General features: G+C 38.8%; 1 protein-coding gene across 1 annotated transcript; it reads right to left on the reverse strand.

Moving 5' to 3' along the window:
* Positions 1-25691: 25691 nt before the first annotated feature.
* On the reverse strand, positions 25692-90365 carry spon1a (spondin 1a). Its single transcript, XM_075462166.1, has 16 exons — positions 89846-90365; positions 88887-88993; positions 85179-85312; positions 78379-78452; positions 77816-77938; positions 73465-73613; positions 48385-48449; positions 39902-40103; positions 37485-37625; positions 34520-34595; positions 34239-34421; positions 28511-28681; positions 28243-28410; positions 27946-28110; positions 26709-26975; positions 25692-26605 (listed from the first exon to the last, which is right to left on the reverse strand). The coding sequence occupies exons 1-16, from the start codon at positions 90075-90077 to the stop codon at positions 26442-26444; spliced, it is 2421 nt and encodes an 806-aa protein (XP_075318281.1). The 5' UTR covers positions 90078-90365; the 3' UTR covers positions 25692-26441.
* Positions 90366-140986: the final 50621 nt, after the last annotated feature.

Here is a 140986-nt window from a genome sequence, read left to right on the forward strand (position 1 = left end):
CTCCAAATGTACATATATATAATAAGGGTTTCATTAAATGTTATTATTTAAATTTTTTTTTTTTCAAAAACTGTTTTTCTTTTCTTTTTCCACAAAACTGTTACGTTGTACATTTTCTTAGGTGTACCAAAATTATGGTGAAGCTCTAACAGGTCCGCTCCCATGTATTGTATGTAAGTTGACATGATACAGGAAGAAATTATCTCTGACAAATAGCCAACAAAGTTAAAAAGTATTTTGTTGGATTTACAGTTGACATCTGAGTAGTATCACACAAACACAGCTCAGTTGTGGTTGCAGGAAAATAAACGTGCACCACGTGCAATCACAATAACGGATAACATGCAGGCCAATTAGAAGGATGTGAACATGAAGACAGCTCAGATGACGTAATAAGTCACCCTGGGACAGAGATACCAGTGGTTAAAGGTAACATAATGAGCCTGCGAGGGACAGAAGTGTAAGCAGGTGAAGTGGGTCACAGTGGTAATCAGCTGATGGGAAGCAGATGTACATTAGTAGGAAAAAAGAAAAAAAGAACTTACCTGAGGGACTTGATGTAAAGATGAAGAAAACCGGAGGGGCACAGACCAAGTACTTTAATCTTTTGATCCTGGCCTGAATGTTTTGAATCCATCCATATAAATGTAAGTATTTTACTTGTTCGTACTTTTTCATCAGAGGACGATACCACACAAGAAGATAAATAAATGTTTTACAATTGCTGCATAACATGGCCGTCAAGAGGGAAGAGGAGAGGAACAAACAATCCAGCTGTGATGAGAAAAGGGAACAACTTTAACAGGGAGAGTGTTCACAGTAATGCTGGATTTCATCAACTTTAATTATTCAGTAGAGTTTATCAGTGTGCAGTATTTTTATTCCCAGTTGTACTTTGTAAAAACTCTTTTCATATTAACAAAGGCCAAGTTTAAATTAGATGATGCTGAACTATTGTAAAACATTAAAAGCTTTCACGGCATGATCTAGTATTTTTTCCTCCGTGTCGCTGCTTTTTCACGCAGGCAAGTGTAGATCTGCAAAACCTAAAACATTAATCCAGCTTAGCTAGAATGAATGCCTGAAGCCATTTCTCTTTCTTAGTGAACAACTTGCTCAATTTCAATGATGAAATAACATATTTCCTATTTTCTGTCATTGCAATGGGCTTTAAGTATTGAAGCGAGAACTGAAGAATATTCAACAATTTAAACCATTTTCATGCAGGTAACGGTTATGAAAGATTACTATATCTAAAAGCAAAGCCTTCTTTTATTTCTGTGCTCACCATATAATGAGCATGCCCAGCAATTTGAAAGGCAAGCCAAGGCGAGGCAAATGAACTGTAAAAGTAAACCACCTTTTTTTGTCAAACAGCTCATCCTGACCAGTCATCCTTTTTCACTGGAATAATTTTTTGTGAGTGGTATAATAATTTATTTTGTTCTAGTTTAAAGGTAAAAAAAATAATAATTTTGTACATTTGCACATTTACCACCTTTGGTGGATAGATAAATAGACAGGCTTAATGCTTTCTCTTTTTTTTTAAATCTAACTCTAAAACTAAATGGGAGGACATATCATTTTTTAAAGGGGGGTTGATCATTGAATCAGTGTAACAGTTAAACACTTTCACATAGTCAGTCCCCATTTTGCTGTTTGATCTTTTTTAATACTTTGAAAGGTGTGATTATGCATGTTTGCTTTTTCTTGCGTTATCTCAGTGATGACCTGTCCAGGTTATACCCCACTTCTTGCCCAATAACAGCTCTGATAGATTGCAGTCCCGTGGAGGATAAAGCAGGAAGATTAATAAATTAATGAATTAATTATTAATTAATATGATAAAAGTAGGTTGTGCTGTGTTCATTTGAAGGGTATATTTAATCCCCTATGAGGTAGATTTTTAGCTAGAACATGATCCTTCATTTCTGCCATGAGTGGTTCTGACTTGTCCTTCAAATGCACAGTATAGAAAAGTATATGTGCTGATTTTCGAAGTTACAGTGCTTTTACCGTACTAGAGCTGGGGTTTTAGGTGAATATTTGTACATTTCAGTACATTCATTACTGCATTTTGATTTCTTAGTATGTTTCTTAGTATAACAAAAACGCCCTCCACTGTCTGCTATCATGTGATTTTGTCACTGTAGCGAAGTGAAGTGGGCTAAGTATGTTTTTGTGTGACCGTATCTTTTCTGCAGTGCTGACTCCAACCTCAAAGGAAGTTTAACTGTCTATAATAAGACAGAGGACATGATGACAGACAAGGAAAACAAAGTATACTCATATCTTGTGTAACCATACCTTATACTAATGCAGTGTATTCATACCTGGCTCCACAATGTACTTATTGTACTGAAGTAACTCAGCAGTGACGTGTTCGTAAAAAGCATTCTTTCAGACTCTATCTTGTGTTTTTACATTCCCAAAGAAAATATCCCAACAATGCATCCACCAATGTGATTGCAGAACAAATGACATAATTCTTTGTGAAATTCAGCTCATAAACTGTGAGTACAGATTGACTTTTACCTCACTCTCCAAGAATCTTAAAACAGTAGCATTTGAGAATTATCAAAAGGCAGAAAACATCTTTCAAAGCAAGTCAGCTTGCTCTCATTGAGTTACATAGAATTTTTGGAATTTATGTGGAATGTTGAAACATTTAAAAAAAAAACAAAGTGTCACTACCATCAGAATTTAATTTCTCATACCTTTTTTTAATTTCATCTGTACTTTTTAATTAGATACAGGGTTAAACAAAAAAAAATATATTCTGTTTGTATTTGCATTTAACGCAGCAAAACTGTTTTTCAGAAATTGGGTTGTCTATATTTACAATATTTACACTTTACAATATCATGAAATACACCACACAAAATGGTCTGTCCTCTTTTTGTGAAAAATTACATGTAAATTTAATTTGCAAAACATTATAGACACACATATCGAACACAGTTATAGAAATTAGTGTGTAAAACTGTTAGTGCAATGTTGTGTGTGTAAAAGAAAAAAAAAGGAGACCACCAAAGCTTTAATCATATATGAGATTGACAGTGTTGTATAAGAAGTGCACATCAATCTGAGCTTGCAAGATAGTTGATTTGTTATTTCCTGAGCAGAGACTTATATTACTCAGGGACTGAGGGAAACTCATATGCCTGTCCATCATCTCCAGCTGCATGATTGACAGACTGCAAGCTTCTGAGGGAATGAGAGGTGTTGCACAGTTAGACAGTGTGTTCCCTCAGAAGGGAGCCTCCCAGAGAGAGGTTAACACCTGCTAAACCTGATGTGTCTCTTGGGAGGATGCTCCTATAGAAAGGCTTAGTTGGGGGGGTAGAGTAACACATGCACACAAGCACACACACACACACACACACACACACACACACACATCTTCCTTCTGTTCAAGCCAAAGACAAAATTAGATTAACATTCCAGTGAAATATAAATTAAAAATTTACAGAACCTTAGATATTTGTTCATCTCTATTAGCAGATGTCTCTATGTACTTTTGTTGCTAGTGGTAATAATACTTTATTATTCACACATTCCATTGATACTGACAAAATGCAACTTAAAATAACATTCTATGTCAGCTTTACTCTCCCTGTTAAGAGTCACATTGTGAGCATCAGATTATTAAATGCGCCAATAAATTATCCCACGAAACTTGCTAATTTCAGGGATCTGAAAGTGCAACCAGTTCAGCTTTGCCTTGATTTCAGCACTATGTGATTCACAGTTTTAGAAATTATTTAGTGTATATCGATGCTTCTTTCATGGCCCCAGAGCTGGGAAACAGAAGTTCCTTTATTCGGATACAATAAATTGATTTTTACATTTTGCATTGTACTCATTTCATTTAACCATGCGGCACTGGGGAATACTGAAGCTGTGCTAATCATTACGATTTGAATCACTCAGCATCACAATAATGCAGGAAGTCACATAGTCAGTGGTCGACTCCAAGATGTTCCATATTGTGAAAAAGTTTTTTTGTAAAACACAAGGAAACAGCATATATATTTGTGGCTGTGACATTATTAAAAGATGGATTTAACTTGTTTTGGTCTTGGAAGAAATGTGTTTATGATTAACAGCTGTCTTTGGATTTTGATCATATCTAATGAAAGAGATGATGAAATCACTTTTGTCACAAGCAAAAGCAATTGTCTGAGTCAAATTCTTTGCAAAAAGGACTAGGGGGCTGCATCACGTAGGAAGATTACTAGATCTTGTCATTAGTGAGTAAGGAAGCACATTTGTGAAACACACAGAATATTTTTGATCGAACTTGTTGTGCGTTGCAGCCCTCACCTGATTATGTGTGAGTGAGACGTTTATTCTGAGGGCGGCATGAAGGATGTATCCTCTCTTTTAGTCCGACACATTTCCAGAGCATCAGCAACATCAATGCATCTTTTGTGAGAGAGCTTTGTAAGTAGACTCTGGGGAGCAGGGTGGGGCTAAGGTTCACAGTGTTGTGTGTTTGTGTTTGTGTTTGTGTGTGTGTGTGTGTGTGTAAGCCCCCTCTTGTTAGTGTCAACATGTACATATACTGTATAATGCATGCTTTCTGTGCTTGTATGATATTGAACATCCAGTATTGGCACTTAGGGACAGTGAAGGATGTTCTGTTTGTGACGGCTTTACCATTTTATTAATGATTTATTAGATCGACTTTGTGAGGCAGTGTGTGTGTGTGTGTGTGTGTGTGTGTGTGTGTGTGTGTTGCACATACAGGCATGTCCTCAGACGTTAGTGGGTTTCAGAAGCACAACAAGTTTCTGAGTGACTCCTCAACACATCAAAGTAGTGATTTTAGAAGGCATATAACAATAAATGATAAAGTTTGAAGATCTTGATTTACTGTAGAAGCTTGTCAAAGATATCTTTTTTTTTTGGTATGTGCATGCATAATAATACAAACATTAAAGATAAAACTGAATAAACAATCAGCTTTTGATATTAAATGGAAAGACATCTGAAAATGTGGACATTTGTGATTTGGAAGATGAGCCGGATGCTTGTGTAACTGAATAATAAACATATGTTTTCAGGCTCTTTGTGATTATCCCAGGTCACCACCTCCACCAGTTCAAGGTAGACTGAAAACCAACTAAGCTGAACCATTGCACCAAAGCACCTGGAGCCAATCTCAGAGAGCCGACAATCATGCCCTACGATACACCACTACCCCTTCCCCCCACGACACGTTGCCATGGTAACAGTGCAGCCAATACCTCTATAGCTCTTATATCTCTGGTTATGGCTGACGGTTTCCATTCATAGGTGGAGGGACTGATCGCTATTCTGCTCACCAAGTGTCTAATCAAGGTGGCACTGGTGCAGAACAGCTGGGAATGCCCCGAACTGAGACCGACTACCTGTTTCTAACTCAACAAACCATGTGGGAGGGGAGACCTGATGGAGCCACTGATTCTCTCATGGTGGAAAATGTGTTCTTTTCATCTCAGTGTTAGCTAACATGTCTTCTGACTGTTAACACTACACTACAACAAATTCCCATTCAGTTTTCAGTCTGAATACGTTACAATTTGTGCATAAATGTACAAGCAGAGAATAAGGGCTTTCTTAGACAGCATGCTTCCCAAACACTGACTTTCTCATTCCAAACACTGACTATCTATTCCAACCAAATGGTGTAAGGTTTCTTTTTGTTTTTTAAGATCAAAGTGATTGCCTTCTGTCTCGTCTTCATAATGGTACAGCTGAAATTGCTTAGCAACACTGAAGAAAGCTAATTAAGAAATAATGCATTTTGGTTACGGCTGTGATCACAATGATATCATGCGATAACACTGTTAGTCACAAGGGTGGCAGAACCAGCTCCAATGCAAATGACCATGGCAGTCGACACAACTGCATCCCTTTACAAAAAGAAAAAAAATTCGATACAACTTACTATTTTGACAGGTTGCATCATATCATCATCACTGAGCTGTATGAATGACATAACGTTGTATAGAATTCATCAGTTCATTACCGTGTTGTTTTACTCTGTGCTCCTCCTTCCATGACTGCAGACTAATGTGGATATACTCTGTGTGCCTTTTATTGAGGGCTTTTTTCTGTCGTTTTGAGGGTACTCAGAGACCACGTGCTGCTTGAGGTCTTTACACTTGGAAAGACGTCTTTTCAACAGCACACAGAGCTTTCTTGTAAGACAGAGCAGTCTGTTGTTTGAGTTGAGACTTGTGCTTCCAACTTGCTCAGAAGATGCTCTGTGTCTGAATAGTTTCTTCCACCAAGTCCACTGAACCCGCCCAGATCTGACACCCCAGTTCCATTAAGTTCTCCCTATGCTTCATTTACAACTGCACACTCTTATTAGCATTATATAAAAAAGCTAGTTTATTCATGAATATATTTAACACTGCTGCTACAACAATATGATTTAGACATTTAGGCGTATGGCCCGACTATAAACAATCAATTTGCCTGAGTTTGTATTCGCTAGCTGCCTCTCCTACAAACAAATGACATGCCCCAACAGCTGAAGTAGAGGAAGACGTGTTCAGATCCTTTATTTAAGAAAAATAAGCACAACATTGATTGAAAAAAGTATTCCTTCCGAGAAAAAAACTGTATAAAGAGTTCTGCATTAGGAAATGTAAAGTGAAAGTATTAGTTGGTCTGAGGGAATGACATATTGAATATGACATTTGGTTATAGATATTGAAGTAGTGAGAGCAGCTTTCAACTGGTGTAACTTCTGCAGGTGGAGCTAACTTCAGCTACGTCATATGCTGTTTTTTATTCAGGGACGCTGGATCAATTTGAGAAAAACAGATGATTAATGGGTGAAGAAATACTTATTTAAATGTTTGCACCTTTCTTCAAAGATACTGGATGACAAGAACGATTATCTGAATTATCTGATTATCATGCTGCTTCTTGTAAGAAACCAGATGTTGGAAACCTCTGCTTTAATCTTGCATAATGTGTTGTATTCTTAAAAAATATACTAAAGTACTAAAGCCAAGTGCAAATATACCTCAAAATTGTACTGCCAAAGGCAGAACTCCAGTAAATGTGTTTTGTTATTATCCACAAGTAAATGTGGGCACAGCCCTGTTATCAAACATTATCTGTGGGTAAACGTTTGCTAATATGAATCGGGCTATGCTTTTAAACTTAAAAAATATCTTAATTATATCTCTGTGCTGACCTCTGGATAAATAAAGCATATCTTAAACTAGCTGATGTCTCGACTCTGCATTCAACATCAGGTTGACTAAAGATTTTGTGGTAGAACAGAGTCGACGCAGTACTTTCACATGAGAGTCAGACTAAATAGCTGAGTTTCCGTTGCCATTTTTGAGTTCCATTTAGAAGATAGAAATCGAATTGGTGAAAATTAAAAAAAGAATGAAACACTCAACGAAAACACGTTCGTCATGTTTCCACTCAGGATTCTTTGCTGTTGCTTTTCAAAAGATCATTTCAGATTTGCGTCACAGGTGCATGGAAACTGAGCTTAAGTCAGACTGGGTCCACATGCCAAGTGAGCAGAGTTTTTACACGATTTAAACAGTATTTCAGGTCTCAGATGGAAGTATAAAAGTTATGTCTAAGCTCACCTTTTCAGCTTGAAATACAACACGTTAGAAGAGTAATGCCGATGTGGTTTACTATACTATCAAATCTAATGTCTGGAAATCTATTAGATATTTTAAGAACGAACAAACATTGGACAAATCTGCAGTGAGCTGATTAGGTACCGTGGTACCACTAAAACTCTGAACACTCGCTTTATTAGATGTCATGGTATACCCTGGATGCTAATACAGTTAGTACAAGCAAGAGAAACAACACACAAAATAAATACAGAGAGATTAAAGCTTATCCCCATTGACAACCTAAACACAAGTCAAAAGGGAAAAAAGTCAAAGATAAAAAGGTAATTACAGCATTTATTGCCAAAGATTTATGTTGACATACATTAGGACGAGGGTAAAAGATAAAAAATATACAATACTTCAAAAATAAGCTTTCTTAATGTAGGATTTGAGTAAGTTGTGTCACCATTAACTCATATGGTGCTCTCACTTTAAAAACGACTCCTTATCAATAATAATTGCAAATACAAGAATCTTCACTTGCCATTCATGGATCTGTTAAAATGGTATGGAGATGAGATGCTATGAGTTTCCTTATGTACATGCAGGCTCCAGCTCTTTTCATTATGTCACTGCCCACACACACTGTAAGCTATACGCACATTTCCCACATCCTATCCTGGGCCAAATTGTCAAGAGATAACCAAGCTATAAAGTAAAAGAAGCAATACAGTTTTCGGTGAAAGGCAATAATGCTAAATCCGTTCCAGGAGAAATGAACTGGATTTGAGGAAGCAAGAGTTATATTGCCTGTGATAAAGAACTCCTTCAGGGGAGAGAGGGTGGTGGAGAAGAGTCTTAGTATGAGAAAAGATTGTGAGAGGGTTTAAATGATGTGAGCAAACATTAGGAGGAAACATCACATGCTCTGGCACTGCTCTGAGAGCCATTAGCTTGTGTAAACAGGTCATTCCTCCACAGAGTCCTCCTCACTGATTTGCCGATAATCCGTCTTTACTCCTCCTACTTTCCCTAACTGAGTGCAGCAAGAATGGCTCTGTGGTTAATAGTGCTGCCGTATATGCTGGGTCTGAACAGACAGGTGTATTAGATGGGAAGCCGTTTCTGTTGAATTCATGTAGATACAAGACGAGACACTGGTGTGTTTGTATTCACGCATGTTGTATCTTCTGCAGAAAAATCTGTTTTGACTAAATGCACCTCCTCTTGATGTTTAAAGGGATGATGTTACTTTGATAAATGAAATAAGCTTCCCTCCCACTGCACCATTCCAACTCCTCCATTTCCATTCATACACAGCTATTAGGTGTGTGATGCCTTTGTGCAACTTGTCACATTGATAAAGATGTACTGCCATGTGCCTGAAGCCATGCTTTCATCCATCTATCTCTAGCAAATCAGCAGAGTCCAAAAGAACAGTTAATGCTTGTTGGAGGCTTCATATTGAGTCATTTAATCCAAGACCAAGTCCTTTTATACCCTCAGGGTAGAATACCCACTGGAAGGTGAGTATGTAATGTTCATTCAGAACTCATATATGTTAAAATGCAGGTGTTACCTATTGCTAAACACACAACGTCTTTCCCATTTGGTTTTAAAATAGTAGAAAAGAGCAAGTGAGCTGATAGGTGAGTGAAAAGCTAAACAACTAAAGAGAAACTTAACATGTTTTCTATTTTGTGCGAATTAGCAGTAGCTATCTTTTATCCATATTCAAGTAAAGTTCTGGTAAAACACACTGCTGAAATTCCACCAAAGCTCCTTTCCACAGAGTAAGCATGTTCGAATTTAATGGAACTACATCATATCAAGATGCAGCTCCTTTGAGCAGAAAAAGTGGGGGCCAATCATCTTCCCACCTGTCATAGTAACTGATGTTGTGATTTATGTTCAAAACCTTCTAGACCACCATCTTCGCTAGACTAAAAGAATTTCGAAAAGCACATCAAACCAAAGCATATAGAAAGTTTTATAAATGATTTTATAAAATGATTATTCTCAAATAAGAAAAAAAGCTGATGGTGTAATAATGTGCAAAGATGACACATGTATGTAGAAACAGTGCTTTGAAGGCTGATAATAGAAAATTCTGGCAAACTTTCAACCCCATGGTTTTACAAAAAAATCGTAAATTATTGGGCTAATCCACCTTATCGGTGTGATGAAAAATATCAATCTTCATTCATCAAATCACAAAAATAATGCCATAAAATTGACTGACTGAAGCATTACTAAGCCAGCAACCCAGAAATTATATATAATTATATATTGATAAAAAAAATACTTACTAAAAAACATTTTACAGCATGTAAATTTTACAGTATGTAGATAAAGAAAAAACAAATAGAAGGTAAATAATAAGGTAAATAGAATACATATACAAATATAAGGCATATACATCATCCATGTCAGTTAAAAAAAGGAAAAACCTTTCCATATATTATTTACGTCTAGTTATTGTCTGAAGCTATTGTTGTGCTATTGGGCAGGAATGACATCATGCACCAGTCTTTGATGCAGCTGATCTGAAGTAGCTTCTGCCTGCAGTAACTTCAATGTTTGATCACTACATTGCGTGGAAGGTGTGCAGCATTGTCCATTATGTTTTGCAGATTGTGAAACACTCTTTCCACAATCAGCCCATGGAGCTCCAGAACAGTCCGAAGCACAAAACCAACTCTTTCTACCATTTTGTTCTATTTGCCACTCGCTCTGATGTTGCTGCCACAACTGCAAAGAGTCCTTTGAAACCTCCATCTCTTCTTCCAGGTTTAATAAAGATTTTGGCTTTGTCGTGGTTATCCTAAAATTCACATTCATCCTATCTGTGTTGTTCACATTTGAAATAAAATTATAGTTTCCACACATTGCCATGAAGTACTCCACCAATCCCCTGTACCCATCTTCCTGTTCATTGCTGACAAACCTCACAGTTGCAGACTCATCTGATTATTTATTCAGATGAAACCCACAGTTACAACATTAACAGTTATTTTGCATGCAAGGGAATGATATAGAATATAATTTTGAATTATTGTGAAATACTGTCAATCCATTGTACATTTACAGTAAATCCTCACAGTGTTCAACATGATGGCAGACTGCAAGGAGGGTGGTCTGAACCATCTAAGAATATTAATTGATATTTCTAACAGAAGTCATATTGATCTATAGTGATTTGCCACAAATAAAAACATAGTTACAAATATTATATTGCATTTCTGCGGGTCCCATGTTGGTTTTGGTTTCTGTTAAACATTGGAATTTTTAGTCTTAAAGTCTTTCATTTCAACATTGATAATTTATCCAAACATATGCACCTGTTGGTTATCTTGGTAAATTCAATAATAATAATAACATCTTACAAATTTTCAAAAATAGGGTGTGCAGTTGATCCTCTTGGAAAACGGCCTTTTCTTTGTAACCCTTTAATGTTCTCACTGAGAAACACCAACCAAAAATATTTCCTGGCCTTTTTTCAGGCAATCATAATTGGAATCCATTTCTAATTATTGCTCAGGCAGGTCTACATTCCCAAATTATGCATGTGATAATATAAAGTAGAGTTACTTAAACAGGAGTTCTACCAAACAGTAGAGCAAGACAGTAAAGAGCATACGAAATTGAGTGAAACTGAAAATGGAGGTTAACGGGATAGTTTGGGGATTTTGAAGTGGGGTTGTGTTACTTACTTGAGTAGTTAGTAGCTCACCTGCAGAAGGCAGCGGTCAGAGAACTTGTTTGGAGACACAGGGGAAATTCTGATGGGAGAGCCAAAGCTACCGAGTGCAGAGACAGAAGAAGAGGAAATGTTAGCCATCTAAAATGCCATCACATGCTGGCAATTCTTTTTACAATGTGTAAAAATTGTATCAGACCCTTGTTTACTTATAATCACTATTTTTTCAACCCAACCACGTCCCCGTTCCTTAGTATCACGGCATGCTTTGTCTTACACGTCCCCTAACTTTTCAGAAAAGGTAATGTTTTTTTGCCATCTCAAAAATCTGTGGAAAGACCTCCATTAAATTCATTAAACAGACAGACCTCAGGCAAAACGAATAATTGATTCCACCTTGGCCGTGATCTGGATTTGGGATTTTGCTACCACGAATTACCCTATTACCCTACTTAGCCATCACCGTCAAAACTGTTGTATCAGTCTAATAGAGATGGTGACATGAATCCAATTCTCATGGGATTGTTTCCAGCGTGAACAAGATGCTCAACCTGATACTGAAAATAGGGTCACTATCTGTAGGTATAGCCACAAGTTAGAGAATTTAATACTTTTTCCTCATGTTTTTCTCCTAATTACCTGATTTTGTGTTCCAATTTTATGACTGACAAAATTGAGAAAAGAGATGAGAGCAGATGGACTTGAGATGCTGGTTTTCTCTGTGTCCAACTGATTCATAGTGCACCAGAGCAATCTAGAATGCGAGGAAAATTAACAAATCTGTAGAGATATGGAGGTTCAAGCTCTCTCAGGACGTAGCTGCAGAAACACACAAATAGAGAAACCAACAATAGAGATTTCTATCTCGATTCAAAATCAGCTGTCGGGGCAAAATACATTAGATCTGTTTAATGAGACACTGCTGTGAATTAGAGAGTTTGCTCAGAAAAAATGAAAGACTTAGTTTGTGGTGTAACACAGACTGGTATTGTTTATCAAAAGTGAAATACTAAAATATTACTCAAGGCTCAATATATTCATGAAAAACTATTTATCTCACTGAAGAGTTCCAATGTGGGGCTCTATTGTTTTACAATATTTAACGGTAATTACTAACACTAAACAAAATGTTCATCCATATTGATTACAGTGACATTGCAACCTATCTTAAAAGACTACATTGTAATGCATTATAAGTTTTTTTCTATCCGGTGTAATAGATGCGTTGTCACGGTAATAATGAGAATCTGTTAACTGAATTGTGTCAATGCAAACAGTCAATACACAGGAAACAGGTCTTACTATGGGAGCAACTGTTTTTTAAAAGAAACAAATGGACCTCACTTTTTATTCAAACTACCAATATAGTTGGACAAATAAGTTTTATTTTCAAATATTTTCATGTACTCCACACTTGCCCTTCCTTTTGGGTGGTTGTCCTTTCAAGCTCGGGTCCTCTACCAGAGGCCTTGGAGCCTATTGGCTCCACAATTGCTTGCATTTCACAAATTTTTTCAACTTTCTCTTCCAGCCCTTGGTATTTTTTGAGCTTCTTGTGCTTCTTTTTCTTGACCACATATTCCTTTTTCTGTTCTTTGTTGACCACCACAATGTCCGGTTGGTTAGCCATCACCAGTTTATCAATCGGGATTTGGATGCTACACAGGATTTGCCATTTTCCATCACCCTCGGAGGTATCTCCCAATTTGACTTTGGGACATCCAACCCATACTCATTACAGCTTGGACACTATTCCGGCCACAGTTATGTTGCACTGAACCTGAGGCCTCTTTGCACAGTCTGCACCTGGGGTCCTGTTTGGTGTGGTAGACCCTAACTTCTATTGCATTTGTGCTCAGTGCCTGCTTAATGCTGCCATGATTACTGTTTCCAATTTGGACAGGGATCTTTGCAAACTGTACACGCTGCAGAGTAGATTATAACTAGACTAAGCTTTGATTTAAAAAATAAAAAAAAGGGTAGGAGTGCCAACTATTAAACATTCCAGAATAAAACAGCATGACCCATTATAAAGTGGGTGCTGAAAAGTTGAGGAATAAATTAAAAGGCACTCAAGGCAAGTGCATCATTACATTTTCAACAAAGTGTTGTTCATCCATGGAGAAGTACATGGTACCAGTTTCCACTAACATTATCCACACTACATCATCACATTAACAGTGATTCCGTCATAATTTGTCATGGCAAGAGAAATATACCACCTACATTCGAAGTGTTGTTCTACAAATTGGGAATCATAATACCTTGCACATTGAGCATGATTGAGAATAATAATCTATCATTTGGTATCTTGATGTTCATGTGTGCTGTAACACTTTAAAATTACAAAGGCAATCAGGTGCTATAAACACCTCATAGTGAGTCTCTACAGTCTGCACAGCCATGCTGTGGAAAGCCAGTCAGTCCCAGGCTACTGTTCTGTGAATACCTGCTAAATGTGTTTCCCCTTTACTGAAAATACAAAGGGGTGACAGCAGTAAAAGAGGAAAGTAATGAGCTAGACAATAAGCAGAATAGCTACTTCTGTATTGAAATCAAACACGCATAACATTAGAGCCAGATAATAACCCAAACCCTCAGGGAGATTATCTGCAGCTTGAGGCTGCAAACTTCACACAGCTCGGCCCTGATTCTGCCCCACTGACTGTAATTGTTTATTAAATGAGAAAATTTGAATATGCTTTTATGCTGTCAGTCTCTGACTGTGTTCCTCTTCCAAATCTTAGAGGATATTAAACTCAAAGTGTGTTGATTGTTGCAAAGGTTTATAAATTCGTAAAAAAGAGCCTTCGCAGGGCAGTGAACCTTATTGATTTTCCCTCTGAGGTATATTAGTTTATGTAATCCAATATTTATCTGTCGGCCCACAAGGCCGATAAAGGAGGAAACTATGCTGTACGTGTGTTCCCTTCTTTATCTAAAAAAACCCTTTTAATGTAGCAACTCTTTCCTTTTGTATGTTTTGTAAATAACAAAAGGACTCAAATCAGGGAAAAGTGTCGAGAGGAAAACCAAGCAGGTATGCCAACTTAAAGCTGCGGTCGGCAACTTTTTTTTAGTCATATTAGCTTGAACTGTCATGGGATTCTGGAAGTAGAATATTAAATAGGCTGTTTAGGAAAAATAACGAAATCTGTAGCTCCCTCTGAAGCCTGTAATCATGCTTGCAAAAACCGAGCGCTCCTGGCTGTTTTTAACCAATCAAGTTAGGGTGGAGGAATCCTACCTGTCAATCACAGCTTGTGCACACGCTGCTGAGCGTGAGTCTGCCCCAGCTTGTGTGCTCGCACACTGGTGTGAACTCACGTGCACAACCTCGTCCACAGAGGGGGAGGGGTTTGGGGGGCGATTCGGAGCTTGTTAGAGGTTGGGGGAGGGACCTGAAAGTTGTATCAGTTCGAATTTTCCGACTTTAGACTCAGAATTTTGAAAACCTGCTGACGGCAGCTTTAGGCGCCGTTTACACATACCCGGGTATTTTGAAAAATGCATATTTTCTAACCTTCGTTTGCAAAAAAAACTAGGTGCACACAGCGCCGTTTTTAAAAAAAAACACGTCTACATTGATCCGGAGAAATACGCTATCAGGAGCTGTTAAATTACGCCAAGCCTGACATTGGCAGTGTTAGAACAATGAGAATTCCACACAAGCCAATCAGAAGCCTAATAGAGAACCGCTGACAGGAAGAACTTCCGGATCCTTTTCAAGAAGAAAATATTGCGCCAGGCTCATGTGTGTGGACTGATAGCGAGACTGAGCTACTTTTACACGTTGCGCTGGACTATAAAACTGCTAAAGCCGTGAAAAATGTCTTTGTTGTTCAATACATTGTATGACTGTAATTTTCAAAATCACACAAGCGAGTATAGCTCTCAACAACAGAAATGCTGCTAGTACCTCCATGCTTGCTAGATAAACAATGGACGGAGAGAAAGGCGTTCTCACGCTAGCATTCTGCCAATATGACGGATAGGGGCGGGGCTCTGTACTATGACGACAACTCCGCATTCCATTCTGAAAACTCCGTTTTCGTCTCTTTCAACCAGTTTACACACAAACGCTAAACGGAGTTTTTTAAAAATCTCCACTTTTGCCGGAGTTTTTTTTTAGCTTCGTTTTCGGAGGAAAAAAACTCCGTTTGTGTATAAACGAAAGGCACAAACGAAGGGAAAGGTCTTCGTTTTTCAAAATACCCGGGTATGTGTAAACGGCACCTTAATCTGCCATTATCTACCACCTCATTTCTAAAAAGGTTGGGATGGTATGTCAAATGTGATTTATGAAAAAAAAAAAAAAGGGAAAGATTTGAAAACCCATACACCAAATGTTTTCCACAGTGGAACAATAAAAAAAACAAATAAAAAAATAGTCGAAAATGAGACAATTTTGTAAAATATTAACTTCCTCTGGATATAATGTTACACGTCTCCCAGTTTGTAACAGTTGCACAGTTTTGAGCAGCTGGAGAAACATGTTGCAACTAATCAGGGTAATTAGCAACAGGTCAGTGACATGATTGTCTAAAGTAAAAGCATCTTAGAGTCTCTCATAAATAAAAATGGGTAGATATTCACTAATATGCAAAATACACTCAAATATTTACAAATTGTGGAGCAATTCCATATTACAGTACATTTTATCATCAACATATTCCGAGGATCTGGACACACCTGGGATGGAGGCAAAAATCAGTGCTAGATGCCAAGCATCGTCGCAGCCTCAAGCAAGAAACTTTGCTATTTTCTCTGAGCCAAAGGTCTATCAAGTAGAAAACTGTTTTGTGGTCAGTCTGGAATAAGGAGGAGAGGGTCCATCTGGCTTGTTATCAGCACTCTGTTCAAAAGCCTGCATCTCTGATGGTATGGGGGTGCATGAGTGCCTGTTGGAAGTAGCAACTTGCACATCTGGAAAGGCACCGTCAAAGCTGAAGGGTATATGCAGGTTTCAGAGCAACATATGCTCCCATCCAGATGATATCTTTTTTAGATAAGGCCCTGCATCAGTAAGCAAGACAACGCTTGACTGCACACAGCTGCTATCACAACATGGCTTTGTGGTAATATTGATGAAATGTCTGGACTGGCCTGCCTGCAGTCCAGCCGACCGAAAACAGAAAACCACCACCATCAACAGAAACCAGTTTTCAAATCATCAAACCCAAATTATGACAAAGAAGACCCAAAACTGTTGAGCAGCTTTTATTCTGTATCAGACCAGAATAAAAGGATATTCATCTCCCAAAGGTCCAGCAGCTGATGTCCACAGTTCTAAGATGTTTACGGACAAATTATAATAATAAAAAATGAATAAATAAATTGCTACACGTTGATAAACAAGGTCCATGGCCATGGTTACCATCAAATTCAAGATGATGTTTTGCTTTTTAAATTATACAACATTATGTTTTCTATATTCTGTGTGAATAAGATATTGGTTTATGAGATCAGTGTCATGTAGGGTGGGTGCGAGGAAGGATGCGGATGCAGATTCTTTAAAAAAAAAAAAAAAACTTGATTTATTTTCAAAAACAGGGTTTAACAAAAAGCGCTGCTGAGCCAGATACCAAAAACTAAACTGTGACAAAAACAAAACATGACTATGGCTTGGAATACAAGAAGGGTACTTAACTTCGTAGTGATGAGGGACAAGTGATGAGGGACAAGTGACGAGTGAGGATCTGGCTATGAGCATGGACAAACCGGGAGACTAAATACTGTGGAGGGTGATTGGTAATTGAGTGCAGCTGATGGGGAAAACACAGGTGAGGAAGTGAAGCTGATGGCAGGGCAGGAGAAAGACTGAGGTGGCATAGCATGGCAAAAACTAAAAACAAGACCTGAACCTAAAACTTAACAAAACTAAGACATGAAAAACTAAAACATGGTAAAACTAAGAACTTAAACAGAAACTAAAAATGTGGCAAAAAAAACCACAGACATGACAATTAGATCCCATTTTTATTGAAATTTTACTCAGCAACTCAACATTTTTTTTTCTTTAGGGTTGTTAGTTGCACACAGCTTTTTCCTCTTTTTGCGATCTTCTTTCAACACTAGAATTGCTCTGTATAGCCAAAAATCAGCAGCGCTTTGTTTTCTGTCGTTCAATGTAATGTCTTCCACATAGTCCTCACAGAAATATATCATAGTTTGTATGCCAGCAGTGTGCTTTGAAGGTTAGGATGTAGTTAAATGTTGAATTTCTCGTGAAAATAAATTTGATTCTTACGTTCATAGATTACATTTCATTAACGTGTATTTATGCGAGTATTTATCAAGACCTTGAATTTTTGCAACATGTATTCCTGTAATCTAATTTAGGTATAGTTGTCATGTAAGAAATGTGTGCCAGAATACCTGAACTATAAACAAAGTGACAAATAAAAAACATACAGAAATCATAATTTACACCACAGTTCCAAGATATCGCATATGTTTGCGTGTTTTCACTCTGATTTAGATTTAGAGCACAATGTTACGATAGAGTATGTAGTTTTCATTTTTACTTGTTGTTTACAAGGATTTACTTTATGTAACATGTTTTCTCTACTCTTCTCAAACCGACCTTAAACTGTCAGTCAAACTTCAAGCTCAGGAGACACTTGGATTGAAAGACAAAGTAAGCGTTTTGTACTATATCAGCTTCTGATCATTCAAAGTGACAGTTATGTAATTATGGTACTTAATAAAAAAACAACTTTAAATGAAAACAATGGAAGGTACTTGGAGGGTAAGAAATTGCAACAAAACAGAATGTTATACTGACCCTGTCATAGCATGATGGAAAGCTGTTAAAATCTCAAAAGAGAAAACTCAGATAGACTTGTTTGCCCCTCTGACACGCTTACAAGATAGATGGTAAAGTAACAGATGAAATCATTGAGTAAGCTTGATAGAGCAGTGAGCGGGAACATTTAAATGGTAGGGAAGATTCTAGAATTAAGCTAATGGAATGAAAGGGTTGTGAATTTCAATAAAACTTCCTGATAACGGAAGGACATGTACTTTTTTTACTTCTTGGCAACCGAATAGGTACCAGAATGAGAGACAACAAGTCTAAGAACTCAGCTGATGTCAAGAGTGAAGGTTTCTCAGCTACACCGGTAAAAAGAAAATCGAAGCTGAATATTCATTAGATTTATTCAGTCTGCCGGATACATCCGTATGTGATCAAATTTGGCTGATCATAGCCAATGTGTGTCTATCTTCATTTATCATCTTCTATTATCCATCCATCCATCCATCCATCCATTATCTTCCGCTGGTCCGGGGATCGGGTCGCGGGGGCAGCAGCTTGAGCAAAGAGACCCAGACGTCCCTGTCCCCGGCCACTTCCTCCAGCTCTTCTGGGGGGACCCCGAGGCGTTCCCAGGCCAGCCGAGAGACATAGTCTCTCCAACGTGTCCTGGGTCTTCCCCGGGGCCTCCTCCCAGTGGGACGGGCCCGGAACACCTCACCGGGGAGGCGTCCAGGAGGCATTCTCACCAGATGCCCGAGCCACCTCATCTGACTCCTCTCGATGCGGAGGAGCAGCGGTTCTACTCCGAGCCCCTCCCGGATGACCGAGCTTCTCACCCTATCTCTAAGGGAGAGCCCAGACACCCTGCGGAGGAAACTCATTTCGGCCGCTTGTATTCGCGATCTCGTTCTTTCGGTCACTACCCACAGCTCGTGACCATAGGTGAGGGTAGGAACATAGATTGACCGGTAAATCGAGAGCTTCGCCTTCTGGCTCAGCTCCTTCTTCACCACGACGGGCCGGTGCAGAGCCCGCATCACTGCAGACGCCGCACCAATCCGTCTGTCAATCTCCTGTTCCATTCGTCCCTCACTCGTGAACAAGACCCCGAGATACTTGAACTCCTCCACTTGGGGAAGGATCTCATTCCCGACCCGAAGAGAGCATTCCACCCTTTTCCGGCTGAAGACCATGGTCTCAGATTTGGAGGTGCTGATGGTCATCCCAGCCGCTTCACACTCGGCTGCGAACCGCTCCAGTGAGAGCTGAAGGTCACGGCCTGACGACGCCAACAGAACCAAATCGTCCGCAAAAAGCAGAGACCCGATTCTGAGGTCGCCAAACCGGACCCCCTCAACGCCCTGGCTGCGCCTAGAAATTCTGTCCATAAAAATTATGAACAGAATCGGTGACAAAGGGCAGCCCTGACGGAGTCCAACCCTCACAGGAAACATGTCCGACTTACTGCCGGCAATGCGGACCAAACTCTGACACCGGTCATACAGAGACCGAACAGCCCATATCAAGGAGTCCGGCACTCCATACTCCCGGAGCACCCCCCACAAGAGTCCCCGAGGGACACGGTCGAACGCCTTCTCCAAGTCCACAAAACACATGTAGACCGGTTGGGCGAACTCCCATGCACCCTCCAGGATCCTGCGGAGGGTATAGAGCTGGTCCACTGTTCCACGGCCAGGACAAAAACCACACTGCACCTCCTGAATCCGAGATTCGACTATCCGGCGGATCCTCCTCTCCAGTACCCCCGAAAAGACCTTACCAGGGAGGCTGAGGAGTGTGATCCCCCTATAGTTGGAACACACCCTCCGGTCCCCCTTTTTAAAGAGGGGGACCACCACCCCGATCTGCCAGTCCAGAGGCACTGCCCCCGATGTCCACGCGATGCTGCAGAGGCGTGTCAACCAAGACAGCCCCACAACATCCAGAGCCTTGAGGAACTCAGGACGGACCTCATCCACCCCCGGGGCCTTGCCACCGAGGAGTTTTTTGACCACCTCGGCAACCTCAGCCCCAGAAATGGGAGGTCCCACGTCCGAGCTCCCCAACTCTGCTTCCTCATCGGAAGGCGTGTCGGTAGGATTGAGGAGGCCCTCGAAGTACTCCCCCCACCGACTCACGACGTCCCTAGTTGAAGTCAGCAGAGCCCCGCCCTCACCATACACGGTGTTGACGATGCACCGCTTCCCCCCCCTGAGCCGCCGGATGGTGGACCAGAATCTCCTCGAGGCCGTCCGGAAATCGTTCTCCATGGCCTCCCCGAACTCCTCCCAAGCCCGAGTTTTTGCCTCAGCAACCGCCGAGGCTGCGTTCCGCTTGGCCTGTCGGTACCCATCAGCTGCTTCCAGAGTCCCACGCCAAAAAGGCCCGATAGGACTCCTTCTTCAGCTTGACGGCCTCCCTCACCACTGGGGTCCACCAGCGGGTTCGGGGATTGCCGCCACGACAGGCACCGACCACCTTGTGGCCACAGCTCCGGTCGGCCGCCTCAACAATGGAGGCACGGAACATGGCCCATTCGGGCTCAATGTCCCCCACCTCCCCCGGGACATGGTTGAAGCTCTGCCGGAGGTGGGAGTTGAAACTCCTCCTTACAGGGGATTCCGCCAGCCGTTCCCAGCAGACCCTCACAATACGTTTGGGCCTGCCAGGTCTGACCGGCTTCCTCCCCCACCAGCGGAGCCAACTCACCACCAGGTGGTGATCAGTTGACAGCTCCGCCCCTCTCTTCACCCGAGTGTCCAGGACATACGGCCGCAAGTCCGATGATACGACTACAAAGTCGATCATCGAGCTGCGGCCTAGGGTGTCCTGGTGCCAAGTGCACATATGGACACCCTTATGCCTGAACATGGTGTTCGTTATGGACAATCCGTGACGAGCACAGAAGTCCAACAACAAAACACCACTCTGATTCAGATCGGGGGGGGCCGTTCCTCCCAATCACGCCCCTCCAGGTCTCACTGTCATTGCCCACGTGAGCATTGAAGTCCCCCAGCAGGACGAGGGAGTCTCCCGGAGGAGCACTCTCTAGTGCCTCCTCCAGGGACTCCAAAAAGGGTGGGTACTCTGAACTGCCGTTCGGTGCATAAGCACAAACAACAGTCAGGACCCGTCCCCCCACCCTAAGGCGGAGGGAGGCTACCCTCTCGTCTACCGGGGTAAACCCCAATGTACAGGCGCACAGCTGGGGGGCGATAAGTATGCCCACACCTGCTTTACGCCTCTCACCGCGGGCAACTCCAGAGTGGAAGAGAGTCCAACCCCTCTCGAGGAGGCTGGTTCCGGAGCCCAAGCCATGCGTCGAGGTGAGTCCGACTATATCTAGCCGGAACCGCTCAGCCTCGCGCACCAGCTCAGGCTCCTTCCCCAGCAGAGAGGTGACGTTCCACGTCCCAAGAGCCAGCTTCAGTAGCCGAGGATCAGACCGCCAAGGTCCCCGCCTTCGGCTGCCGCCCAGCTCACATTGCACCCGACCCCCATGGCCCCTCCCACGGGTGGTGAGCCCGTAGGAAGGGGGACCCGTGTCGTTTCTTCGGGCTGTGCCCGACCGAGCCCCACGGGCACAGACCCGGCCACCAGGCGCTCGCCGGCGGGCCCCACCCCTGGGCCTGGCTCCAGGGGGAGGCCCCGGTGACCCGCGTCCGGGCAAGGGAACACGGTGTCCATAAATATTATTCATCATAGGGGTCTTGTGAGCTGTTCTTTGTCTGGTCCCTCATCTAGGATCTGTTTGCCATGGGTGACCCTACCAGGGGCTTAAAGCCCCAGACAACATAGCTCCCAGACTCATTGGGGCACGCAAACCCCCCCACCACGATAAGGTGACAGCTCAAGGTTCTATTATGTATGTTCAAAAGCTAGTTCGTGGTTGTGTGGACACGCTGTCAGTTTTATGTCAGGTGTAGCAGTCACAGTGCCGTGTGGATTAAGAGTTTTCAAACTTTGACAAAACCAACATTCCTGTGGGGGATGTTTACGTATGTGGATATAAACCAGATCTTCATTTTCTTTCCACAAAGGAAAAAGAGACAGAAACTGCCTAATTTACGTTAACCTTCTACCCTTTTGAGAGTTTTTGGGGAGTCGAACTCGCAACAGACGCTCTCCATAAATTGGGATAAACTCGAATGAACAAAGAACCTTTCTGTTGGAGATGTTGGAGACCTCACTATCTTATCTTCACCATGAATCGAATTGACATATTAACACCCTCTCCCACCAGAGAAAGAGACCAGATGGCTACATACGAACTGAGAAGACTTCACTAAGACTCACTTTTAGTCGAATCTTAAAACTATATTAAATGTGTTTGATAACCGTATACAATTTCTTTCAGGTTTCCAGCTTGATCACAAGACGCATATAGAGACAATTTGTACGATTCTGGCTTAAATATTGACAAAGAACTGATCTTGGTTGAAAATGCCCAACCTGCCTGATGGAACCACATTGCCCCCTAGTGGTCTGCAGTGTTGATTAGTTGAACATTTAACATCCGAGAGTCAAAACCCGGAGCCCGCGAAAAACACAGGGCTCTCGCTCTCGTTCTCTCCCCTCTTGCTTCTAGTTTTTGTTCCAGAAGAGTTTCAACCCAGAGTTTCAGAAGGAGATTTGAGCAGAGAACAGTTGCTCAGAGAGAGTTGGAGATGGTTTGAGAAGAACAGAAGAGCTCACCAGAGTTTGGGAGTTTTCCCATGATCTCAGGAGAGAGCTGAAGGACGTGAGGATGAGCGATGCAGAGGACGACCGGAAGGAAGCCCTCCAGAACCCAGTGAGACCCCGGAGACGAGAAAGAAAGACCCGAACAAAGATAAGAACAGGATGAAGTTTTCCTATCAAGAAAACCAACTCCAAGCAACCTTTTATTAATCTTCTGTGAACTTAAGTTCACTTCATCAGAGAAGCAACGGACCCACTGACACTCGAAAGATTCGATCATCTAACCACAGTCCTCGGCACCATCGTTCCCGTTTCCCGGTGAAAAGAAGCAACTGAGAAGTCCGCTAAAGTCAGCCACCACAACCAGGAAGGCCCAGAGAGCGGAAGAGAAATCCCCTCGGACCCCGCGTGGCCGCTGCCGTGTTCCGAGCTGACTAAGCAGAACTTCAGCACAGTAAGACCGACCCGTTTTCACCTTAAAGTGGGTTTGATGGATGTCTCGAGGCTTTCACAGAATGATACATTAATCCGAAATGTCAGTATTTAGCATCAAATAGTCAGCCAACCTAAACTATTTGAATACATCCAGTATCTCCCCATTCCCCATATTTTATTTTCCATTCACTAAGTGTTTTATATAATCACCCATATTCAATGCATCTCCTGTTTGTTTTAAAGGTTCATGTTATGGTCATATCATTTTAATAAACAGTTCATATATCTATATATATATATGTTATAATCACAGATTGTGTCGTATGCTTTCTTTACATAATGTCTGTCCAACCAAACGAGAACTTCACGAAAGTAGCGAGATATGAGACTGATTATTAATTGATTATTAATTGATTATTAACTGATTATTAATTTAACATACCAGGATCGTAATATTTCAACAGTTTTCCTACCTGACTGTAATTAAAGTAAATTATAGGTAGGTGGTGCCCTAAATTCGAGGTTTTAAAGGTTTATTTGAGACAGTGAAAACGTCTTATAAATCCTTATATTTGATGCAAATGCCCGATAACGCTACACAGGGTAGATAAGCATTTCCAGGTTTTAGAACAAAGATAAGTTATCATCATTTAGATTTTTGATAACGCCTCAGGCAGTCTACCACTTTGGTCCAAAATGAAAAGTGACATTCTACACATGTTGGAACAAGATTATGACACATCGTGCAATATTTCAAAGTGTCTGATATAAGAAAAATTGATTGATATCCCCATCAGCTCATTGACATCAGCAAGTATTACCATGTTAAAATTAACTACTAAGCCAATGTACATGCTAAACATTTCTGCTAAGTGATAGCATCCTAAAATTAGGCTTGTGAGCATGTGAGAAAGTTAGTGAGTTAGGGTAGCCATTGCTCAGCTGTTAAAGCGGTCTCCCTCAAACAATATGGCCGACAGTTTGATCACCAACATGCCTGTGTCACGAAGTGTCCTTGGGCTAGAAATTGTAGAGATAAAGTGTTGAATACTTTGTATAAAATATAACAGAGGAAAATTTTACATTTAGCTCCACTCAAGGGTACTTAAACTCAGCTTCACACTACTTTATTGTAAGTCTAATAGTATTTATAGACAATGAGGACAAAGTTTCAGAAGAATGGCACACAGATGTTCACTTAAATGAAATGCTACTTAAAGGAATGTAATCAGTGCTAAGAATTTTGGATGCTGTCAGTGGTATTTGTAATTGTGTCTCAAAACGCAAACTAAAATCGCTTCTACTGTAGGTTAAATTAAAATTTAGATGATAAAAATCTTTGGTTCATGTTGATAGCCTGCTGTAAAAGCTCTGATGCATACACTGAACACTGCTTTATCATGCAGTGCTGTGCAGTGCTGTGCTGTGCTGTGCTGTGCGTAAGTCACTTCTGAAATAGAGTCAAAATGTTGTAATAACTTACATTCGTCTTGCGTTTCAAAACTTTTTATGCACAAAAGCCAGTTAGGGTTCTAAGTTGTGATGAAAGATGCAACTTAACTAATGTGGCAGAGACGCTTTCATGTCTACCTAACTTTGTGAAAAACAGGCTAAATGAGCAAGAGGATCAGTTTTTCACATTGGCAGTATGGCCTGCCCCCAAAATAATCAATATTCAATATGTTCACAGACAGAGAAAACTCATTAAAATAGCACAAAGGCATGGAAGGTCTAGTTGCATCTTTTAAGATGGTTTCATGTCTGATCTCAGAACTGCAGCTTGGCTACATAAGCAGCAGCGATATTTTTTAACGTCTCAGTCATGCCTGTAACAGTTCCCACTCCATGTTTCCATCGCCTGTGAAGTGTGTAGGCTTTCCCCGTGTGTGGTTGCGTTGGCATGGAAACAGGAATGGCATAGTGATGTGTGTATTGAATTTTTCACCTCTGTCCCCTGAGTTTCGCACTGAGGAAAGCCTGACACCGACCTCCCCCCACCTACTATACAAGAGGGGGTAGGGGCAAAATCTTTCCAGATCTCAGCCAACACCAAAAAAACTCCCCAACCTCTTTGATCCTCTAAAGAGAGACCACGCCATCTGGGAGATTAACGAAAGACCTCTTCCTCAGGCTCCTCATTTTATGCCTAGCAGTCTAGCAGGACAGTACTGCAGTGCCATAAGATTTCTTTTCCATCTCGTACTGTAGTTGTGATACTGAGCTGCAAATGTTCAGTTACAGGCAGATTCAGCACGCTTCTTTAATCACAAAATCAAATAAACTATCCCCACTGATTCATCTTCAATTTACAGCACACCTCCCTTGTGGTAAATATATATTTCTTTGGAGAGATGAATAATGGGAAGAGCAGGAGTCAGCTAGTGCAGTCTCAGGAATGGCTTTTTTCTTAAAGAAAGGGAAAGGTTTTAAGCTTGGTGTCACCATCTAGTGGCAGGACAAGTATAACTTGATAAGCACACACATTACATCGTATTTGCCTGAATAAAAACACAGATCCATGTGACAAGTTGTCACATTTACTTTTATTGTAAAGGTGATATTATTCCAAAATATTAATATGTTAGAGGAACAGAGATAAAGAAAAAGAGGGAAATACATCTTGAAAACATCGACACAACACTTTGGTAAGAATCTTGGGACAAATTCTTATTTAAAAAATTACACTGCAAAAAAATAACACTTTTTCTAATAATGTTTCAAATCATATAGATGTCAATCATGACGCATCTACATGTACAACAATATAACTGGGTAAAAAAAAATCAATTGGGCATTTTGTGTCCCAGAAACAACTAAACAACTGAAGGCATTAAAAACACTGGAATGGCTGGGCATCTGTGCTTTGAAATCTGGAATAATTTTTACTACTTAAGGATACCACAAGAAAACAGTTCTTTACCTTATCATTATATCAGTTTATAGTTCATAATAATATTTCTCAAGATATATTATACCACAACAAGTTTACAGTAATGTTGCAAAAGAGTCATGTGTATCAGAGCTAGTTTGAAAGCACAGCAGAATCAGCCAAGTTTAAATTCAGAGTTTCTTAGAGAGATCATAGAGTTCATCCTCTTTTAATGTCAACTGAACTGAGCTCTGGATTTAACCAATGCAGATTCAAGAATGTGTCATATCAGCCCTAAACAGAGTGCATTGGATCATTGTGCAACAATGTGACCTGTCCTCTCCTCAGCCCCACTGTCATCCCACGTCAGCCCTCATCCACACTACCCAGTTCCATCCCCCCTTCCTAACAGGGGTGCACGTTGCACGCCCTGATCTCCTTCCTGTCCTTGCAGCTGGACAGCTGGGCTGTTTTAAACTTCTGCTTCACTGTCATGAGGCGCTCTTGAATACCTCCACCACATGGCTTGGTGCATTCTGTCCAGCTTGACCATGGTCTCATTCTACAACCTAAGAGTAAAAAAAAAAAAGTTTTTAAAAATGGATGCATGATCAGAGCGGTATATGTGTGTTGTTGTTCATGTGAATCAAAGACAGCGGGATGGTTACCAACCTGGATGCTCAGATGTGCCCTCAGCTCTGCCCTGTTTGCTCCTCCGTTTTTCTCGCTGCTCCTTGCGTCGTCTCTTCTCATCACTGTTGCCTTGTCCTCTGTTACACTTTCTAATCTTACACTTCTTCCTTTGGATGGTTTCAGAGCAGGGGTCTCCACTAAACTGAGGTTCCAGCATTACCATGCGAGTCCGGATTGTGTGACCTTTTCCACAGGACTTATTGCACTCTGACCACTCAGTCCACTCTGACATGGCACAGTCGATGGCTGTGGATAAAGAACAAGTGAGATGAGCTAAAATGTAGCCGTGACAGAAAAGTGACCCAGTGTGAAGTGACTGATAAAATAGAGAGAGTAGCAATTTTAGGTACAGTATATATAACCGCACAGGTGACATCTCCTGATGGAGAGACATTCCTGTTTGCTGAGAAGCCTTAATTTCATGCTAATGAAGTTTTTCTTGGATTCATTCTTGAAAATGTTCCTAAGAAAAGTTCTGTTCAGATTCATGAAATGTTCTCATACCACAGATTAAAAGGGTACAAGGCTGAGGGGCTGTGTTGGCACACAGACATTTAAAAGGAGGTTGAGAGAGAAATAACAAATCATAAAGTAACGTAACATAAGTAAAAAGCAAAAGAGACACACTATGTTCTCTTTTCTCGGATTATATAAGGATGTAAAATATTCTACAGTGTGACCGTTTCAGAGAATTAAGTCCTGTTTCCCTACTGGAGAGAAGTTGCTACTGCGCCATGAGTTTCAGTTTTAGACATGTTTGCAGAAAAACCCCTATTTTTTAACTCAAAGTGTTGTGCAAGTAGTTTTCTGAAACATCTGAGGTATTTGTATCACAGCTGAACTAAAGTCAGTTAATTTAATTTTTTTCCACAGCTATCTGGGGACCCACAAAAATGATCTCAAAACCACCATGGGTATCCCAAACCCAAGGCTGAGAATCACTGATTCAAAGTATTTCACAGGAGTTTTTAATTTACTATGTTAAACCAAAAGACACAGCGGCACATATCAAGTTAAATAGTTACATATGATGTGATAGAATGGATAAATAAGAGAGAGGCTCTGTGAGCTCACTTGATTATAACTGGTGTGTGTGTGTGTTTCTTCATCAAGGATTGTGGTTTCATTAAAAAAAAGATATTACCATGAATTACCATAAATTGTAGATGCACATGTTCAGTGCGCGGGTGTGTAGATTAGGATGTTTATTACTTACGACACTCTGGTAGCATGCACTTCTCCACCTGTTCTAACTCTTCTTTACACTCTCCAAGTTCCACAGGTGATTTGAGCACGCGCTGCCGTGTCCTCAAACCCTTTCCGCACGTCACACTACAATCACTCCAGTCAGACCATGGAGTCAGCAGGCATGGGATTGTATCTATTCAAACAAGAATCACTCAGTGAGCCATACACTCATTGTTAGGAATTGTAAAAATATGCAGATACATTGATTTACTGCTAGGCTAGGATGTGTGAAGATAGTTGTGGTAATGAAAATGTAGCTACTCACGACATTCTGGCATCATACACTTTTCCACTTCTAGAACCTCCGCCCCGCAAATGGAGCCATCTGCAGGAGGCATCTTCACCGTGCGCTCCCTCCTCTTCATGCCAAGGCCACATGTGGCACTGCAGACATCCCATTCACCCCACTCTGTGACCAGGCAACTGCTGGGAGCTGAGGTCAAGAAAGAAAGATAATGCAAATACTAAAACACCAATTGTGGATCATTATGTTAATCTGAGTTTTATAAATGCACCAGAAAGGGGACACTCACAGCATTCCTCATTAACAACACAGCTCTCAGTCTCCTCTGTGGGCAGAGTGCACAGTGAGCCATCATCAGGAAACTGTTTAACATAACGCTCCCGGGAACGTGTGCCCATTCCACAGGACACGCTACATGGAGACCAAGTGATCCACTCTGACATCATACAAGTAGAAGCATCTAAAGAGACAGAAATAAATATGTCAGCAAGTCCTCGGGCATTCAATTTAAACAAAACAAAACAAAACAAAAAAAAATATATGAATACACATAAATTCAGAAATACAATCACACCAAATTAAAATGAAAAATCCATCCATCCATCCATTATCTTCCGCTGGTCCGGGGATCGGGTCGCGGGGGCAGCAGCTTGAGCAAAGAGACCCAGACGTCCCTGTCCCCGGCCACTTCCTCCAGCTCTTCTGGGGGGACCCCGAGGCGTTCCCAGGCCAGCCGAGAGACATAGTCTCTCCAACGCGTCCTGGGTCTTCCCCGGGGCCTCCTCCCAGTGGGACGGGCCCGGAACACCTCACCGGGGAGGCGTCCAGGAGGCATTCTCACCAGATGCCCGAGCCACCTCATCTGACTCCTCTCGATGCGGAGGAGCAGCAGTTCTACTCCGAGCCCCTCCCGGATGACCGAGCTTCTCACCCTATCTCTAAGGGAGAGCCCAGACACCCTGCGGAGGAAACTCATTTCGGCCGCTTGTATTCGCGATCTCGTTCTTTCGGTCACTACCCACAGCTCGTGACCATAGGTGAGGGTAGGAACATATATTGACCGGTAAATCGAGAGCTTCGCCTTCTGGCTCAGCTCCTTCTTCACCACGACGGGCCGGTGCAGAGCCCGCATCACTGCAGACGCCGCACCAATCCGTCTGTCAATCTCCTGTTCCATTCGTCCCTCACTCGTGAACAAGACCCCGAGATACTTGAACTCCTCCACTTGGGGAAGGATCTCATTCCCGACCCGAAGAGAGCATTCCAAATGAAAAAGGCACTTTGTCTATTTACACAGAACAATCAATGTTTTGAATTGCATGTAACTAATTATAATGTACAACTAACACCTTTTCTGACCTATTATGTAATTATGAGAGTGTCAGTTAAAACACATCCCATAAAATTTTAACTAAGGCCTCAGTATAATATTCACACCGTGTGAATACTATATGTATACGTGGCAAGGTGTTTGATATTGAATTATTTGTAGCGGTTAATTTATTGTGATAATTTAACTGAAAGAAAGAAATGAGGTTAGGAACGATGAAGTCAAACAAAACGATATGTTTAGTCAAGTGTAAGGATAGAAAAAGCTCTTTACAGCTCTTATGGTAAACTAAAGAAAATTGCTGTTTAGAAAAGTCTCCATCTGAGGTCAGAAAATTTAGGTAAAGGAAAAATCTTATTATTGGACATCCCATTGAGCTCTCAACACTCCCATATTATAAATTATCTGCACGAATGAAAGTTAATTTAAACGTGGGAGTACAGTATAGATGTATTACTGTAGAGTGTTAAGCATTTTCTCTTTTTAAGCTGCACCCAGTTGTAATTAGGGTCCAGATGAATTTTTAAACTCATATGCCACTGATATAGAAAATGCACCTCTCAAAAATAGATTTTACTTACAACAAAATTGCATTATTTGACTAAAAATAATTACCTACAGTTGTTGGTATGGAAATGTATATTTTTTTACTAAGAGACTGAGAAGAAAAAATGTTTGTATTGATGTACTTTTGTATAAAGTTAAAAAAAAGAAAATCTATATTTTAATCACTTTATTGTAGTTAAATTGATATTGTTTCAATCCAAAAATTATTCTCAGACACTGTAGAGGATAAAGCACCAGATATTAGGAAGCTGCTCTTAATTAATTCACTTGCGCCATGGTAGGTATGGTATACACTGAGTATTATATCAATTTCAGTCACACATAAAAAGACCACTGCAAGTTCATCAAATTATTACCCAGCTGCTTGGCCCTAATTATCTTGATCCCAACCCCAAATGTACCCATATTGGTCCTTTGCAGATGTTGATATAGGACCCTGTAAGTAACCAATATCAATCAATCTGAAATCTGTATCACACTAATATGAAATTGATGGTGTTTTGAGAAAAATGATCATCCAATTTAAAAGCTTCCACAGTCTTTAACACTTTTCTTGTTGCAGGCTTGATTATAACAAAAACAACATGCACGACTACTGTGCAATAGAACTAAGGGAATGATGTTAGAGCAGGTTAGCTCCAGGTTCCACATCACATAAATCCACATATGTACCATCCTATCACCATAAATTATGTATTTTGTATTCATTTGCTCTTGCAAGTTGTAGAATGTTTGCAAAGACACTTAACACTGTTCTATGAATCATTTAAGCATAAAAAGACGATTAACTCAAGTGATCAACCAATGTTATGTCGTCACATAACAACACAACAGACAGCTTAGCTAAAAACACATTTTGAATGGTATCTTTAGGTGCTTTGTCACTAGCAGGCTCTCGGAAAGACACATAGGTCATTCCCATTCCCACTTTACTTGCATCTACAAAAAAATGCCATAGATAACACAGTTTGACAGGCATGTTAGGCATACATGTCATATCTCAGACATGGTGTACAGTGTGGCCTGAAAAAAATCAAGGAAACCGAACAAGTGGAGGACAAAAGAAGAGGCCGACCTAAATAACTATGTACTTCAGAAGAACATTATATTAAGGTAATGCCCTTAAGAGCTGAGGTTGAATCCCGCAAAGACCCAACACAGGACCTAAGAGATGATCCCTCTACTGTTAGCTGAAAGCCCTCATCAGAAATGGTTTCCATGGAAGGGTGGCTGTAAAGAAGTTATTTAACCTATATGTGGGAATAAATAGGAAAAACTACCTGATTATGTAGTTAGCTTTTCCCTTGTCAATGAACCAGTAAACTATGTATTTTTAATATCCATAATTATGTAATATTTGAAAGTAGTTTGGTGAAGCAGACCATTACCTAAAGTTGTAAAAATATCTCATTGCTAGTAAATATGAGTAGATGAGCAAAGCAAATTAAACTTAGATGGCACACTGCAGATGGCTAAATATTATAATAAATCTGTTACAATTGACAACTTTGCATTCATATATGCTGTAACAACACTGGTAAACACATTCTCTCACATCAATCCAGATTATGTTGTGCACACTACACCCACCAGCTATCTGTCTCTTCAGAAAGACATATGTTGCCACACATGTACAGAGTAGAGATGGCATGACAAGGAATTAAAAATACGCTTTGCTCCAAATACCTCTGCTGGTGTGGCAGACAGTATTGTTGACATCATTGTTGTCCCTTACCTCTAGCTACCCTTTAGAGATTGTTCATGGGTCATGTTAAATGAACCATGAAAGGATTACATACCAACTCAGACACGAACATCCATAGTAATATCCATCCATCCATCCGTCCATTTTCTACACCCGCCTAATCCAATTTAAGGATGCTGGGGGTGCTGGAGCCTATCTCAGCTGTCATTGGTCAGGGTACACCCTTGACAGATCACCCGTCCATCAAGAGTTTATTTTTGTGGCACTGTATAGTGTATAAGCAGTCAGTCAGGCTATGAAGAGGAAGCATTACTGGCATTTCCTGAATGTGTTACTGGCACCCACAGGAGGAAGAATGGATGACCTAATCCACTTATCTATGAGGGTGAATAGTGATGAATAGTGGTGTGCAACAGATTCGGAGATTTTTTTGTTTCAGTGAATAGTTCAGGGAGCAGAAGACAAATAGATTACCAAGAGGCCTGAAGATAAAGATGTAATCTATTTTTTTCTTTCAAATGCAACCACGATTAGTGTATATTTATGTCTTCTACAATTTTAGAGTGAAAAAAAAAGAAAAGCAACATACAAACATTGCTACAACCAAAGAAAATGAAACCTTGTGGATGAAACACACTGGAAAAGAATGAATTCAGTGAAAATATCTGTCATCTATAAACATCACACCATGTGTAAGAGCACCATGAGAATGCGGAGATAATGGTTTCTAGAATAAATATTGATCCAAAATTCACTGCACTGGTTACAAATGTGTAAGCTCATACAGTCTCTCAACTTCATCTGAAAATCTTCAAACTTCAAATCTTCAAAATTTAAAGCTTCATTTTAAATAGTATATAAATATCATTGTCACTAGAAAGCTATTATTACTACTATTTTTGCATATTTACTATTTAAAGCAACACTTGAACCATAAAACCATGTGTCATTCTAACAGGTTTGAGGGGCATCAAACTTTGCAATGCACATTCCCGGGACTGAAGCATCCCTGTAGCACCCAGGGGCTGAGATACCGCACTTCAGAACTCGGCACAACACTGTTTTGCTTTACGGTACCAAGTAATCCACTGGCAACAAGATAACGATACACATTTGTCATAACAAAGGAAGTAAAAAAAGGGAAAAAAATGCACTGTTGTCATTACAAATAAAGTTTGATTTAAAAAAAAAAAAAAAAGACATCGCTTTGAGGGTAAGTGAAGAAAAAGAGTTGAATTGAAAGAGAAAGACACGGAAAAAGAGTAAAAAACATAATTGGATTTTGGTAAAAGACAAATGCAGGGTTACCTTCATAGTTGCAATTAGTAAGTAATAAGTGGTTAGCTCTCTTGTTCTCTCATGTTTGTTCTGCTTGGCTGAGTGGATGAAATTACTGATGCATGGGTTTAAATTCATGAAAAGAATTCAATCATGAATCTGCTCTTTATAGTACGTAAATCAGAGAAGAGACTGAAACTGTGGCTGATTCCTGTTAAAAAAGACGAATAAATAAACAAAACTAGTGAAACATGTTTTTATACTCCTGGAATGGGAAATACGCAACATTACAACAGCAGCGTGTCCATCTATGTTGTTATTTACACTTGGAAATGGGCTTATCGTTTCAATTTCTGCCTCACAGATAAAGCCTCAGTAAGCCATCTCTGTTCCATTTTAGCCTAATATGGAAATAGTTTATTCTCAAGTAAAACCTTTTGGACAGTGTTTGCAAATTTTGCACCAAAGTCTTAGTATGTTGCAGCCTTTATAAATGTTCTCTGCTAGCTTGCAGTACATGGTACTGTAATACATATAATGTACATCACATTGCATATGTATTGATTTCACAAATATGTCCGATTCAAAAATGTAAATCTAAACAACAAGTAATTTTTTGTTTTGTGCATTTTATCACATGTTGTTTTATCACCACATATATCGTGGTATATAAAAAAATGCAGTGTCATTCTTGCTAGATCTGGTAACATAAGCCCACCTTGTCTCTGGCATTTTTTTTTTTGTAGCTTTTAGAGGTGTTTTGTTGCCAGCCTCATAAAGACACCAAGTTTACAGGTGCTACTATACATGTGCAGGGCTCAGATGCAGAATTGTTCCATCACACAACTGTAGGGGGAACCAAAGAGCAAGAATTGGCAAATTCTGTTGTGATGCTTTAAATGCTGCAGCAGAAAGGCACCTTGGGTACTATTGATGGACCAAACCCATCAAACACCAACACTTAGGTTGCCAAATATTAATGGTTGAAATCATTTTCAAAGATGAAACTGCTCATGAAGATGTTTAGTGTATGCTGAATCTTTGGAAAACTCTAATCAAATCTGATCCTAAGAGCTTGAATAAGGGTAACTGGTGTTAGTCCAGTTGCCCTTATTTAATCTTTAGCTAGATGCTCACCCTCATCACTGCATCCAGGCCCCATACATGGCTCAAAATCCTGAGTGTGTGGACAGGGAACACTCAGGTCCAACTGGGCTTTCAGCATCCTCTGCCTCATCCGCTTGCCCTTTTCACAAGTAGCCGAGCTGCATGCAGACCATGGAGACCAGTTGGAGTAGATGCATGTTTCAGGAGTGTCATCTACAAGATGGAAAGCGTCAGTAACACACTCTAATAGTTTGCAACTTGTGTGTGCGTGTGTGTGACAGTAAAGACAATCAAGAAAACAGGATTAATACCTTCCTCCTTCTCTTCCTGGGCAATATCTGCAACAATGTCGTCCACATTGTCAGGCACAATGTTGCACTGTTCACCCTGAGGACATAAAATAATATTAGTACAGTATTAAAACCTCTCTGGAAAGCACACAATGAGTGAAGACATTTAATAAGGAAATATATTTGTTTTCCATTATGTTTGATGGACTGAATCAGAGTCTCATGTTCCCACAGCTGCCTCTAGATGCCACTGAAGGACCATTATCCTTTCATCCGTTTCTGGTTTGCAGTCAGGACAATTGGTTCACCTCAAACAAAATTCTAAGTAGAAAAAGTGTCTTTCATAAGAAATGAATTTGAATAGGTGCTATGCGGCTTGTGTTCTTCAAGAATTTGCATTAAACATTTAAATATGACATCAAAACATGACAATGAGAAACAGTTTTAAACTTATATTATCTACATTTCTATAATCTATATCGAAACCCTAAAGATACATATACACTTATGTCTGGAAATATTTGGATAGTTTTTTTTTTTTACTTTTTTAGCCATTTAATTAAAGATTTACAAGCTCCATTTTCATAATGAATAAGGGCTTTCAGGGCTTTCTCAACTTTATTTTAAGGATATTCACATCCAAACTGGAGAAAGGGTTTAAGAGTTACAGCTGTTTAATATTTAGAACCCTTCTCAGGGGATGGAACATAATTAGACACATGAAAGTAACTAGAAAAATAGTAAATAGTTGTCTTTATAATTTTGTGAGGAATTATTTGCAGAAAATGCCTTAGGTCTGGATTACATGGACAACAACAATAAATGGGTAAGCAACTTTGTGCTACTTAATCAGGAACTTACTGAATTTGTCAGTTCTCAGCTCATTTCTGCCTTTAATTTTGTCTTTGGTAAGTGAAATGCAGCTTGTTCAGGTTAAGATCAGGTCAGCCACTGCAGAATGTTCAACTTCTTTACCTTGAAAAACTCTAAGCTTGCTTTGCATTTTGTTTTTGGTCATTGTCCATTTGTGCTGAGAATTTTCAATTTATCTACCTTTGCCAGATGTTGCTGAATGTGAGCAGACAATATCTCTCTACACACTAGCTGCAGGATCGTAGATATGAAATACCTACGATCTTGATCATATAATTTCCTTTCTGGATAAACAAAGCCTTTTTTCCAAATTTAAATTGTACAGTTGGAATCAGCTGAAGAACTTTTAACTTACTGAATTCATGAGGAACTAACAAAGAAATAACCCTTCTGTCCATTAAACAGCTTTTGAGTCAATTTTTCAGTATTTCCATAAATCTTCTCAAAAAACCCTTTAGGATTAAAGCACCTGCCCTTTGAGTCAATATTCATTACGGAGCTGTAACTTTAATATGTTTTGAGAATAAGCTAAAACAGAAAAAACATTGCGCCTGTGTCCGGATAGTTCTGTCCGGATATTTCCTGACCTAATTAAACATGTCCCAAAAAATATGCTGAAACTATTTGACCTATAACCATTTGCCAACCTTACACAGTACATGATCTTTGACACTTGGTCAAAGGTCAGAGTGTAAGACTTGGATAGCTCCATCAGCAGATATGCAGTACATATATGGCAATATACATGTATGATGCAGATCCAGTATAAATATCCATGGGCCAGCACATCAAATGAGGTATGCTAAAAATCCAAATATAGTCACAATGACATTTTTTTGGTCATATGTTTTGAAGAATGGCCAGTTTCTTCCTTCACATGCATACAAATTGTTGACATCAATACAAGCATTGTCAGCATCAACCCTAGTCAGGGGAATTGTACCAGTCATCAGTTCTATGTGTATGAACACGGCACTGCCGGAGTATGTGTAAGAGCTCTTCGATCTTGTGCACACCCTCAGAAGAAGAGTAATTCTCCTGAACGTAGAGCAGAATAACATTGCAGCTTATCAATACTATGATCTTTGATAATTTAGCCGTGATGTCCAATGTGGGTTTAAGTACCCATTCCAACCTAAGCCACAGTTGACTCAAAGCTCACTATCAATACAGTCCCAAAGTAGCCCATGGTTTTTGCATGTCTCTCTTTCATGCCCAACAAATTAAATATATAGGTCTTTGAAATGCATGCATAATGTACTTCCTGTATGACTTCTTTATAGTTCTGTTCAGTTCAGTTTAGCTTGCCTCAAGCAGAAATATATTTATGGCACAGTGTTGATGTCATAACTCTCACACAATAATCAAGGTGGCATGGGTGATATCTGTTGTAGTGGGCTTAGCAGGCTCAGGCACTGACCAATACAGGATTATATTTTAAAAAAGGCCTGATTAATTGATCTACCTCTAGAAATATCCCCTTTCTACTTTGAGCTGCTCACCCCTGAAGTAGAACTGTTTGGACAACTTCTAATGACTGACATTTGATAATAGAGTGTATAAATGCAGTGATCTTTTTTTATTATTATTATGTTAAAAAATTACATTATAAACAAGCTTAATTGTTTTTTCTACACTGCACACTCAAGATATAAGGTGTACACTCTGCACTGATCAATTGCTCTGTGGATCCACAGGATTGAATCCATCTTCGTATCCACTGGTCCATGATGACGACAAGGAAAGGCTTCTTCATCTTACTGTCTCTTCCTCTGAGCAGTTCACAATGACAGTGTGTCACATACTGTCACACATAATGCCGGCGTAAGTCATGTGGCAGTGAAATAAGGGCAGAGAAAAAAAAGTGAAAATCCGAATTCAGCCTTTTCTTTTCTGTTTTTGTTTGCTGTTGATTACAAGGTGTCCCTGAACTGCTCTCTGCTGCAATCTACACAAAACAAGTCAGGTCTTTGATGCCATATGCATGACTTATCCATTGCAAACACTTCAACATATCTGCATGCCTATTGTCACTTGATGGAACATAATGTTATCAAAGCCACTGATTATTTGGATTTTCTCTAAGACCAGTCTGGAAGGAGGATAAACAGACCTTTCTGGCAATGCGTTCCACTAACACTCTGGCCACAGAAGTGATGGCACCTCCCTCAGGATCATAAAATGGGCTTTGCGGATGATCCAGACTGGTTAGTGGACGGATCTTATCCTGGGGCGAAGTAGGTTTGTTGGGAGACTAAAAGAACAACACAGATAGTTTAAAAAAACCCAAAAAGAAACAGAGAGAGAGAGAGAGAGAGAAAATATATGGGGCACAAAGCAGTGGAACTTTGGGATTTCAGAAATAACACAGTGTCAGGATCTTTTTTGAAAAACAGATTTGTACTAGAATAAAGACCACAAAGACATTCAAAGTTACACAAAACAAAGGTCACCCAAAGCACAAGTTTCAAAGTCAGTGAACAGCTGTGGAGAAGCAATATACTTTATAGGGGAGATGTTCTCTTTAGTCAACAGTAAAGGTCTACCAGCATGGGGTTGATAGAAGCAATGCCAGGGGCAGTCAGGAGGCAGAAGACCAGTCCATTCTTCACCCCCCCCCCCCCCCCCCCCCCCCAACTGAGGCCATTCAGAAAAAAAAAGAGCAAGAGCAGCACAGTTTGTGTCTGTGTGAGAGAGGAAGATAGGGGCAAGGGTAGTGAGTGCCCAGTGATTAAAAGATACAGTTTAAAGTAATGGCACAAAGGATAGATACCATTACTCTGTTTCAGGATTGGGCTTTTAATGACTTTGTAATAGAGAGCCAAAGTCCCCCAAGTTCATCATAGCCACAGTTCCCCCACCCTCTCCTATGCATTTTTAAAGCAAGAGTCTGTTTTTGAACCGCTTCAAAGTGATATGCGAGCTATTTGCTTATTCTGCCAAAAAAGTGAACTTACAGATTCAGAAAGCTTTCATTGAACTTAATATGTAGTATTTACTGTCACGGTATCTAAGATTTTAGCAGTGCAGCACTATTCATTTTCTGGAAGATTCATTAATTTTATAGTCCCACAACTGTAATACCTAGATAAACTTAAAGGGAGAGTTCGCCTCTTTTGAAATGAAGCTGTATGACATCCCATACTAGCAATATTATTTATGAACATTTTCTTACCCCCCGCTGCTTACTGTGAGCTATTTTCTCTCCCTTGTATTACTCCGTGATTGCCACCTGCTGACAGCCGCGCCTGTTCCGGTGTTTACTGCTCGGAAGCAGGAGAATGCTCGGTCTGCACTTCGGTCTGCATGGTCTACACAGCACGCAGTGATACGAAGGTAGAGAGAAAATAGCGCCAAGCGATTGTGAGGTCTGACTTTCTGGATGAACGATTTTGTGATGCAAATGTATTACTCTCTTGAACACATATTGTTTTGAGAAGCAAAACGCTTTATTTTTTGGCCCCAGCCAAGTAGCCGGACTACCTTCATCAACGCCAAAACGAGGCTGGAACTCGGCTCACAGTATGCAGTGGGGGGTAATAAAATGTTCATAAATAATATTGCTAGCATGGGATGTCATACAGCTTCATGTCAAAAGAGGCGAACTATCCCTTTAAGGTTGCCCCCAACTCACTTTAATTCTGTTTTTCAGATGGATTTAATTTATTTGCTATAGATCTGGGTGAACATGTCATTTAAAACTGCTCGTGTGTGCGTGTGTGTGCGTGTGTGTGTGTGTGTGTGTGTGTATGTATTTAGTGCAGTTCAGTGGGTTCATCTGTGAGCTTTGAGGGATCAGCCAGAGGTTTCACAAATGCGGTCACAATACAGACAGCCTGGTCTGTTAGTGTAGACTGGAGAATACAGCAGACAGCACATCAGAGTGAGGGGAGTGTGGGGAGGAGCTTTGTTCAAGGCTATTACTGGACTGGCAGCTGATGACTATTACATTTTAGTAGCTCGGCAGTATGCAAAAAAGGTTTTAAGTGACTTTGAATGTGGGTGGAGAACCTGACGAAGAGAAAGCAGTTGGTATAATGACAGGGTCAAAATGTGAATGTGAGGGGAAGTCTCAGCTGGTGAGGAGAGCAAAAAAAGAATGTCATGTCATAGCTGAGTCGCAATTGTATAATTAGGATAAAAAAAAGTTGTCTTGTAACTTGTTACAAATTAACATAAAAAAACTTTAAGAAAAATAATAAAACTTTTGTAACACTTCAATATATATGATTAAAGGTTTTTACATCCGAAATAAAAGTGGTATTATGATCTATTGGCCTCTCCAATGACTGTACTACTTGAATTGAATTGAAGTATTCTCTGAGTTTGGTCTTCAAAGCGAATAACTGAAGCTGGGGTTCAGGCCAAATGGCCTGGAACTAGGAAAAAAAAAATAAGGAAACTGTTTTTCTTTTTTTGTTTGTTTTTATGGGGTTTCATTTTAGTTTACCTTTTTGAGAGTAAATTATTAGACTAATGGAATGTTCAATTTTTTCATTAAAATCCAAATCTATGGATATTCGCACTGACCTCATAAGAAAACCCACTATCAGTGCCGGCATCCCAGGGAATCAAGTCCTGGACCACCTTCTGTGCCCAGCCACACTCTTTGGTACACAAGTCCTCAGCAGACAGACCCACATTCCAGTCCGGACTGGGTCCCATCATGGTCAAGAAGGACATGAGATGACGGGTTCGGTCCACTGAGAATTCAGCTGAGGGTACGGCGCGCCTGAAAAAGACAATGACCATGAGTTCTAAATGAATCATGGCATTTTGTAAGTTTAAATAGAGAAAACAACATCTGTTAGCTGCATTCCAACTGACAACTGGCAATGGCTGTAGCATACAAACGATGTAACCTGAGGCTATGTTGTACAGTGCCTACTCCATCTAAAGTGAGATGTGTTGCCTGAACAAAACCAAACCCAGTGATGCATTTATTTGCTCCAAATGTCTTTGACATTTCTAGTTTTGGAACATGCTACTTAGACTAACATAGACAGCTTTGAAAGAAGTTTCTATTGCTCGTGTTTACAAGTTCACAATGGTCAACAATAAATTTAGGTAAATCAGTGTCCTACTCAGAGAACCAGAAGTTATTTGGAGCCAGTCCTCATCCAAGTGATTTAATGATTTAAGCACTGATAATGATGCAATAATTATGATCTATAATCAACCTGTAATATAAAACACTATAAGGTAGAATTGATTACATCCTAACTGATATATGTATACTTTTAAAATCATTAAAGCATGTATTTCCTTGATATGCAAGTTAAGCCTGCACTGAATTTAGGAATCTATTGACTTTTTGTAAGCAACCTGCTTCAAAGGCTGCAGGCTCCAGCAAATAAATATATTGTTGTTATATTATAACAAAAGTGTAAGTAGGTGAATGCAAGTCCTGAGGTCACTGACACATGTTCGTTACCATCTAAGCTCAGAGAATTACTGTATTTCTACAAGTCCAAGTTCATTTTCTTGCACAGTTGAAACAAGCTACATTTATAACTTGACCAAGACCACTCTCATTGTTCCAGTATAAAGTCACAGAGGGGAACTCAATCTAATGGTCAAAGTCTGTTTGACACCGCTGGCATTATGTCCCTTTTAGCTTTTAGCCTATTATGTCACAGACTAAAACAATTAACAGGGAACTAGTCGTTAGCATAAAAAGTATCAGTGCGTTAGGTAAACTGAACAGCTTTACAGCCCTGTACATTTCAAACACATTTTTTTTCTTTACAGATGAGACACATGCTGTCTGTTATGGGTATTCTCTGCTGTCTGCTGTCACCAGCCTTCTCTTCTTTTGACTAAAAGCTTCTTCACTTACTTTAGGGTCAAAGACTGTAATTTTGACTGGACTCCATAGTTAGGGTAATGCTTAAATGGTGCACCTATGTCTATGATTTAGGGGAGCTGCAGATTCATGTTTCACATTTGGATATTTTTTAGAGATGTCACTGAAAACAAAAAGCAGGGAGAGGAAGAGTAACACTTACAAATGAGTGCTGAGCTAAACGAGCCTGACTTGAAATGTGAAACTCTGACTCTCCTTTAAGGCTTGCAATTCATGGTGACTATCAAACATTTAGTTGACATATCGTATACTCACATTGCCATTCCACATTTTCTCTGCTCCAGCATTGTAGACACACACAAACACACACCCACGCATGTACACACACATGCAAGCACTCACACACAGACCTCTGGCCATCTGTCTTGACCAATGATTGACAGCTAAACTAATTACAAGAACTTTCCCAGCCAATACAAGATTAATTAGGAGTGGGAAGCTTCTTGTTGTAACACAGACAATTAGTCAGTGATTCCTCTTCAGCTGTCATTGTGCCCATATAAATCCATTTGACTTCAGCCAACTCAGTCCTGCCCTCGCACACTCTACTAATGACGGCCTTGGAGGGTGTGAAGTAGCCCTTATTCCCTGGGAACACACATCTTGCCTCAACTCTCCTGCTCTGTGAGTTCTTCGAGTCTGAGGGTTTATCTCTGAGAGTCACCTGGACTCTACAAAAAGGCAAAGCATAATTGACAGAAAATAAGAGTCAATGATGGGCTGGTAGCAAATAAGGCAGGCATTAATCACCTCGATAACCCCCACGAAATGCCCCGAGAATTTAAAAATGTTTTTGGAGTCACAATGTTACATGAATCTGTGGCACTATTGAGTCCCTTCCACTTATTTACAAACATTACGTGGACAGATAGCTTATCAGTCTTTTTTGATAGTTTCTGTGTGGCAAGGGCAACAAAGACCATAGCGTAACAATGTGCTCATGCTAATGAAAATCGATAAAACAATTTTTCTTATCACAGTTCAGCGGCAACAATGGCAACCCTAATAGGTTAAATCAATAATTTTTGGCACAAAAATATATAATTTTGTTCATCTTTTCCAAGTAAACAAATGTAGGTGCTTCCATTAGTTAGTGGAAAAGAGGTTATCTCAAAACTGGGGTAATGCTTCTTATACTTCACTAAGAATGCAGAATCCACTGCTATCTACCTACAAACTCTGAACTGAGCTTGTTAACAGCTGCATTCTATTCTTCAAAAAGCTCTTTATTTCACATCTTTGACTACTTGTTTCTTTCTTTTTAGCTGCTAATCAGATATAATCCACAGAGCACCAAAGTAGCTCTCTGTTTATCAGAAAAATGCCTGACAAAAGAGAGTACAAGGAGACGGCACGAGTGTCATGGATGCACTGAAGCTGGAAGGCAACTATTTCAATCCTGAAAAATAATGAGAAAGGTCGCATGGAGAGGGGGTGGACAAGTGAGGAGAACTTTAGTTATGAAACAAAGGAGATGGGAAGAATCCAGTGACATATGTGATGGATTAACGATTGGGAAGATAAAGTGCAAAAAAGAGATTAGGTGAACAGAGTAAAAAAGTTGTTTTTTTTCCTTCAAATGTACATCAGTTAATGATGCAATTGAGGACGAGGTTGGTCACAATGTGTTGGTCTTTTTTATGCATAAGGCCACATGAAATAGATCTTGTATAATCATCAACACTTTCTGCTTTATCGTAGAGCTTTAAAAGGCCATGTGGTAGATGAGCTCTTGTGCAAAGGACTGTCTTAGGCAAGTTGGTGAATATCGAAAAAATTATAAGGAATTTGCATTAATTTTGTAGAAATAAATGTAATATTGAAACATGTGGATGGATTTTAACCTGACAGGGGCAGAATGGATAAAATTATTGGTGGGAGGAAACTCCCAGTGCCTGTATTCCAGTCCCATAGTATTAGATGCTCTGTAATAATATTTAAATTGTGGTAGATCTGCATTTACATTAATTTTCTATTTGTACATATATAGTCTAAAAAAAAATGTATCTGCATTTTCTCTTTACCTAAACCGAATTTTCAAATCTACATTTGAAGATACTATTCTGAGGCTACAGCAGCTGCATTGGCATTATTTTCATGTACTTGCTTCCTCAATACTGGCCTACCAAAAGACTTTTTTGTGAAGGCACTCAGTGCCATAACCAAAATCAAACATTCTCCCTACTTTTAGCAAAGCCAAGCTCATCCTATACTTAATTTGCTGTACTATAAGCAGCTGCTCCGCTTCTTCTGTTTCTGAGATGAAGAAATGAAGCAGTCTGCTGCTTTCACTGTGGCAGATGGTCACCCTCCCTGTCTCTGGTTCTGCTGTAGGTTTCTTCACGTTGAAAGGGAGTTATTCCTGCCCATTATAGCCGATTTTGTCAAACAAGCTCAAGATGGGTGGATTTGTGTCATTTATGGATTTCAATATCACAAAATATTTCTAATACTTGATGGATTTTTAAATATTGTTTTGACTTAAGGAAATCTTAACCATTTAGAATTAACAGTTGTCCATTGGCCATGACAAGAGAGACATTTGAAAGTGCCATCAATCATATACTGTCCATGATGCAACGTCAATGCATATAGTTTTGTTTTCTTTTAATAGAAAAAAAGGGATTTTCTTGCACAGTGAAGTAAACATTCATATTAAGCTCCATCAACATGTTAACTAAAAATATATACAATCTGCATCATGAAATTCCCTTTTACTACTAACATCAATAAAAGTATTTCGCAATATTTTCTGATGGACAGGAACAATAAGTGCTTCAGACACTTGGGTGGAAGGAAGCCATTATAGTGCATGACATTTACTGGTTGCCTCACCAACATTACTACAGGATCAGTACCTTTTAATCAAAGATTTAGTTTTATGTGTGCCGATCTGCTTTTTAATCTTACCCCATGAAAATATCTGCAAAATGACTCAACAGTGATAAGGCTATTAAGTCATGAACATCTGAGATCCTTACACACTCTGGGACTTGCTCATTGAACAAAAGAATTTCTTTATCAGTGTGCACTCTGGCACTAAAGAATATGGCGTTAACAGGCTACTACACAGTTTGGTCAGTTAGATAAAAAAGGGCTATTACACATCACTTGAATATTAAAACATTGCATTTCAAACCAAACATTTCCATTATTTATCATACATTTTTATTGTTTAATATCAAAGACAGGTATATGTCCTACTTTTCTTTTCTTTTAGTGCTCTGTTTACCTAAATTCCAAAGATTTACACAGGTATGGATATAAGCTGGACAAGATCTGTGTGTGTACCAAATTTTCTGGAATATCCATTCTTAACATAGTTTAACATATACTCTGCCTGCAATATATCAGGCTTCAGGGAATTTGCTGGTAAAAAATAAATTTGCTGTAAAATATGTGATAATGGCTTTCACTTTTTTGGCTTCACTTTGCTCTCATCTTCCACCTTTGTGTGTTCTCCCTCTATTCCTTTGCTGTAACGCCTATTGTACAGGCAATCATTTCACCCTTTTTAGTAAAAACAAATAAATAAATAATGCATGATACAAGAAGAGGCTGTTCATTTTATGAGATTCAGTGATGCTATGCTTAAAGGGATAGTTCGCCTCTCATAAAATGAACAGCCTCTTCTTGTATCATGCATAAATAATATTACTAGTATGAGATGTCGTACAGCTTCATGTCAAAAGAGGCGAACTATCCCTTTAAGGTCCCATGGCATGCTTTCCATGTTTTCTTGTCTATCTGCATGTTAAAAACAATGTTTTATCACTTTGAATGTCATCCAAAAACTCCGTCTTCATCCCACCGTCCAAAAAAATGCATGTGAGGTTAATAGGTGATTCTAAACTGATCCTAGGAGTGAGCAAGGTTTTTTGTGGCCCTGTGATAGACTGGTGACCTGTCCAGGGTGTACCCTGCCTGTTGCCGTATGGCAGCTGGGACAGGCTTAACCCCCCTCCCGCAACCTTGAATTGGATTATGCGGGTATAGACAATGGATGGATGTGATTAGAAGCATAAACAAAAAGAGATATATGCATGTTTTAGTATTCCAATGCAGAAGTAACTTGTTTCATGCAGTAGTGTCATTGTTAATAAGGAAGCAAAGTTTGTTAAAGTTTCTCCTGTGTTCATCAACACCATGTTTGTCACCAACATCCTTTCTCCTGCCCGCTCGACAAGCCTCGTGGGATTCATCGAATTAAATGCTTCCCTTAGAGAAGTTCTCCCTCACTCCAAAATTACTACAAACTATTTTGAATCTAATGGTAATCAAGATTACGAATGCATAGACTGGAAATAATAGTGCCATGTCCACTTTAATACGTGACAAGTTTTGCTTCATAAACTTTCATAAATATTTCCACATTTTCCAAACGTTTTCAGCATCCTGCTATGTCGGCAGTTAATGATCCCCCTCCGGGAGTTTTCACATCTTCATGATGCTATGGATGTTGAGTGTTATCACAAGTCTGAGGGATTACAGAACTGATCAGACTTTGGAATCGGTTGATGATAAATTAGTCAATTAAGAGCTAACAAGTTCAGGAAAGTTTGCCAAAGTTTAGTATAAACCGCATTTTCAGGAAATAAAAAATTCATTGTGAAATTAAAGTCTAAACAAAAATACATTTTTTATATTTGCAAGTTGCATGGTTTGGGCTTGTTTCTTGTAAACAAAAAATTTCGAGAAAAAAATCAATCAATCCCAGACTTTTGCATATATCTGTAGACTTCATATACTGTATACAAGCGCTTGAAAAATCACAAAGATTGACACGTGATGCATATTCACCCTGTGTTATTTCAAACACACAGGCAAACACTACAAATGAGGAAACTTGCTGACATAAATATGCATTTATTCCTTTTTTTAACACAGATCGAATGGAAAGTAGTCCAGTCTCAAAGACTCTTCTGACATTTCATATGTTATATCTGGATAAGGAAAATGTATACTTTACCCTGTCCACAGACACTTTCTCGGCAAAGACTAATTATTGATACAATTTGCCTTCTCTTTTTCTATCGCCAAGATAATGTTACTGACCCCACATGCTCACATTTGCTATTTGCAGCCGCGGCAAGAAATTATTAATTAGTTGCATATATGACACACAGTTACCTAATTAGGCCTGTTCAACATGATGGTTTCTATAACTGGTTGTTTTCTTTGCTTTGGAGACTAATCTCATGGCCTCAAAGAGTGCCTGTTGTTAAGGAAACAACACAGCACTTGCCTTTACCCACTGATGTCCCCGTACAAGCTGAGTCGAAAAAAGGTTCTTGTTTTTCTCATGAATAAAAAATTGAATGGCTCCTATGAACTTGGGAATAAATTAATGTGGACACTGTAAGCTGGTATAGCTGGCAGTCTCGGAGCTCCGCTGGGTTTTTCCTGATCAGCAAAACTTTGGTTCCAGCTGTGGAATGATAACTTCAGCCTCAAAAACTTCCCATTGTAGATGTTTTGGTGAAGAAAAGCACAAAGCTTTGGAAATTATATTGTGCCTTACTTCCGATTATTACAAAATATATTTTTTTAAAACAGCCTGCAGAAAAGCTTGAAAAATCTAATTATCTAATCTAATCATCTTGAAAATCATCTAATTAAAATAAGGCAGCTGATAAAGAAGCCACTGCCAGCACAATGCCACCATGTAAATCTATACAAACATGTCTGTTGGCTGCCAGATGTTAGATGCCTGGGGGGAGTTGTAAGCTTTTGACCCAAAAATCTGTGCATATGTGGATTTTCAGATTAAATTATTCCTATCGTATCTCTTTTCGTGTTAAAAATGCATGTTTGTTATTGTCCATATTTTGCGACTGAATATCATCATTAATGCGACTAAAGAACAATATTGAAAAGTTATTGGTTTTTTTCCCCCCCGTAGGTATTTGATGGTCACATAGTCAGTGTGTATCACACATGAAAAATAAATAGGTTTGATATGATTATCAATTATAATTACTTGTAAAACGTTGTAAAAGGTAAGATGGTTCATTATAAAAGGAGCTTTTCTTTTATCGTCATAAGTGTTTTTTTGTGAGAAATGATGATACAACACTTAGTAATTAAGTTGTCATTAGGAACTACTATGCTACTTATCATGTACTTAAAAGAAAAAAAAAGATAAACGAAAATAAGATGACAGTGAAGTGATGCGGGACTTCTTGGTGCTGGTGTCTTAAAAGCAGATGACTCGGAGTTAATCCAGAAACATTCATAAGGAAAGGGGACAGCTCCCTTGATTCATAGATGTTCATTAAGCAGGCATTGCCTAATGATTCATTAATACAAAATGTTTTAGTCTGTTATTTATTAGTCCCATCTCTAAATTGTCCTTAGGAGTGAGTGTGAGCGTGCATGGTTGTTTGTCTCGTTTGTCTCTATGTGGCCCTGTGATGGACTGGCGGCCTGTCCAGGGTGTACCCCGCCTCTCGCCCATTGACTGCTGGGATAGGCTCCAGCCCGCCCGCGACCCGATCGACGGATTCAGCGGTATAGATAATGGATGGATGGATTTATTAGTCCTCTACTATATCTCTACTATATTATATAGTATACTATATATAATTAAGAATTATAAGGGAAGTATTCTATTCATTCATTCATTTTCCATACCCATTGAACCGCCATACCACCATGCAGACTAATGAACATTGACATCTTAATTAACATTATAATTGATTTAATAAAATTTGTATTATTATGTAATTGTTAAATAGAAGTTAGCCCCTCATGTGTTCCTTACCATTTTCTATGTAAATAAGCAAACATCTGAGAAAAGTGTTAACTTGTGTAAAGTGCCATTAATAGGTGTCATTGTGTTTTCATTGCTTTATTTGTTTGTTTGTTTTTCTATGGAGAACGTAGCTCAAAAAGAACCTCATTACATAAAAAGTGAGCCTTGGAGCCTTACCGTCCAAATTATTAAGAAACTTTTTTCATTGAAAGATCTAGGAAAAATATAAATACAGTATTCTTCAGCTTTGTCAGTCTTCTTCACAGACAAATGACTACTGTCATGATAGTACAAAAGTCTTGTTTTCTGTTTCATAAAACTTGCAAACCATCAACTCATTATCAGATATGTGATATATATATAATGATATTTCAGACATTGTATTTCACTTACACATTAGGGGGCTGCCAGGCTGGCCACTGAGCTTTCATTTTGATGACTGTCAGAACATCATCACCCTTCAAGAGAGACACACATGAAAAAAAAAAGAAAGTCAATTGCAGTCAGGACCGCTGGGATAGGCTCCAGCCCCCCGGCGACCCAACCGACGGATTCAGCGGTATAGAAAATGGATGGATGGATGGAATTGCAGTCAGATAAAATGATCACCTGTACGATATGTGCGGTAAATGGACAACTACATGAATAAATGGTAAGAAGATACAAATGAGACATAGAGGATTACATTTTATTTCCATTTAAGAGAATAATGAACATGCTAACATGTGAAAAGTCTGTAATTAACTCAAAGGGAGACCATTTGTCAGCACAAAATTGAAAAAAAAGTTACAGGTTGCAAATATTTTCCATACCAATTTTGGTTTTGTATCACTTGGATAGTCACTGATAGCCTAATGCTGAGGAAAGAAAACATTTCATGTTTGCAGGCTGTTGTTGGAGTCCTCTAAAGCTTCTGAAATGGTTCACTCTCCTGTATTTGATAATATTATTAACCAATGTAATTACTTTTGTAAAAGAGATGAGTTATTTAAAAAAAAAAGATAAAATTAACTTTGGTTGAAGTAAACTATAAAACAACGAACTTCTAGAAGTTTCATTGGCTGATTTGTAAAACGTTCTACAATCAGGGTTGAGTGCTTTTAACACTTATTGCTAAAAAGGACTTTAAAAAATGGATCAATGTTCTATATTGAGTATACAATCTTACGGCCGATGTTTGTAGTTTTTATCTGCCACTGCTGTTGATGCTGACAGCCAGAAGTGCTATAACTGCCTTAAATCGCCCTACAACTCACTGACAGAGAAAGGTAATTGGAGACCTTTTGCTGTCATGATTGGTTTTATATATAAATAAATAAATGAACAAAACATGAGAATAGCCTTGAGACATGCACTAAATGGATTCATGCAGAAAGTGTACCAGTGGACAAAGATTTCAATAAACACATCATGTCAACTTTAAAGTGGAACCTAATGTACTCCGATGAAATATAATACCATACAGTACAACACAAAGTGAACATTACGATCCTAAAAGGAAATTTGTGTTATGTCTGATTGGGATGTGCTTCACATAAACTCTTTTTGTGTGTAAATCTTCTTTAACACCACAATTCAGCTGTCTTTATTTTCTTTCATGCAAATGCCTGTTCAGAACACAAGCAAGGAACAATGATAATCTACCATGATGTAAACAGTCCTGGCCGTAAGAAGATGGATCAAACTTTCATTCTTTCCATCAAAAGCCCCCTGCTTTCCCAGTAAACCATTAGAAGGCGGTGTCACAAAAGGAAATTAGAATAAAAAAAGTGATTAATTTCATGCAAATATCTACTTCTGACTGAACAATGTGTGCAAATTGATCCAGAAATGTGCTTAAATATTGCAGCGATAAGCAATGCTGTTTTTCTGCGGCCAGTCTATGTTTATAAAACTTTTTTTAGTTTTTTTGCAAACCCAATATGTAAGCATATCTATCTCTCACTTTGTGTTATGGAATTTCATTACAGTAAATCTGTCAAGCTGATAATGAGCATAGCAGGCTAATCCTTTTTCAAATTCAAGGATGATACTGATGGGCTGAGCTGTGCTGACAATTCACACATTATGCAGTATATTCATTCTCTTTCCATGTTTCCACCATCTGTGACCATGTTGTATGCTTAAGAAGGCTTTACACCTTCAAATCAACATTTCAAGTTAAATATAGCAATACACTTGCAAGCTTAAAATAAACCCCAGTTGGCATGAGGAAACTATTTTTTGAAAAGTTATGGTGCCAGTTGTGTCTCTGCTTCTAAAAATTCACACACTAAAAAGGTGTTTGCTTGATCCTTTTGCACAAGAATAACTCCTCTTTCACAATCTTCTTGCAGTGTTTTTACCTGGCCATCTCTATCTCAAATACGACCTGAGCTTTGACCATCTGATATCCTTGGTAGCAGGTGAAGAGAAAAGAGTTTGGAAGTACCTGTCTAGTGAAGACTAGCGCCAGCAAATGTTGCAGTGAGACCTTTAGAGAAGCACATATTTCACAACCTGCAAGCGTGCAAGACCAGACCAGTGACGAGGATCGCTACTGAGTGAGCCAACAAAGACCACAATTTAGTCTGTTGGCTGCCTTTTACGGAACAGATTGAACTGTCAAGATGAGACTGCTAACCGCTGATAAGAGCATGTTTTGTTTTCTGAACCTGCAGACTGAGAATCTACACAAAACTTTTTTTTTTCCATTCTTACCTTTCTTGTATTTTATTCTTAATCTTAATCTTAATGGAGTGATACACCTGAATGGTTTTAAGGGGGGGGGGTGGTCATTCAAAGCTTAGGTTTTTAATTATGATTATCATTCTTCTTTTTGCTTTCAATAAAAAGGAGCTGTTTCTATTTTCTTTCCTATTCTTTGACTCTGTACCTCATATCCACTCATCACACATTTGCAGTTATTATTCAGAAACAGGAGATATTATGCTTAGATGTTTTTGATGCAAGATTTGAACTATTCACAGCTTTTCGATTGACATACGAGATGTTGCAACTGATCGTGACAATAATTCCAAAACACTTTAAAATGTGTCTGCCCGTGGAAAATATTTAAATTAAGGTTGCAAATGTTCAGCAGTTCTAAACACAAAACTTCTTTGGTAAGATTGGGATGTAGGAGGGATTTCCATTAAGAATTTATGATAAGTTTTCATCTTAGTCACTTAAACAAAATTATGCAAATCAAGAGCATTACACAAGCAAAGAGCCTCATTCATCACCAAAAGCGCAGCTGGCGAACTCCAGCGAGAATATTCATCTATTTATCTGCCAAGTTGGGGATCCTCAGAACTTTACATACTCTTTTTTTTAAATGATTTGCTCTGTTTGATGCAAATCCTTCAAAACCCCTGGTTTTTTGGTTTTTTGGTTTATTTGTTTGTTTTCTTTTTGGTCATTTAACAGAATTTCTTTGTTTTTGTTTTTTTTACTGTGTAAAACTGCAATGAAGACGTTATATTACACATCAACTTTTTAAATCAGTATGTTTCTCAAAAAATAGAAACAAGGGCTAAGAGTAGCCATGTCCAGCTGTGTTCATCCATTACAGGTAAACATTTCAATTTGAAAGGAAACAGCCACACAAAAAAAGAAAAACATCTTCACTATTATTTTACACTTGGTGTTAGATTTAATATTTCAAAGATATTCATTGGTTTACCAACAAAATATACAATTGATTTTTATAATATGAAAATAAAATGTTATAATACAATAAATAACCACAACCATCTTCTTGTTTGCTGCATGACTGCCTATGGTTAACATTCAAGAACATCTTTTATTTTATTTTTTCCTCTTTTTTTGTTAATAAGTGGGCTCGTTTTCCATGTTTCTTAGGGGTGAAAATATAATTTTGTTCCATCAATCAGTGATGATGGATCTTTCTTTTCAACATTAGGCCAACTAGAGTTTTGTTTTAGAACTGCTTAGCTTTTAATGGTTTACTTGTATGATTAATTAAAGTCCTTCCACTTGTATAATTATTTTAGGATCCAACCCCTGCTTCTCCTTATGTCTATGTCAAAGGCAGGCAGTGAGAGACAGAATATCAAAGATTATGGAGAACTAATGACTGTGAAGCAAAACCCCATTAGTAATATGACTTGGTCCTTGCTTCTCCTGCCAAACAGTTAGTTTTTCAGTTAGCATGTCATTTTCTTCTACTACTATTTTAATACCAGACAAAACCAATCTGGTACTCTCTTGGATCCTTTAGGTTGACAGGTAAGATCAAATCTGCTCTGGAACTCAGCAGAATGGTGTCCTTTTCATATGAACACATTAACACAAGACGTTTGTTCTTAAGTTCAGTGACATTCAAATTTCAAAGATCAAATTTTAATTGTTTCTCATTTCAAATCATTTACAACATTGAAAATTGCCTGACAAAGCGTCACGACCTGATGTTGTTAGTAAAAGAAAAACACGATCTCAGCCGATTTCCTCATCTTCTCGTGCTCTCTCTGAGCATGCAGCTGTTAATAATTACATCTCTGATTTTCAAGAGAAGCTTGAATATAAAAAATAAAAGTATTATTGACTAATTCAGCTAAATGTATTAAACTCTGTACATCCTTCTATTGAGAATCTACCTGACACGTAATAGTTCCCTCCATGTATCCAAACGCAAAACCAATCTGCCTTCATCAGTTGCTCTGTATTCATGCATCTTACTGTTCATTATTAACCCTGTTCCAGAAATCCCCGTCAGTCGACAGTAGACTAATGTATCCAGCTGAACTGATGCTGCAGCTCAAACCACAGTGCAAAGTGTGACCTATTAAAATATTCTCTAAAACAATACCGCATCTCCCTAAAGTAAAGCATTTCCATATTTAGGGCAAATTTGTCAATGTCAAAAAGTGACTGCTTTAATTCACATCCTGTTTACAGGTTTTCTTTTTTATTGGAAAGAAGTCTTTTCAGGAGCCACATGCTGTATGACAGGAAATATATGGATAATTCTATTTAATGATCAAATAAACAATCAAATCTCCCATCACACTTGTGAGAACTGCTGTGTGTCACTATGAATTATAGCCCATTTACTTTCAAATTTGAAAGCACCAAAAAGAGCTGAGGTATTTCATATTACAAATGAATGGTATTAATTCAGACATGGAACAAGCTCTTTAACAGCTTATGTTAATGAATAACTTTAACATGTCAGAGTTTCCGTTTAGAAATTGACAAATAGTTTTTTTAAGTTTTCAATGCAAACTCAAATAGATACAGAGATATCTGAAGAAGGGGCATTCATGTAAACTTAATCCCTAAATTGTTTAGGAATTTAATCTTGACCCTCTTAAATAGTTACACCATGAGCTGGAAGTGAACCCACTGTCAGAGTCCTCTGAAGCCACAAGGCCAAGTCTTTCCTCCTGGGGTAGAATTGACCTGTCGTGCTCCCTCACATTGAGGATATCAGCCATGAAATTGGCTCACAGCGAGCTGAGGCTAAAGTCTTTAAATACTGCCTCAGCGAGGTAATAGCCAAGTAGTGCATGGTTCTCCCACTGGCTCAGAAAACCTTAGCAACCTTCACATCTTTTCCTTTTCCATCCATTACCAGGACAACTGTGCATGGTGCTTGTACTTCAGGCCCACGGGGAATCCTGCTTCTCAGTGAATACCTTTATTCATGCTGAGAAATTGCCATATCTTAATGAAGCATTTAGTAAATGATATGGTTCAGTGCTATTACTTTTATTAGTTTTACATTTGACTGATCTGACTCTTGTTTTTCTCTGTTTAATTCACTTACGGGCAACTGGCATTGATAAAATCTGAAACTCTGGGATTAAGTTCTCTGTGAAATATGCAGATTGGCCACAACATTACATTTACCTGTGTTGTATTGTGTGGATTCCCTTCATGCTTTAAAAACAGCCCATACAGTGTGTCCTTTGGATATTATGAGCTCCAGGTTCGGGCCCTTGTGAGGGGCTCCAGTGTGTCCCACATGTGCTCGATCAGACTAGGTCTAGGATCTAAGGAGTTGACATGCTGGCCAATGTTGTTTAGTCTGCTGTCATACAAAAGTATTGCATGGTCAGTGGTTCTAATGTTGTTGCCAGTCGATGTCGAAGGGAAATGCATTCATGTGTGCATATAAAATAATGTGTGCATGTTTTGCCATATACATTATGTTACATGAGTGTTTGTGCATTTTTATATGTGTTGCAACTGAGTCTTTTAATGACAGGAAGGTGTGATTATATGCCTCTCTTACATTAACTGGCTTTAAAATGCTAAAGCAATAAGCGACTCTGAATATCTGTGAATGTGTTTGTATATATATCTATATACAGCTGTACAAAATCCTAAGCATGAGAACCATGAACTATGAGAGATCGTGTTGAAGTTTTTCTGCAGGGTTGTAACTCGTGTTTCTGTTTCCCCTCTGACCTTTCTGTCTGAATCTATTGACATGTATTATTTATCCTAGTCTGACTGACGGATAGAAAGTCAGAAAAATAAGTACTTGTAGCAAATACAGTAGAACAAACAGTTGTGTACAATACTACTACTACTATATTATTAATAAATAATAATAATAATAATAATAATAATAATAATAATAATAATAATAATAATAATAATAATAATAATAATAATACCATGCAGTATGTGCAGAATGTGATTTGGTATCGTCTTGCTGAAATAAGCAACAATTATGCAGGTTTTGGAGAATATGTTGTAGTGTGGTGGTTAGCACCGTCACCTCACAGAAGGAGGGTACCTGGTTCGGATCTCAACTGGGGCCTTTCTTTGTGGAGTTTGCATGTTCTCCAACCTCCAACCTCGTCCCACCGCCCAAAAACATGCATGTTAGGTTACTGGTGACTCTAAATTGACCCTAGGAGTGAGCGTGAGCGTGGATGGTTGTTTGTCTCTGTGTGACCCTGTGATGGACTGGCGACTTGTCCAGGGTGCACCCTGCCTCTTGCTCAATTACAGCTGGGATAGGCTCCAGTTACCCTGATAAACTGATAAAATTGGCATTTATCAGAAAACAAGAGTGAACATAGGAGCTCAAATTTAGGCACAAGGCAAAACTTAAAGCAATAAAAGAACAAAAGAAAGAGTATGACCTCAAAAAAATACTGTTTCTTATACAGCACAATTTGATATCCCTCAATAAAAACAAAAATAGATATTTAGAAAAATAATTAAAGAAAGAACAAAATAAACAAAGGATCAAAGAAAGAAAGAAATAATCAAGGACACAAGAAACGCAAGGAAGAAATGTATCAAAGTTCATCCTCAGAATTTCTGATTTCTGTAGGGTTTAATGGAAATCAGGTGTATAGAAATGCACACAACACAATCTAAAAAAACAAGTTAAAATGAAAATAAGACTGACCTAAGCACTTTTGACAATTCCTGAAAGGAACATACCATGCCTAATATGACAACAAAGAGCAACTGTTAAACACTCCTTGTGTGAATAGAACTAATCATTTTCTACCTATTAAAATCAATGCATGGACCCTGAACAAATGCCTATAAGCTGGTAGGCAGCAGTTTGAGGAACATGTGTGTTCAATGTAAATCTTTGAAGGCAAATTTTGACATGTATTCAAACATGTTGCTTTACTATTTATCATAATGGTTACTGTCTTTATGTTGTAAGTTTTACTATATCGAACTGACTGTAGACAAACAAAAGGAAAATCCCCACTGGACTACAACAGACACGACTTAATAACCTAATGTGAAAGGAGGCAATTGAAAATATATTAATATGAACATAAAAGTAAAGACTTTTTTTTTTTGGCTGCTGATGTGTTTAAGTTATTGTCATAAACATGGTTACACAAACTGAATTACATGATGATTAAAGCTTAGCGGAGTCATTTCCAGAACAGGGAACTGCTTGTATCCATTAGAGAAGACACCTCATGCAGTGCAGATGACACTCACTCTCAAGTTGGAGGGAAAGGATTCACATTGCATGAATAATTTTCATCTCGTCCTGACAAGCGCACTGAACTATCATTTGTGATGCTTGATTTAGCATTTGTAATTCCCTTTTAGGCAAGAAACTGCATTTAAACTGGCATCATTGCGAGAAAGAAATGGTTAGGAACAGAGTCACAGTGTTAATACGGTGTAATATTGTCTACTTGCTCCACTGACATTTTTAATGGATTAATATGACTGTGCCTGGGAAGGCAGCCACACAGTAGTTTATGTGCTTTCACACTGCTGTATGAACAATAAAAGACCTGCCACTATAAATCTTCAGACTCAAATCAAGACTGTGTTGCAGTCGAAATGCAACATTTCATACATTTCTGTAATGATATGGACATCCATTTTGTCTCCAGACACACAAAATACAGTAAAAACCATTTAGCACAAAAGCTAAAGATTTGATTCTCTCAAAATAAACCTTTTTTCCAGGTACATTTGTAAAATTTCGTCAGATGTCCTATTTGACTGACACATTACTGACACAGCAGTCTTTAGCAGCGGTCAACAAATATGAGTCGGCATCTATAGCTGATACCAATTCTTTTGAAAAACTACTTTATCCGATGTCAAAAATCATGGTTTTGGTGTTTATGCATTTTAAATGATGCATAAAAAATAACAGATGCAACAGACAAGAAAGGAAATCAGAAAGGAAAAGATTAACATGAAAGGGAAATGTAAGCATTCAACACTCTCATGTTTACATTTCATCAGCTAGATCACAAGGTTTATAGGGCAGTTGAAATAAAGAAATGGTCAAAGGTACTATTTCCATTACATCCAGACTGACAAGATTGTCTTCACTTTAGAATGTTTCTGCATTCATTCTATTTTGTATAAGAGTTTAATACAATATTCAACTGTTGTAGATTGTCTCTAATTAGAAAAATAATTGTAAAAATGAATCAGTCTATCTATCTCTAATCCCTAACACTGTTCTTTTTCTGTGCTTCTACATGGAATTCTGGAACCAAATCCAAAACCAGCTACAGATCTGTAATCTACACATCATATCTCTAACACTGAGGCCAGTCCCCATAATTTAACAGAGCACTTTGCTGCTGGCAGAAACTGAAAAATTGTCCAATATCTCCCAAAGCTTTCTAGTGAAAGGGAAACCACTGCTTATCTATCTTACCCATTTTAAAGTGAAAGCACCATCCAGCCCTCAGGCTGCAACCACCAGCTTTCACTCTGGAGAACTAAAAGAGCCCTCAAATTACTTATTTCTCCAAGTAACCACCTGCCAAACAGCAAATTATCATTAGCAGAATGGATTATTTTGTAGGATGTTTATTGCTGAACTGCTTGACACTTTGTCTTTGCCTTGCACTTCAACACTCACATTGAAGCCAATTTCCAGTCGATAGAAATAAGATATTTTTCGCATTCAACTGAATTGTAAATTGTTACAAATCAGGCTACAAAGGTACCATGAATTAAGATGAATTAAGACTTTTCTGTAGGTAATGTAAAAAATAAGCCCCTGACTGAACACCAAAGCAAGAACTTAACCATAATGGCTCTGGACCCTGAGTGTGGGTATGCATGTGTGTATTTGTGACTGAAACATATTTATATTTACATTTTGACTTGTATTCCCTCTCATGTATCTGCCATTTATGAAACACTCATTTCAAACACAGACTCTTTAGGGTTGAGTTTTAATTTGATAGAGTTTTCATTTCCCAGTGTTGCTTCTGAAAAACAGACGAGGCAGTGTGCCGATGACCAGGCTCTCAGTGCATAAACCCATATTAGCATCTTTCATGCCAGCGAAGCCAAACTGTCACTGAAGCAGGAGCAGAGCGGAGACTGTTGTGGAAATTGCCCATATCATTCACGGTTTCTCTGAAAAATTATACTGATGGCTATTGCCTGTTCCTGGTGGCAATGCTGACATGAGGGAGGTGAAGTCTCCTTACTCACTGCAGGAAGACAACCACGAAACAGTAGCAGCTGGAGCTTTTTTTCAGATCTCTTTGGAAAATCAGTCACAACACACACCTGTATATCATCATGCTAAAATGTTAATTAGAGCTCATTGTCATGCAAATACCTCGGTCACAATATCATTGGGAAACGCTTACTTCCTCTGTGTGCAGAATTATGCAGATAAGTAATTCATGTTTTGTTGCCAGTACAACACATCAATGTGGCCTGACCTTTGGCTGAGCGATTAACATTAACTTTACCTCCTTCTGACTTAATGTGAAATTGCAATAAGATATGTAAAACAAAGGTTACTATGTATGATGACAACAATTGGAAACGTTGCTCATTCTATCGGTGGCCATTATTCTAAGATTGTATTAATAGTGTGTCAGAGGATTGAAGATTGCAGAGGAGTATTTCGTTTTGTACTAAAAGTGGTCGAAGTATTCCCTAGCACGGCACAATTATGTGAAATTATGAGTTGTTTTCTGCCTGCGAGCCAAAGCTTCCCTTGGTCTACAGCAGCCATTTCCCAGGGAGAGATAGCAACTCCTCTGATGTTGCAATCAAAGTTCCACGCAGGAATCTCTGATCTGTCGGTCCCAGCACGTACTCTAAACTATTAATAGACATAAAAAAAATTGCCTCAAAATTCCAATTGGATGCAAGCTGGCTGTTATCAGCACATAGCGTGAAAGGCTTACACAGCCTTCAGGTGTTAATTAAATCTCCACTGACATTCCCATATCCTGCCCTGCAGAATAGGCTGCAGTTCAGATATTGCGTAGGTGAAGTCACTTCTGTCACACCAATCTTGCTCAAAAGAGACCGGAGAACATCTCACGGGCATGAGAGAAAACACAGTGACAACAGATTCAGCTGTGCTAAAGGTAGATGGGTTTGCAAGCGCTGACTACTTCTCCGGAGAGTCATGAATTGATTTGCTGACCGTGGTTGTCCTCAGTGGCAATCTCTGAGCCTTGCAGTGCAGCGTGGAGGGCTACAGTTTTGCCTGACACACTCATTCATCAAGCAGCCTGAGCCATCATACAGGCAACACCAGCAGACCTGGGCCCAGGGCTAAGGGATATTATTAGAGATGAATTGAGGTAACTGCTGTTGATGACCCAGTTCAGGGTGTCTGTCGCTCTCTAAGCTTTACTTCTGTTTTATAAACTTTCATTCTTACTTTTGTAATTCTTTCTGTATAAGGAGCTCAGTGGGCACTGTGCTTCGATGTGCTGTGCTGCAGAATAGTGAAAACTGCCCACTTCTGGGAACAAACCACAAGCTGTGTTTTCACCAATGTATTCACTATACATAAAACATCATGTACTTTGACATATTTACTGAAGCGCAGTAAAAACTCACACCAAAACTCACAAGAGACATAAAGACATCATTAGCTCAAATGATGAAAAACAAAAAAAGAAACACAAATAAGCTAAAACAAGACATTACATTTCAGAGAGCCAAAGGATTTGCAGAAACTAGAAAAAAACAGTCAGATCTACAGTATATTTCTACACAAAATACATTATGTGGACCCACTTTTAGAAAATATACTTTCAGGGAACCTTCCTTAACGACCTAAAATGTTTGAAGCAGGAAAAAATGCCATTTCTTTGCCATGAAAGGAAGACCATGGATTCAAATTAAAACATTGTATTCTCCTTTTCTGTCTTTTTTCTGTTTTATCCTGTTCAGGAACTATGGGGGTGTTTCTACCAGCTGATATTAGGCAAGAGGCAGAATGCACCTTGGAGAGTTTGAACATGCAAACTCCACACATAAATGCCCCAGGTGAGTTTTGAACTAGGAACCCAACTTGCTGTGAGTACAGAGCTAATGACTGTGCCTTTTCAAAAATCCAATTTTATTCAGCAACTAAAGATAATCCAAAAGTTATTAAGCGGAGGCCAATAGACGGAGTTCAGTATAAGTGCCGACATCTGTAGTCAGTTGTAATGAGTGGAACACAGTTAGTTTCTTCCACTCAATATGAGCCTGAGCCAAGTACGGAACGTAAATGTCTATTTATTAGTTCACTCTACCAGCAGAGAAGAATCTCAGCCATGGAGTCTATGTCTCATCGCCTGTTTCTGTGCACACACACACACAGACAGACAGATGAAAACAAACACACAGCAGTGTGGCAAAATAATACACTAGAAATGAATAATGCTGCACTGAAAGTAATGAAATAAAACAGTCGAATTAGCAAACGTTGTAGTTATACAAAAACATGCTTCTGGATAGTAAATCCCTGCTATCTTCCAAACTTTTGCAAAAAACTATTGCGGTCTAATGAGAGTGAACACAACAGATAAAGGTCTGGCAAATGCAAGAGTTCAGCTAAGCCAGACTGGACGCATTATATATTAACTGACTGTATGTCAGTTAAACTGATGCATGTGATGATGGAAAAACGGTTCATTCAATCAACAAAAGTGTTTTTTTTTGGGGGGGGGGTTCTTTTTCGTTTTACCAAGTGTGGGTGGTACATATTTTTCACAGACAAATCTCTCATTGTGTTGCCTAAACTAAATACTTCTAATTCTAGTTGCAAGTAATTTGATATTTATCTGCATCACATGCTCAGTGGTTCCAAGGTAATGTTCTATAGCACACTAGTGTGTCATTACGCAAGAATTATGCAACGCAATTACACTAAGTAACATTATCTTTGAGTGAATAAATTAACACACACTCATTACCAAAACAATGGCAGATTCGTTACCCTGTGAAAGTATTCCAAAATCTCCTCATTAAAGTTACATGTCTTACTTCAGCTCAACAGAGTAAGTCAACAGGCTGCAGCCAAAGTGTGTCATATGTTAGTTCCGTGACATTCAAGCAGAAGAGGGGCAAAACATTCACAATAATCCACGCTCCATAAAAACCCACCTTTCTTTAAAATAGCAGGAGATCTTAACCAGAGGCAACAAGAATGTTTGTTGTACTGCTTTCAGAGCCTGACAAGGCGATGGTGGTAAGTTACTTGATAGAAGAGTTTCCTGCAAAGTACACAAGACACTCATCTTATTCTGCCCAGAGAAGTGCAAAGGGCTCCATATGGGTTGTACAGTGAAACTCAAATTTAGTGAGCTGAGCTCCTACTTGGTTGGCTTCTGTGAACCTCTCACAAAAGGTTTTAGAGGAATTGCTTATTTTCCCCACGTTACTGGAGAAAAACAAAACCAGCAATGGAAAAATGAATGAATAAAAAACACAAACATTAGGTCAAATCAAGTCCAGGTCAAAATAAACACTGGGGTGACCGAGCCTTTTCTGTCGCTTCCCCCAGGCTCTGGAATAAGCTCCCCGTTGAGCTGCATCTTTTTTCTGACCTGGGCCTCTTCAAATCTAGGCTAAAAACCTACTTATTTATGATTGCTTTCAATACCCAGTAGTATGATGACACTTTTATCTTATTTTATCTCATTTGATTTTGTTGTATTTTATTGCTTTCACTGTTCTTTTATTGTTTTTATTTGTTTTTACTTATTCTTCTCTTTATTTATTACTTGCTGTAAAGCACTTTGGTACATTGTAAGGATTGTCTGTAAAGGACTGTATAAATAAAATAAATTTACATATACAAACACTGACTGGCACGTCTCACTTATTTGGAAGCAAAACTTAAAAACTTCTTTGGAAAAAGAAGATTTGAATTCAAATATAAATATTCTAATTTATAATTGAAATTATGTATGAATTATATTTTGTTTATATGATCCATTGTTGCTATTTTGATGTGTTTGTTAAGAAGGTTTCATGAATTAATCATTGAAAATGAAATTACCATTTGGATTAATTTTAAACTAAATTGACCTGAATGGAATCAAAAAGTTTGAAACCACTGCTCATACTGTCTGCAAGCTACTGCCATGTATATAAAAAAAGCCAAGGATCACTTGTAGATATTTAGATTACATTTTCCACACAGTACAGATTAATCTGGGGCTTGCTTGCATTCGTACAAGGTTTCTAAGACACATCTGTTGTCATCTATCTTTAAATGGCTAAAAAACAAAATAATAATTACAAAGTGTGTACTTTATCATGCATCACATTATAACGTAGAGATAAAGTGTATCAGATTGCATTTTGTTTTTGTGAGTATTAGGAATACAAATGTCATCGTGTCTGAATGCTCTGTGTCTTTAGCTGTCAATCAAACTCTATCCCCTTTATAGTTTTGATCCGCACCTGCAAAGTCAGACTTAGGTCCGAAACCTACCAAATGTTATGGAGATTGCAGTGAATGGAGGTCCTAAAAGCCACGGCTTGATTTACATAGCAACAACAAAACAGGTACCTCACTGCTGAAATCAAATTTATCATGGCAGCCTCATGAGTAAATGATCCCACAGATTTATTATGAAGGTTTAAAGCAGAAGGTTTGCCTTGATCTTGAGAAGATCTGAAAAAAAACAGAGGGGGCTCAGTTCCATAGTCCGAATTTTAGCCTTTTTGATTAGAAAAAACTCTATTAACATGACCTCAAAATATATCACCTTGACTGGCCACAGCAAAAGCCCCTGCAGCAAGTTTTTCATGATTTCATTCCAAACTTTAATTAATTATAATACAGTAAATTAAACTGTCTTCAGTCTCTGACAGATGAGATGATAAAGAAATGTACTGATTAATACAATAATTTACGACTGAGTAAGCACAAGTGCAAGCGTTTGAAAGGCATTTGGCCTCATGCATATTTCAGTGTAACCCTTGTACACAACCCTTCTCAGTGTGGTCAGTGGAAATGCAATTTGTTTTCGAACCCTCTTTTATGCTTTATTCTAAAATTGCAAGCTGCAGCAGTGTGGGCACTGAACAACAGAATAATCATAAACAGCACCAACAAACTATAACAAGTCAAATAGAGAAATTCAGAAATAAACCAACTGCAAAGCATGTATGCACATCAAAAGACAAATACATGGAACACCACGAGAGTGGTGCATAGAGCCTAATTAATAACTGATAAAAAGGGGAAAGATTTTCCATGGAGGATACAGCTGCAGCACTAAGTCAAAACATTCCAATTTTTAGCATAAATTTTAATTCTAATTTCCCTAAACTGTGTCATCGCACACTCACAGGAACTGACAAATACTGGCACATCCAAAATAAGATAAACAAAATCTTTGGGAGCTATAATTCACCAACACTAGAGACTGGCACAGTGTGCAGTGCTCTCTCCGTTGCATGCCTCTACTCTCTCATTCCTTTCCGAACCGTACACTGGGATGGCTTTATCAACGCTCCCTCTGGCCAAGATATCTGATTCCAGAATAATCCATCTTTTATCATTGTGACAGTGGATGTGTCCGTGAGATCTAAGCCAGCCAACTGTACCAAAGACTAGTTCAGTCATCATTAGGTCCACATACACACATGCATCCATTTTTACATTCCCATGGGGCCATTACATCACATAAATCATTCATTCACCCTGTAGTGTAACCTTAACCAGCACAACTTTACACCTAACCCCAACTCGTACTCTAATACTAACCTTAACACAATTCTTGCCGCAACCTTAAAACCAAGTCTTATCCCTAGAAAAGATGGACCATTGGTGGCCTCAATTTGGTCTTAACTGGTAAATGTAAATAAAAGAAAAGAAAAGAAAATACACACATTATCAAATGGTAACAATTGTAAACCACCAGAATGTGCCTCCAACTCATACATATACACCTTAAAAACCTCCATTTGCATGACGATATTTGATTGTATTCTGTGTCTTCTAATAAACTAATAATTATGGGAAAATACAGAACATGCTCACATACTCCAAACTATATGAATATTTACACACGCAAAAGTATACAAAGCTAACATACTGGCTTACTCTTCCCAACTGCATTTCAAAAATGTGCTTGCCTCTGGTTGTTCTCTTCAATTTAAGCAATCATAATAACTGCTGTAGGAGCCAAGACAGGCATTAAGGTTTTTGAGAGCTTTGTTTTTCCCAAACAGGAATATCTCGGCTGGGCTCAAAAAGCTGGCTTGACAGGCCAAGAGAAAAACTGACAGCTGAGATTAAAGAATAATTCCTTCTTAAACTCAACCGTTCACTTTCTTCTGTTCTTTAAAAAATAAGTCGTGAAAAAGAATCAGAAAACAAAACCAACAGCAAACACAAGACTGATGCAGCAAGAGAGACGTGGCCAAAGGGGCTTGTGATGAGAAGTTAAGAATTTCTGTCCGCTCTTTTAGCCACTGGATTTTGACATGGTCCACTGTGGCTTGGCAAGATTGAATACAGAGCTGGGGTCAAGACTTCCCCCCTTGGGAGTCCCCTGTTTAGTTCATTGCTGTCCCATCGTGGCAGAACTGACCTCATGCAGCAGCACGCAAGCAGAATATATTCACAAGAAATACAAGCAATATGATGAATACTGTGCTGAGAGACAAAGGACTGAGAACAATAACAGAAACAGAGAGAGAAAAACAGCCAGCAGCTTACGCTGGGAAAAATCTCATGAACATCTTGTGTAGCCAACTGTGTTGTGTCCAGAGGGTAGCATTAGGTAGTCTTCTGAAGAGAGTTACGTTGTGGAATTATCACTGTAGCACACTGACAAAAACAGGCAGCTTGCGTCTGAGATGTTGAATTTATCACCCGGGTCCTACAAAACAACTTTTTTTTTTAAATACAATTGCCCTAAAGGTAAAATCACATCAGCATACAATGTTTATCACATAAAAACAACAACTTTTGAAATTAATTGAGATTATCCATGTTACCATTTTTGTGTGTATTAAATCGCTAAACCCACATTAAAAATTTAGAAAATGTCAGAATCAAAATGTGGTTTAATGGGGGGATTTTCTCCATTCTATGCTTCATTGTAGTGTACCATGGATTTAGTTCAGAGGCAGTCAAGAGTAAACATACATATTTATGTTTTAAATACTTGAACGCAGTTTTTCTAGAGAATATAATTGTTTTGTATATGAGATTATCGTCCATCGACTCTTTTGGGCTTTCACATGCGCGAGCCTACAACCAGCCGGTGAGTTACATGCTGTTTATAAAGTTGTTTTGTAACGTCCCCATGCCAGTAATGTGAGAACCATGCATATGGTTTTGATGGTAAGGCTTGTGACTTTATTGTCGGATGGGTTATAAAGTGGTGTGACGTTTCTGCTGTGTGCAAGTTGTTGTTTTACGTGGAAGGGTTAGCGCTTGCCCCTTAGCCACCACGTATTAGCCTCGCATGACATGCTGTGCGGACAGAGCGATCTTCACACAGGGAGCACAGATCTGGACCTCTCTGTGTCCTACTAGCAGTATTTGACAACCTCTAGCAATGGAAACACGCTTCAAATGCCCCGGAGTTCCCCTTTAAGAAATAAAAAAAAATGTAGTATCCTTTGTAATGTATTAAGAAAACAGTAGATTACTGATGAATCTGCTGACAGCATTCCGTGTTAGTTTACTATGGTGGCTCACCACAGTGCACAGTGGCTGCTACATTAGTCTCAAAAGCTACTTTTTAGAGTTAGATTATTGTCAGCCATCATTACAATATTGTCAATAACTTTGGCAGGTATTTTGGGAACAAACATTTTCACTTAACTGTACGAACTTTGAGCAAAAGGTAGAGCTTCATCCAAAATAATTCCTTCGTGTTTTAAAAGAAATGTACCATTTCACTAAATTTGCACAAGCAACCAAAATGAAAACTGGAAAACAAAAATGTTACGATGCCTTTTAAAAATGAACGTCAACTTGGAAAATGTCCTCTGTACAAATCTAATATTTGATTTAAAAACAAATATATCTAGCGAGACAAATTTGAGCATTGTGCTGTAGAAATGAAAAGTGATAAACTCATGTCTTGATATATAGAGAATTTGTTTGGGTAGCAATGGATTACATGCACTGTATACAGAAAAAAATCCCTTCGCACCTTAAGGTAAGTTCGTTCATGGCACCTATCAGAGATATTTAATCAGTTTGAGTGGTCATACTTTACACCTTGATGCTGAAATGAACTGTGAAGTTCAGGAAGGAGGGGTATGGTGCACTGTTATTATTTCAAGCACAGCCCACCCTTCCCTAGTGATGTTACTCTTGGGGTATCTGGTGTTAACACAAGAACATAATTGGACAAATCTGTTCTAAATAAATCCCTTTGTAAAGCGTTTTATGAAGGCCAGGAAAGTTGAGTGGAAGATGTGTGCACACACCATTCTCAGAAAAGGTAGTTTGCGCTGTAAGATGTCCTTGATCTTTGTTTGGAGTGTCAAATGAGGCTCACCACTTTGCCTGAAGATTGAAAGCAGCCTCATCTATGAAAACAAAAATGTGAGTTGTTTTTTTTCCTTGTTGGTCAAGATAGGTCATTACTGCCCTCTGGCAAGTGATCTGGCAACTTAACAGACATCTGTACATTCTGTGTCTTACATATTTATGGAATACATGAATGTCTCACCGATCGTGATAACTGAATAGATCATTTTCCATATGATGCCTCAAATGAAGAACAATTGTTAAAAATTTGCAAAATGTATGAACAAACTGAGCCAATGTGAACGAGAAAAAAAGAAAAAAAAACATGAACCATATGATTTCATCCAACAAAAAATGAGAGTGCACTTGTTTGTGTATTAGACACGCTCGCCTGTTGCTTGAACAAGAAGATATTCTGTTGTAATCCAACAGTAGCACAAGATAATTATTCTTGGAATAAATGAAGTGTGGGGGTTGAATCACCAATTATCAATGACATCAAGGTGAAGAGCAGCTTGATGTCTCACTGTGTGATGAGAGACTGGATCTAAAGATGACATCACAAGACCTTCAATACAAGAAAATAACTCACTCAGAGTCATTCAGTCTTCTCTAATTAGACTTCTACATATCTCGGGGAAAAAAAGAGGATACACTTGATAATGATCGTAATGGCAACCTACGGAAAATTTTTCCCCTTAGGTAAAAAGATCCTTGTGTCATGCAGGTTTGTGTTATTATCAGTTCATTATTTTCTACTCATGAGTTAAAGTAATACTATGTAACTTCTCAAAAAGCCCATTATGGAGCTCCACCTACAGGCTTGGAGGTAATGTACGGTTAAGACACTGTCGTAAATCTCTTTCTCTTCCTTGCTTCATCAGTCAACGTCTTCTTCTGTTTCTTCGGTGCCTCTGCCATGATGATCGTACTGACAATGTTGCGCTAGCTTAGCCTTATACCTGGGAGCGTGAGAGGGGTCTATTTGTTTTTGCGGTAGGTGTGCCAGAAAGCAAGTATTTCCACTCAGCTCCCGGGCCGGTCCAGCAAAGTTACATAGCGCAGTTATTCCAACTCAGACCCCCGAAGGGCATAGGAGACAGGCCAATCGTAATATTAAAACTCATTCTAGCCGCACAATTTTTTTCAAACTGTTATTTTAGGGTAGAAATGTTACATAGTATTGCTTTAATGGAGTAAAATCTATATGTACACCACATATTCATTAATCAACTGCCTCTATAAGACAAGGCTCAATATTAATGGTTGTTCACTGGCCCCTGGTAGCTAAACTCTGATATTATTAAATACCTTAATGTGAGTTGTTAAATATGATGGAAATATTCATTTTCTAGCCCGCCTCTTGCCCGATGAGTGCTGGGATAAGCTCCAGCCCCACTGCGACCCGACCGACGGATTCAGCGAGTATAGAAAATGGATGGATGGATATTTATTTTCTCTATATTGAAGACTGTGACTGTTAGTAGTCTACTAGTTGCCGTGTAGCTTTGGGCCAAGTCTGTCTACCAATTGCAGACTGGGTACACCAGTCAGCATCAGTTTTTTTCATCTTGTGAGTTTTACAATTACAAACACACAGTACGAGCAACAGGCTGATTTTTTGGGTTCAGAATATTCCTTGAGCCAGATGAGTTTGACCAAGGTTGTGGGGGGAAAAAAGTCAGTAACACTAAACAGAAACAAAAGAAAAAAACAGGACGATATGACAGCAAAGGGAAAATACAAAGGAACTTCTTACAAAGTTGGTCGGAAAAGTTTTCCTGAATCAGCTACGATCAGGAGAATGACACAACATTGTCTAACAGGAGTTTAAAAAAAAAGCAGACCTGTAAGTTTGAATTAATTCATTTCCCAATTTATTTTTGGGCTTATCGGTGGAATGATGATAGCTAAGTTTACATTCTGATGATGTGGTAACAATAAAGAAAGGCGAGCTTGACTCAAAAAATCCTACAAATTTACTTTAACCGAACAACTGTCAACACAAGTAAGTTTTACAACAAGCTGAATATTCAACTTTACAAGTTGATATTTGTAATTATATTTCAGTCATAAAGTGAAAATCAGACCAGTGCATTTACCAAGTAGAGTAAAAGTAATACATAGCAATACAATTTGTTCAAAGGACAAGTGGTTGAAAAAGCTTGATGTCAAGGCCTGATGAAGTGGGCAGCTGATTTAACAATATCGAGACTTCAAGCTGGCTATGAAAAAACTCTCAGGAGTCCAAACACAGAAATAACACTAAAAACAATAAGCAATCATAGATATGGATTGAATATATCAAATAAAAATGTTTTAAGATGAGAATATGAATAAAAGTCCTTTGTGCCAAATTCTAATCTATCTCATCAGTGCAGACACAACTGGATTAAAGTAAAGCAAAAAGCACATGGCAAATAGACAGATTTTAGTGCAGTGAAAGAAGTTTTGAAGTAATTCTCTGTCCACAAACACAAAGACACATACACAGCTGCTCCTTCTGTCAGAGCCAAGGACCCAAAGGAATCTCCATATCTATTATTCATTCCCCACGCTTAGAACTTCAGGCCTACGGTTCTCAAAACAATGAACTGAACTGACCTGAAAGAGTGGCAGAGGGAGAAAAAACTGTCTATCCCAAAACACCTGTTCTGCCACTTAGCTCCACCACTGTTTTCAATTTCAACCATTTGTCTGCGATAAAGTATAATTGCAAACCATCCAACATTGAGATAAATCCTGCATTAACTTTTTACGCTCAGAAAGGAATCTAAAGGTGTATCTCATAAGTCATTTTCAACAACCAATCCTCAACAAGGATGCAGCTGTTTCAAGTGACACACATCTGTATTTTATAAATTTTTTTCTGGCTCAAGCCTAAATGGAGCACCGCGTTAGTTCTGGCAGACTACGTAGTCAATGCACCCTTTGCCTATTGGCTGACGCCGACCCAACCCTTATGGCTCCGCAACCAGCTGCGCTCAATGGGTAATCAGCTGATGCTCGCAATTGGATGCTGGCATTTGGGGCACTTCATTTAAACTTGGTTGCTGTCACTGCTTTTTTTTGCTCTCTGCTTGCACCCACCACCTCCCCTGCTCCACCGACTTCTCATTGCCAAACAATGTCATACTGTTGTTCATTGTTGCTTGCTCTGTTCTAGGGGGTTTGTTGCCTTTATAGCAAATGGAAGGCACTCCACCTGAGGATGCTGCTGTTCCCTGTCTTGGCTTCCATGGAGCTCATGGAAAAGTCGGGAACTTCCTCCGAACAGAGCCATACCGCCAAACATAAATTGTATGCATTCAGAATAAGCTTCTGAAATTCATCTCTGTTTCTCGTCTCGTTTTGACGAGAGTGGTTCTGACAGAAGTAGTGTTTTCACCTCTCTGCACCACAGCTGTGGAGCTCATCATAATAGAGGATTCTGTAAGCGTCTGTACCGTGCAATAATGAAAAACACCCCATGCTGCGAGAGGAAATAGGAGATTTCATAATCCGTCTGAGGCCTTGTGCCTGGTCGCTGGTCCATGGAGAGAGTCTCATTAAACTTCTCATTAGTGACACACTGGGCTTCTGTAATGACTGAATGCATATATAAATCACCTCAAACATGAAAGGGGGGACAACAACAATGAGCCAAGGCTGCATCTCGGTGCCGACAAGCCCTCTGATAAGAGCATTTGTACTTGACAAATGGAACAATATTACACATCTGTTTACACTCTTGGAAGCCATTTGTAAATAGAAAAAACTGATTGTGTAACTTACCTACAGCCCCCAAACTACTAGAGGTATGAAGCCTCAGGACAGTTTAACATGTGCTGCACTCTTAATACCTCCTCGTCCCCAATTAATTTCAACTTGACTTAATTCCAGTCTACGTATTCTGAGACAGTAATGGTAACCTTCATAATTTCAGGCGGTTACAGTGAGATGAGTGGCATAGTGCCATGGCAACGTGCATAAAGTAAACAAGATTGTTGAGCTGAAGGCTGAATATGAAAGATGCCTTTGATATTAAATATTTATATATTTATATGGGTGAGCAGGTCAAGCAGTAAGCTTGTATGGGATGGATATCAAATCTAACCAGCTTTGCATGTTGTCTTTTCTCTTCTTATTGGAAATGATCTTCTTCTATGAGCTATGCAACTTTATGGAAAAAAAATGCTGAAAGGTGTATTGAGTCCCAGGAGACATATGTAAATTTTTATATGTAAACCTTACATCTGATGGGCCACCGCAGCAAGTCAGATTGTAAAGCACACCCCAGTCTCAGCTCTGAAAGGGTGACAAACTCACATACAAAATAAAGCCATCTCACTCTGAATTGACATAAGAAGGATTAAAAAGGTGTCGGGTGTATGTGTGAGTGTGTGCAAGTTTGCGTGGTCTGTATGCCTGCTTGGCTCTGCAAATGAAACTTTGTATGAACACTCTGATCAGTGCACCCTGTGGCTGGAGCAAAGCTCGTCTATGAATATCAATTTTGCATTTATCGCTAGCTGCCCCCCCTGATGGCTCACCTGACACAGAAACGAATCAGCTTTCTGTTTGTGTCAGCGTTTACCAAGTAGATCTGTATGGCTCAAAGGAGGCGGACTCCTTTACCCGGCCTCCTTACCTCAAGGACATGGACTCAGTGTTTTATGATTCTCAGAAAAGTGGATATAGTCAACATGACAGATAGTTGTCTCAGGAAACAAAACAGCTTTCATTGTCTAGTCTTCAAAGACAAAATGTGAACATAAACAAGAGAGGAAAAATTTGTCTTATTAAGCAGAATCACAAAGATTTACAGACTATCATGTTGTAGGTCCAGTTCTACAAACTGGCAACACAAAGCCCCAATTCAGTATGGCTGTGACAAATGTTAAAATATTTGTTTAAAAAAAGGTTTGTCCCTTTTATTTGGACAATAGGTGGCATCTAGTTGGAAATTACATGAACAAGTTACCAGTTTTCTTTTTCTCATTTTACATTTTTATTGCATATAAATACCCTTTCTCTGTAATCATAGGCAACACCTTTATTTGTACTGACAGCAATTAAAGTTGTTCTTAAAATGACCATCAATATTTCTCCGGTTGGATTTTGGACCACTCCTCGAGAAAAAACACTTCCAAACATTGATGATCTCTGTTAATCATTTAACCACTTGTTCTGCAAGCTTCATATCTTTATCTTGCTGGAATGTCCAATAGTGCGCAAGACCAAGTTTTTCTCTGCAAGTGGCCTGATGTTTCACTCTAGATATCTAGAATCTTAACATAGTCTTCTTTTGTTATGGTGCAGTTTACTTTGACAAGGAATAATGTGCAAGCCATTGGAGGAAAAGCTACCCCAAAGCATGATAATCTCATTACCATACCTGATTGTGGCAAAGGGGTTGTAGTTATTGAGCTCATCTTTCTTTTGCTGAATAAAAGCGATGTCCCAGGAATCAAACAACTCCTTTTTGACGTATTTGATAACAGACTTAATCAAAAACTTCTTTTTTTTTGGACTAAGTTGAGTTTAAGTAAAGGCTAGGTGTGTGGACAACACTGTGGTCCCAACAAAACAATAATGAAATACAGCAAAAAGCATGAAAAAAAAAAAGTATTAACAGCATGTAATGACCCAGGGTCCAGACCTGAATCGCATCCAGAATCTCTCAAGAGAACAAAAGGCCAGAATTTTGGCAAGAAAAACCCCCAATATTGAATTAAAAAGTGGTCCAAAACACCAAAGAAGGCAAAAAAATTATATTATAATAACAGTTTGCCAGTGATTACTGAGAAAAGATATGAGTAACTTTGAAAATGACATATTTCCTTAGATTGAAAAAGGAGGGCTTGCAATTAAAAAAAATATATCATCATGTCTTACTGTCGTTTCTCACTTTTTTATGCAATTTCCAACCAAAACAAACCTACTGTTTTTATAAATTTCCTATCAAACACAATATGGCATGGGTATGGGTAATGTTGGGCTTAAAGAGAAATAGCAATGAATGAACAGCATGCAACTTTCTAGTAGCAGACCAATCAGGGTTTTTATTGATTGCCTGTGCAATCATCACCTTGTATTCACAAGTCAGCCATTTCCACTTTTCTAGTAAGCAATTACTGTTGAAAACAGCAGCTTGAACAACCCACACTTCATGATGATATGATTGCGGTTGGACATGAAAAACACCTCACTTCTTCCTGTTCAATCACTGTTATGACACAGGCTAGATGGTGTGGAATTCAACTGTTTTCTTTTTCATGCACATGCATTATCGACCCAATTGTAAAAACAAAAGGTTAATGTTCTTCGTATATTTGACTGACGACATGTAAACTACATGCACAACAACATTAATTCCTAACTGTAAATACTAAAAGATAAAGAACTAAATGTATGTTTGTCAGAGCTCTAGACTGTACTCGTCTATCAAATCTAATGCAATTCCATTCTCATCTCTTTGCTAAGAGCTAACTTCTGCAATTATTGAAGCTGAGAGGTAAGAATAAAGCCAGAAGAGAGTGTGCTGTATAACAGTGGGATGGTAGCAATGACACAGAGACCCCATTGCTCACACTACACTCTCATTATCTGCTGTGTCTCCAGGTCTTCAATATTAGCCAACAATAAGCACTTTGCAGGACCATCTGCTCTGCCAGCACAGGTTATTTTAAGACTGAGAGAGACAGCCATGGAAAAGAAGTGAAAGAAGAAAGATATGCCATGCTATTTGTGGAAATAATAAAGAGAGGGGAGACCATGAGAGGTGGAGGGTTAAACTTGTATAAAAGTAATCTAATCTAATATGTGAAGAAAGATGAACGCTTTAAAAGATAGTTTAAAAGCAGAACCAAAGAACTTTCCTTTGAGAAAAACAGGTAAAACTTAAGTCAGCCTTCTTGAAATCAATTATTAATTAACTGAGTTGATGTTGATTACAAGAGTCGACTCCTACATTCAAGACCAAACAGAGGGACCCAACCAGATACTGTGAATTGGTGACGTCTAAATAGTACATATAGATACAAGCTAGGAATAACATAGATGCTTAAAAGCACTAATCAGTTCAGACAATAAAGTCAATGCTATTTATCGGAAATCCTCTGAGGCCCCAGCAGAGTGTCACAACTCATCTCTTTACAGTTTTTGTCATGTCAAACTGTTCCCTGAAGGAAAGCGAAATATTTATATCAATACATTCATGTACAGTATTTGTAGAATATGTTGCCAAATATACAGATAAATCCTCGAAACATTCGACCATGTTTGCGCTTTCTGTTTTTTAAACCGGAAATTCTTACCTTCTGTCTGATTTCCTCCTCCATTTTGACTGGGGAGCCCAGCTCAGCAACCTGTTTAACTCCATCACTGGCAAAGCCACCATATTCCCACAGCACATAATTCTTAGAGTGGGAGGCACCAATAATTGCTGACCAGTGATTGGCACGACCTGTGAAGCCAGACAGCAAAACACCTCGTTAGCTGGACATCTCAACATTTTTCCTGACATTTTCTCTGCATCATTCCATTACAGATCACGTTTTTGATTCTGTAGAGATGCAAATTACGGTCCATTTGTTTATTGACTGGCAGACCAAACATCTCTTCTGGTGCAAAATATTTATTGCCAAACAGGGATTCTTTACCGCATCCATCCTCTCCCTGCAAACATACAGAGTACGCAACAGTGGTGTTATCTATGATGAACCACTGAGGTAATACAGCCATAGACAGTGGAAGCTGCAGCCCTATTGCATCCTTTACTCCGGGGCTTAGCAGGGCACGGAGTACAGCTGTTCTCATAGGGGTTTATAAGACAGGCTTTAGATGTTTACAGGTCATTTTTACTAAATCCTTACACTTGCACTTTTGGTGTATGGTCGTCTCACATTTTTTCATCTTGTTCTATGCTCTCATAATATCACACTGCCTAAGATTTCGACATCAACTTGGGATTTCAATCAGATTTCAAAGCCCTGATCAACTTGCATGAAAATAAGTCATAAGACCGGGACTCTGATCACAAGCTTCAACACATAAAAATTCTGTTACTTGCTGAAAGATGATTGATGTAGCATGTATTGAAATCTTCTACATGAAAAGCTTCACCATTTGCCCCGATACTACAATACTACCTAGGTAGTCCATTTAAACGTAATTTATATACTGTAGTTCTATGCTTTAAAAATACCTCTGCAGTTCTGAGCCACCATATCTGCCTTCTTCTGGTTCCCAGAATGAATCTGAACGAAGATATATCTTACTTTCAATATCTTGTAATCATGTATTGTAAAAATGTAAGTAATTCCTCAAAGATTGTTGTAAACGTGGCTGATGTTGGTTAGCATAGGCATCTTTCTTGTTTTTTTGTGCAAACACTCAGTGTGGACAGTTTGACTTTCTTTGTACTTTTTGTTTGAGTTATGATTTTGTTTAAGATGGATTTTCTTTTGTCTTTGGACAAGTTTGACTCAATATTTCTTGCTCAGATGCAGTGCTCCAAGGTTTGATGCTTTCTTTCTTCTACCCTATAAATGCTATATTGAAGCCATGATGGAATGTGTCTTTATCCCATTCTCTTAATGTGATAACACATTTCCAACCAGCCAAGAAAAACAATTCAATTGGACTCAAACAGTTTAATCCACTAATTCACAACAAAGATTCTCATTTTCTACTTTATGTTTTTAAATACCGAAACCAGATCAATATTTTAGAATATTGGGGCTTGACCACAAGTTATTCTGCTGGTACAAATTGAAGTGCTCAACGTCTGATTCGTGTTGTAATCTTAGAGATTTGCAACAGGTGGAGCATGTTCAAAATCCCACAGAAAAGCGTTTACTTTTATAAGAAATCAGAAGATTAAGATGTCTCTTTTTTTTTAGCATACTTGACTGGTTTCCAATTCACTCAGCAGTAAAAATATTTTACAAATTACTTTTTAAAGTTATGATTAACTTCTCTCAAAAAATATTTGGGAGGTTTTTATTTTCTTTCATGCCCTTTAAGGAAGCCCACAAACTTTTGAAGAATTAGGAAAAACTTGCCAGAGTAACTTGGAAAATTTGAAAATTGGTTCGGATTAGTTGATGCAATAGGCTACAATTGCTGTGTGAAGGATATCAGTTGCTTCATGCAGACCAAAGGAACAATAAACTCAGGGCTTTTGTAAGTGTATGCTCCTAAAAATAAAAGCAGTGTATAATGTCTAATAATCCATCCATAAATTCCTTCAGACATTAATAGAAAGACTGATTGGGTTTTACTAAGAATAGTTCTACAAGCCAAAAGCAGAGGCCTACGGTGATGAGATGTATGTGTACGGTGACTATGTGTAGATCTTTGAAAATGAAAAGTTGGCCTTAAAGCAAATACCAAGGTAAAAGCTCAGGTACTTATTTTTGTGTCTTAATCAGATTATTTCAAAAGATATCAGGTACAGTAATGATTTTTTTTTTTTTTTCAAATAAGTGCTCTGAAATGATTGATGATGAATTAAATGTTTGATCATACCAGGCATTTGTCAGTTAATCAAAGAACTTGAATGTTAGGGATTTTTTGCAGCAGCAGCAACACAATGACCTGCAGTGCACTTACCATTTAATAGTTTCCTGACCTTGAAATTTGCTCGTCCCAGTTGTGTGCTAGATTAGTGCCAAGCTCTGTCTGCCCATGTACAAGTGGGAGTTAGGAGGCTCTGTATTTGGTGCGAGTGGGACTTTGACTGTGCATTGGGAATACTATGCTACACTATGTCTATGGTGATGAAAAGCTTGGCAAAAGGTTCTCACCAGCATCACGCTGCAAAAACTGCAGCTCTAATCAATACTACATGGGACTCTTATCAGACGATTAGATTGCTTGAAATTTGTCCTCTTTATTTCAAAACTTTATGTGCTAAAATGATTGCAGCCTGACTTGACTTTAGAAGTCTTTTCGGCAAATATTCACTTTCAATACTAACATCCAAATTTGCTTGTTTTAGACTTAAACATGTTTATATAAAAGACATTTTGTTTTAAACTTCTTTTTGCCACTAAACTATCGCTGTGATAGGTGTCTGAGATACCTGTACGGAACATTTCTGAAAATGATGGGATGTTATTGAAATATTGATTCAATATTTAAATGCTTATGTGGATTTTGTGGTATAAAAAACACCAAAATAAAAGATTTTTAAAAAATGCCTTGCACTGGTGGGTACCCAGCCTTGTAAAAATATTCATATATTAATAAAGGGCATCCTTTTGTGTTGACATAGTTATACATTATAGTTAGTACTTTTAACTTAAATGTATGGTCTGTCTTGCATAATAGAAGATTTAGTATGATCTTTCTTGCACTAATCCATCAAAAATTGCTGCTGACACCCAGACCACTCTCCGCCCTCTGTCCAGGCATGATGCCATTGCATGGGCTGAATAGCCATGTACTGTTACATGAATTAAAATGGGACGATAAGGAGAAAAAAAAATTTGAACTGTCAAGGTTATCGTGTCTGCAGTAAAAAGTCCCATTGGCCTGATTTGTGGGGAAATTTGGTCTCAGAATATGTGTCACTACAGTGGTTCCGCTGCAGTCGAAGGGCACATGTTCAAGGTAAAATGATAATGTGGCAGAACAGCAGATCTCAGAAAACAAAACATGTCTTAGTACTGCTTGCAGCAAAAATGCCAAGTCAGGTCAAGAGAACAGAGGAGAAAAAGGACAGAATTACCATGAGACCTTTGGTGGTAAATGAATTCCACTGTCCCGTGCAATATGTGCAGTGTTATAATAACTAGTTACCTAGGAAATGACTTTGTGCAAGGAGAAATCAATCTGTAGCACCACAAGAGTCAGGATGAAACAGAAGCCACACAGCTTGCCCTTTCCTCTTCTAGGTTGATCCATCTTCGATGTGCGTGTGTGTGTTTTTGCCTATATGTGTGCGAGAGTGAGTCGCATGCCGGCTACTCCCTCCATAAGACAGTGAATTAGGGCTCCTTTCGATCTGAGGGTTTATCTTATTCTGCTTTAATCAGTATATTGATCTGACTGGCGAAAGGCTGATTTAGACAAGAGAGGCAGTGTAATCCGTAAGTCTATTCACATCCTGATAGTGTGGCTCAAGGTTATACGCACGTCTCACCCATCCATTGTACAACAGCTCACCACCCACATCACTACGAAGAGCAATGTGCAGGGGCAACACCACAGGGCTTAACCACCTTTTTTAAAAAATATTATTTCTTTTATGTGTTTTTTTTTTATCCTTTTGTTGCGTGGCCACAGGATAACAATTCATATAAAATCAAAAGTATGACATCTTAAACTTTACATATTCAATTGTTTCCTGTAATTAAAACGTATGGCGTTTCATTTAATAAAAAGGCTACATATTTTTCTACTAAAAGTTTGGTATTGCATTGTTTAACAAAAGTCACTTGAATAGAAATATCAAAAAAACATTTTAGAAGATAAATAATATATATCGTGTCCGTGTTTCTCATAATAAAGAACAACGCTGCTTGTTAGCAAAATATCACTTCACGATCCGTTTAGATCTTTTCATACCAGCTAACTGAAGGTACAAAGAAACTTATCAGATGAACTTGTAAATGACATGGCTGAGAATATATGACGGAGGAGTGGAGCAGCTTTTCTTACGGGGATAGTCTTTGGGATGAATCTTCTCTGACCAGTTCCCGTAGAAGGTGACTCTGTACTTTGCTGTCCCGCAGGCACAACAGTCAAGCAGCGGTCTATCAGTAGCATCCCCATACAGGGATTCTGTACAGAAATGTGAAGAGAGAAGGGAAAAGTAAAAGAGGACCATGAGAAATGAACATTAGAACAAAGAGATGAGAGTGATGCCCATAAAACAGGAGATGAGTAGTTAACATAGTGGGGTGCCAAACGGGAGAAGAGAGGAAGGGCATGAGGAAAAGGCACACATGCAGCACAGTTCTTTTGATCTGTTGCTCTGTGTGGCACCCAATGTCATCCACAGCCAGGGGGTCACATTCATGTACAATCATTCACATGCCTGAGCATAGCAGCAAAAAGGAATGGCCCTGCACCGAATCCAGAAGGAAGGAAAACAGAATAAAGCAAGAGGCAAAAAAAAGAGATCATCAGTGGAAAGCAAAATTAAAGAAAACAGCAGGGAGATTGAAGGAACTGGAGATGTATGCTTAATTATTTCTTCCAGGCCAATAAATACAGCCTACCTTTCTCACACATCCGCTTAGTCAGTACGCCTTCATCCTGGAAATAAATTATCCTCTTCTGCACAATGCTAGCCCTGTACAGAGTGACAAAAGGAGAAAGAGGAGCATCTTTGTTTTGGCAGCTGTAAGCTGATGAGGCAAAAGAGTGAATGCAACAACACGGAAAGATTTCTGAAAAACATGAGCTTTCACAGCTGAGCAAAAAAAAATCCAAAAGTCTTGAATCCTGTCGCATTCATCAGGTGCACAGTTATACAGAATTATTTACTTGTTATTTCAGTTTATTAGAATATGGTTTGAGAGCCCATTTTCATTCATACTGCATTTCAGGATGACCACAAAAAGTGTTCTTCAGCATTAAAGTGTGCGTCTACACGGATATGACAAGTTTAAAAATCGAAGGAAAAATATAGGGAGAATAACCACAAAGTAGAGAGCATTTTTTTGAATGCACAGAAATACACATTACATTGTGTAGTGGGCATGGCATTGTGTCGATAAGAACTGACTGACAGGCCAGCAGCAATGCTCCCCAAATGAGAGGCCTGGCAGAGGGGAGGTTCACCAGATTGAGCTGTCTCAGAGGCTTGTTCAACTTGGTGGTGGGGAACACAGGTCTAAGAGGGCTCTTGACATGTAAATCAGTCACAAAAAAAACTTTGCAGAGGCCAACGGACTTGAGAAAACAACAACAGAAAAACAAGCCTCCAGGGACCTAACTTCCTCACAAACACCAGCCTTTTACACCAGCCATGGCTTGAGGGAGGTTTCCATGGGGATAAATCCCAACGATGAGGAGCTGGATGGAGGTGCTGACTTAACGACAGAGCCAGATGGGCCTGGTCCAGTTGGACAGCTTATGTACTATTTATTCTGGAATATTTTAAAGCTACGCTGGGCTGTTCTTCCTGAGCTAAGCTTATTTCAGAACCAAAAAAAAAAAATAGAATACTTTCAGAGAAGTAGTCAAGATTAACATTAACTTTGAGTTTAATGCAATGTGTGGTTCAACCCTTAAGGGCACTGAAAGTGAAGAAGACCAAGGGGAATATTTGGTTTCATCACTATTCTCCAGACCTCGTTGTGTTTGTTTTAACTGACACATGCGGTTCATCTCTCTCCACTTAATTTACAGTTTCATAGGGAAATATGGTGTATATAGGATTAAGATAAATATAGGAGTGAGTGTGAGCGTGCATGGTTGTTTGTCTCGTATGTCTCTATGTGGCCCTGCGATGGACTGGCGGCCTGTCCAGGGTGTACCCCGCCTCTCGCCCATTGACTGCTGGGATAGGCTCCAGCCCACCCGCGACCCGATCGACGGATTCAGCGGTATAGATAATGGATAGGGAAATATGTATCTTACTGATATTTATCAGCTTCCTAAATTAACCCCATATATCTCTCCGTAGTGGCTTTTGAAAGATACTGCAAATGAGGATTTCATCCTCAATGTGAGGTTCTTATCAGTAAATAAAATGCTAGAAAAAGTTGGAGTCTATATATGTTATTCTTTAATAACTAGGTGTGTCCAGACCTTTAGCTGAAACTGTAAGTATTCTTAAGAATTCTTAATATGCAGTTGCAGCGGCGTGCGTTGATGAAGTCATCCCAGTAGACGCCTGTGTAGAAAGCTTCCTATAAGCCCCCCCCCCCCATAACAGTGCAATAGTACGCGTTCATTCATTCGTTCGGCTGAAAGTATTGGTGAAATAAAGACAGATAATGCCTTATTTAGAGGCTGTATTGTGTATGCCCTGTTCTCTCCCGTTACATGGATATACGCTGGTCTCGAGTGATCTAAATATCTTCCAAAGGACGCTGACTTTCACCAAACTGTTATTGGTGAGTAGATGAATGTAGCCTATTTTATGCCAGAAAAGAGGTCCAGGTTTTAAAAAAAACGAACTTCCCCTTTAACATTATATTGCATATTTGCCAATACATTTCCCCTAATTTTACAGAGAATAATTTAATTTTCTTACTTACAGCCATAAATAAGTTTCTGATAACAATCTGTCTCACATGCACCACTATGGAATGTGTTATTCTTAAATATCTAAGATTGTGATTTATGGCCAAGATGGCCTCTCATAACGTGGATGAAATTATTCAACGTAAGCGACACCACCAGCATATCACTAATTGTTCACGCTTTAATTCAATCTCACCCCAATTTCACATATCTCCCTCAGAGGGAGGAGCACACTCTGCCTCACTGCTTGCCCACTTTCCCGGGCTGGCCAGACAATCAGGCAGAGTAATGCTTATTTAACATCCAATTTAAATTCTATCTCACTTTGCTGGATCCACACCACTGCCGATCCCAATCATCCCAAAAGAGCACTGATTTCAATGTGTGTGTGTGTCCGTGTGTGGGTGTGTGTGTGGTATATATGTAAAAGGGAAATAAAGGAGACTGAAAATGAGTGAAAAAGAAAGGAGAAAAGGGTAAGACTAAAAAAAATGCCTCTGTGTGTCTACATGTTACAGACAATAAATTCTCATGTGATTGTATCTGCTCTTGCAGCAACCATGAATTAAATCGTTTCAATGTACCTGCTCATATAAGAACTACAGAGTAAATTAATTCATTTTGTTCCATCTGCTCAGCTGCAGACAGAGCTTACAAAAAAATAAACACAGTGACTGTGAAAAATCCACTGTAAAAACGTAAATATACCTACATCTCATTTTTGGTGGTCCGATTGAGTGTCTTGAAGGCCACTTTGACCATCATCATTGTGTTATTGGAGATAAACAGGTTCTGACAGCTGCATGTGGTTGTGACATTCACCTAATCACTGATGCACTCAGGCAGCCCATTAAAGCGCTTCCCCCCACTCCCGATACTAGAAAGGAACATGACAAATAAATTGCTTTTCATCCACAACTAGAAAGATTAAAAGATTGTGGCAACTTTGATGGTAACCAGAACATGCAAACCATTTTCTGAACTGATTCACACTGGTTCTGCAATGCAACTAGGATGTAATTAACCACAGGGATTTCGTTCTGATGACACTTCTTCACTTCAGGCTGATATGTTCTTGTTGGACAATTACAGCTCATGTTTGATTTTACGATTAAGTGGTCTCTGATGAACAGAATTAACAAATAATATCATCGAATTCAACTTTTCGTAAAATCTTTCATTCAAATTAAATAGGTGAAAAAAAAAAAAAAAAACTTGCCAAAAACCTGCCTTTAATGAGCAGGCAGTGGTTATAGCACCAAGCCAAAAGTCAGCCCACTTCACTGATCTCTAAAGACTTTTTTTGTATGTGTCTATATTGGATGCCAGTTTCATCTAAAAATCCCCTTAGATGTTTGACCAGTCACAGGGAAATGGCTGCAATGTAATTTAAGGGGGCGGTTGTTTTCGTCCAAGCAAAATAGTTTGTTTTGTCCACTATTAGGTTCAGAATATATAGGAATTGGGATTTCTGATCTCACCTTGAAATCTCGCATGAGGTAACTTGTTGCAGAAAGAATATGGTGTATGTGTGATTGAGAGCAGAGAGATTTTTTCTGGGACTAGTAGGGTGACAAAAAAAGCAAAGATTTAAAAATATTTCTTAGCATCTCCAAATACAACCTACACCAGAGAAATTTGGGGGACTGGGACATGTAGATGTGGTTAGTTGCGCTATATCCTCCCCCCACAGAAAGGGATCTCTGTCCTCTGTCTCAATATAGGAGCAATTTCAAACTTTTCGTATGTTTTAATGGTTCACATTAATAAAGATGGAAGGACCAAATTTTGTACTGACCGAAAACTATTTTGTAAGAGCAAAGATGCCTCAGGATTATGTAATACCTCACACTGCAACAGCAAGTGTGCTGTGTGCCTTAGAAGCTCATCAAAACTAAACAAAGTGGCAACATATCGATAAAGAAATTACCTGGTTAACTGCAGCACATCAGTATCAGATCCACAAAAACTTTTAACTAAATAGCTCTGTGTGGTTTAACAAATATGTTGTGACAACAAAAGAAGTAGTACCTATATCCACACAATGTCACAGTGTTGAAAACACCCGGAATACATGCTTGAATCACTATTGAGCTATTCAGCTGCAGATAGTAAAAAACAAACTTTTAGTAGTGCACAAGAGTATTTTCACCGGCAACTGTGAGATGGTGACTGAATAAAATAAGAAACCTTAAAATAGATTGTGCCTCTCAAAGCCCGTACTCTGAATTTAGGAGGTTGAATGAGCATCCTTGCCTGAACCTATCATCATGGATGAACTGTTGACAAAACCAAACCACCGAGCTTGGTCTTTCCATCTAAAAGGCAGCAACTGCTGTCAATTACACTGTAGCAACCCACTGGCAACGAGCAAGATTTTGGGTTTCAAGAGTCCAGTCACAGGAGCTCCCAGAAACATATACATCACACGCAAGATTCTAATTTTAAGACCAGATATTTCTATTGATAACCATGATATTTTACAGGCAGGTATTTTGGCAGGCAGTAACAGAGCACATCTGGGATATGAAGTGAATTAAAACAAACATTTATTCTGCCTGTCATGGTAATGAATTTGTCTCCTCTGTGCTAATCTCTAAGCGAGCATTTAGCATTTCCATGTTGGTTCTTCCTGAAGATAAATGTTGACTGTACATTTTGTGTATGTGTGTATATATGTATATATACACACACACACATTTATATATATATACATACATATATAAATGTGTGTGTGTGTGTGTGTGTGTGTGTGTGTGTGTGTGTGTGTGTGTGTGTGTGTGACATCTATATATTATACATATCACAAATGTTACAAGAGGTTTTGTTTTTTTTTTTCCATTTACCAGACTGTTGTGGTATCTTTGCATGGCAGAGGCAGACAGAATCCTTGTTGTCATCATAAGTGTCTTGCAGGTAGGGTGAAGAGCAGGGACAAACCTGCTGCCAGCCTGTAATTATGATTTTCACAGGCATCTCTTTTAAACTGTGAGGTTCTCACTGTCTTTGACCCATTTGACTATGTGCCAGTATTCCAGCCACATCTTTGCAAGAATCTTTTTCTGGGCTGAATGCACTGTCACACTTCCCAGCTTTTTTCTTTGTTCATGCACTTTTCCGAACACAATGCTGTTACACCACTGGCCTTTGTGGAGAGAGCACATGGATCATACAGCATGACCTGTTGTGACAAAGGTGTGATAACACCATCCGGTGTATTGAAGATGAATACAAAAAGAAGGATAAAAGGACAGGAGGAAGGCGAGAAGAAAAAAGATAGAGTGGCAGACAGGGTACAGAGGTTATTGAGAGGGCAGGTCATAGAGAGGAGAACAAGGGGAATGGAAACCACAGAGACAGAGAAAGAGGAAACTCATCACACTGAAACATTCAAATAATGTCATGCATTACTTATACTGGGAACGTTTTCATCATCTCGTTGTATCATTAAACCTCACACCAGAAAAATGGTGTGAGTGCATAAACAGTTAAATAATGCATTAATCTGAAGCTGTTCTGAGTCCCAAACCCACAGTATCTGTATACCTCCTGTACTCTCATTTCCCTTCCAAAATGAACAGGATGAATAACAGGATTTCTCTCATTATATGTCTTCCGCCTCTGTATGCATGCAAGCCCAGAGGACTCACAACTGCAAAATTGATTGGTGTCAATCGGCCATATAACCGATCAAGCCTATGATGCAGACCGAGAATGAAAATTTGATAAAGCAGTCTGCATTTTAATGTACTTTGCAAGGGGGAGAAAGGCATAAAAAGATAGTTTTTACATTTATGTACACTTGATGCATGCTGGTGGCACAGCTCATAATCTCAGAGAGATGAAACACATGATTAAAATTGGATCACAAACTGATCCTAGAAAAACACAGTTTTTAGCAGGATGATTTTCTCTTGAATCCTCTGATAATTACCTCTCACATGAAAACTGTTAGCACCAAAAATCGCAGTTTTTAATCTTCAGCAAGAATATGCATGTATCATGTGAATATTTTGTTTTGCTAAAACCAAAGCACAAAGACTGGCGGCTGAATTTACAACTTACTTAATGAAATCACAAGCTAAAGACGGTACAAAATGAAAGGTTGACCTCCACTGCTGATAAGACAAGCCAGTGAGTATTCGGACCAGAAAACATTGAGTATTAAAATATATCAGTGAAGTTAGACAGACAGTCAGTTGTGAAGTAAGACTGACCGATACTGTTATTTGTCTCACATCATCGTTTGCATGCCATTTTCTGTGTTTCCACAAAGAATATGAATAAAACAGAATAACCCAAAACAGCTACCTGTATTTCAAACAGTCATAACTATTTTAAGTACACTTGAATTGTATCTTCAGAAGTCTGCCAAAATATCAGATTTCTAGAAAATACTAATGCCTTTAAGATCAATGGAAGACTTTTTTCTGATCCGTTAAGTGCACACCTCAACCATAGAAGCTTTGAAAAACTCAGAGATTCAGACATTCCCATCTCAGAATGACAAGTTAAAATGTCGTTCTTCAACATGGTCAGCATGGGTCGCACAAAACAAATAACCCTGTTAGCTTTTGAAAACTAAAACTGGAATTGTACAAGTAAATTGAAGCCATCAATGGAAAAGTGCCACTTGATTAACTGATACAAGGGGACATCCCTTATTATCACAGTTAGTAGTCAAAAACTACAACCAGCCAATAATCAACAATAAAACATGTTTTTCAAGTCAGGCCTCCATCGGAGGGGTGTCATGCACAGTATTCACAAGTGTTTAAGCTGAGGACTTGCTAGACAGGCTCAGCACCCACTGCTGCATACATACTTGAGAAAAACACAGCCAGATCCACTAGGGGGCGCAGTCCAAAACACTTCGATGCTGGTTCGCCTGCGAGGAGTGCTCTCAGTCACTGCAGGTGGACAGTTAGTCATAAACTGTGTCTCCTCCTCATCAATTATCTGTAAGGTGAGCACATACAAACACACACAGAGAGTAGTGAATGATATGAATACCCTCAGACGAGACTCCAGCAACATGCATATGTGATTTTGTTCATTAGGTGTTGGACCATGTCACAATAATTTCCACTCACACTGTCAGCTTGTAACATAATTAGAAACTGAAACTGAGCATAATCACACATTTTCAAGGCACATCAATCCAATAAACCATGTTAGTCTACCATTTGTGGCTATCTGCTGTTTGTAGGTACAACAAACATTTCCGAACTCAATAAGCTACTGTACTGAATATAACTAAACTGTTGCAGTGAGTAAATGACTTAATAGTCATAAACAGATGTTTGGTCTGTTGGTCCAAACATCGGTATGTGCTATAACTGCCAAGTGTAAAGGAGTTGTTGTCATTCTGGGACTTGGAATTTCTAAAATATATGCTTCATAAAATGAATTAGACTGGTAGCAGGATAATTAACGGGCTCGAGTGGAAGATAAACCATCCGAAGTTCAGGGGGAAACTGCTCACATCTAAAATGGACCTTCTTCATCGTGATTTATTCTAAATATCAAAATATTTCCAAACCTTTGATCAATTAGATTTTTAAAAAATCTGTTATTTGTTTGTTTGTTTACTTTTTATTGTTGTTGTTGATTTTGATTTTGTTTCTTGGGGAGCCAAGGTGTTTAAGACAATGGCACTATGGGAGAAACACTGCCTAGTCATGATAACATTAAAAAAATATATATTCAAACCTGGAAACTCAAACTGGGGTCTCATACTACCTTCTCTACTCAGCCGCACCCCTGAGATACTAAGCATGTCACTGATTTTAACTGCACAGAAAATGAGTTGAGTTGGCTGCATGAGGGAGTGTCGCCAGCGAGCTAATATTCACTGCCCAGAGACCAAGGATCTGTTTGATAGGAAGTGACATCAAGGCAGTAAAGAAGGGGAACTTTCTCACTCCATAAAGCTGTCAGCAGAGAATTTCCTTTGTCATGCCACGTTATGAATGAGTTCCCTTTAAATGTCTGTGAGTGTGTGTGTGTGTGTGTGTGTGTGTGTGTGTGTGTGTGTATGTGTGTGTTAGAGTCAGTCAAAGACCGAGAATGAGAAGGGGAGCCTGGGAGCTCTGTGTGTGCGCGTGTGTGTGCATTTAGTTTATGTGTATGCAGCCTATCTTGGTCTGATGGATTATACCCCCACCTCTCTCTGTGTTCCCATGGTTTCTAACAGGCATCCTGAGCTGGCCTGACTGGGGTACTACACATGTTAAAACCAGTGAAGTCTCATGGGAATCCATTGAACACCGTCTGCAAAAAGAAGCAACCAGTTTGTTGCTAAATGACTTGTGACCCTTTTCTTCTTATCCAGTATTTTCAAATCTTCTACCCTTGACTGACAATGTCTGTTGGGACAACAGGTGGCACATCATTGGATAACTTGATTAAAACAAAGTGTATGTCAGAGGGCTTAGCCTTGCAGCAGCTGCTGGTCAGACCCAAACAGTTACAAAAGGCGCAGTTTCTACAGAAGTGTTGAAACACCTTTGCTTCCTAAAAGCAAGATCATTCTGATGGTATTATTCCTTATACAGCCACATCACAAGTTGGCCCTCTTGTCTTATTATCTCACCCTGCTGAGAAGTAATGTCTAACATTACCAATATTCCGTGCTGGTTTACACCCTTGCCAAAAAAAAACCACACTTACACACATAGTCACAGCTGACCTCCGCAGAGAGCTCAATGAAAGTGCTTTTCATCAAGCTGGGAGCTGTCCTGAGATGGCTGAGATGGGGCACACCAGCAGATTTCAAATGAGCTGTATGTTAAATAAAACCTGACATCTTCTGTTGGAGCTTATGTTCTCCTTCCCACCTTGAGCTCTTTCAAAATGGCAGATATTTATGTGTTTTTTTTTACATAAGAGACATAAAACATGAAAGACTGACATAGAGAGAGAGATAGAGAGATTCCTCTTTGGACAGCATTTTATTTTTACTGTTCTATCGCATATTGCTTGCAATGAGACAGGTGATCATCTGCACCTTTGAAAGAGGCCTTCAGCTTCTGAAAGCCTGGCAGGATCTAATCAAAGACCTTTGTATTTTTCTTTTATGCCAACATCTAAAAGGCTACGGTCACACATCTGTCTTTTTCATCTATCATTCTCTATGCACTCCACACCCCTGTTTGGAGCAATGTGACTGAATGTGATATAAACTATGAAGTTCTTTCCTTCTAAACTCCTGATGTTTAGCAACACAAACTGCCACACGGCTGAGGAGCACACTGAAGGTGGGCAACCATAACAACAGCATGACATCAAGTGCAGAGACAGATAAAACACGAAAAATATTTGCCACTGTCAACAGTGGGTAATGAGATGTGAGGTGTTCATAGGACAAAAATGAAATTCTCCTCTACTTCTTGGGCTGACATATTCAAGGCTAAGGTTCCCAGAGAGTGTCACAGCATGGTACTGACCGTGATCAGAGCAGCCTGAAGACTGCTGCACAAATTTCCCCATGAATTGTGCTGCAGGCTCTTTTTATAGGGGTAGCAAGTGAAAACTACAGATCAACAAGACTCAAAATATGAGCCCCACACGTGTTGTCAAACACATTTAACAAGTGCTCTATTACAGAAGACATGTTTTGTTTATTCTTAATTCTGATAATGATTTGGGATTTGCACAGTACACGCTAATTGGTAAACCAGCTTTAACTTGTGTTTAGAACATAAGTACACAAGAATTTCTGTACCATTAAAGGGAATCTTAAAGGGAAATGCTCAAGCCTAAACAGAAGTGTTTAACCTCAGCTTAAATCTACTTGTACAAAGGGGGTTTCATCAAGCATTTCTTAATACATACTATGCGTACAGCTTCTTCTTCTCTATAACATATATTCACAAACTACTGATCACATCAGGGGGAATGTGGGGCTCAGGGTCTTGCCCAAGGACACTTCAATATCTAAAGAGGCTGGGGATCGAACTTGTGCCTTCTGATTGTTGGACAATCGTTTTTTGACCGTTTATGAACCACTGGCTCCACTTTGGCGGCATTGGCTCAGCCAGGAATTTTTAGAAACTGCAGCCTTAACATGGATGAAATAAACTTTCAGTGGCACAGTACGTCACGGCAAAAGGCACCACTACAAAAGCCAGTAAAAGGTATTATGATCTTTAAAAGGCGCCACTGCAACAAGACAATCAATGTTATGCATTTGACCTGTCAGTGGTTTTAATTTTGTCTATACAACTCTAAATGAACTGAAAATAAAATGTACTGAATCGACCATTCTATTGCAAGTTTATTACCCTCTCTCATAATTCTCACACACATAAAACCTGTCTTCTCTCAATAACACACCACATTCCCAAAGCAAAGTACTAGAAAAGAACAGCTACATGGAGATGAGCTAAGATGGGGGTTGCTGCTTCTCGTATTGAGCCTATTAAAGCAGGTGAGGTAGCAATAATCCCAGTATGATGTGCACAAGAACAGCATCTTTTTCCGATTGTTTATCTAACTACATCAAAAGCCATATCTATAGCCACTACCTTACCTGGAAATTTCCAGCATAGTCCTCATCATTGTTTCCTTCTGCACCCTCCCTCAGGGCAATGAGGGTGAACCCTCTGAAGTAGGAGGGAGTGGATGCAGTCAGAGTCACTGGAAGGCAGCGAACAGGAGTGACAGCAGGCATCAATTTACAGAGAAAAGGGTAAACAGCAATTCTCATTCTGAACACAAAAGTAAAGTGCTTTAGTTAACAACCAGCCTGTAGTAGTAAGATACAAACAAGACAGTTTAATAGTTTTGCAACTCTTATACTTAGCCTGGCAGTAGGTTTGCAGGAAGTTTAAGACTGAAATGTTGTGTATTTTAAAACTAGGTGAAAAAGAGTAAAATTAGTTTTACATGAAAACATAATCAGCCTCCCCAGACATCATTTAAGATTTAAATTAGGAACTCATTTACAGTAGAAGTGGTAACTGCATTCATCTCACATCGAAGTAAATTGGTTTCTCTTTAGATCAGAAGTAAGAATTCAGAGTTACAGCCATATAAAAACAATAAAGAATGTTTTCAGTGCAGCATTCATCCTGGACAGGAAGGGGATGGGTCTGTATGATCACGAAACAGATGGCCCATGTCCATGAAGGGCAACCCTAATAACTTAGGCTGTCACAAAAAACAATGAGATCAGGGACTGGATTTCAAGATCTATGAAAGACAAAGCCAAAGCCTCACGAGTTCACAGAGGGATTGAGCGTTTTTTAAGACGTAGTTTATCATTTGGTCATCAAGAACTACTTCAAGGAATTCACTTTCTCGTGGATGTTCAAATGAGATTGGAGGTAGCCTGAGGTGATCTGTCTGTTTTTGTGTTCCGGATCATCATGTATTCCTTTCAGAGTAAATTGTGCAGGATCTCATTTTAAGTTTTTCTGACAATGTTTGCTGCCAAGGCGCACAAAGTGCCAGACAACGTTGTAGCCTATCTCGCGGACAAACACTTACCTCTGTATGTGCTCCCTGGTTGATAGCTCTCCGGGTCTCCCTCAACGCGGAGGCGAAACTCGTAGTTGTTTTCCTTCCGATTGCTCTGAGCCCGTAAAACCCGACTACAATAGCCGTCTGCTTTTCCGACTCTCTCGGAGGGCTCCTCGGTGAATGCAAACGTATTGCACGCCACGGAGGAGATGAAGCATAACAGGAGCACAGTGCGTGGACCTAGTCCGGTTGCTGTCATATTGTGGATTTCCGACTGCCAAGTTGATGCGCAAAGAAGAAAAAAATATTGTCAGAGGGGACAGGAGCGCTTCTCTCAGCTCCTGTTTCACTCCGAGATGAAAACCCAACTTGCCAGCTGCTGAAGTACACTTCTGTGCTGCTTGCAGGGCAGATCCATCCTGGTGTGAATGAGAGAGACGAGGAGGAGGAGGAGGAGGAGGAGGAGGATGAGGAGGAGGAGGACAAACTAGGATGTGCTGTGCGCTCGCTCTGGATTAACGGCACGCTGCATGCGACTGAACAGGGTAGCAGGCGTCCGGAGAACTGGCCAAGCGAGGAATAAATGTTGTGTGTCTGCCTCGAGGGTCACAGCTATGTGCAAACCGACAAGGTGATTAATACTAAACAACAGGAAAACTAACGCAGCCACAGCTACCTCTGAATGCGCTGACGAGGCAACACGTTTGACTTAGATTGAACTCTCGCTGCGGTCTGTGTGTAATTTCTCAAATCTCTATAGGAGAAACAAACACACGGACACAAAAAAAACAAGTAAATGATGCTGCACGGTTGTCAAGGTGACTAATTAAACAAGCGCTCACTCATGATTGACTGGTGTGATTGCTGTGCTCAGTTTGTTTGGTGCCCAAATGTTGATAAAGAAAATAGGAGCAAATGACACAAAAACAGCATGCTGTTTTTGTTTTTATATATATATATATATTATATACAGTATATATTTATTTATTTATTCATTTTTATTATTAAAAAATGCTTTCACATCCAGGATAAATGCCTCTAAGAACTTAACAAAAACATTAAAAAAATCAGAGACCATATTAGTATTATATATATATATGATATATCATTAAAGTGTGACCTGATAACTGGAATCAGCCTATCCAATAGGGTAACAACAACCAATGCAAGTGACCTGTATTAGTTGTGTTGTACTGACCTTGCTCTAAAACTGACAATACGTAGGCTAAACAAAATAATTTTTATTTAAAACATCGAGCCATGTAAACGATGAAAGGTGATTGAGTTGGTAATGATTTAACAGGCTACAGCTAAATATTTTTCTTTAAAAAAGTTGTGTAAGCTGTGCTCTTTCAAATATAGTGTGTTGAAGGGATGAAATATTATATATATACAGTATATAGTATTTTCAGTAGTTTCATTGGCTTTACAAAGGAAATAAAAAAAAAACATCTGGTCAACAGCACCACTACGGTTGGCTTCATGCCAAAGAGTGAGAAAGAAGAATATTTTAGCAAAAGCTCAGTAATATTAATGGGGACATTAAATTGAAAATGTAGTCATTAGATTCCTCGATCTGTAACTGTATTTTTTTGTTTTTCTGTTTGTTAGGATTTCTTTAGGGATTAGCTTTGTATATCTAGAGATTACACCGACAGCAGAATCCAGCGTTTTAATCCAATAAAATATCAACAACTGTTTGATGGGAATGCGTGACATTTTGGAAAGACACTCATGTCCCCCAAGGATGAAGCCCAGTGACTTTTGTGATCTCTTGACCTTTACTCCAATGCGACCAGCAGGTTGATATTTCTGTATTTAGTTGAACATGCTTGGTGATTGTTTAAAACATTACCATAAAATCTGCAATAGACACCCATGGTGTGCCATCAATGTAATCAATTTCTTTTCTCCAGGTTGTCTATTTGGATAGTAAAATTTGCAGATGAGTAAAATTTGTTGAAACTGTGAGATAGATTGTTAAGAAATTTCATGAACATTGATGAACGTTGATGACCTTTGAAAGCTCAAGCCTCCTCATGAGTCTAAGCTGCACTCTGTCAGTGTTATCATGATATCAAACCAATGTATGACAGTAAACATGGCAACCATGGTACCATTGTCATTGTGAGGGTCAACATCCCCATGCTAAATGTGATATACAGAGGTGGGGTCGCTCTCTCACAGCTACCGCCAACTAGTACCTGGTTCTTGACCACGAGGGCGAGCAGCTAGCCTAGCAAGCGAGACCCGTACAGCAAAAAGCTGTACAGGGGTCTAGTGACGCTGGATAGCAGTGTGGGCGGGATAAACGGCTGTCTGTCAAGTTCAACGCCATGCAATAGGATGGCGCAACAACCAATCAGAGCGATGAAGAAGTTTTACGTAGTCAATGCGACGGAATTTACATTGTGGTTTGTAGTCTATGGCCTGAAAAGCTGATTTCTCTTAAGCTCTAAACTCTGTAAACTTTAGCAACATTTGAAACATTTTCAGGCGAGAAAGTAGTCGTTTAGATCCCCAAGGTGTTGAAAATCTGACAAAATACCGGCTATTTACAATTTTGTTCCCACGAATTCGGCGCTGCTAAAGCTAGCCGCAGTGAGCAACGCACTTCCGGTTTTGTCGTTTTGACTACTCTCGTCCCGTTAACGGAATTTGACCGTTCAAATTCCTTACCGGAGAGTTTTGTCAGCTCTGAGACGAAGATCGGCCCGCTGTCTTCGGTACATCATGCTCGCAATTGACTGGGGATTGTTCTCAGATGTAAGTTTACTTCGTTTCCCTATAAAGCTAAAGAGAGCTAGCTAATGGAACTTTTTTTTTTTTTTTTTTTACCTCTCTCTGGAACTACACACTGAAACGTCGCACCTCTGTCGTCACTAGGTAGCCCGGCTTCCGACCCCGCTCCTCACGATTTGATTGGCTCGATCAAGTTTTGATTTGGAACGTTGCAAAACGACCACAAGTGACTAGACTAGCCCCGGAGCAAATTCCATTTGCGGCCGCTAGGGGCGTCTAGATTTCTAGGCTAGCGAGCAGCACTTAATAACCCGAACACAAACCTTATATAACAACAATTTATTACGTGATGTAAAAAAAGAATAAAAAGAGTTTAATAATGTCTGTTCTTAAAAAGGGGAAGGCCTCCTTTTAAAAGTCAATTTAAGAACATTCTAAAAACTAGGGCACTCCAATCTCACAGCCACGCTCTAGTCCTGTGCTCCGCCGTCCTGCTTCGCCAGTTAGCCACTGCGAGCCGCCCTCCACTCCAAGTAGCCTGAAGATCTTCCATGTTCCTCCAATTCATCGCACGGCCTACACTTCACGTGAAGCGTCCCCTAGCGACACCATAGATCTACTCTAATCTGCCACACGGCCTCCACCGTGTAAGCTCCTGCTGGCGACACCGTGGACCTGGAACCCAAGGCGGCCCCCATCCGTCACACGGCCGCCACTTCGCTGGGAGCCTCCGCTGGCGTGGCATGGACCTAAAACATAAAATGATGGCCAGCAGTCTGCTCAACAACACAGGATCGACTATCTCTGTTCCATGGATCTTCAAGCTACAGCTAAAAGTGTATCGGTAAACGACTCACGGCTTTGTGGCAGAAACTCCTGCTTCTGCCACCTCGCGTCGAAACTTTCCGATACACTTCTCTGGACGGCTCTCTCTGCTTGCCGGGCCGCGGGGCGGCGATGCCGCTGTGTTCCTTCCTGCCCTGCTCCCTGCTCCCTCGCTCTGGTGTTTCAGCGTCCTTTTTAAAGGGAACAGTCCACCCACTTCCGGCTACCTGTCACTTAGGGTGGGGCCGCTGCAGCAGCCGAGTCGCTGGTGCAGCCCTCGGTCAGAGGATGCATTACTGCCTAAAAATCATAAAAGGGCCATTCCAACACATGCAGTAAAACTTAATTAAAAGGAAATAACCAAACCAGTAATAAATAAATCCAAAACATACCGAGAAATGAATTAAACAAAACATGCAGTTAAAATATGGCACACAATAAAAACAAATATAAAACCTGCAGTAATGCATCCCAGCTGACTCACCGTCTGACATAAACAACAACCTCATTAAAATATGTCTATGCATTTGGCAGACGCTTTTATCCAAAGCGACTTACAAATGAGGATATAACAATGAAGCAAACCTCAAAGCTAACAATAAGTTACGTAGAAGGAAAACCACTAGTCAAGCTCTGTCAGATGTGACAGGGGTGTAGAAATAGAATGCAGGCATTGAGGGAAGTACTGAAAGAGATTGTGCAGTAGAAGGGGTAGGGATGCACAGGGTAAGTGCTAGGGTAGGAGATGCTCTCTGAAGAGCTGGGTCTTCAAGAGTTTCTTGAAGATAGATAGGGACGCCCCTGTTCTGGTGGTGCTTGGTAGGTCATTCCACCATCGTGGAACGACACATGAATATACGTGTATATTTGCCACGTATATATGGCAAAGAGAAGAGGTTCCAGTACTGAGCCTTGGGGGACCCCTGTTGCGAGGTGGTGCACTGCAGAAGTGTGACCAAGCCCAGATACGTTGAATGACCGACCAGTGAAGTACGATTCAAACCAGGACTGTGCTCTCCCTGTGATGCCCATGCTAGAGAGTATGGACAAAAGGATACCGTGGTTGACAGTGTCAAATGCAGCCGATAAATCGAGCAGGATAAATACTGAGAAATTAGCTCTCGCTCTGGCTTCCTTTAAGGCTTCTGTCACAGAAGCTGTTTCAGTGGAGTGGCCACTTTTAAACCCAGATTGGTTTTGGTCAAGGAGGTTGTTTTGTAAGAGGTATTCTGTGACCTACTAGAAGTCCGCCCTTTCGGGGCGGTCGGTGGCGTAGTGGGTTAAGCGGCCGCCCCATGTACAGAGGCTGCAGTCCTCGCTGCAGCTGGCCCTGGTTCGAGTCCCGCACCGGATGGCCCTTTGCTGCATGTCTTCCCCCTCTCTGCCCCCTGCTTCCTGTCTCTCTCCAACTGTCCTATCATTAAAGGCATAAAAAGAAGCCCCAAAAAATATTCCAAAAAAAAAAAGTCTGCCCTTTCAATGGTCTTAGACAGAAACGGGGGTAGAGAGAGTGGCCAATAGTTCTCCATTGAGTTGGAGGGAGGGAAGGTTTCTTGTGCAGCGGTGTTACCCAAGCTTGCTTGAATTTGGTAGGAAATGTACCCGATGTAAGTGAAGCATTAATCACATGTGTGACTGCTACAGTTACCGTAGGAGCAATGAATTGGAATAGATTAGTAGGAACAGGGTCTAGCGGGCATATAGTAGGACGGCTACGTGTGAGAAGTTTACACACACTGCTCTCAGAGTTTTGAAGGTGGAAAATAGTTTATGGGTGTCAGTAGCACTGTTAATCTTGTCATTGTAGAAAGTCTTTTTTTGCATCAGTGACACTGGCTGAGAATGATGACAGTAGTGCCTGGATTTTTATTAGATCTGCAGGATCTTTTGATTTGTGCCATTTCCTTTCTGCAGCTCTGAGGTTGGTGCGCAGCGGCAGGTGGGTGTCATTGAGCCAAGGGTGGGACTGGGAGGATCGAGCGAGTTTGGAGGATGGAGGACACAGACTATCCAGATAAGAGCTCAGTGTAGAGCAGAGGGACTCCGTGACATCATTAACCTAAAGGGAGGAGAATGTGCTGGAGGTCGAAAGAGCAGAGACAACAAGGGAGGAGAAGTGGGTGGGCGACAGGTTACAGCTGAAGGAAACTATAGGGGTGGGAGCAGTGGATCTTCCCAGAAGACTCTCACTGAGGTGAATAAAATAGTGGTCAGAAAAGTGCAGAGGTGAGACAGAGAGGGCCTCTGTGGCACAGTTTCTTGTCAAAATGAGATCTAGCTCTTAGCCATCTTTGTGAGTCGGAGGACTGCGGCCCACCTGTAGCTCAAACAAGTGCATTAATGTCAGAAAATCTGATGAGTCAGGACTGTCAAGGAAGATATTCATATCACCAAGGACCATTATAGGACAGTCATGCTCAGGAATGGAAGAGAGCAAGGTGTCTTGTTCATCTAGAAAGTCACCGAGTTGTCCTGGTGGGCGAGATAGGACAACCGTGTAGATTTTGACCGGTGCTGTTACCAAGATGTCATGGTGTTCAAAGGTGTTGAATTTAGCTATGGGTAGCAGTTCATTATATTTCCAATTGTTGGAAATTAGCAGGCCCGATCCACCACCTCGCCCAGATGTACGAGAGGTGTGGGAGAATGTGTGGTTGGTCGAAAGTGCAGCCGGGGTAGCATTGTTTTCGGGCTTAATCCAGGTCTCAGTGGGAGCCAGGATGTCAAGTGACACGTGGTTGGCATATGCAGTAATGAAGTCTGCTTTGCTCACCGCCAATTGGCAATTCCACAGCCTCACAGACAAGGGAGTGTCACAGAGTGAAGTGTGTTTTACAGAGCGGTTTTTAAGGTTGCGGTGCCGTTTGGTTGTGTGAAACCTTCAACCCGAGCTGTAAACAACAGAAATGGAATTGAAGCACATTTTAAAACCTGTGGTGTGGCCGGAGCAACATGGATATGGTAAGTAGGACAGGTTTACCTTGTTCAGTGGCAAATGGAAGAGTGTTAAGTTTTTTGTAACACATAGCTAAAGCTGAAACGCAATATATACTGTAAATGCCAATCGTTTAACATATACTAAGACCAAGAAAAACTGCTTCTAAAAGACAGAGTTTTGAAAGTTATAGTTGATGTAGAGAGAAACCCAATTTCTTCTCAGCACCAGCTGTTTCAACACAAAGTTGCAGAATATCTCCTTTAATTTGTGGTGCTTAGAAATATTAAATGACTGGCTTTGACAGTCTCTTGGCTAAGTTCTTTTTTTTAATCATCCTGCTTTGTCTGTTGGTCCTCTTATTAACATGTGAATACATGCTTAACCACTCACCTTCAGACTTTCTAAATCAGAATTACTAATCCAAATGTCAGTAGAGTTCAACTACTACTCATGATCAAGTCCAAGTGTTCTCCGTCGTAGAGAGTGTCTTTTTGCATCCAGAAATGGTGTAAATAGTGACTAATTTATGAGCTTTTTTAATTTAATGGATATTTAATCCAGGCATTTATGATTATTTGAATTGCTTGTTTTGGTTGGGTTTTTTTTATACTCTGTGCCTCGTTATCAGGTTTACTTACAAATTATGAGCTCCTGATTGCTTACTGCCTCCATCTTTCCAGCCCTTTTTTTCTGCTTCTTCCTCTCACATGCCTTTTTTACCCATCTAAAGTTTATCAGCATTGGCAGCTGTCTGTGAAACTTATAAATTTCAGTCAGCTGAATAAAAACATGCTGTGTTACACAACAGTAACACAACACCGAGTGATAAACTGCGAGGAGTCTATGTAATCTCTCGGTTTCTTTACTCCTTTATCTTGCTTAGAAGGTATGACTATATTTTATCCTTTGTGACATTTTCTCGCAACACCCCCAGAGTTTATTTTAGTCCTCGGAGAGAGGTCAGCAGGCATATAATGGGAATACAACACCTTCTGATGGGCGCTGACAAATGGAGAGTTGCTACGCTCTGTGCATCTACCGCTGGGTTGAAAGATGGATGATAGGGGAGGAAAGGAACGGAGTCTGGATGGCAGAACGCTATACCAGCAGGTGTCATGAAAGCATTTTGTCTCACTGTCCCACTGAGATGAATCTCTTCACTGCCCTCAGTGTCCAGTGTTACCCCCTGCCTTTTGCATACGATAATGTACATGAGAACAAGATCTGCAGATTTGTTCATATTTGGTGCATCTTTGTACTCTGCACAAAAATATCACTGCAAAAAAACACTACATTTCAGCTGTATTTTTACTCTGACACATTCTGAGTAAACTCCAGTGAGCCAATAAAAAAAAAGAGACTGCTCAATTCTGATTTCCATACTGTCCATTCTTTTTTTTGTATTATATCCAAGTTTCTTAAGTTCAGAGGAGATGACAGAGTCTCTTTGTGATCTTTTGTCTGATAATGCTAAAAAAGTTGGGATCTGCTGCTTTGTCTTCCAGAATCAGACAATGCAATCTGTGTAATAAATCAGTCATGAGAAGTCCTTTGCTCAAAGTGCCCTTGAGTGAGGCACTTAGCCCCCAAAAGCGTCAAGGGAGCTACTCAAGGGCAACAGTAGGAAACTGCAAATGTACTACAGCAATCATGGTTATGCACATGTTTAACAAGGGGTGATAAATACAAGAATGTTTATAGTAACCCTTACTTTTAGCTGAGTATCTCTGGACAAATGACATTAGTCTTTGTCATGTGAAAATGGATCCCTGTTCCGACATAAAAATTACATAATTAAAAAACTAAATATAGAGTATCATGGATTTCACTACATCAACGCAAAATAGCAGTTTGTTTTGTTTAGTTTATAGAAGAGCTGTTGTATTGCTTTGTATTACATTTTATGGGTGTACCTATAAAGTGATCTTTAGGTCTAGGTGTGGCGGAGAGCCACAAATGTACCTTTGAAATGAAACCACCAAATGAAATATAACTGTTAGTGAAAAGTATGCCAAATAAATAAAGAAGTCCCAACTTTAAGGTAACACCAAAAGGATTCTCAAATGTGGCTCAGAAAGAATCACAACAATTGTGAAATTTAGTATTACAAAAGCATCTGACCTTTAGGGTTTTGTGAACTTAATAGAAGTTTTCACATTTCAATTTTTCTCAGGGACGTCACGTGCACAAAAAGAAAGCAGTTGGCAGTTCAGTTGTTCATTAATGTAATAAAGTAGTGAGGAAATGATGACTTACAGGCAGAAATAAGAAAAATACAACCTCAATATAATTAATCACAGCATAGACTGATATTTAAGGATTCGTGTCTTATGTTAAAAACAGAACTCTCTCTGGCGAAACGAGTACAGGAGGCATTTAAATGGCCGGTAAAGGCCACCGCCACATGTTTTCTTCTATGGGGATGCCATGGTCTGTGGGACAATTTAAAATGGGGATTACAGATAAAAACAGATCAACAACTGCCGATTTTGGAAATGTGCTCAAAATTGAGAGTTACATGAGAAAAATGACAATACCCAGATACCTGTAAGTTAAAGACTACTACCAGCAGCTGGTTGGCTTACGACCACCTGAAGAGTGAGATTCCTGACTGTGACACACAGGGGTGGGGGCAGTCTCACTCCATACTCACTCTGGCTTTCACTCTTCCGTAAAGGGCTAAAAATTGTTGCTGCCAACTAGGTACCATGGCAAGCCATTAGCTTGTTTCATCAATACATTTTAAAAAACTCTGAATTGAATATTTTTTAAAGCATGCTTTTGAAAATTATGCAAGAGTGCGTTGGGTGTATAATATACAGCACCTTTTATCATCAAGGGCAAAATCTAATCGTTATCCTCTCCTTCACACACATCTGAAATTCTCAACTTATGCAAAGGCCTTTGAAAAATCCCCTGGGCTTTGTTGTTTTCAGAGAGAAATAGAGGTCAAGAGGGAAAATCAAATTAGGTTCTCATTTGATCGCAGCGGAGCAGGAGAGCCTGCTCATTAAACCACCAAGCCCCCTGCTGCTGAGTCATTAAGTCCATATTTACCATGCAGTTGTACTATGAGCAGAAAAGAAAACTAGGTTTACCATGTAGTCTTCACTTAATTCGAAGGAGTAATGAAGGCACTTAAAGAATGTTACCCAAAAAGGAGGGAAACTTGTTTTGACTCCTGTAAAGTTGCAATCCTTGAATATTACCTGCAATATTATGAAGTTCCTAGATTTGGAATTTCAAATTGAATTTCAAATTTACACATTCATACAACAAAACATACATTAAATGTCTTGAGGTTTATGTCAAACAGGCTGTTAAAATACTCAGCACAGTTGAACAGCTTTGGTCTGCTGACGGAGTAAACATCTTTATTTTCACCTTGGCTTCATGCAACTACTTTGGAGGTAATGCATTTTGATGTCAATCCAAAAGTCTGACTGTAACATGAGCTGTTGGGGGACCTCAAAGCGTACAGGGGCTATCACAAATGATTACAGCCAGCCAGAGGGTGACAGCGATCACCAGGTGCCTGGGTCTGCTGAGCCATTACTTATTGAATCCTGTCTTTAGGTGTAAGGAGACTCGGACCATATCTAAATGGCTTTGAGGAAATCACAGTGGCTGTCAGAAACTGTTAGGTTTCTGTCACAGAAACAAGACTAACTTAGTCAAAGTCTGCAGCTGGTTTATATGAGCCAAACTATGCTGTTGAAAAGAGAAGAGGATGCACTCGCTCACAAAAACAGGTGTATTTCAAAGAGCAACATGACACAGACATGTACACGGACACACAGATCTTAGACAAACAGGTATTATCAGCTATTCCACTGCACAACCAAACGCAATAAAGATCATTAAAAATGATTAGTTCCCTGGAAAAAGAAAAATCACATTTTTAGAGGTGTAATCAAAATAATTTTAACTTATGAAGCTCATAGAATCATTATTTAATCACATAATTGCTACCTCCAAGCTTGCACCTTTGCATAAATGTAAATTAAAACTTTTCATAATCAATTTGAAAAAAATGACAGGACCAAAACTCCTAAGACACCTTGAGAGTGATTTGTGAATTAATGAACAAGACAGCAACAACACAAAGATGCAAATCAGCAGAAGGAATGTTAAGTCACGGTTATAGTTAATGTTAGGAAAATATCCTGGCTTGAATTTAAACACGCTCTGTAACACAGCATGGCATCAAAATGTCCTTTGCCGGGATCACTGTATGCTGCATCCCACCTCCAGCTAAACATACAAAACCTGAAGGACACATGAACCAGTTATCCTACCGAAATAAATTACTTTGAAAGCCATGCTGGATGACACACAGGTAAAAAAAAATGGGGAAAAAAAGAACAGACATTGTTTTACATGTTGCAGAACATTAATTTTTTCTTATTTTTTTCAGATGATTTTATTTGCCTTCTTGTGATTTTATGTAGCTGTAAAGCACTTTGAATTTTGCTTTACAAATAAAATTGCCTTGCCTACTATTTCACTCTTTTCCATGACACTGGGCTGCAAGCACAGTGGTGGAAGCATGATGATTTGGGCTTGTTTTGTAGCCACTGGATCTGGGAACCTTGCAGTCATGGGGTTGACCATGAACTCCTCCGTATACAAACATATTCTACAGCGAATCTTTAGGCCATCTGTCTCATGCAGCAGAACAATTATCCCAAGGACACCAGTAAATCAGAAACAGAATGCCTGAAAAAGAGAGGAATTAAGACGTTGCAGTGACCCAGTCTTTTATGAAATACTGAGACAGGACCTTATGATAGCTATGCATAAACAATTGCCTGCAAACCTCAATGAAGTGAAGCAACAATGTCAAAAAGAGAGGGCCACAAATCCTCCACAATGACGTGAAAGACTGATTGCGTCATGCAGAACAAAATTACTTCAAGTGATTGCTGCCAAAGGAGGTTCTCCAAGCTTATGAATGGAAAGTGTAGTATGTTTTTCATGTATTGTTTTACATTTTGATTAACCATCTTTTTTATTTACATTTTTTTTTGATAATCAAATACTGAAATGGTGGAACATATTATGTGTTGTTGTTCATCTGAGGATGTATTTACCAAATTTCAACACCTCATTATGATCAGAGTATCTTATATTATGTTTATGTTTGTATAGTACGAGGGTATGCTTTCTTTTTCACATGACCACATAAATCTGAATTTGAATGAATGTTGATATGCGAAAGCTGGCTGTGAGGGCTAGCACTTTTGACAGCAGACATTTAGTGCATGTATCTTAGAACGCTGCGGGACACAGTGCCCATGTGAAGTTGAGAGCCAAGACACCCAACCTTGTGGTCTGGTTTAAATGTCACATTAGCATATATGCTGACTGTGCTATAAGTGCTGTGACATTCTCCCATGATGGCCAAAACAACAGGATCTCATCAGCACATCTTTCAAAATCTCTACCCTGTTGTTCAATTGTCTCTCAGTGCTTCAGTCCACAATGTATTATTTCTTGTTATAAAACTGGAGTAAATTTGCAGAAACTTGGGTGCCTTGTATTTTCTACTTATGTATTATATTATTTTCTGAACAGTATTTCAAAAAGATGACCTTTTCTTAGTCTCAGCCTTCCACTTGAGCTGACCTTTGGCTAGGTAACTGCAAACAATGGCTAAAGACACTCATATTCTTTTTTTTCAAATGTCATGCCTGATAGGTCTGTATCTCTCCTCTGTCACCACTAAAAACACAATAGAGGACCAACTAATCAAAAAGGCCTTAAAGCAAGCTCATTTTAGACAAAACACATATTACTTGAAGTCCTCATCTGGACCACTGCCTCCCATCAGCATGGATAATTGTAACTGGCAGTATATCTAGTAAACATCCTGTTAATGTGATTAGCACAAGCACTATACCGATAACTTAATCTAGAGCCAAAATGTGGCTTTGATGAATTATTCTTTATTCTCCAAACTCGGCTATCTTACAGCTTTGTCTCATTGTGAAATAGGCATAAAACAGAAATGTTTTTATGCATGAAGATGGGTGTCTTCATATCTACACCACATTTATTGTGCTTTGAGTAAGAAAAGCCTTTAAAAACAATAGTTCTAACATCAGTAGACATTATAAGATGGTCAAATTCAAAGTAATTCATGACCAAGACCAACCAATAATTTTGTAATGCATCCCTGAACCAACCAGCCTAATTTTGACTCAATTTTGAGACCCGCTAAGTGTCAGACGTTTTTTTTTTTTTTTTAAATATATCCTGATATGTAAAAGCAATATATGGTGTACTTTCTTTTTCATCTGACTGTAGGCTTTTTTCTGAGTAGACTGTTTCAGATGGGCATGGGAAAAGTCCATTACTCACATACACAGTTAAGCCCATCAAATGTTGGCACAAAGAGTACTAAAATAAGGTGGGAAAAAGTGAAAGAAATTATCATTCAGGAGTGAGTGGATCATTTGAAAGACATGAAATAGAAAAGTGTTAAACTGAGAGAAACTCAATTTGCTCCATTAGTTACCCACAGAGATTAAACCTAACAACCCACTATGTAAATTAATGTCAGGTGTGGGTGAGGAGGGAGGACACGGATGCGGACTTAAAAAGGAAAACTGGATTTATTAAAGCAAAAACAAAGAACAAAAGGCGCGGCTGAGCCGGATTCAAACACTTAAACTGTGGAATCAAATAACATAAACAGGACTATGATCAAAAACAAGACTAAGCATGGCATGGATAAATACTTAACAGAAAGTGACTTTGTGGCATGGCATGAGGGGTAGAAAATTCAGGAGCAGGGTAAAGATGGCATGAATGGCAACAAAGATCCAGCCAACTGAGAGGGGAGACTGGAAACTAAATAGGGAGTGAGAGTGATTTGAGAGTGAGTGCAGCGGAGGGAAAAGACACAGGTGAAGTGAGTGAACTTAATTAACAGAGTGCAGGGAAACTAAGACATGACTAAACTAAACATGGACTAAGAACCAAAACGTGACCTAAAACATACTAACTAAAACATAAAACTTAAACAGAGTCCCATGGCGTGACAATTAATACTTGTACCATGTCTCCTTTTGATGTAACTTCCCTGGTGGATACTGTTTAATTCTAAGATGTTGACCCTGTATGAGTTTAAGGCTGAAACCCACTAAGATTTAAAGCCAGTGAGTCTGAAAATTGAGTGTAAAACTATTCCATCTTCCTCTATAATCTATTCTATCACAGCACCAATTGATACCTCTACATTTAATATTTTTTTCCTGCTTAATTACATCTAAAATCTTAAAATGCAATATCCTACGTCTCTTAAATGTTTTCATCAAAAAGCCTAAAAATAATGTTAAACCACTTATTTACAATCCCAAACCATCTTGCTTAAATGTAAACCTAACATCCCGCTGTATGCCTCTTCTGATGCTGAAGTCAATCTTAAACCACCATTTTGCTTTAATCCAGATTAATAGTTAAATTAACCAAACTGGGAGCTGATTTCCCGAGACATTACCATGTTTAAAGACTATGACTACAAATGGAGCACCGCGTTAGTTCTGGCAGATCACGTAGTCAACGCGCCCTTGCCTATTGGCTGACGCCGACCCAACCCTTATGGCTCCACAACCAGCTGCGCTCAATGGGTAATCAACTCCTGCTCGCAATTGGATGCTGGCATTTGGGGCGCTTCATTTAAACTTGGTTTGCTGTCACTGCTTTTTTTTGCTTTCTGCTTGCACCCACCACCTCCCCTGCTCCACCGACTTCTCATTGCCAAACAATGTCATACTGTTGTTCATTGTTGCTTGCTCTGTTCTAGGGGGTTTGTTGCCTTTACAGCAAATGGAAGGCACTCCACCTGAGGATGCTGCTGTTCCCTGTCTGGCTTCCATGGAGCTCATGGAAAAGTCGGGAACTTCCTCCGAACAGAGCCATGCCGCCAAACACAAATTGTATGCATTCAGAATAAGCTTCTGAAATTCATCTCTGTTTCTCGTCTCGTTTTGACGAGAGTGGTTCTGACAGAACTGTGTTTTTCATTGCTTTCATCCATAAACTAGTCAGTCTTGAAGACTGTATAACCAAAAAAATTTTGCTATTAAGAATTGCTCCTAATAAGAAACAATATGAATGATTTTTACAAAAAAGGACTGAAACATGAAGGCATATCTGAAATAAAGTAAATAAAATATTTTCTTTTATTCTTATTATTTCTAGCCAGACTACCGATGGAATTATTGCCCTTCCCCCTCTGTGTCCAACCATTTCAATTCTATTTCTACGTACCAAACATTAACTTTGTGTCACAATAAAATGTTTTCACTCCACTCACTCTTGTCTATTTCTACTACAAATTGTCATAAAAATGGGAGCTACAGAGCCGTGAGCGCTTTACACATCCATCTGCTGTATCGACCAGCAGTACCCCAACACACACACAAACAGTGGATTTCACACCAACCTTTGCGAAAAAAACATTTGTATTTCTCTCTAGCATGTAACTTCTATTATCCATGGGGATGGCTCTTGGTTTCAGATTTCATCCCAACAGCGGGGCTTTATCTCGCTCTGTCTCTCCATCAAACTATTGACTTCCCCAAATCTCAATACATTCCCATGAAACAATTCTTCCCATCCCCTCTTTCCTGATAGAATATCTGCTTTGGGCATTGCTCATTTGTGCCTCGCTTGTTGGCAGTGTGTTTCAGTAGATTACGGACAAAGTGATCCTGACACTGATCTTCAGGAGTGTAAGGCCAAAAGAAGACGCTTAGAGCAGTGTGTAGGGAGTGTCACAGCTTTACGTCAAAAACACGTTCACACAGACGACAAACCAGACATTTTGGTTTTATCCCAAATGAGGGAATATAATAAAACATGCATACGGTTCTGTAAACTTAGATTTTCATCATTCTGAATCAGAAGAGTGGCATTTTAAAGAAAAGGTGATAACTAAACCTGTTCAACACCGCCATAAGAAAGACAGAAGAATACTCATCTTAATATGAACCAATAAGTGACGTGTTTTAAGTCCCATCACATTAGCAACCCTCGGTGCCAGGATTTTGACAGAGCAGAAAAAAATGCTATTTACTGCTCGTGTGTCTCGATGAGAAGGGAGTAAAATCTTATTTTTTGTTTATTTTCTAAATACCAAAGGAAGGTCTGGGTGAGTTTATATCATGGTATATGAGATAAAGAAAAAAAGAAAGGGAAAAAAACTGCCTTGGGACTAAATTCATAGCCCCAGGATCATTAGTTAGAAATGATCGCATACAGATTATATTAATTGACTTTACATTTGCATGTGTGCATTTAGCAGATGCTTTTATCCAAAGCAACTTGCAAATAAAGAATTAAGAATCGAAGATTTTAAAGAGCAATTTACAATAAACAATTACAATGTCAAGAGGCCGCTAGATCACCTAAACCTATGTTTCAGTTAGTGCTGCATTCATAATATATATATTCATAATATATATTCAATGATATATTCAGAATATAAGGAGTGCCAGAGTGTTTGAATCTGGTGAATAAAACAAAAGGGCAGCTGACATTACAGTCGCTTAGCAAAGGATGTGTGTTAATGCAGCTTTGTAAGCTGTTGCCCATCAAAGAAAATAGGAAAAAGGGGACAAATGAGGTTGTATTTGCAATCATTCTGGGGTGGCAGGAGGAGTTATTTTATAACAATCTAAGTAAAAATCAACAACAAATATCATAAAGACCTAAACTGTCAACATGGGTGAAGTTAAGACAGAGGACATTTCATTTTATGATGTGATTGATCTGACCCTTTAAAGTGTACAGAATGAAAAGATAAAGTGAACAGTAAGCAAACTTTTATTTCACACACCTCTCGTTGGCTGCTTGAGCAACCAAAAAAAGGGGGAAAAAGCAATTGCTTGTTGTTCATCCATGGTACTTATAGCATAACATGTGATAATCAAGGTTTGTAAAAAATTCCATGATATCGCAGACTGGTACTGGTGTGAATGATGAATTGAAATGCTTGTTGTTTCTGAGTTCTCAACAGCTCTTTGTTGAGCCTGGCTTTGGCCAAAGTTGAGGCCCACTCAGCTCCAGAGTGCTTCCCCGCACATGAATACTAATGGAGAGCTTGTGATCTTAACCTGACTTTGACTTCTGCAAGAAAGAAACAATGTCAAGCACTCTGCTGGTCTCAGAGAAACTCGCAGATGGCTGTCCAACATTGTGATGTGTATGATAAACAGGAGAAATGGTGAAGAGCAGGGTGAGCAAGTGGAGGGCATGACAACATATCTGCTCTTTGAAACAATCTGTGAGAATGCAGTCATTCAGAATCTTCTGTTTCCAAAATGTGCACATTGTGCACTTCAGTGAATGCCACTTGACCTTCTCTGATCGACCTACTCCAGGAGCCACTAAACTTTACATTTTCAGTTTGAATTGCAATAAAAATCACTGGAAGAGGGTGGAGTTTGGAAAGTGCAAGATTCTGAGCTGAAAGCGTGTAGAGCTGCTTGATCCCCTGAGACTGGAGGCGGAGGGCTCTGTGGGGAGCATTAGAAATGTTTTGTAACTGGAAACACACAAATCAGGGATCAGAGGAGGCTGAAGTACACTATGAGAAAAAGAATTCTCCCACTCCTTGTTATATCTATGTCTGTTTGTGGAGTCGTGTGTTGCTTAGAAACATGCCGGGATCTCTTTTAACATGGTCTTTTGAGGTGGACTGCAGCTGTTAGCCACACCGACTCCCACTTGCTCGCTGCACTGTATGGTTTATACTTTTATACTCAGCAAAATCAAACCTCCATTAAAGATAAATACTGGTGTGTTTGAGCTTGAACAAAAGATACACACTATGTGCCTTATGGCTGTACAACCAAAACTGATACTTTTGTGTCAGGAATTGAACAAGAAAGTAAAAGATGGGTGAAATCTTTAGAACTTGATGCTGTTTCAGAAGAATCTTCAATTGCGAAGCTGTGTCTGATCAATAAATAATCAAACTTACCTCGCACTGATGTTTTAACCCATTAAGACATAAAGCTTTTTTTAAAAAGGATTGTAAAACCTCAAGGTTTTCCTGCAAAACCTAAAAGTATCAACTAAAGAATTTTATTCTTCAGCCTGTGAAGACACTAAAACATGGAACCATTTTAGAGCCTAAAAGCTCCGTATCATTGTAATTATTATTATCAACTTTGCCTTTGTATTTATCAACATTTATTTTCCAAATATAATTGCTAAAGATAGATCAGGAAAAGCAACTACAAGCTAGATCAGGTTCTAATAGGTTGAAATTAAATTATATTAAATTATTTAATACTCACATGCAGGCACGTACACGCACGGTCACACGTACGCACAACACACACAAAAGAAGACTTGTTTCCCAAAAATAAGCTTTTTTTTACTTTGAAGAAATTCCAGTCACAACCTATGATGATGAACTAAAGAGGAACCCCTGAAAGTAGTCCAGAAAGCTGTGTCTCACCCTTCAAATCAAACACAGAGTTCCATATTGTCAGTTACAGTTTTAGACTTGCCATCAAGTTTTAGTTTTAACAAAGAAAACATTTCAATTTAAATCAAATTTAAGTACAGTACATAAAATACATTTTACGTAGAAAGCAAGCACCAGATAAATCTTTAAACCTTTTATTCTAATCCTGGTAAGAAATGCATCATTTACACTGGGTGTGTGTTCAGAGGTCAAAGTGATTGACACTGGCAAACTGACAACAGTTGAATGTGAAATAAGATTTTCTCTAAGAGAAATCGTGGATCAGTGTATCAATTCAAGCAGAAGAAAAGAAATTATCAGCCACAAATCCAGCTTTTTTTGTTTTACTTTCTAGAAAGTGTTAAATAAAGAGTGTTCCAGACAGTTTGGGATGAAAACACAGCCACTGAATTGCATTAACCAACAGGATTTGATTATTGTAACTTTTTTTTTTTAACAGCAGCAGGTTTTCTTTTCTTCTACTACAGGCTTTCCGAATGATAACACGACCCAAATGTGAACTTCATACACACAAATTCCACATGACCAGCCTTGTCAAAAGACATGTATAGCGTTCTTTGTTTAAATTCTTACACTTGCAGGACTTTCTTTTTTTTACTGTCTCTCTATGAACAATTTGACCTTGCTATCAAAGAGTTTGTTTCAACTAAAATTGGAATGTTAGAAGTGGATTCTAATTGGCTTATAACTCAGTTGAATTTGGTCCAATAGATGATGGCTGCGTTCAAAGAGCACATAGCTGGAGCAAATGAGATTATCTTTTCAAAGATATATTGGGATTAAGTGTGGAGAGCCAGCTCAGACAGTGGGTGGTAATCCATTCATGTTGTACTTTTTACATTTTTTTAAAGTCAATTTCAGCAAAACAGTCTTAAATATGCGAGCAGTTGTGTGTCATGTGGGTTTATTTTTCCAACATTACATATAGTACATGGATATGAATACAATATAATTGTCCTGAATTGGAGAATCAAGCTTGACTCATCTTAGATTATTCCAAAAATTATGTTACACTCCCAATTAAAGCTCCATAGGTTAATTGAACTGGATGGCGTTTTAATTTACTGTGCACAGTGTAGGATGGACAGAAATGGTAAGGTAGTGTTGAAGTTATATTGCATACCTCGTGACAAATCAGTGTGAGTAACTCTCAGAGAAAGCAAGAATATTCAACACCTATTTTGTTTAAGATGAGACATTTCATCTTAGGCCTTGAAAACTTCTATGGTGCAATGTGTCCCTAGACATAGTTTCAAATATTCCCATTTGGATCTGGTGTTTGCCTGTTAAGTCAGATATTAAAATATCAAGATGGTAACAACCAAATTGCTGAGCTCGTGTTTCAAAAGGCAGTGGGTTATGTTAACATGGATATGTCTATATTTGTATACAGTCTATGTGGAAATCATATCATTTGTATAGATAAATAACTAATTTGCCAAAAATGCCATGAAATCTAAATTACATGTCCTCATATTATCATGAGAAGTAGATAGTAATCTCATTTGACTTGTTGTAAATTCAATTTCTTTCAAACAAAATCCGGCTATGATAGGAACAACCTGTAAATTCGTTGACAGTTTGTCCATCTGAGATTAGCTGTACTTACAGCCATCAGACACTCCTGAACTCACCATCAACACCCCTCCCCATCCTTCTGCCGAGCACATACATACACTTATATATAAATGGACTAAAATGCAACTATAACGCCTCTATGTCACTTGTGCAATTGTTGCCTGTGTAAAACAATACTTTTGCAAAACTAACAGCAACCCTAAACGAAGGGTGTTAGATAAGAAAAGATCTGCACTGATGGGATTTTAATATTGAACTGAAACCACTTTCACTTTCACTACATATATATATTTAGGTTCGGGAAAGATATACATAGAAACAAGTGTCTGATGCAACACTTGTCTCTGAGGTTATTTCAAAGTCTAGTTTGGCTTCTTTTCTCTATGTCCATAACAAATATGAAGGTTTAGTTTCATTTCATTTTCATTTCATCCATCTTCCAATGTTCACTGTCCGCAATTCTTTATTAATACAAAATAATACAGGAAGTAATCACATTTGTCAGTGCAACAAATGATTAGTTTTGGTTAAAAATAAGTAAACAAATCAAAAGAAAATGTTATTCAAAAAACATCATTTAAGTGCTTTGTCGCACAGATAGAGAATGGAATGAACTTGAATGCCTGGCAGCTTATACTGCAGAAAGAAGCTTCATCAGCTGAATGAGACCACCTAGTGAGGACACAGAAGCTTTCCAAATACATCTGACAAATGAGCTCTCCTCCTCAGGAGAGGGATCTCACTTTGAGGCTTCAAAACTCCCACAGTGTTAGTAGTCACAAGCACACTCTGCAAGATTTAAAGTGTGCAATTATAAGAAAAAAGTCCTCACTGCTGTCGACCACATAGTCCATCCACAAAGAAGCAAAGATAAATGAAATCCCAATGGAAAGGTGATTTTAATTACGCTAATCTGCCACATCGGGCTCTCTCACGTTCATTCATTGTCTTTCAAACAATGTAGCTCATCAGCACTGACAAACTCACTTCCCATCAGCCACAGGTAGAACAGCATGTCCTTAAACAACAGTGATGTAGTTTTTTTCCACCCTGCTGAACAGTAGTTACCCCCTTTCATCCAAGCGAAACAGAATAGTATAATAAAACATGGCAAGGTGACACAATCTTACACTGGCTAGCATGTTTATCACCTCAACTTTTGTATTTCTGGTAGAGAAATAGGCCAAATCATAGCTTTACATAACTGTAATGCAGGTCTTTGTCCTTGAATAAGGAGCAAATAATCAGCAGCTTTCTATAATCCACATTTGAAACCACCAGTGTGATATTAAATGAAGATTAAGCAAGATAAAGAAGAAATGTGATGTATATTATTTAAATTCTATTTACATGTTTACCATCTTCATGTTTTGGTTTGGTTTTGACAATAACATCACTTGGTTAGGGTTAGAGAATGATTTTGGCTAGGTCTGAAATACATTCTTTTTACAACTTGACCATCACCCTCGTTGATGCCATTCCGAGCAATGTCAAGACACAATATGTGGTTCGAGCCGTGTCAAGGCCCTGCTCTCCCAATGGGATAGTTGCCTTCATCCCATTTAAACAAACATGGATTAGAAAGCAATTATGATTAGGGTTAAAATTACTGTTTTCACAACCAACCATACCATCATGGACTCTATTTTTACCCCTCACTTACAATTCTCACAACACAAGAGGTAGCAAATTCTTTTAATGTAACTATAAGCTGCATCTGCCGGCATGGACAAATGCCATACAGTGAGGTTTTGGGCGAGAGGGCAGCCTTAATAATAAACCCACAACTGGCTTTTTGACTAAGTACTGAACTTTGAGATTTTTGGTAAAGATGGCAGCCTGAGGGTTTAAAAAGGGAGCCATAGAAATACACACATGACCCTGTGGCTTAAACCACTTTATTAAATGTAATCATGTTCACAGTCATAAATTAATTCAGAGCATATGAAGCTTGTGCTGGACAAGAGATTAACAAGCTGGTTAAAAATAATCAACTAAATGTGGTATCTGCTCCAGTGTTTTCATGGAAAACCACGGACATTCCCCTCCTCATAACAATAAATAACATATAAATTAATACAGCTGGCATGATTTCAGATGATGATGCATCACGTGAAATTAATATTGATAAAGACCAGCACACAAGTCACAAGTTTTCAAATAAGGATATGAACAGAAAGGCTGCAGAGGTCATGCAGTGTTTTAATAAAGCACAGCATGCTCCCAGGTTCAGTTCCTCAAAAAGCAGAACACATAGCAGATCATCCTTAAGCAAAGGTGTGTTGTTATATATCAGCAATGTATTAAGGGAACCGTTTTGAAAATGAACAATTAGGTTGACTTAAAATTACTACAAGTAAATCTCAATGATTCAACAATAAATTAAATGGAAAAAACAAAGCTTATTGTTATGTAAAGTTATACTGAGCCTGATCTTGCGAAATTCAATATCTTGTAATAGATACATCTATTATCCACTGTATGTACTTAATGAAGTACAGCTAGCTTAACTGCAATGTGGCCAATTTTCATTACATTATTCTATTTTAAAGGATTCTTTTTAAACTCTATCTTGTGATATTATTTAATAATTTTTATTTAATTATTATTTAATTGTGATATAATTTAATAGATAGTTAGTTTGATTTTTGTCCTGCAATTTTTTTATAAATTAGACTGTTCTTTAATTTTCTGAAGTTTGTTCTGGTTGTTCTGAGTTTTGGGTGCCATCCACCAGAATATTAGTGTTTAGAATTCTTTATTACAGGTGAACCATTTAACCTCAAACCCAGATGTTGAATGACAACATCGCACATGCCTCAAAGCACATAAAATTAATAAATTCAAGAGCGTTAAATGGAAAAAGATCCAAAATTTCATCTTTACTTGTAAGATGCTAAATTAGATATTCAACTAAATTTGAGGTGAAACCAAGCAGTGAAGGATCTTAACCATGTGATCTACGTATTGTGTGTTTCAAGCACTTTATACATATCACATGTGACTTCAAATAATACAAACATATTGTATTAAAAGGACAACGGGATGGTGAGCAATGACCCTGTAAAAAGTCAACTGAAAGTTTTAGTTGAAATAATTCTCTATGTGGTGACATGCCAGCTATTCACCACGGCAGACTTCCAATTTAAACCAGAATTTCTTTTCAACTGTTCAACTGCTACACCCCCATGATTTTCGAGGTTATTTTTTTCCCTTAGATTTAATTGAGAATGAACAAATGGGTAAGATAAAAAGAGAGTAAGTACTGCAAAACAAGTACCCAAAATCTCTGAAAATCAATTATTCAACTATTTCTCAATAAAAAAGGTGAGAAAAAAACATTCTCTCATTCCAGCCTCTTGTATGAGTTAGGTGATGCAATTAAAAAATGTTCCTTCTTATCTTTTCTGTATTCTGTGGTGTTCTTTTTCCTACTGTTTCCACTAATGTGAGATGACAAATAGGAACAAGTTGGATACAATTGGACAAGTCATGTTTCAGGTGATGACACTAAATCAACTTGTGTTACTCTGTATGTAAGTAGTTAAAAATACTCAGTTGGTGTTAAACTATTAAACTATTATATCCCTATCAAGCAGTATCTGGGGTGATATCCCCTTTACCAAATAACAAAACCATGAAGTTTATTGAGGGCTTCTGGGTAAACCTTTTCTAGCATCTGTTTATACCTCTTATCAAGAGACTATTGATCCTATGCTGAAATACACTCTATAATTCAGAACTAAAAAGACGTTTTATAAAGGAATATTTACTACTAATACATTACATGCATTACATAAACAAGCTCATCATGAAATTTATTTTATACACCCTCAGGACCTTCCTAAGCTGTCCGCATTTTAAGGTCACATTCACATCTGCTCAAAGTTCTCACTTCTAATGGATTCTGGTGAATAATTTAAGGTGAAGCTAATTACTTTAAACAAGTTCAGAACCATGCAACTCATTTAAGATAACTAATGAGTTTCAAAGCATGCATTACAAAGACATGTATCAAGAGCTCAAAATCATTCTTGACATCAGTGCTCTCTTTTTATCATTTTCCCACACCTGATACTACTGATATCTACGTTGGAATGTTCTGATTCTTCCTAATTACATAGCTGTATAGCTGTAATTTTAGCCCTTTTTCTGTAACTTTGCAGGCTAATGGCAACAACAGCAGATGCAGAATCCCCTTTGCTCTTTATTAATTCCTTCACAGGTAAAAGAAAAAAGAAATCAAGAGAATGGGGCTTGATGCATATTACTTAATACATTTTTTCTTTCTTTTTAATTTAAAAAGTTATGGAAGCACAGAGTACCTACAAAGTACATACATTTTTCCCATGCCCACATATAGAAATCACAGGCTTTTGAAATCACTTGGACTCACCAAACCAGTGTTGTCTAAAATATGTGTATGTGTACAATGTAGTGAATATTATTCAAGAGATGTTTTACAAAGCATGCGTCAAATAGTTGGCTCTTAAGTGAGCTAAGGACGAGACTGTCAAGGCTTAAAAACTACGCCACAGGTGCACGGAATGGTACTGGAGTATTGGCTTGAAGAAAGATTTTCATGATCGAGGGGAATTTTTCATTTCAGTTCAGTTTATTTATCATTGGTCTGCACTCTCATAAAACTCAGGAATGGTCATCGAAACCGGTTATGTGTCTTTACTGTCCAGCATAAATGAAAACTGTGTCTTGATGGCCTGCAAGATAAATCAAATATTTTACAGAAATCAATAAAGTAGCTTTTCCGGCACATATTTCTTTTCTACCTTCGGGTATAAATAAAGTCACCTTACCTTACCTTACCTTATGCGAAATATAATAAGTTAACTCTAGGCATATGTACACTTCTAATATGCCTCTCTTGAGCTAGAGTAAAAATGTCTTGCAGTTCTTTGGTTGAAAATTGTTTCTGAGCATGAACATTATATGTGTTTACCTCAGCTAGAGAAATTCTCCTCAGGTCCATATGCTTTGGCAACTGGAGCCTGCCGTGTTAGCTGGAAAGTTAGTGCCTTGTGTAGATCAGCAAACCTCATCACTCCTTCTTCTCCTCCTCATCTTCTTTAGAGTTGGGACCAAATTTCTGATATACTGTACCTTGAATAGATTAACTCAATTTGAATTACAGTTGATGACATCTTCTTTCTGTATCTGTTTGAGCTTGAATATTACCATCAGTGTGTCTTCCTCGAATCTGTCTGCCAGCGATGACATTTTAATGCAGGGCAGCAGGATGGATCCAGTGCACTGTCATTCCCCTACAACTGTTGATATTTGCTGTCCACAAGTCAGTTGAGATTAAAAGCCTGCCTGGGGAGGTTTCTCTTTTCCATATTAAAGTAAGCGTTTGAGGTAGCTGGTAAACAGGAGCTGTTTCTTCGTGTTGCATGTTGTTAGGCTTATTAATAATGCTACAGAAATATTGACTTTACACTTGACCACCTTGTCTATTTCCCAAAATATTGTGGCAAACATAGAGCAGGCCACTGCTATTTCAGAGCTGATACACTTGTATCATTCTCGACCTCAGCGTACATCACTACCAGTTGTGTGGACCTGTGCTTAGCCTGCAAGTGCTTCTTCAAATGAAGTAGGCCAAGAGCTCTTCACAATCAACAGACACTCATTAACACCCAGGAAGCATTTGCATTTCACTGTTATGTTGCTCTTGTCCCTTTCACCTACAAAATCAAAATGATGACATTTCCATGATCGTTCTGTCCTCCCAGCCAATCTCGCCAACTGAGCTGCTACGAACGAACAGTGACACAACCAAAGGATTGGACACTTTCCACTGCTTTACAGCTACATGTGAATGTGTTGGAAAGAAAAACAAACCATGCAAATTTTGTTTTTGTTTGAGTTTATCGGGATTTGTGGCAACAAAAAACAGGAAAAAGGAATACAATCCAAATGCAATCACGAGGCACAATATTTGAAAAGTAACAGCTTATTTGGAAAAGTAACTAAATGACTGATGAATAAAAATGTTGCATTACATACATTACAAAAAATAAAAATTTCTGAGTTCTCTGATATATCACCCATAACCGTTCACACACCGTGAATGAGTTACAGCCTTTCCTATTAATATGACAAGTTTTCTGCAGTTGTCAAACAATATAATGTCTCTTGGACCTATCTAGAAATTTAAATGATAGGTAATATATGACTTTGATTAAAAAAATTACATTTATTTTTAAAACTTTTCCTTAAAAAAATTCCATAAACAATTAACAGAATCCGAGCTTAAAGCAATACTATGTAACATTTCTACCTCAAAATAACAGCTTGAAAAAAATTGTGGGGTGAGAATGAGTTTTAATATTACGATTGGCCTGTCTCCTATGCCCTTCGGGGGTCTGAGTTGGAATAACTGCGCTATGTAACTTTGCTGGAGCGGCCAGGGAGCTGAGCGGAAGTACTTCGACTTGCTTTCTGGCACACCTACCGCAAAAACAAATAGACCCCTCTCACGCTCCCAGGTACATTTGATTACTCTTACCTTCTCGGTCGACATAGCTTGCACCTTCTGACTCCTCGCCGGTTCGTCAACAAACGTGAAACGTGAAAGCGAAAGGGTGTTGTATTTACGACAGTGTAACCGTACATTACCTCCAAGCCTGTAGGGGGAGCTCCATAGTGGGCTTTTTGAGAAGTTACATTATATTGCTTTAAGTGACATGTATATTTTATCTTTTCATCAAAACAAAATGGAAGCTAGGCTATTCAGTAATGTCTTATTCTGTCGATGTACTGTTTGTACTTCAAACAGCAAAACTATATGAAAATGCACATGAGGTCTGAGGGCCATCAAGTTTTTCCATTGCTAATGCTTTATGGAGGGGCAGTCAAGACCAAAAAGACTGAGTGGGCAAGGCTGATTACAGCAAATATGATGAAATTACCTTTGAAATGAAGATAACCCAGATAGATGAAATGTTTGAAAGAAAAAGAAACTCAGACTTTATGTATCGGAAATGTTGGGAAATATTTATAAAAGCATTAAACTAACAGTCATAGAGATATTTCTTATCATTTCATAAACTGCTAATTCTCGTCAGTACCATGGTCATTATCACTAAAAGCAGGATGAGAGAAAGGGGGACAGTCCACAGTGACCAGTTTTATTTAATTTCCCACAAGGAAGCCTGTGCCCTTGGGATCATGTTAGTTAGCACTTGCTGCACACTTGAGGTCATGAGATAAATTACAGGGCTTCGTTAAGGTAGATTTTCTTTGTTTAATTTACTATGTGGAATGAACTGTGGCTCTGCTGAGAATCAATAACCTCTTTGCTGTGAAGGTAAAGTTTAATTGTGAAAAGCAAGGGAATATATTGTTATTGATAGAAGGGAGCTTGGACCAACTCATAATTCAGACGAAAATGTATACTCATATATTTTGAATGAATAATCTCTGTATAACAGAAAGAAATCAGTTTGAATTATAGGTGGGAGTCTAGCAGGTGAAAGCAAACAAAAAGCCTTTCTGATTAAATCCAAACCAAATTGTCTATTTTTAAGTAACAGTAACTCACTTGACAATGTATTAAGCAATAGAAGACTTGTTTACCTTATGGGATTTTATTGTCACTTACACTTGCATTACACATGCATTCATGAGGAAGGATGCCTCAATAAAATGAAAAATTATTGACTTAAATTAGTGTAATATAACAAATGAGAAAATCATTATTTTATAGATTAATCTATCATTTTTTTTTTAATTAGGCAATTAGGCACATTATTTGTTTGTTCTTACTGGTTAATTTACCAATAATAAAAAAAATAGCCAAAACTTCCATTAATCTTTCAACTTGATTTGAGACCACTGTATTGAAGATAAAATCATAATCATGATGACTTGTTCACAATTTCGCGATCATAATTATTAACACAATTATTCAGTGGTCTTTTTTCATCATATTTTCTTGAACGATAAATAGGATAAGATATAACTGTAAGGCACCACCAAAAACAGATGTTTAAAAAGCGAATTATGCTGAGGTGCATCAGTAGAGATTTTGGGGAACACATAGTCGTTGGTCATTAGTTATATAGATAGGACAATGGAGTGTTTGTGATTGCAAAGCTTTTCTTTGCAAACATGCGGAGGTGCGCACTGGAGGCTCAAGGCTACTCGTGCACCACTTAGGCCTGCACTGAAACTACAAGGAGTAATCCCCTGTGATCTGGGGACCGAGAGTACACTTATGTGAAAGTTTCTCTAAGTTGTTCAAACTTTTCTTTCTGTGAAATTATTAGCAAACTCTCTCTATTCATCATGTTGACTCAAGCTGACCTGAACATCCACACAGTCAGGTAAGTCAGTTTTGACTTTAATGGCAAAAGCGTGCCACTGGATTGGAACCTTCATGATAGTAATTATTTTGCAATAATCTTGTTTTTGTACTCGTTGATCAATTCTGACAAAACTGAAGTTTTTGTTTCAGGACCTGAGCAGTCTAGCTTTCAAGTTACTTTGGCGCTTCCATTAGTACAGTGAGGAACCTTGGAGTTATTTATGAACAGGATCCTTCTTTTGACTCACATACTGTATTAAACAGGTTTACTGGACCGCCTTCTTTTACCTTGGTAATTTTCCAGAATTGATAACATCCTGTCTCAGAGTGATGCTGAAAGCCAGTGCATGGATTTGTTATTTCAAGGTTGGACTACTGCCAGTCGAAAAACCTCCCTCTGATCCAAAATGCTGCAGAAAGAGTTCTGATGAGAACCAGTAGGAGAGGTCATATTTCTCCAGTTTTAGCTTCTATTAATTGGCTCTCTGTTAAATTCTGAATTCAAAATTCTTCTCCTTACAAATAAAGCTTTTAATGACAAATCTCCATTGTATCTTAAAGGTCTGAGAGTTAAATATTTTCACAGAAGAGCAATTCACTCTCAGACAGAAGGCTTGCTTGTACTACCTAAATGTAGAATTGGAGGCAGAGCCCTCAGTTATCAGGCCCTTCTGATGTGGAGCCAACCTCCTCTCTGCCTTTTAAGATTAGGCTTAAAACTTTCCTTTTTGATAAAGCATGTAATTAGGGATGACTGAGGTGAAGCTAGTTATGCTGCCTGCTATAGGCCAAGACTGCTGGGGGACCTCCCATGATGCACCTCCCCTCACTCTCCTCGTTACTTCCCATGTGCATATGGTATCAAATTAAACATTAACTGTCATAAGTTTCAGCAGGTATACCTGACCTGGTGTTATGGTGCTTGTTGACCCCTCTCTCTTGTCCTCTCATCCCTCAACCAGTCATGGAAGATGGCCACCCTTTCTGGTGGGTGGGTTTGTATTGGAGGCTTCTTCCTGTTTGAAGAGGGTTTTCCTCTCCACAGTCTCCTTCTACATACTCAGGACGATGAATTTACGGTGATCAAAGAGAGGATTAGATGTAATCCATTGGTTTCCTTTGCTAATCAACTTTGATGAATCGACATTATCTGAATTGAACTAGTTTTTATTTTTATCATTGATTTAATTGTATTGTATTCAGCTGGATTTAATGTGAGTTGACTTTTGCTGTGAATTGGTACTACATAAAAACAAAACTGAATTGAATTTAAATGTAAATTAAATAAAAATTGAATTAATCAACAAGCTCTAAGCATAAACAAACTGTCTACAACTTGATCAAAAGCAGTAGCTTTGCTATACCAACTATTTGTATACACTATGTGAGGACCTATGAGTGGTTAATGTCTTACTTGAGTGCACACTTTGAAATATAGAAACTTTAATGGCAGTTTCAGCAAGAGCAATATTGTGGATTTTGACACGACATCCCTTCTCCATCAGGCAGTCATAGAGACTGGGTCCATGTAACATGTTCCATGTCGCCACTCAGTGTTTCAATCTAGGCCATAACGCAACAGACTATACAAACGTTTACATGGCACTAGAAAAAAGTATTGGGTTAGTTTGGCCAAGCCTGTGCAAAATGAACCTTCTCAAAACTAGACTGATACATATATCCAGAAAAACATGGTTGGGGTTCAAATCATTCTTGCACATATATGCTCAAGTAGACTCAAATGGCTTGTTCTCCCCCAAAGGTTCTCCCCACATTCTCCAGATTTCCATCTTTTTACACCTGTGCAATGAATTCAGCTTTACTTACATTTATGATCTCCCAAATAGAAAGTTGTAGGGTGCAGATTGTTCTCATACAGTCCGCAGTGTCGCTGCATTGGACACACTTCAGATTCTAATTCCATTTTGCATGTTAACTATTACAAAGACAATGGTCTTGTTAGATGGCCAGGTTGGGCTGTTACTATGGCTGGACTCAACTGTGCATGTAATTGTGCTGTTTGTAGCAACCTGGACTCACAAGTAAACAACCGTCTGATGCAGATGTAATGCAGCATGAAAGTCTCCAATATAGCCCTGTTGAAAGTGCTATAAAATTTTTGAGGTTTCAGTTGTTTTTTTGGCAAGAAATTCATTCTTCTCATGATCCTCTTCTGAGCAGCTTTTAGCTTTTATCTCACATCATCCATTTCTGAATCTCTAAAGTGCGAGCACTCTGACAGCTGTCTACTGTAGGTAAACACTTAATATAATACTACATGCAACCTCAAAAATACATGATAACTTTCCCTCCAAACAGATACGACTCCCCCCAATCTCTACTGTTTAAAGGTGAAGACTGGTGAGACTGTGCCAGTTTATGGTCAACAGTTTGTGTTTCTGTCTTAACATGTTCAATACATCTGTCCTTTCTCAGTTCAGTGGTGGTCAAAATGTCCATGTGTGCCTGAAGGAGGAAATATTAAACCATTGCATGAAATTGTGTGATGCTTTTTGGGCCAAAACATGAATGTGAAAGTAATTTTTTAAATCTAATTTCATAAGGTTGTCTCCATTTTCTTTTTTTAAAATACTTTCAGAGTTCAGTGAGTTTAGGTTCAGTTCAGTCAGCCTGTGGTTATGCAGATGTGTGGTTTGCATACATCTCCCAGATACGTACAAAATGTGAAATATGAAAATGTTGGCAAATGAACATTGTCATTAAAGCAAAACAGGACATCCCTAGATAAATGACATTCACTCATGGAGTATATATAAGATATTTCTGGATTCAGTTTTGGCATTAGAGTCCTTTTTTTTAAAAATACTAAGTGGTCCAAACATCATTTTGATGCCAAATGTGGATGCTGGGTTGCAGTTGGCAGAGCTCACGCAACCATCAGCTGGAGGGAGGGTAAAGTATTGTCCTAGGAACAATTTGGCAAAGGAGTTTTTCTGTCATTCATCTACACTGATGTAAAAAACATCTTCAGTGAAAACGTATTTGCTCTTTGCTTAGTGTTTTTCACGGGTTACCAATAGAAAGTTATCTGTGTTCATGTAAATTGGTAATCTCATTAATAACAGAACTTATAAAATAAATTATCTAAAACATTTTCAAATGGACTCTAGCACTGTCTTAACATTTTATGGGGTATCCACACCTAAAAAAACATTTTCAGTCAGCAGTTAACCATTGTATGTTTTCACATACAGGAGCATATATATCTATATATATAAATATATATATAGATATATATATACATATGACTTTGTTCTATTGATTAAGTAGGAGGTTGACAAACAAAACCAAACCCCCAGTTTGTTGTGCTGTGTGCGAGTGCCTGGCCGAAAGACACAGCTGATATCCAATAATTAATAGTCTGACTTGAAAGTAAAAGAGAAAAAAAGACCGACAGCACAACTGTTTAGCTGTGTGTTCTTGCTTAAGCTATACTTAACCCTTCTACTCTTTATATCATAAGGTTATAATTGATGTTAAAAATCCACTATACTCAAGACTTGGGTGTCATAAATCATGCTTATCTTGGAAAAAATGAAGTGAGACAATGTTTTCATTAACATTTATTATTTTGAATGCAAACTTTGAATACACCAACTGGAACTTCAACAATCAATCACTTTTAAAAGCAAATGAACAACTGAGGTATAGATTTTGCAACGGGGGTGGGGGTGCTTCGGAAAAAAGACAGGCATGCTGTTTACAGTGCCTTACTTTCTTCAAATATGAGTTCCAAAGCCCTCTGGCAGCTAAATCTTTTGGTCATACTGATGGTGGAATAATGCACTGTGATTTAGAGGTCTTTATCTCTTTTGTCTCACCTCCTTGATGTGCAGGTGCAAAGCATATAGTGCGAGAAAATGTTTGATCTTTACAATTTCATGGAATAACATTTAAAAAAGAAAGTGAGAACAAACAGCTTCTCTATGCTTTAATGATAATAATGTAAGAATGTGTGTGCCCGTGTGTGTCTCTGTGTATGTGGGTCAAACTGACCCGAAGACCATATGAAGGATGTAAATGTGTGGGTTATAGTAGCATGTGTGCTCAAAATTTTCTATGTTTATCACAGAAAATAATCTAAGGCCATTGAGCTTCAGGTAGAAAAAATGTATACTTGTACCACTTTTCTTCTTTTAAAAATTTGAAACAGGTCAATTTGACCCAAATATCATACAATTCAATTCTATTCGAACTGATCCTAAGTCTGTTTTATGAGGAAGCTGACTTTCTATGGATGGACTTTTAGCTGTCTGTAGTATCCAATAGTTGGACACTCCAGAACATATTATAATTTAACCAAATAAAACGCACATGTCGTACTTCACAACTTTGCTTTTCAAAAGAGATAAAGAATAAATTAACCTCAAATCAATGAATGGAATAACATCCAACATAAGAACTTGCTCTCCATTTATAAGTCATTTCACAAAATTAGTGCTGAGAACGAAGCAGAGAAGCTGCTCAACTCTCCCATACTAAATAAGGATTCTATGTACAGCAAATATAAGGCACCATGTGCAACATATAACTGTTAATATTTCAGTCTTTTCAATTTGGAAGAACACTGTGGGTATATACCAATTATGTGATAAACTTGACAAGAGTCTATACTGAAATTTTTACTTTAAATAGTTCTCTCTATGGTGACAAGCCAGTTATTCAGCACAGCAGAGAATCCAATTAAAATCAGAATTTCAGTACAATTGCTTCACCCCATGATTTTCAAGGCTTATATCTTCCTGTAGAATTTACACACAACACACAAATGGGGAGTGTTAGCACAAGTCCATTTTTATCAATCAACACAAGTACCTGGAACACGTTAAAAAAAATTGCCGAACTAATAATTTATCAAGTTAAAAAGTGTGAGGAAAAATCCTATTTTTGATTCCACCTTTTTTCCACATCAGGTTTGCTATGTTTCCTTGTCACATGTGACTATAATTCAAATACAAAAAAATTGGGTTTTATGTCTTTGGTTGACAGCTCTACAAAGTTGGATGGACAATTTTAGAAAAATGCTGTCTATCAAAGACTCATCAGCAGATGAATTGAATTGCATCCTCACATTCATGCTTATTTCCACGAAATATTTATTCTTTTCAAGAACCCAAAGTGATTTAACCTATCCCAGCATACAAAGATACAAACGTCCATCTCAGGTTTATCACTATTGGAAAGTAAAAAAAAATATATATATATATATATATATATATATATATATATAATAAATTACTTTTATTTATTAATACTGAACAATGGGAGAGAATACGAACACCTCAAGGAAATTGCACAAACCATAGAAGTGCAATTCCTAATAGGGTCCATTGAAGGAGTAAAACAATAAAGTTGATCAAAGAAAAATAACTTTAAAGGAGTCTGTATATTAGTTTCAAGGTAAAACAAGTAAAAAGTCAAACATTTCATCAGCCATTCTCCAGTTGAATACACAACAAACAACACAGCACATCAGTGTAATTAGTTATTAGTTATGCTAATGAACCATAAAACATGCAAATGCATTGTAATACCTAGCCTAAACTATCAATACTAGCAAACTAAATATTTGTTTAAACAGAGACAATAGTACGGTGGACGACACGTGCAAACGCGCTGCAAATGGCGAAACAAATCCAACAGTAAAACGCTGCAAGAGAAAAATGCGGCAATCACAAAAATGACCGGAGCACACGCGCTACAGCCCCCAAAACACATGCAAGAGAGAAACGCTGCAAACTTCAAAACACATGCAAGAGAAAAATGCGCTGCAAACTTCAAAACACAACGGAAGTTCGCCAGGCCACTAGGGGGTCTCGACCTGTGGGATAGGGGATCGACTATGGGAGATCTACCATATTAATGAAAGAGAAGAAAGTCAAAAGGTACGTTGTCATTTATGTCTTTTTTAAACACTTGGCCGTAATATTTTACTTTATTATAGAAGAGTAGCGGAGTTATGTCGTTATAATAAGGTAAAAGATTACGGCCAAGTGTTTAAAAAAGACATGAGGACAACGTACCTTTTGACTTTCTTCTCTTTCATTAATATGGTAGGTCGAGACCCCCTAGTGGCCTGGCGAACTTCCGTTGTGTTTTGAAGTTTGCAGCGCATTTTTCTCTTGCAAGTGTTTTGAAGTTTGCAGCGTTTCTCTCTTGCATGTGTTTTGGGGTTTGCAGTGCGTGTGCTCTGGTTGTTTTTGTGATTGCCGCATTTTTTTCTTGCAGCGTTTTACTGTTGGATTTGTTTCGCCGTTTGCAGCGCGTTTGCACGTGTCGGTCACCGTACAATAGTAATCATTGACAAATCTCTATAGAAGTGTTGACTGATTTATGTGATAAATAACTTAAAACAGACTTTGGACAAGACTAATCCTTCAAAATGCAGAACTCTATTTACAAGTGAGCATTTTAAGGCTTTTAAATTTTCGGTAAAACATTTCTACATTTAAAAAAAAGGGAGAAAAAAAGCTCCATAATGGCCAGCTAAGGTTCAATCCTAAATCTCACTCTTCAGGAACATATACTTCTACAGTTGCTAAATGGGACTTGAACATAGTCCATTGTCCCTGAATAGAAAGTGGCAGCCCATAAACAGCCTGCACTACAATACAGTGGATGATTAAGGGGAAATGACATCTAATATGCAGTCCTCAGGAGATCCACAAGGACACAACGGTGTCCTCCCACGCTTTTGATACAATGGGCAACCACAAATTTCTCATATCTACATCCTTCCATCTCTAACCACTTCAGCAACGTCAGTTAGTCTGAGTATAAGATATGGGCTTGTCAGTCTTCACCAGTAAGTGTGGTGGCCTGATGGGACTGCAATTTCCAAGCTATAGGCTCTGTCAGAATTAGAAATCATCCTTTCGCTGTGGAAAGAGGCCACCTACTGTATTCTATAAATCACTGCCTCGGTAAACCTGGGAAAACCAAAATGTCATTGAGCTGAGAGAAGACAAATATATTGGAAATGTTAAGACAGAAACACAACAAACAACCTCTCTTAAGCTGAAGTACTTTTTCACAAAAAGGAAAGAATTAGGAATGAGTGTTTGAAAATGAGGGCTGCACGGTGGTGTGGTGGTTAGCACCGTCACCTCACAGCAAGAAGGTTCCAGGAGTTTGCATGTTCTTCCTGTGTATGCGTGGGTTCTCTCTGGGTACTCTGGCTTCCTCCCACTGTCCAAAAACATGCATGTTAGGTTAATTGGTGTCTCTAAAAATTGTTGTTGTTTTTCTCGTTTGTCTCTGTGTGGCCCTGTGATGAACTGGCGGCCTGTCCAGGATGTACCCCGCCTCTTGCCCAATGACCGCTGGGATAGGCTCCAGCCCCCCCCCGCGACCTGACCGACTTAATTACCGTATATAGATACCGTATTCAGCGCGTATAGAAAATGGATGGATGGATGTTTGAAAATGAATGTTCTCACAATGGATCAAAGCTGCTTTCCATTTCAGTTCAGCTCACATGGAAGCTGTTTTAATCAGAGTCAGCCATGCAATGAATTACCCCTTCACTGGGAGCACATACCCATGCATGGAAAAACACCTTACAAACTGAATGGCAAAGTCAACACATTTACATATATAGCAGTAATCAGACGAGTACTGCTGGTGCACAGTGAGCTGGAGACCATTACCACTAATTTACTGCTCTTTAATTAAAAGACCACAATGACAAGACAACCGACACGTATTACTAACCACATGCTTTCTAATTAGGTCCCACAAGGAAACAACATGGCGTAATACACACTAAAATATTACATTTTTTTCCTTGAGATGGGTTGTACATCTACATATTATTTTTCTTTTTATGTTATAAATGCACATTTTTTTGCTATTATGAGTCGAAGGTCAAACTATTTGGTAAGCAGAGGGAGGCTTTGCTGGAAAAAAACTTTTTTCAAAACATGAATAACTTTTTGATTTATTTGAAAATTGTGCTTGAAACGCATCTGTCTCTGTAGGTTTTAGACTGGCTACCAACATTTTAAAATGACTCCACCTCTAAATACGGAAAAATGTCTCACTTGAGTTAAAGTACAGAGTTCCAAGACAGGACGATGTCTTTAGGTTTCAACAAATTTTCTAGACAAAGAAAACAAATGTAAACCAACAGTAAAATAATAAAAAAATCATTTTAGCAATTCAAAACTATGAAATATTCCTCAGGATTGACCTCTACTTCCAAACAGTCTTTCTTATTTCTGAAAAGCACTGTATCAGTGAAAAGGCTGAACTAATCAGGTTCGCTTTCTGGTGGGCATGAAATGTTGGGTTTTCTTTTGTCTTCAAACTGAGGAGCCAAAATGAATACCAGGTTTTGAGAGACAAAATATTTTGAAAGAGCAACCATCATTGGAAAGAAAAAAAAGGAAAAATACAGTACATTAATTAAAAGCAGCAATCGTGGATAACTCACTGTCTACAGCTACTTTTTCCCAACAAATCCAATTACCAGCACAAGCGATGTAATGGATGATGGAAAAAAGTGATGGAACAAAGGGTGAAGGGCAGTACATTTTAATAGATTTTTTGCTTATCATCCACAAGTTGATTGAGATGATTGGACAGCAAAGGCCTGTTAATATCTCCAACTCTTTCCACTTGTCCATTTCTAGAACTTGCAGAATGTGGAAAATGCAATTTTGCAAAATTGAGGTTGGATTAAAAGGTTTTCCGTCACAAGAGCTGGCACTACCGTGCTTCGTGAGCATTGCTCCTTTTGTGGTATAGAGAGGAGTAAAAAGAGCAAAGGCTTACCTTTTTACAACTCAGTTCACCATGCTACTGGAATAATCTGACTCGCAGCTCACAACATCTTGCTCTTCATTTTGTGTTTTAACAGTAAAGAGCCTGCATGAGACACACATTCTAAAGTGCAGCTTGAACAGTGCTGATGTGGTGCATCATCTGTAGATCCAACTTGCTGCCTTTTTACTGCATGCTCCAGGCTGTCCTCAGCAAAAAATATTGATATCATACCAGAAAAATGACCTTCGCATTTGCCGTTGATGTATGTTCAATGTTCATATTTTGAATGTATATAAAGGTGACAGACATGAACAGAAATGTCAAATTAACAACTTTAGAAATTTTGTGTGATTACAGATAAAGGTTGAGGCTTCATGTGCACTTAGTCACAGAAGAGACACAATTTAGAATGCAATAAGAATGATGTAGATATGTGTAAACAGAATCAATTTATCAAAAAAGCCTTTAAAGCAACACTAGACAAATTTCTGAACCTTAAAATCAAATTTTTCTGGCTTGCTTTGAAGTGCATTGACCTTTGTTATGCACATGCCTGAGCTTTAAATTGCCCTGGAGCACCTGAGATACTGCAGTTCAAGACTTTGGTTTCCAGCCCTTCAATCACACCGTTTTGTTTTACAGTCACTTGACATTGGCTTGACATTTCTGTGGGCTTTTGTTTACCACTTTGTGACCTCTTCAACATGTCAAAGAAATAATCTGTATGGTTGTACATGTACAGGGCTCACTCAGAGATCTGTTTTCATAACAGTGACGCCACACCACATCACTGTAGGGAGAGGCAAAAAGAAAAATAACTCTTAAAGGGGAACTGCGGTATTTTCAACATTAAGCCTCTTTTCTGAGTCGTCTGCAATGTTTTAGAACCCCCCTCACCGCTTTTTTGATGTTTACTGCTGCCTAATTTTGATTCTTCTCAACCTGCTTCAGAATGGCAAGTCATGCGCATGTCTAGGTCCGTAAAAGCACAATAAACGTCCGTTTTCAAAATAATCAACTCACCGGAGTGGTTACTGATGTGCACTGGTAATCCATATCAAATTTCGTTGCGAAAAGTTGCTTCTGTCGTGTTTTATTTGCCAGCTCGTTCATGCTCGCACTATTTTCTTAGCGGTGGCGGAGTAATATCAACGAACATCCAGTACAAAATGTCAATTAAAACACGACAGAAGCAACTTTTCGCCACGAAATTTGATATGGATTACCAGTGCACACCAGTAACCACTCCGGTGAGTTGATTATTTTGAAAACGGACGTTTATGGTGCTTTTACGGACCTAGACATGCGCATGACTTGCCATTCTGAAGCAGGTTGAGAAGAATCAAAATTAGGAAAATACCGGAGACAGCTAGCCTGGCTGACGCGTCCACAATCTCGATGAGATGGTGGTCTGGGAACTAGGTGTGCATTTTCTCGTATTTGAGGCGTGGTTTACGAATGCCTAGAGCCGTTTATTGGGCGCTACGAATGTCTATCAAATGACGTCAGGTATTTCCCATGCTGCTTTGCGCGCGATTCATAGCCAATTGTATCACTTATACCAGATGACGACAGAAATTCGACGAGGAAGAAGAAAAAAATGGAAAATAAAAGTAAACTTGTGCTCTAAGCTACTTAAATTGACAACAAAGTAGGCCTATATGCTATATTCTACATGAATTTTTATGTTGTAGAGTTGTGAATTTATTTTAATAATGGAGAAATTGAGCAGCCTTGCTTTGTTGTCTACAGTAGTAGCTCAACCCTCATCTTACTTTGAAGCTCCCAGCTCCCAGAAGTGACGTCGACGTAGCTTTAGCAGCAGAAAAGCTATCAGGCTTGTGTTGATGATAATAATAAACTCCTGGACTATGTACAAACTTCCAAATGCATCGTTTTGTGAGTACAGACCATATTTGTACTACTGTAGAAGTTTGGTTTCATGACATGTGATTTTAGTGTGGTAATTTTGGAGATACTGCCAGGGTCCGTTAGCGCTTGTACTAAGCTATTCGGGATAACTCAGTAACTCAGCTGATGTTCAGCCAATATCGGAAAAACTTCGGGTGGGCTACTTGGCTGGATGTCACGGTTCAAATGACCCTAGGGTGAATCTGCTCCGAACTATCACTTTCTAAGGCTGCATTGAACGGTAACGTTGTGTCCGCTGTCATGTTGAATTAACACTCTACAAGCTTCGGTGTAGCGCATAGACGTCGTCATCGTCTTGCTGCCGCCGCCCCCCCCCCCGTTCTGTGATTGGTTCCCAAACTCTGGCAAAAATAAGGGCGGTGGTTTCCAGGCTGACTTTGCAGTGAGAATGAAATCGAGCGCAAAGCAGCATGGGAATTCCCAGGCTAGGAGACAGCAGTAAACATCAAAAAAGCGGTGAGGGGGTTTTAAAACATTGCAGACGACTCAGAAAAGAGGCTTAATGTTGAAAATACCGCAGTTCCCCTTTAAATGCTCTGCTGTTTCTTTAACTATACCAAAGTTTCAGACCTCAATTTAGTCATTGGAAACTAAACTTGTTAACAATAACTTTTAGAAAATGCCTATAGGGCATACGAATTTCAAAGCTTTATACTATAAACACTCCCAGAACCTTTCACTGAGTGACATTGCAAACTCTGGAAGAAAACATCAAACCATCAGTAAAGAAAAATATTCAAAATCTACAATACAGTGTCCCCAAACTTCTTATTGTGGAATTCTTCAGTTACTATCAAAAGAGTGTTACGTGAGGTTAGGGTCTCCTTGACTCTGACCACTAAATTCATTTCATCCCCAAGTCATGAGAACGAAATTTAACAAGAAGGATTCAGACTTCATCCTGTATTTATATGGTACAACATTTCCCTTAAAGTGATTCAATAAGCTATAATGTACTCTATTGAAATGTTTAGGCAATTGTATTTTTTAATTTAGTAACAACAAGTGCACAAATGCTGCAACAACAGATAAGCTCCTGATTTTTATTTTTTTATATTAATTTATTTGTTTAGTTTTTTAGTTATTTTCTACAGCAAATGATAATTACCCCAAATTAACCATTATAGCCTCATTGAACTTCAGCGACAAGAACAACGTGTCCTGCAGCAGATGGTATAACCTGTGTAATTTGGATACATTTAGAGTATATAAAAGCACAAAATGTTAATAAAAGGGAATCAATGAAGTAATCTTAAAGAAGGACTTTTGGGTCAAAGTCACCCAGTCACTTTGAACAGAGACGATCAAACTTTATTTCTCCTAGCTGCAGAGAAAAGTCAGGGCAAAGTAATGTGATGGGAAAATTGTCATGCGTGATATGCTTTATTTATTCTACCCCATCTGAAATGACTCAACAAAGTAAAATTAAATATTATTGTGACTCACTGCAGTGCACTGAGTATGTAGCTTAGTCATTACATCCTTAATGACCACATTTTCTGCTGCCAAAGGTCAAAATTAACTGTCACTTTTTCCTTTTGTCTACCTGAAAAAGAACTGGATAACTCATCCCAGAAAATGCCATCTCATGTTTATCCTCTGTCCAAAGAGGAGAAATGCTGATGGCAGAAGGTAGACAGGAGTGAAGGATTTCTAAGTGGTGAAATTGGGGGCGAAGGCACCGTATAAGATGTGGAAATAGGGTCAGAGTTCACCAAGCATCCCTTCCTTCTAATAAAGCTTTTTCTGGCCAAGTGATTTGTCCAATCACTGCAGTGAAGCTACTGTTAAGAGGAATCAGGATTCTAGGGGAACACAGACAAAGTCATTCCTTACAGACATCAGATAGATGACTGCTTTTAAAAAAAAAAAAAAAGTTGGATAAAGAATTGAAGTCATATCATCAAAAGAACAGACCCACACATCACAATTAGATCTCATAGTGACTCGCAGGCCACATTAATATGTACCAAGTCAAGTATATCAAATGATATTATAGTATAATAAATCACTTTAAGAATTTAAAGGTACATTGTGGTAGATGATATTAGAAGCAACTTAATAGCCCCTAAAGGATCTTGAATTTACCTTCAGTAGTTTAGCGTCTTGCTTTGCAGGACTGTGTAGGCAAACATCAAGGGTATCTTTTAATCGCCCTTTAGTATTGTTACAGGACCACAAATATGCTTTGAAACAAAGCCAACAGCAACTGCCATTAATGATGATTGTTGTCAGAAGTCAACCAGGCTTCGAGTCAATGCGGAGAGCTAAATACTGTATGTGAATGCTACTTTGAATAATTAAATTCTTCAATAAATTCTGCTACTTTTTCCGTTTCCTTGGTAGTATTGTGACCAACCTATTGTGTGTACCAGTGACATTTATTCATGAGCTTGTAAGTGTGCGACTTGAAGGGTAAAAGAGAAGCGATCAATGCAACGTCGGCAAAGCATGGACCAGATGCATCAAACTGTGCACGAAACGGTGTAGTTTCACTAAAACTGCAATGTGTATATCTATTCTTTTCAGTGTGCCAGTTTTTTAAAGCTATGCATTTGTATGGCTCTCTTTTATAAAGCTCAGTCATCATGGAGTGCACAAACGTGATATCTATTCCCATCTTTAGCTGTGAATGGGTGTAGACACGTCCCTAATTAATCATTTACACATTAAAAGATTATTTGCACCGCGAGCAAAGAAAACATAATAATGACTGACACAGCAAAGAAAGGAAGTTTTACCAAATGTAAAACCGAGACCCATATCATCATTTTCGTTTAATGTTCTCGGCCTGGGATCAAGAATTAAAATGCCAAAGGAAAAAACTAAATAAATAAATTAGAAGAGTTCATCTAAGTTGGAAGCAAACAGCCATGCGGATGTCTAAAAGGAATTGTCAGAATATAGTGCTTCACCTCAGACAGCTTCAGGGTTACAGTAGAGCCAGATGCTCACACAGCTCAAGAAGAACAACCCTATGAAACATAAGCCAAAAGCACCAGAACAGTTATTCTGATGCATGACCTCAACGCAAGCCGGCAAGTATTTAGTTACAATTAAAAGACACTAATAAAATGAAGGTCTTGGAAAGAGTGGTTGCAAAACAGCTCATTGATGTCTTTGTTAATACATTTCAGTCAGGCTTCCGTCGTAAGGACTCAACTCAAACTGCTTTTTGAGCTTTTGATGACTTGCTGACGGAGGTTGATTTTTGAGATTTCTGTCCCAGTGCTGACACTGTAGATCATGATATTCTTGTTGACAGGCTCAAGGAGTCGGTTGGTATTTCGGGAACTTTTCCTCAACCGGTTCTTGTGATTTATTTCCGGAAGGTCTCTCTCAGTAAATGTTTGTAATTTGAAAAACATCATCTGAACCTGTGTTCTCAGGTGTTCCCCAAGGTTCTGTTCTGGGATCAGTACAGTTTTCAACAGATATGCTTCCCCCGGGTCATGCAATAAATACATTTAGGGGTATCCTATCACAGTTACAGTTGTTTGTTGTTGAAATGTGACAGAGATTCTTGGGGGTTTTATAAGCCAGGATTTGAGACTGTTTTTACCAAGTTAGGAACATTGCTAAGTTGTATCCATCATGGAGTTGGAAATGATTGCCAAGGCTTTTGTTTCATCTCACTTGTCTGAGTAATTCATGTATGCACAACTGGCCCAGAATGCTGCCGCCGGGCTGCTGAATTTTCTGAATGTTTGAGTATTACTCATGTGATTTCCTTTGTAACTTTTAGCATACAATAAAACATTTTTTTTACAACTGTGGCATTAAGAAAAAAGCACTTAGAAGTAATACTTTTAATGATATTTTTGAAAATACCAAAATACCATTTACATCATGTTTTCAACTGCTGTAAGGCAGAATGTTTACTGACATTACCTGGTCAGCTGTGAAGTTGAGGCGGCTTTGCTCAGCATCAGGGATTAATACCACCACCGGTGAGCTAAGTAAGTGCCCATTTACCCAGAGAAGACAGAGGCAGTTGTGAAAGCCGTAAACTAAATACTGCTTGTTTTGCAATTCTGCTCGTACACAAATTCCTGCAAGAGGGAGAGAGAAGGGAAGAAGTATACAAAGCAAAAAAAAAACAATAGAATAATGTCCTCTTTCTCTTTTAGCCTCTGGTGTTCTGTCTACGAGTTGTACTATGTCTGATTATATGTGATGTGATATACGGAGCAGTGGCAGAGATCTGTTGCCAATGAAACAACATACCCGCATATCCATGACGGGATTTATGTATTCAATATGCTTCTCTGGCTTTCATTCCTTTCTTTGCCTCATTTCACTCCCTTATGCCTGACGGCAGAACTCAGACAAGTCACAGTATAGAAAGTACGATTTAGTAAGCAAGGTGTCCTACAGAGCACAGGTGAAGCTGAACAGTGAACCTGCTGTAATGAAAGTTTGGTTTGGCAGCTCTGAGCCAGAAAAAAAAACACTGTATCTCTGTAAAAAGCTCTTCAACAAGGAGTGAATATGGAGTGATACGTCTAAGTGATAGCTGTGATGAACAAAGACACTCACAAGGACCAAAAATTCAACCATCCATTTTCTGTACCCGTTTAATCACGGGGGGGCTGGAGCCTATCGCAGCTGTCTTTAGGCGAGAGGCAGGGTGCACCCTGGACAGTTCGCCAGTCCATCACAGGGCCACACAGAGACAACGAGACACACAACCGTGTACACTCACACTCACTCCTAGGGACAATTTAGAGTCATCAATCAACTTAACATGTGTGTTTCTGAAAAGTTGGAGGAAGCCTTTACATACATGGGGAGAACATGCAAACTTCACAAAGAAAGGCCCCAGCTGGGAATTGGAACCTAGAACCCTCTTGCTGTGAGGCGACAGTGCAGCCCAGGACCAAAAATAAATAGTTAAATAAAGATTAAGCGTTCCTATTTATCGAAAATACAGATTTCTTTTTCTGGTTTGCTTTATTTAAGGATGTGAATGTGGCATATGTGTGAAATCAATACAACGTGATTTGCATTGTACATACATTGTTATAGTGCATGCATTACGAGTTAGAAGGGAGCCATCTGAAAGGTTGAAGACAAGAGAAATTTGTAATAACCGCGTAAACATTTTCACATAACCTTATTTGCATGTGAAGCCTGTCAACTGAGGCTTCATCTGTGAAGGTTATTACTTACATTTCAACCTTTGATAAATAAAACGCTTCTGTCATAATGTTGGGAATTTCCTGTTTGTCATTAAATACATGTCTGGAGCATATAAACATATTTCTTTAGTTTTGTTGTAATCCACCACAGTTTCAGTCCCTTCTGATTTACAAGACTCGCTGAGCAGAGGACAAAATAATCATGATCACATTCTTTTCATGATTTCTAAACCGGAAGGAGGGAAACATTTTCAACGAATCCATGCCGAGTAAACGTGACCAGCTCGGAACAATACACCTAATCAGTTACTTGCTAGATCAGTAGCAACAGCAAGGCTCAAGTCTGCATTCATCTTTCATACTGTTTTTGTTTCTATGAGTTCTCTCCACCAGTAAAATGTAATCTGATGTTCATATTTGTCCTGCCTCTTGCTTGCACAGCTTTTTTCCACACTTTCTCTGATAGTGTTTCCTTGTCTGTCTTTGCGACATTTGCCACAGTGTTTTTATTTTTTGTTTTTTATACTATATCTGTAATTATATTAATGTTTTGTATTTTTTTACATAATATACTATGGTGAAAGCGTGTTGTCATCTAGTTTCTGGTACAAGACAAAATAGTGTAGTACCAGACTGGAAACCAACGTTGAACTGCAGTATCTCAGCTCCGAGGCTTTCCTGGCCAACTTCAGTCCTAGAAATGTGCATAACGTAGTTAAGTGTGCATCAAAAACCAGTCAGAAGCTCTTAGTTCTAAGGTTTACACACTTCTCTTGTGCTTCTTTAAAAAATACAGTAACTGTGTAATTTTGTAGTCATTATGCTTAACTTTTATTGAACATAATGAAACAGAACCTATAAAGGAGTAGAGCAGAAGCCCAAGATACAACTCTTAAACTCTTAGCTAAAGCTACACATTCTTTTAATTATTAAATAATCTCCTGATCACTTTTAACATTATTCAACAAATGCAAGTGTAAATTTTGTGTCTTCAAAGATTGAAGAACAGGCCCAAAACACACTAACATTAAGGCCACAATGATACAACGACAAGATATGTCATTATTTAACTTGTTTTGGCAAGTAAATAATAAACTGTATATGGTAGCAAATAAGTGAGAGGAGTAGAGGAGAAGACAAGAATCTTTGAAGGAGAATTGGATGAGGAAGGGATGAGAGTGTGAAAAGAGGCAAATGAGGCCCAAGCAGCCAAATCTTGCTGACTCCAATGGTTTCAAACAGCTGGGTAGGGAAACTCGGAGCTGTCTTTAACATTAGCTATCACTGAGCAATTAATCTACGGGGTGGAAATATGGGAAGGGCAACGGAGAGAGGTAGAAAGGTTTGGCAGAAAGGGTCGAGAAAGTAAGAAATCAGCAGAAAAGGTTTGAGGAAGAAAGAAAGCTGCTTACAGTAACACCCATTAATTTCCCCGAAGACAGGTGCTGGGGATATTAATCCAAATAAGAAAGCTAAGCTTTACCAGTTTCACGGCTGCTGCTCCAACCAAAGCTCTGTACAGTATGTTCCACCCAGCCAAAGCCTTGTCGATGATTTCCATTAGAACCAAGACAGAGTTGTAATTAAATAGCCAAGTTACAAAGCAGAAACCCAGCCTGCCATTTACCACAAAATAGCTTCCAGCCCAGAACTACATTTATTCCAAAATGTAACCTTGTTGGTCTCTAATCTGTAGACCTCTTATCCATGTAGAGATACTAATTATAGCTATTTTAAAAGAATGATTCTTCATATGTCATGATGGCAGACTTGGCAAATGGTTAAAATCCCAGAAGGAGGGATAAGTCATAAATAGAGACGTTATTCGAAAGAACAGGAAAGGACAGGGATCTGAATTAAAGAGTCTGATATTTTCACAGCAAGAGCTTTATTAGACATTTCAGCCTACACACTACAGCCATCTCAATGTCTCATAAGCTATATCAGACACTTGAGGCTCTCACCCTAAAGACGGCACGGGGGTGTGGGATTAACTATTTTATAGATTATGCAATAAGACAGAATTACTTTGGTGGCTTTGCCTCAGACCTTTTAAAAGAAACGAGCAGACTAATGACACGGCGGTTGTCTGCAGGATAGAAAGACATACGCGTGTTTGTGTGCGATGTGTGTGCATTTTTAATGGCTGAATTTAAATGCTTGCTCTCAGCTCTTTGAGCTAGAAAAGTAACATTCATCTTTGATTGGACACATCTTGTTGAAATGCTGGCAAATTGAATTATTATGTAAAAAAAATACTAAGTTCAACAAGAAGTCTTGTCTTTTATTAGCATATATTGAATAAATATTTTGAATAAATATATCCAGACGCCTTAGCACTTACTTACTGTGTTGCATTTACTGAAAGACACATAGTTGTAAAGTAGAGAAATACAAATGTGAACAGTTGTTGAATGTCTTACATGTGTGTTACAGTCCAAAAAACGCATGCAAACAAATTTGCAATGCACTGCTCCCTCACTACCGAGTTGTAACATTATTAGTTGTAACATTGTAACACTTTATGTATGTGTTATTGCACTGACAGTGACACAGTTGTTATCATCCCAAGCAGTATGTGCACTTCATCTGTCTCTCCTCAGTTTCAGTGTCAAATTGTAGACCCTGATACAGCTGAAATAAAATGAGTGAACGTGACTTTGGTAAGTGAAATGAACACAATATTTTCCATCTTTGTTTTCTGATCAGTGTAGCACACACGGCTCCTCAACACAGTTCATTGGGATATTATTTTCTCTGCATTTGAATTTGAGCTGAATTTTTTTTCCCAGTTGTCGGAGGAAGCTATAGTAAAAATTTAATTGAAGCCTTAGTTAACAGTGTGTTCACATGAAAATGTGCTGTTCGCTGTGACGTAGTCCCTGTTTAATTAGAGTTTTGGTCTCTTAAGAGAGTCCCATTTTTTAACCGACCACCTTTAATGAATGAGACTTTGTTGTTGTCTGTATTTATAGAGGCAGAAAGAGAAAAAAAATGCTTCTCAAATGATGATTTCATCTTGTAGACATGAGTAGGCAACTGTGGGCAGATAAAGGGCCAATTTCAGCTCAAATTCCTGTATTGCAAAGTAAGTACGACTAATTTGGTAAAAATGTTCACCTTAACCAACCTTCCATGAGAACCAGATATTCTTATGTTGTATGTTAAATCGTCAGTATATGTCTTTCAATATTTGCAAAGAAAGTAAAACGTCTCAGCTGTATGTGTTTCATCAGCAGAAAGATCCGGGTAAAGCTGCATTTGGTTAACTAAGTATCTTGGACAGCACCTAGTGTCTTGGAACAGTCAGTACATGAAATGTGTGAGGACAGACAGAGAGGGGCATGCAGCTGCCTTATTATTGTGTAGTAAAGCGAGAAATGTGAATGTGCAGATGCTTTGTGTACATTTTCAGTAGTCAAGTCAAGTCAAGTCAAAGTTTATTTATATAGCACATTTCATATTGTTACATAGACTCAATGTGCTTTAGTAAAAGAAAGAACAGTTAACATTTGAAATGAAAACATTTAAAAAAAACACTTAAATATACTTAAAACCCAATAAAATAAAATAGTACAATACAAAAATCAGCTAAAAATCGAATTAAAAAAAAGAAGTCATTAATCATAAGCTGAAGAAAATAAAAATGTTTTAAGACCCTTTTTAAAAGATATCAGAGATTGAAGTGACCTAAGTTCCAACGGTAATTTGTTCCAGAGAACTGGTGCACAATAGCTAAATGTGCCATGACCTGTTTGCGTGTGAATTCTGGGAACTGTGAGAAGATATTTATTGGAGGACCTTAAGTGACGGGTTGGATTATGTAGAGATAGTAAATCGGAAATATAGGGAGGGGCTAGGTTATTTAATGACTTGTGGACGAGAAGTAGTAATTTGAATTCAATTCTTAGTAAATAGTCATAATAGTGGTCTGATCATTGTTTGAAGAGGTGGACAACATTTGTGTGCTTAAATTTCCTGTGAGGCACAGACAGGGGTGGGCAGAGGAATAATCAGTAGAACTCCAGGAAATTGCAGCTTGACCCACATGGAAAACATTTTTAGTTGAAATGACACAGAGAAAGTTGCAAAGCTTCTTTTTTACCGTTGGTGCATGATTCATTCAAAATAAAGCATCAGCTGCAGATGCACAAGTGCTTGTATAATCTTAATGTTGCACACATAGAGGTTCAAAGACACCTCAGTCAGTCTGTTTTTCAGTCTGGCGTTCAATACACCACGCACTGAGTCCACATATTTAAATTACATCCCTGGGAAAGGTTCGGTCAGTGGAAAACTGTGTAATTTTCTTCCATTTTAATCGGCATTTAATTCAAAAGCAACGTTGTCTTTATAGCTTTTGTTTCTATCGTTAAATGCATTTCGTTATATTATCGATGGATGAAAAAACGTGTTATGTGTTTCATCGGGGCCTCTTGAAACAAGAATATACAGTTAAACCACATTTGACAAATCGTGTCTACACCCAGGAGTCTAACCATACTTCTTCCGTCTCTGAAGGTTTAAATCAATGGCTTACAAGTCAGTTTTCCTGTGTTGACTTATCCTTTCTTTGACAACTGTGGCTTATTGAATCTCTGTGCTGACATCTGTTCACACGTTTGTCCTATAATTACATCAAGTAGCCTTAATAAGAGATAAGGGACCTTCAGAGTTAGATCACGCTTAATAGCAGCTACCAAATTAGGTTCCACCCATATACACACCCTCCCTGTGAGAAAAGACATTGAAAAGAAGTTTGAGTGTTCACAGGTGTTGTCCATGAAAGTGAACTAAATGAGGGCTCGACATAAGGGAATAAATGAAAAATTTGATACAAAGATATGATGTGTGCACAAGTGGCTTCAAAGGCAATACTGCAACACTGTGGGATTATTTAACAATAGCATCAAAAAAAATATCTCACTATTCAGTTTTAGCATTTGTATTTGCTGAAATAGGGTTACACAATAAGTTTAGCTTATATCCACTATGTACTGTACAGTATATCTAGGTACAAACAAACTGCCTTTACACAGATATTGAAGAAGTCATATTGTTTCGCAGTAAACTATGACCATGTATGCAGTGTTTATGATAAAATGCCGCCATATCATGACAAATGTATACATCCAATTTAGCATTCATTAGCCAATTGATAATGCCACAAGTTAATTCCTCTTTACTTATAATCTTTGTTTTTTCTTTGATGATAGACTTACATCACAGGAAAAAAAAAGTTCAGTTTATTACAATAAACATAAGTCTACATAGTGAAAGAAAATTAAAGAGATATAGCGTAGATAAACAGTGCATACAACTGAAAAAAATTCAATTGTCTCTTTGGTGTATATTAGTTTCTATATTCATATATATTTCAGATGATCTGTGTAATGTTCGCTGAAGCCTAATCTGGGTTGCTGTTAAAAAGCCATTCTTCAAGAAGAGACTGTATTGAAAAAAGACAATCATACCAATGTTGACTTTTAGGCTCATTAAACTTGTGCAAACTCTGTTTTTGTCATAGATATTGTGTTTCCCTTTATGTTTGCACGTTTTAATAAATCGCTGCACCCTACTCTGCCATTTTCCTAGCAATAGATAAAGAAATAAGGGGAGCTCAAGACTTCAGTTCAATTTCATTCAAATCATTTCAATAACACTTTATTAATCCCTTTAGTTAATGTTGCTGCAGTGTAAGTTATTGTTACATATTACTGTTATGTATGAACAACAAAACAAAATAAATAAAAAAAACAAATGAGTGGACTAAGGTTTGGAAAAGTGCAACAGAGACAGAGGCGTTGTTAAATATTTAGATTACCGTGGATGTTGTTTTTGTTGCTTGGCCAGAATTTACCTGATCATATCAGATACAGCATCAGGAACAAAAACTCACCCTGCAGCCTACATTTCTGTTTGCAGCCTCTGTTAACCCGTACAGTCTGAAAGCTGCGTAGAGAGGGGCTAAAGTCATCCCTGCAACCACATCTCAGTAACACAAATAATACTGCCTTTGTGGTATTCTTGCTGCATTTTTGTCTGGGCTCCAAGTTCTTCCATTTCATCTGCCAGTGATCTCACAGTCAAGTTATGAAATAGTCCAGACTTCCTTCTCCCTTTTCTCCATAATTTCCTGCTGTGCATCCTGGATATGTTTTCTTAAATTCATCTGGATTTGGGGTCCTGTTCCAGGCATTACTTGGGATTTGAAAAGCTCAATCAGCTGCTCCCAAATGCAAACAACTTTCTTGTTCTCTGGGTTACATATCCTAAAAGATGTTGAACGTTGTCGACATTGCAGGCAAAAGCATCCACATTAGTGTAGAAAAATATTTCTTAAAAACTCTGTTTTCACTGAATAAAAACTCAAATATTGCTGGCCATGCTAATGAGTTGATATATTTTAGAAAGGTTTAAACACTTTTTTCTCTATGGCAAGATGAATTATCATCCTAAAAATTGACTTCATCATCACCAAACGTCCTTTGACTTGATGGAATGAGACAAGTGTTTAATAACTGTAGAAGTAATGAATGGCATCTCCCTTGGTCCTTCAACCCTTTATCATCAATGGTTGTGGACGTTTGCTTGGTTTCTTTGCAGTTACTTCAACCACTTCCTTATAGTTTGGTTTCAAACAATGTCTCCTGTTTCTTTCCATTTGTTTTTGTTTTTGTTTAAAGGCACATTTCACGAAATTTTATGTCCTGATGCTTTGATGTCTTTCTTGGTCAGCCTTCGTGTTTCCTTTTTACAATCTTCCCATTTTATTTGTACCTGCTCCAGAATTTTAGACAGCTGGCTGGGAACAACCAACATCTTTTGCCAGACTACGAGTTCAGTTACATCCTGAAAGGAGTTGCATAACCCTTTCCAGTGTTTCATGTTGGGACCATGTTCAGCCAAGTACATCAGTTTGTTCAGCTCTGCGAGGACTCTTTTGTTAACTGCAGACTCATTTGCACATTTAGACTTGTGCAATTTGCTTAAGACATACGAATTGCAAGATGATTATAATAGTGTTTTGTAATCATTGAGTGATTCTATATTTTTCTCCTCTACTTCAAATGAAAATATCCATCCATCCATCCATTATCTATACCGCTGAATCCGTCGATCGGGTCGCGGGCGGGCTGGAGCCTATCCCAGCAGTCAATGGGCGAGAGGCGGGGTACACCCTGGACAGGCCGCCAGTCCATCGCAGGGCCACATAGAGACAAACGAGACAAACAACCATGCACGCTCACACTCACTCCTAAGGACAATTTAGAGATGCCAATCAACCTAACATGCATGATTTTTTGGACAGTGGGAGGAAGCCGGAGTACCCGGAGAGAACCCACGCATACACGGGGAGAACATGCAAACTCCACACAGAAAGGCCCCAGCT

The sequence above is a fragment of the Odontesthes bonariensis genome, chromosome 1, assembly GCF_027942865.1.
Source record: "Odontesthes bonariensis isolate fOdoBon6 chromosome 1, fOdoBon6.hap1, whole genome shotgun sequence".
In the NCBI taxonomy this organism is placed as follows: Eukaryota; Metazoa; Chordata; class Actinopteri; order Atheriniformes; family Atherinopsidae; genus Odontesthes; species Odontesthes bonariensis.

Excerpts from the sequence above, each read along its gene's own strand:
- spon1a (XM_075462166.1), bottom strand. The coding sequence starts at position 90,077 with ATGACAGCAACCGGACTAGGTCCACGCACTGTGCTCCTGTTATGCTTC. Across the intron at positions 34,422-34,519 it reads CCAGGAAGAGAAGGAGGAAG|ATGACACTCCTGAAACATGC; the intron begins GTATTAATCCTG and ends TCCATCTTGTAG. Across the intron at positions 28,682-34,238 it reads GCCTGGATGCAGTGATGAGG|ATGCTTCTACTTGTATGATG; the intron begins GTGAGCATCTAG and ends CTGTCTCTTTAG.